Genomic DNA, 144,179 nt, shown 5'->3' with positions numbered 1-144,179 from the left:
TTCACGGTTGAAAAACGAATGGGACAGAGGTACCCAAGCAATCGACTTTTGTACAGTCTCCCCCTGAAACAATGAAATGAACAGAAATGAAATAACCAGAGAAACACACAAGCGCTAACAGCGATTTTGTTTTTATCTATTTAAACATTGCAATACAATGCAAACATAAAAGCTATGTACCTTTCATGACTATATAAATGGTACTATCAAAACGTTAAAACCCTAAATAAATATTAGAAAACATATACAGTGTTGTCTTTCCGGCCGCCGCTCGATAAGACCGTCAAGTTAATCTCAATATATCCATCAATTTGTACGTGAAAATTGAGAGGAAATTATTCAAAACGCCTCTCTATTGTCCTATTCAAATATGAGTGGATACACACAGTCTCGATTCTAAGACAGAAGCGATGCAAATTCGTAGTCAGACGGATTTTAATGAGGCCGAATTGTGCGAAAGAACGTTTTTTTGTTTGCTTAGGATCCTGTTTGGTACCTAGCACTACGTAGATGTATTTTTTGCTTAGTAATACAATTATATTGAAACAAATACTGTTTTATGTTAGGAGTAGTTTTGTCTTGAACAATTTATTGTTGTGATTCATTCATTTAAATCATTTGAATGGCCACTAGATGATATTTATATTATGGAAGACATTAAAAGCGTTCATAAATTTTACTTATCAAAGTTTTTTTTTTTTTTGTTAGAGGAAGAAGTTTATGTGTGAATATATTCCTATTGTTTAATAAAAAAGAAAAAAAAATAGAAAAAAACGAAAGGAGAAAGGAAAAAGAACGGAAAGATCGTATTGAGCGTTGTTTCTTTTACAAAGAATCATCTGATTGACATTTTTATTCACTTCTGCGCCATCTGCATCTTTTAAATGAATTACTACGTAGTATTTGAAAATGGACAGAAATTGCGACGTTGCCACAGGGAGGCAGGTTTACCAGAGGGAGACTTTGTACAAAAGTCGATTGCTTGAGTACCTCTGTTGGATTCGTATTTCAACCGTGAAGCAGCTGTGTTTGCATGGCTGTGTTTCGGTTTGAAGGGTGGGATATGGCGTGAATTTACAGGGTACAGAGGAATAACACCTGAGTCCTCAGGAATGGCAACGCATGGGGGGTATCATGGGCGAAACAGTATACTCTGTTATGTCCATGGTACTGCTCATGTCTATAGGCGACGGTTACCACTTTCCATCAGGTGGCCCGTCAGCTTGTTTGCTATTCTAAGTTGTATAAAAAAAAAGTATTACTTTGTATAGTTATAAAATCATTTTTTCTAAAAGATTATCAACGAACAACCGAAACCACTAAGTTTAGAAAGCTGTAATTTGGAACGGAGATTTATTATAAAGTAAACAGATCTAAGAAAGGATTTATGAAAATATTTACTTAAAAAAGAGACGAGATGACGAAAAATGTAGATATAGAATCAGCACGCATTTAAAGTCACGGACAGCTAGTCTTATATAAAAATATTTAACACATTGACCGCCTTGTCAGTCACAGTCCATCCGTCAGTACAGTTATTCCAGTGTCAGTCACCCGTGACTGACACTGGAATACTCCAATGGTACTATGTCAGTCACCAGTGACTGACACTGAGTACCTACTTTAACTTGCCATTCATTATCATGCCATAGCCCCATTGGAGTATTCCAGTGTCGGTCACTAGACAGTCAATGTGGTAAGTATATGTGTTAGTTGTCTGCTAAATTGGAAACTAGATGCTAGTACCTAATGTATTAATCTATTTAATCCATCATTATCATATCAGCTGTCAACGGTTCATAGCTAAATATAGGCCTTCCCCATAGAAGGTTTTACCAGTAGTTACCATGCTTGGTAAGCAGGTTGGCAACCGCAGTTAGGCTTTAGTGACGTTTTAAAAAGAATGCTAGCAGCGTTCTCCTTAAATCCATCCCTCAACCATTATGTTTATTTATCTATATTTATGAATGGCATTCTTTAAGGAATATATTCTTTTAAAATTACGTATTGGATAACAGCAAATTCGCCCTTAACGAGTACTTACCTATTTCAACCAAATTAGAGTTATTCTGAGAGGACATCAAATTAAGAATGGTAGAATGAAATGTTTGCTTTCAATATCTTCAACAAAGCGAATGACAAATTTATCAAACCGTATTCAAAGAATCGTAGAAGGTCGAGATCGTAAATACTTATATAGAATATTTTCCTCGTCTTGACCTATTTTTTTTCATATTTAAACTATTTTCCCCCCACGAAACGTGCCTGAACAGGTCCACGTGACAATATCACAAATAATTTCACTGTTTATGACCGTAGTATTTATCTCACGCTGTTTTTTATGAAAGACATGTAATAGAAAAGCCATCTGCTCTAGTTTACACTGGAAATATCAATAAAGGGTGATTGTAAACAATAATGATGTACTACACTATACTTATTGAAAATTGTTCAACAAATCCTGTAAGGTTGGTGCAATAAAGTGTTAAATAAATAAATAAAGAATGTTAGGTAAGGATGAAGTCAGGTTAGTTAGCTCATTGTGACGAGTACATATAAAAATTTTTAAAAGATTTTTTTTTCATGATTGTTTTATTTTTTTCGGGACTAATCGAAGTGGCCACACCCCACCTGACGATAAGGTGGTAATATAATCCAAACGTTAGGATCCCTAACACAGTACCATATAGATAGATAGATACTCTTTATTGTTTCCTCCAAAAGATTACAATAGTAAACATCTTATAGATACAAACAATAACATTATATCATCTTGACATCCTACAAATGTATATCTTGACGCTCCGCTTAAATGATGCAGGATTATAAATAGAAGGAAACACGTGACTCTGTGAAAGCACAAAAATAATTTAAAAAAAGCAACAAGTATAAAAGAAAAAACAGCCTACAAATGCATCTCTTCACGTCCCGCTTAAATGCGCAGAATTATAAATAGCAGAAAAAACGTGATAATCTAAAAGCTCGAAAAGAATTTAAAAAAAAAAACAAAAAAATGGTAATTAATTACTTTTATAATATAAACATCAATAGCGAATACATTACTCACCTTCGATTTGTTGAAGACATAGTAATTATGGCGGATTTCCTGAAGGATCTGGATACTAAACACAAAACAGGGCTTATTTAAAAAAAACCCCAGTATCTTTCAAACTTAATCGCTTCTCGGTAAAGCGTTCATAGCATAGACACAGGAAAATATTGTTCGTAGGACAACATACATTTTTGAAATTGATTGAAAATTAACAGTGTTGGCAGGGAAACTTGTTAACTGCCAATTTTTCATTTCCGCTTATTTAATTTTCCTTATTACTAAGTGATCTAAAATAATTTATGTAGCTTCAAAAACTTTTCAATTCGGCCATGTTTTCTTTGAGCGTGTATAATCCGAATCAAATTTGATTAAAGATTTGTTTTATTGAAAAAAAATCCACGTGTTATTTCTATAACACCTACTCTATGTGATCGATTTTATTTGTAAAACAGATTCTTAAACCATTACTTAAATTTCAAATTTTAAATTTAAATCATTTATTGCACGAATATGAGTACATACATTAGACGAAAATATTATTTACATGTCCATTATTCATATCAGCATGTACAATATAAAATTAAAGTAATAATAACTTATATAACAATACCTACACGACTGCTTAAAAGATAGATTTTCTTGCTTCAGATATCAATTAATTAGCTTATAGATAAAACACATTCGTTCACCATCCACAAGAAATTCATCCTCACACGCTTGAACCTACTCGTAAATGGTCGCTCAGGCTGTGGAATGAGCTCCCTACCTAGGTTTTCCTGGAGACCACAGGATGAGGTTCTTCAAAAAAAAGTGTATTAAGATTTCTTCAAGGTTGGCAACACGAACGTGATACCCTTAGTGTTGCAGGCTACAGTAACCGTTTACCATCAGATGGGCTGTACGCTTGTTTAACACCTTCGTTGTATAAAAAAAAACCTCTTCCGTAGAAAAAAATTAAATGTGACGATCCTTTAATTAAGAATTAGGGCTTAGCAAGCTTAAACGATAACCAAATTTCACTGAATTGATATTTGTTTGACCATGTATGATTCACATTACAATATCGGCATTAAGAGTAGGATTAGATACTTTCTATTTATGAATTTATCCATGTTTACACGGGACAGGCAAATTGCAAAATACCAATGCATTTCCGTATTCCAACATTGTAACATTCAAGAAAAGAGCATATTTCTTTTTAAAAGGCCGGCATCACCTCTAATGCTGTGGGTGCTCATGGACGACGGTAGTCACATACCAACAGGTGAGCTACATGCTCGTTTGCCCCTTGTGTTATAAAAAAAAATCCCGAGACTTCGTATGCGTAGAGATTGAAAGTAAAAAACAGATAATTTTTTACCTGCGTATTAAAACATACACCAGATTTCAAGTATTACCTTTAGGATTATAACTATAAAAACGGCATCCAATTTGGTGTAGAAACTTTTATATCGTGCCGAAACAAACATACCTACTAGCCAACTGACAGACAGAAATTTCAAGGCTTTAGTTTAACGTATTAAACTCTTATTAAGTACCTTCTTACCAATTTCCCTTCAACATATCCTATGTATAAACATTGTTTACTTACAATTTTATTATATTAAATAAGGATATTTTTAATAATATTGCAAAAAAACCGTGACATTAACGTGACCGAATACATAAATGCCAAAATTAAATTATGACATATTAATATTTATTTATATTTAATTTTAATAAATGTGACAATTCCAATTTAAAATTGTTTTCATTATCTATCAAAAAATTTGCACATATGATGGAAAAGTCCTGGTCACCCCATTATCAAACTTGTGATATGGTATCACAAGTTTGACAACGTGCAATATATACTATTAGTGAGTGGTATAAACTTGAAGGAGAGTAAAGAATTCACGCGCCACTTTAACATAAATAAATTTAATATTGGCCTTATTCAATCTAAATTAGCAGAACCCAAATCAGAAATTTTTTAACATCTCTTTGAATTATTGATGACTATTAATTCCTCTCCATGTCTAGGGAAAGTAGAAAAGCTTTATTTAAGAAATCATTTCAGAGTACGATAGGGCTGATATATCTGAAAAAGGTAAAAACTCTTAAAAAAAAGTTCCATTGGTTCATAAAGAAATATAATATAATATAAATAAAAAATTAACAGTGCCCAAGCGTACACATTTTTCTAAAAAAATATTAGAAGATAATACGACGGTGAGTATCAAATTTGCATCTGCTCTCCACCTGACCGGGTCAAGAGCTGTGCCATTCAGCAGAAGCCCATAGAAGCACGTGAATAGGAACTGACGTGGTAATTAAACACAAGAATTTCCTGCACGGAATTCATATAAAACTTCCTGTTATTTCATCCCATGTAGAAATATTCGAGTATCAACTGTTAAATGAAACCGTAAAAGTAAATAAGTACATTAATTATTATGCTTATGTAATTTAAACTCAAAAAGAAAATTTGTTTGAGCAAATCATAAGACATGTAGAAAAGAAAAAAAAATTAATTAAAAAATTTACCTGCATCTATAAGTACTTCTCACAATGCCGATGTACGTACTTATTATATTCCTGTATAATACATATCGTCACAGTCGTAGAATACTGACGGATCTTTATGTGTAATATTCGTCAGATCCGTCAGTATTCTACGACTATGACGATATATATATATATATATATATATATATATATATATATATATATATATATATATATATATATATATATATATATATATATATATATAACCGTAAAGTAGTTGTGTTTACATGGTTGTGTTTCGGTTTCAAGGGTGGGATATGGCAGTAAATTTACAGGGTACAGAGGAACCTAAGGAAGGACCTAAGTCCTCAGGAATAGCAACGTATGGGACGTATCATGGGAGAAACAGTATACTGTTATGTCCATGGTACTACTCATGTCTTAGCTTGTTTGCCATTCTAAGTTGCATAAAAAAATGGGTCACCTCTTTCTTTCCTGTGGGTATCGTGAGAGGTGATTTATAGAACTTAATGGTAGAGGGATAGGCAGCAGCACCCTTTTTAAAACATCACTAAAATCCTAACTGCGGTTGCCAACACGCCTGCCAAGCGTGGTAAACATTGTCACGACTCTCCTACTGGGGGAGGCTTATGTTCAAAAATAGACAGTTAAGGGCTGAAATGATGATGATAAAATTATTATTTTTTTTAATAATAATCTATATTTTTTTTCATTTTCCTTCTTCAAATTAACATTACTTTGAGTAAACGTCGAAAAAAATGTTCCATAAAACTTTTTCCGCGTTCTTTCAACGCGTAAAAGAAAAAATTGCAATTTTTCTGGTCCTGTATTAAATCAGAGCTAGGACCATAACGAGACGCCACAACATTTCCAGCAGTCACTCAATTGTAAACTTTGAATCGCTCTCGACTCAGCCGCACTACGCCGAGCCGCCTCCGAAGGTCAACTCGAAATTACTTCACTTTTAAACCTATTCAATCCAAAGTTAATCTCCAGTCGAAAACTCCTCAATCGGCCGCTTCAAGTTTCAAAACAGTCTTTCTTTTTTCCCATGCTTTTTCGCATTTCCTTTATATATAATACTAAATTTTAACCTCTAGGTAGCGTATCTAGATTAATCGTACACCAGTTTTTATGTTACACGTTCAAGAATACAATAACGACAGCCGCATACAATTCAGTACAATAGTTTTTGCATAATGCCGGAACAAACATATAATATAAACATGCAGCCATTTAGCTAATTAAATTTCATATATTTTTTCATAAATATAATATATATATATATATAAATTTATGAACTACACTTATATATATGCATTCATATTTTATCAGAAAAAATAGTTACAAGTTTATATTTAAAAATCTACCTGATCTGGGGAATTTATAATTCAATTACTTGCAATCTAAAAAAAAGAATGTATTAATTTGATTTGAAAAAAAATTTGTCAGCCTAACGTCAAATTACCTAACTAAATATTGACGTTTTTGATACTCGACGCTCTATCTATAATAATCAAGATCAAAACTGATCAAAGTGTGGCAACGTCGGATTTATCTGTCAATTGTAATCAAAAATAATTCAATATTATTGATTGATTATTCAAAAAGTGCTTTGTTAGCGAACCTTTAGTTTTACCGATGTTATTACTACTTTGCATCATTTTAATTTTCATAAAAATATCTCAAAAAGTTAATAACTTTATTTTTATTTATTTATTTATGGCAACAAACAGTCATTTGCAGTATTGCAGCAACAGTAATTAACACAACATACATTACAGTTTTAGAACAATAGACCTTACAGTGCCAATGACAGTATTTTAAAAACATAGAGATATTATTTATGAAGTCCCGTGGAACCACGCATGAAAATTTAGCAACAAATCCAAGGTACTAATATATATAAGTATCAAAGATGAAGAAAAAGAAAGAAGAAGCGCCGATTTAATTTCAACATACAACTTTTTGAGTTAATTTACTTTTAAAAATATGAACAGTTTCATAAAACGGATCTAATTCAAAAAAATCTCTATTGAAAGTGTTGGTGGAACGGTTTATTAAACAAATGCGTAATGATTAACGTTTGCTAATTTTTATACTTATACAAACGTCATCGTCGTTTCAGCTTTTAACTATCCACGACTGAAAACAGGCCTCGCCATATTGGGGGTTTGCCAGTAATTGCCACGTGCCATTTTAGAATTTTCTATATATTTCTGTAACTGTAAGTAACAAAAAATATATTAAGTATACTTAATATATATATATATATATATATATATATATATATATTTTTTATGATACATCATCAGTTGTATTTTTTTTAATTGATGATAATGGAATGTTCACCCCACTTGCACTAACGGTATACACTGGCGGTATACACCAGTGTGAGGTGATAGGTGAGAATAAAAAGGCAGGTCAGTTAGCCCGTCGTGATGATTACACCAGGAATTCAGCACAATTCTTTCCAGGGGAAACCACGTGAAGGTCGACTTTACGGGGCATATTGCTAGCAATGGGACTGATAGTCCGCATTACTAACAATCCCTTCCCCCCCCCTCATCCGTTGTATTGTACCCATAATACAAGCTCCATTTAGTTTAAGAGTAAATAGCTTTATGTGTCGTGTCCAGGGCTGTTTATTTATATTGATAAAGCTCCCACATTAGCTGATTGAACATCATTTTTATATAAAGTACATACATCGGCAATATTTGTTTTGTTCTCACAAAAAAAGAGGCCTAAAACAGTCTTGCTTTGTGCGTGTATAAATATAAACAGTCCTCTCAAAAGAAATCAATAATATCCAGATGTTTCAGACCCTCAATGTCTTACATTGCCTCCCTCGAATCGCGGGGTCAGAATCAACGCGAAAACTCGAACTTTCCAAAAAGTTTCTTCGAAAACTCATTAAGATTATTATTTTCTTACTTCATATAATATGCAGTATATAAGGAAGCCCGGTCACATTCCTTTATATAGATCGGAAATAGTTCTCAGCGCTCGGCAAATTAGTTCACATGAGAAAGGATTAAAATTGACTGAGTGGTAGACGGAATGAGAAAAATCCAGTAATTATACTCATAAAATATTAAATTTATTTTATCATTTATATCATTTCAATCATTAACTGTCCACTGATGAAAATATGCCTTTCTTAAAAAGGAATTTTTACCAGTAATGGCCACGATTTGGAAGGCGGGTTGGCAAACACATTTTTTTTATGGGTAAAAATGGTATGGTAACCCCGCCTGCGCTAACGGGATACGCTGACGGAGCACCAGTGAAGGGTGATAGATGAGAATGAAAACAGGCCAGTTAGCCCATCACGATGAATCCATTAGGAATTAACCATGATGGTTTCCAGGGGGAACCGCGAGGTGGTCGACTTGGTTGAGTTTATTGCTAGCAATGGGATTCTCAGTCTACATTACTAACAATCCCTTTCCCCCCGGCAAACACATTTAGACCTTGGTGATGTTTTAAGAGCGACACTGCTGCCCGTCCTTCGACCATTAAGTTCTCTTAGTCGCCTCTTACGACACCCACGGGGCAGAATGGTACCCTATTCTATGCCGGGACCAGACGACGTAATAATATAAAATAATATAAAAATAATTTATTTATTTACACTTTACATTTATGCACACAAAAGTTATATTATTGTTATTTATTTTATATAAAGATGTATAAACAGGTGAGCGTAACTCTATAAGAGTTCTCTACTAGCAAACTTTTTAAAAATTATTATTACGTCAATTACTAGAAATATATAAAGCACGAGAATTTAATCTTATATATAAAATTCTCGTGTCGCGGTGTTCGTTACCAAACTCCTCCAAAACGGCTTTATCGATTTTTATAAAATTTTATGTGCATATCGAATAGGTCTGAGAATCGGCCAACATCTATTTTTCATACCCGTCAATGATAAGGGTGATCTACCCCTACATTTTCGTTTTTAAATTTTTTTTTATTTTTATTTTATTATGATTTAACATTGAAAAATACATACAAATTCAAATTTTCACGCTTTTACGGTCTACCCCTATTTTTTAATCGCGATTTTTATATGTCGCAATAGGGTTGCAAGACGACAATCGAATATAATAATTGTAGTACGATATGTTTTCATGTATAGTTCTAAAAATAATGTATATGGTAAAACAACGTTTGCCGAGTCAGCTAGTATATAAAAATTAAATATATAAACAATTCTATTTATAAATGAACAATAAATAAAAGATACTTATCTCGTTATAATCACGTTTATGAACTTATAACTCAATTACTTATCTCGGATTGTATCCGAGATACATAGATCCGGTACCGGGAACTCAGTCACATCTCGAAGATTACTTAAATTATAATTTAAAAATAAAACGTACCTAATAAGTAACTATTTGCCGCGATTTTGCCCGGTATCTCTTATCTCTACATCCCGTAGCAAATTAGAGATATTTTAAATTTAAATTATACAACCCACATTTCATATTTCAGATCTATTCACCAGAGGGAGACTTTGTATAAAAGTTATTTCCTTGGGCACCTCTCTCCCTTTCGCGTTTCTGCCGTGAAGCAGTTGTATTTGTATAGCTGTGTTTTGGTTTGAAGGGTGAGATATGGCAGTGAATTTACAGGGTACAGAGGAATAACACCTCAACATTACTCCTCAAGAATGGCAACGCTTGGGGGGTATCATGGACGAAACAGTATACTCTGTTATGTCCATGGTACTACTCATGTCTATAAGCGACGGTTACCACTTTCTATCAGGTGAACTGTCAACTTGTTTGCCATTCTAAGTTGCATAAATTTTTTTTATATACTTCGGCCGAAAGAAACTGCTTATTACACCTAATCAGGTCGAGCTCCACTCTGTCCCTTTAGAAACCATCGTGATTAATTCCTCGTTAACTTTACTAACTATAGGCCAACTGACCTGGGGGCCTACCATGAAATGAAATTCCGAAGTTTCGGACTCAATTTTGTATTTTCGTTCATACCTAAATCGGCCCAGTAAATGGAGTTCTACATTTCGTTCGTCATAAATCCTACCGACCATAGGATTTATGACGAACTGAGGGATGATAGGTGATGATAAAAGCAGGTCAATTAGCCCATCGTGACGAATTCCGCTAGATTTAACCATGATGGTATCCAGGATGAACCGCATGGAAGTCAACCTGATAAGGTGTATTGCTAGCAATGGGTCAGTTAGACCCCATTACTAATAATCCCTTTCCCCCCAATTACTACCTACTTCTTCGTTTCATTTACTCATTAACTATTTTATATTAATTGAGTATTTTTTCCTGTAATATATACCTATAATACCTATAGAAAATAAATATCATCAACTTTATATTAAACTCTTTATTGAAAACTAAAAAAAAATTATCCAGATTCTTAGAACAGACATTTAATAATTTTCTTCACCAGCCTCTAAAATATTTGTTAACCAGATTATATACAATTATTTTACAGGCTAAAAGAAAATAAAATTATATTTTTGTTGTTATTTTTAATATATTTTCTTACGTTCACGTTAGATTTTTCAGAAAAATACAAAAACCAATTAGGAATCTAATACTTAGTATCATAAAACCCTCTTCATAATTTATAATTTAAAACATGGTTTATTACTTTTAGACATGTATTCTTACTCGGGTATTTGAGACGTTAAAAATGAATTTATTTGTGAAATAAATAAATTCCATTCATTTTAACATAATTGTGCATATTACGCGAACAAAACCGCCTATAACGGCTAGTGCTAAATGATTAATTGAACCAATTTCAACGACAAATACACGGCAATGCAAAACGGATGCACCGCACAAAATCCGGTAAGTTCGTCTTGGAACACCTGCTACTGATCAGTACCTAACTATGAAATACTGGTGCAAGTCATAAACGAGTCAGGATTACATCTTTAGAAAGTCCTAATTAAAGAGCTTTCTGAAAACTAGACAAAAAACTGTCTTGACTAAAAATAATATTTATGTATCAACAAGGATACTCAATGGATATTACAAACTAAATAAGCACATAGCCCAACTAAGCTTACGACCAAATTTTTTTGCATATTTTGTCACAGTGAGTGAATGAAAAAAGTACATAATTTGTGACTGTAACCTACTCATACGTAAACAATTCATCTCCTTTGGAAAATAGACTATATTGTGAAGAGATAAAAACATCGCTACAAAAAAACATCTTAAAATTCCTGTCACTGATAGGAATCAGCAGGAAACATTAAAAAATGGTGAGCACAAAAGATCATAAGATTGTAGTGTTACAGGTTCATTTGCCTGAAAAAAAGCTCATTTCCCAATAATCATAATAAATCATAAACGACAGAGGTCTATTTAAAACTACTCTTTAAAATAAATAATCAAATGAGCGAACGAAAAAGCACTGTGTATCTCGTTCATCCATTTTGAGCTCTATAATTTTTGTATTTGTGGTAGATTTCAACATAATTACAGCATAGAACTTTATAACAGTGTATAGATAAAGATAGATCTCTCTTAACTCTTTATAATAAACAAGTAAAAGAGTAATAAAAAAACTAGCAGATGTCATTAATTTTGAGTATTATAAATATTTCATTCATAAATATCTTGTATATAAAATGTCACTAATGTACTACAAAAATAATTTACACTACAGATAATAACTATGTAACATATTATTTTACAAAATTTATGCGAATACTATTTTTTAGCCGCGATTCTATCTACGTGACCGAGACATGTACCTTGACCGATTGAATCGTACATATATATCCAATTTCATGATAATTCATTAAACCTTTAAAGCATCTAGAATAAAAACCAAACAAACTCATTTTTCCTTTTATAATATTAGTAATAGTTTCACTACGTTTGGCTACATACGTCAATAATTGTTTAGAAATAAATGTTAAGTCTTTTTTAGTCTTTCGTTTAGTATCTAATGTTTCTATATATTTATTTATTTAAATTTTAATATACAATAAAATTCTATGTACATTTGGCGGACTTTACACCGGACGGTGTTCTCTACCAGTCAACCATTGGGCAAACCGAGAAATACGTAGGCGGTGCATTATTGAATAGAGAAAAAATAAAGTAATACTTGATCAATTCATATAATATAAACATATAAATAAACTAATATAAACATACACCTAATATATTAAATAAATAAATATATACATACAATAAATACATATAATATTAATAAAACATATAATATTACTATATAAAACAATTAGATAAAACTACTGTAATAGAAGAGCAAATATTGCTATTTCGTCATAGTCGTAGAATACTGACGGATCTGACAAATATTACATATATAGATCCGTCAGTATTCTACGACTATGACGATTTGCTCTGTGACTTTCCGATTCGATCCATTATGAAATATATCCGCTGCTCTTTCATGCCTTGTACCCCGTTATTATTACTCCACCACAAGTTCTGAAACTATCCTGTTCTTACAAGTGCGACGTTCTTATACGACAGAACTTATCGTTTCCGGATTATCACCCGAACCGCCATATGCCATGCCACCATACATACAACTCAACAGGCCCAATTTGTTGCCAATCCTTGTATTATATCTCTGAGAGATGTAACAAGTTGTAGTAATATAAAAGCTTGATACACAAAAAATCTGTTAACAAGCTATCTTTCAACTTTTGAATTACTTTTTTTATGCAACTTAGAATGGCAAGCTGTCGGCCCACCTGATGGAAAGTGGTAACCGTCGCCTATAGACATGAGCAGTACTATGGACATAACAGAGTATACTATTTCACCCATGATACCCCCCATGCGTTGCCATTCCTGAGGACTCAGATGTTATTCCTCTGTACCCTGTAAATTCACTGCCATATCCCACCCTTCAAATTGAAACACAGTCATGTAAACACAACCGCTTCACGTTAGAAACACCAACGTGACAAAGGTACCCAAGCAAACGAATATTGTATAAAATCTCCCTCTGGTATATTGAAAGCTCAATTGCATAGGTCTTATGTACTTTTTAACCAGAAATACAAAGTAAAAATAAATATTTATCCTATTGCACTTTATTAAAATATGCAGGATGAATGAATACAGAATGGTATGCTATTACAGCATCGACCATCAACTTTACCCGAGTTAATATAAAAATTATTCTACCTATACAATACAATATATCTGTGTGGTCCCGGCATAGAATAAGCCACCTCTTCCTTCCCCGTGGGTGTCGTAAGAGGCGACTAAGAGAGCGTAATGGCCGAGGGATTGACAGCAGCGTCCCTCCAAAACCTCTCTTATAAAGGAAGACTGTCCATCAGTGAACTGTTAACGGCTGATACCAATATCCCAGCAACTTAGACAAAGTCGCGTGTAATAACAAGTACAGTAATAAACGTACCAATATCAATATTCATTAGTACAAGTGTTGCCCTCTAAGTTATTATATACTTAATATAATTGCCAACAGCGCGATTTACTTAAGTGTTTAATCGTGAACAATATCTCAGGGGGACGAGCTTCTTAATTCAAACGCGTAGTGGCCGCAGGACGAGATGAAATTGTACACAAATTAAACAATTAGCCGTCCCGGGCCGGCCATTCTGAATTACACTCGGAAAATATGCTAAATTCAGACAAGTTGCGCCTCCGTAAATGTTATTAAGGTTGCCCTATTCTGGAAAACGATAATACAGCGTAAGAAGTGTTCTCTTTTCAACCGATCTCAAAATGCATTTATACTTTTTTTTTTATTTGGTTATCTCATAACTTTGTCAGTTATAAACCGATTTAGAATATTATTTTTTGACTAAAAACATAAAAGGTATACATACTGATTGGTTCTATAGATATTTTATCAAAAACGTTTCTGTGGTTTAAAACAATATGGTTTAAAGTTTATTTTTTTATGGATTTTAAATTAATAATGAGTGAAATGTGAGATTAAATACTAAGGATATATTCAGATCAGTTGAGACAACGTAATTTACTAGGATATATAGACAGATAGATACTCTCTATTGTTTCGTCCAAAAGATTACAATAGTAAACTTATTATAAATATAAACAATTACAAGAAATAATCATCGCATCCAATTGATTCGTTCTATTTTGATATTTGTTTTTTGTCAATATTTATATTATTAAGTGGATTAAAGATTTTTCTTCGCAAAAATAAAATATAGCGGCTTTAATCTTGACAAAATAAATATTGTCATACTGGAGGAAGACTGTATATAAATCATTTGCTTGAGTGCCTCTTTTCTATGTGTATACCCACCGCTGTGCTTACATGGCTGCGTTTCGGGTATTATATTATCTGTGATTTCGATTTTAAGGCTTGGGAAGAGAGAGAAATTACGGAGCTCGGAAGCATCAGAACTTGGTCCTCAACAATCACATTTTGTCACAATGTATTTTGTAATGTTCATATTTATTATAGGCGATGATTATTATCATTATTTGCTACTCCAAGTTAAATTTTTTTCTTATTATTATTAACAGAAAAAATAATTCGTTACGAACTAACTTATAAGCTACTTTCTCAAAATCACGTAAATTATGAATGGCCTTTTTTAAATCCACCATTTGTACATAGTTACATCAACTAGTGCTGGACTAACTAAAATATTTTTCAATGTGTACTTTATGTACTTACGATTTAAGGACTCCTTTAATTTACTAGTTGTAACCCGAAATGAAAGGAAAAATACTTTGTCCACATTTTCCATCCTCGTTTCCTCAGACACCTACACTTCTTCCTTCATCAACTTTTATAGTAAATAAATAATATATAAACGACAGACTTTTTGAAATACTGTTTTTTTTAAGATCGAGATAAACCCGAGACGATATGAAAATTGAAATTGTTTCAATATCGTTAATCCAAATCAACTAATGGAATTAAAGAAGATTAACTGAATCGACATAAGGATTACACCGGGAACCCCTTTGGAATGGACAAAGTTACAATAACCAGCTACAATGTACGTTAAGTTAAACTAAGCTATGATTAAGTAATGACGCAGTTGAACTTAACTTCAGAAATAACGATTGTAATGTATAAATACTGGGATTACTGCAACGACGCGATATAAATGACGCTTTTTACTATTTCATTATGATACTAGCCATTTCCTGCGGCTTTGCATCCTATGCGTTAAGTAAGGATATATAGTCTTTTTTTTTTATACAACTTAGAATGGCAAACATGCTGACGGCCCACCTGATGGAAAGTGGTAACCGTCGCCTACAGACATGAGCAGTACCATGGACATAACAGAGTATACTGTTTCGCCCATGATACCCCCCATGAGTTTCCATCTAGTTATTCCACTATACCCAGTAAATTCACGCCATATCCCATCCTTCAAACCGTAACACAGCCATGCAAATACAACTGATTTACGGTTGAAACACGAATGGGCATAGAATGGACCACCCCTTCCTTTCGCGTGTATGTAAGAGGCGACTAAGAGAACTTAACGGTCGAGAGATGAACAGCAGCGTCCCTCTTAAATTATCACCAAAATCCTAACTGTGGTTATTAAACCGATTGCCATGCGTGACTACTGGAAACCCCCCCCCCCCTTGTTAGTAGGCGAGGCCTATGTTGAGTAGTGAAAAGTAACAGCTGATATGATGATGATGATGATGATATTTAGTATTTATTTATTTATTTAAAAGAACACCAACAACATATTGCATTATAACGAGGTCGATTGCCCTGAACTACTACAAAAATTAAAACCAAATGTACCAATTAAGTCTAGAAGGCATAATTCTACTCTATTTATCCCACTAGTGTCATCGAATTATAGACAAAATTCGTTCCTTTGGCGAGCTAGCAACAACTTTAATACTATTTCTAAAAGTCATAATATAGATCTATTTTCGAAAAATATAATATCAATGAGAGACCAACTGAGTAGGCAATTTTTTATTCATAGTCAGTTTGAATAACTATTGTATGGATATTTTAATCAAATACTTGTATTTAATTTTTACTTTGTATTTTATTCATCATTTTTTTTCGTTCCTCTTGTTTGTTCATATTTTTTTTTTTGTTAACTCCTATTTTTGTTGCTTTGTGTACAGCGCCTTGTATCTATATTGTTGCTACTTGTGAAAACCTATTAGTGGCTTATTTTGTGATCCTAAACTGTATCTTTTTGCTCTAGTGTAACCCTGGTTTTCCTATGAATAAATAAATAAATAACACATATAACAAACATTGAATATAATAATTTTAGCATCAGAAGTGAAAAATAATTTAAAAAAAGAAGACAGTAACAACACAAATAATTTAATACTTTTTATTACAAAATTATAACAATTCTATAAAGATATTTAAAGAATAAATCAAACAAATCACCAATCTTAAGTAATTGAAAATTAATGAACCGATTACAGCAAAACACGTCACACACCGTCTGCGCTCCTCGAGAGTATGAACTACCCGGTTTTTATAGGCTTGGCTCCCCACTTCTTGTTTATACTAGTCTTAATATTAATATATTATATTATAGGCACATGCTTATTAAAGGTATTAACAGCATTTACTTTAACATAATTATACAGTACGATTATAGTTTCCTATATAACATATTTTAGAATTTACATATGTCTGTTCATTCCGTTATCACGCAGAAATTGTGCAACAAATTAATTGCATATTTTATAGTATTCTAAAAAATAAAAATAAGTTAAATTTAATATCTTCTATACGAGGTCTGTCCGGAAAGTTCGTATAAAAGTGTTCTGGAATGCGAGAAAGAGGAGTGGGGAGGCCAGGTAAGCACAGGACCCCTTCCTTATGTCCCTAACAATGCTTCAGTTCTGGTCTGACCGCCGTGCGGTGCGAACTGGCTTGTCACGCCATCTGTGAAGTTACCTCTTAACGAAACCCCGTCGGCATGGAGTCCGCTTCCGTTGAAGAGCAGCGCGTCGTAATCAAGTTTCTCTCGAAACTCGGCAAGAATGGCCGTGAAATTTTTGCCGATCTCAGAACAGTAAAATCCCAAAGCAAAGAGTGGAAGACATCCGGGGAACCACGAACAAAAAAATCAAGAAAATCCCGCTCAAATGTCAAGACAATGTTGATTGTTTTTTTCGATGTTCGGGGGATTGTCCATCAAGAATTCGTCCCTCCAGGCCAGACAGTTGATGGAAAATTCTACGTCGATGTGCTCAGACGCCTCAAAGCTCGTGTGGCACGAGTTCGTCCAGAATTGGCGCGAGAGGGGCGTTGGATTCTTCACCACGACAATGCCCCTGCCCACACCTCTCTTGTTGTCCGTGAGTTTTTGAGTAAAAATTCCATTACGGTGACCGAACACCCCCCTATTCGCCGGATTTGGCCCCGTGTGACTTCTTCTTGTTCCCAAAAACCAAATTGGTACTTCGGGGGCGGCATTTGGGGGACATAAATGAGATAAAAAAAGCTACGACGGGGCAGCTGAGAAACCTACAACCAGAGGACTTTCAAGGAGCCTTCTCACAGTGGAAACGGCGTTGGCACAAGTGCATTATGTCACAGGGGGAGTACTTTGAAGGGGATAAAATTGATTTACCTGAATAATTGTAAAATAAAATTTTTAAAAAACTTTTATACGTACTTTCCGGACAAACCTCGTATATGTTCAAACTAGAAGTGTTCTCTTATATTAATATTCTTACTACTTATAAAATCCGCGTGTATGATATCTCAGGCGAAAGCTAGTAAAAAAAAGTAATATATATACATATAATAAAACTGTAGAGATGAAATGTCTGTACATAGAAAAAAATGCTAAGAACCGAGTCAGGGGGGTGTTAGAAGTAAAAGTGAAAACACCCAGTTTTTTGTTTCTTTGTCTGTTTGTACGAGCTAATCACCAAAACTGTTGGACAGATTTAAAAGAAATTTTGCATGGTGGTACCTCACATCCCCACTCACTACTATCCGGTACTTTTAATGACCGATAATTAAAGAGTTTCCATGAGATAGTTAAAAAACTATAGTAACTTATACAGCTTAATACACAACCTACTTAAGTAAAGTCATTTTGACCTAAGACAAAGAGTGAGAACGAGACCTCATTTGTTAATGTTGGTCCGGAGGGCCTACCATGAAATATTTTCCGAAATTTCGGGGACGAACGAAATACAAATTTGAAGTTAAAATTACATAATACATGCCGCTTAAAATTACTAAAAATATTAAAATATCGTTCCTCTGGACTATTATATACTATACTTATATATATATATACTATTATATACTAATAGGATTCATGATGAACGAAACGTTAAGCTCCATTTACTGGGTCAATTTAGGTACGAACAAAAACACAAAATTGATACCGAAAATTCGGAATTTCATTTCATGGTAGGCATGGTAGGTAGTATTCGCAGATATAATAAATAGGTAGGTACATACATGTAACAAATACCACGCGGACAAAGTGGCGGGCATCAGCTAGTTGTAAATAACACAGAAACTAGTCGAGAAACGTTCTTAAGTGATTTACGTATGTTACCACAGACATGACAACTTTTGGAAGTGAAATAAAAACTCTTGTCCCCTGTGTAACACTTACATCTCCGTCTTGTCGTCACATCTCACCAACAAAGTTAGATACTTTTGTGCTTATGGAATAAAATTGTATTAACCTACTAACCTACTATTAGGGTTGAGTTACACAGTAAAAGTTTTTTTTTATACAACTTAGAATGGCAAACAAACTAACGGCCCACCTGATGGAAAGTGGTAACCGTCGCCTATAGACATGAGCAGTACCATAGATATAACAGAGTATACTGTTTCGCCCATGATACCCCCCAAGCGTTGCCATTCCTGGGGAATTTGAAGATCCTTATTCACACTGCCATTACGCGCGTTTTCACTATTCATGACTTAAAAAATTTCAAACTTATTCCTATATTCGCGGCTAAAGATTCCTTTATTCGCGGATCTAATCGGTACATATTAATAAAAAAAAAAGATTCGGTATCCTTTGCAAACGTGTTCGCTAATGGACTAATAAAAAATTAATCCAGACCCACACAACTATACCTAAAGTATGTTGTCAAATGCTGTCGCCGCTGTATAAGTGGTTCAGCTTTCTATATTGACGGTTTCTGTATTCACGGTATATTTACGAAACGTACAACCCACGAATAAAGAGCTTTTACTGTATAACAATAACAAAAACATATATAATTTAATCAATAATTTTTATTTTTAGACATTGTATATCTATTTACTGGTCCAATAATAAATATGTTAAAAGTCTGTTATCCAAAAAATTATATTGGACAGACTTTTAAATGGGTAATGACCATTTGGTTTCATGTTCGTTACCAGAGAGAGACTTTGTACAAAAGTCGATTGCTTGGGTACCTCTGGGGCATTCGTGTTTCTACCGTGAAGCAGTTGTGTTTGCATGGCTGTGTTACGGTTTGAAGGGTGGGATATGGCGTGAATTTACAGGGTACGGAGGAATAACATCTGAGTCCTCAGGAATGGCAACGCATGGTACTGTTACATGTTCATGTACATGTCCATGGTACTGCTCATGTCTATAGGCGACCGTTACCACTTTCCATCAGGTGGGCCGTCAGCTTATTTGCCATTCTAAGTTGTATAAAAAAAAAGTTCAGAGAAACCCAATATATAAATATCAAAACGGTAGACATATTTTTTTAAATGACTGATAATAGAATGGTAACCCTGCCTGCGCTATCGGTATACACTGGCGGAGCACCAGTGAGGGGTGATAGGTGGGGATGAAGCAGGTCAGTTAGCCCATCATGATGAAATGTGACCACATAGAGATTGACGTAACAGGGTATATTGTTAGCAATGGGACTGATAGTCAAACATTGTTGACAATCCCCCTGTCCCACCCCCGGTCACTATATTACTTATGCCTACCTACTATAGTAAATGTGGGGGAAAAGTGATAGTTAGCAATGGAGTTTGACAACCCCATTGCAAGCAATATACCCTATCAGGTCGACCTCCACGTGGTTCCCCCTGGAAACCATCGTGAACAATTCTTTTTGAATTCGTCACGATGGGCTAATTGATCTGCTTCATCCTCATCTATTATCCTTCACTGGTGCCCCGTCAGTGTATACCGAAGGCGCAGGCGAGGTTACCATACCATTTTTATCCATTAAAAAAAAAACTATAGGAAATGTGGACGAAGATGTCCATGAGTAATTCAGTTTGATGCTGAATATCCTATTGATATGATAACGACAATTTTATGTGTTCGACAAACATCCATCCATATTCATTGGAAATCATGAATAGAATAGAAAATAAAAAAAAATGTATTCCTGTAATCTTTAACAAGTATCTTTGCAGAGTGAAATGGCTCATATGTGAGTACATTATACCACGTCTATGACTCACTACCATCTCAGCCTCAGATTAAGGATACGCCATAGACTAAGCCACAGCCATAGACTATAGAGAAAAATAAACACTAAATTATAATTAATAACGAAACTGGAAATTATATCTATGATCAACTACCTAGAACTAGGGGGAAAGGGGTTGTCAGTAATGTGAACTACTAGTCACACTGCTAGCAATATATCCTGTCAGGTCGACCTCCACGTTGTCCCCTTAAAACTATCGTGCTGAATTCTAGATGTATTCATCACGATGGGCTAAATGACCTGCTTATTCATTCTCACTTATCATCCTTCACTGGTGCTCCGCCAGCGTATACCGTTAGCGCAGGCGAGGCTACCATTCCATTATCATCTATTAAAAAAAACTACGTAGAACTCTTAAGACAATAAAATAATAATATTCTTAATCTTCTATGACTATTTATTATATTCCTTTGTCTAAAAATTATTGATATCCGTAGATATCATAAAAACCTAGAGTACTTTTAAACGTAAAATTTTCAAATTCAATGAAATGGTTGCATAGAATTCATACAAACTTCGTTTATGTTTAAAAAGACGAGGGCCTGCACTATTTAATATTACCCCTAGTGCATGTTGAAAGGATGACTGATAGTCGAGTGTATGGGCAGTGTGCACAATGCTTGCGGTCTGCATAATCTTGATTCATGGCTGCAAAACGTAGTTTCCCAAAGTGGTATTTATATAGCATGATGTCAATTTTACTTTACAAGGAGTCTATGTCAGTGAAAAACAAATATATATGACAACGTAACAAAAACCCACCGATAAACTAGTTTTTGACAGTTTATGACTGCCATATTTATCACATGTCAGTAAAAATAAAAGAACTCTCTATAGTACATCTAAAAGTAAGATGAATCTATTAACAAGAAAAACAGGCAAATTAAGAAGCTATCCTTTTCTGAAGTCTTTCTTAAAAAATAGAATAGCTTACATTAAAATAGTTTTAGAGTCACTATTATAAATAAAATAGATGCTAGGATATATGAAGGGACTCAAAGTAAATACGGCCTATGGTGCAGCTTATCCCATAAATATGCATCCAAAACTGTCATCCCAATGAATCTGTCACTTAATTTTTTATATAAATATATTTTCATTAAAACATCTGCATAATCAGAATGCAAATAAACTGGGAAACTAATGATCCAATATTTATTTTTTGATTTTCCAAATATTTAGTAGACTAAATAATAATGGGGTAATCATAAGGGTGTAAGTAGATATCATCTACATCATATCAACTGTTAACTGCCCACTCCTGAACATAGGCCTCCCCTATAAGGGAGTTTTGCCAGTTATTAACTGCGCTGCCTTTTTATTCAATTAATTGGTTGCATAAATTACACACAATTTTTTTTTGTTCAAAGTGACTCGAGTCTGTATTACTTTTTAATGAGTAGAAATTTTATTTTTTAAAATGACATACAATTTATATGAAAAGATTTGCTAGAAGAAATCTCTTATTACAGATAAGCTCGCCTTTGTACATTATGTTTCAAATGAATTGTGGTTAACATTATATTTTGTGAACAAAAAAAGAATAAAGAAAGAAAGAATGTTAAATTCGCTATTGTATACACTAGCGTGGCGCTAGTAAATGTCAGTTAGCCCATCATGATGAATTCCACAAAAAAAAACCAAGACGGTTTCCGTGTAGAGGCCATCCTGATTGATGATATTGCAAGCCTTACATCAATGCAATATTACATCCCTTTTACTAACAATCCCTTCCCTCCTCGGGATGAAACTTCATTATATCTAGTCGTATATTTTTGACGTAGGCACTCTATGCCGTGCCAAAAAGCAACAGAATAAAAATTAGGGAAATCCCTATTTTTCTTTTTAATAATTTTATACTAATCTAAAAACAAGCAAAGTTAACATTTGGTTATTGTACGCGCCAATTTACTGTCAATCATTTACTAAAATACGTTCTAAGAACAAGGACCGAAATCTTTGAGTACGTTACACTTAATCTATGTACTAAAGTAATGAATGAATTCTTACGACATGCAAACAAAAGAAGAAAGAAAAAAGTTATAATGAAAGATATTGAATATGATAGTTGTTTATCTAAAGTTCCATTAAAATTAGACACCAACCTACGCCCATAATATAGAAAAAATACAGCTACAACTAAAGTTTCAACATAAATATTTTTCTTAGTGAATCAATACTTTAGTTATACTATAGTTTTCTTTCAGCTTCTCGTACGAGATTCTTCTATAGCAGGGGTGGCCAACTGGTCGATCGCGACTATAAGTCCAGTCGTTCGTGGCAAGACAAAAAATATAATCTTTTACTAATCTAGCGGAAGATGCTCAAACGCAATGCTCATACTAACATAAATAAGTTACTAAGAATAAATTTCAGTTTCATATTTTCCCTCCTAATAAATTAAAAAACACTACAATACTACATAACTGTATACTGAACTATGTTGTTTCATTTGGGATTCAAATAATAATAATTTTACCAGAGGGAGACTGTACAAAAGTCATTTGCTTGGGTACCTCTGTCTCATTCGTGTTTCATCCATAAAGCGGTTGTGTTTGCACAGCTGTGTTTCAGTTTGAAGGGTAGGAGATGGCAGTGAATTTACAGGGTACAGAGGAATAACACCTGAATCCTCAGGAATGGCAACGCATGGGGGGTATCATGGGCGAAACAGTATGCTCTGTTATGTCCATGGTACTGCACATGTCTATAGGCGACGGTTACCACTTTCCATCTGGTGGACCGTCAGCTTGTTTGCCATTCTAAGTTGTAATTAAAAATATAAGTATGTAATTGGTTGATAGCACAGTGTTTCGTCAGTAAACAGTAGATCTTTTTAAAAGGACGGCAGCACATCTGCAATGCCGTAGGTGTTGTGGATTACCATGGGAGGCGGTAGTCACTTACCATCAGGTGAGCCGCATGGTCGTTTGCCCCCTGTGTTGTAAAAAAAAATCTTGGGTTCAGAGAAGTCGGTCACCCCTGCTCTATAAGTACGCCATTATATATTAAATCTTCTTAACGTAAAATATGTTAGTACAATAAAGATTTTACGATACAATACTTAAATAACAAATTAGAACCTTAAGAATACAATAAATACATACCTATTGTTATGAACTCACTAATACATGTAATGAACTCACTAATACATGTAATTTTTACTTAAAAATATTTTGAACTTTAACAAAAATAATAATTCGAAAATAATAAAAAAGAAATAAAAATTATATACAAAAAAGCATAATTACATATATAAATTATTGGGAAGTTTCTGCCCTTATATCACTAAGCTGGATTAGCAGGTTGGTGACAGGAATATTTGGAAGGACTTTTGAGTTCCCAATGAAAAGGACTAACAATGTCCTTCAGTGCAAAAAGCGAAAAACTGTACATGTCAGAAGGTATTGGGGAATCCAGCAGATTATATGGGGAATCATAGGTAAATACAGGTTGAAATGATGATGATGATGATATGAATGATGGTAATGACTTGCACATTTTTGTATAATATTGTAAAATCTTTATTGTACATAATTTATATTGGATGCATTAACAAGATTTAATATACAATGGATTTAATATACAACTGACTTATCGTATAGATCTCTTACAGTCAAACTTTGAGAAGTTGAAAAAAAAATATAGAATATTTAAGGGTAAAAACCGTACAGTTAAAGATGATACTCAACAATACCTAATTAAAATTAAACATATAATACAATAGAAACTAATACCTACGTATATAAATAAAAACCTACATATATAAATAATAATACATACATACATTTTACATCTCATAACTTGCACAATATCTAACAATTTAAATTTTCTGTGCAGAATTTATTGTCTTATTTAGTGTCTTAGCCGTAATCGGCCAATACTTATTTTTCTTCATATTTATTTCCGCTTGCTGTTTTCTCAGTTTTCTAAGAATATATCCTTGTAACATTGTTGATATTGATTTGTTGACTAGAAGCTCGATTATTCAGTTGGAATATTGTCCTGTACATACCTCTACTCCTGTGAGGGTGGCGCCCTCTCGTATCAAAACTTTGCAAGTTACCCTCATTATACTCGTACATGAAGGCATTTGACGTGCCTTTCTGGATGATGACTGTACGTGCCCTCCGAGGCATCTGTGCATACTAACTTTTGCGGGTAGCTGCGCTCGCTCTCGTACCAACTTTCATCCCCTATTTTACCACTTTAGGGGTGAATTCTTCAAAAGTTAATAAATAAATAAATAAATAAATATTTTTTTAGTTATCAAGACTTCACATGACTAACTAACTTCTAAGCAGAAAAATTACATACAAACATTCATCCCCTATTTTACCCCCTTAAGGGTAGGATTATATCTTTATAAAAAGAAGAAAACCAGCGGTTTCAGTTATGCATTGATGTATGGGTCAGTCTATAAATCAGCATCCTTATAAATACATATATAATATAAACGTTTATATATATATATATATATATATATATATATATATATATATATATATATATATATATATATACAAAAAAACTCCGAGCATATTTCTCTTCATAGCTCGCTTAGTAATTTCGAGAGATCAACCAACGAATCCAAATCTGCCGGACAGTATTCGGAAAACTACGCCACATCTTCAAATCCAAAATACCTCAAAATTTGAAGACAAAGGTCTTTAATCAGTGTATTGCCAGTGATGACATAAGGTACCATTTACCACTAATACTTTATCAAAGTAATACAGAAGCAAGTTACAAAGCATATAACTCTTATACAATTAGATGATAAATGAAAGTAAATTTTCCGTTAAAAATAAAGTCGATCGGTCGGAAAATTTCCTCTAATAGAGGGGTAAAGGACAAAGGAATCAATTGACCATGCCTCCGCAAAATGGACGCCACAACAAGAGCTGAAACTGTTGTGTAAACTTCCGCTTTATATAAAAATCGATTAAAAACATAATTGTGCCGCCAAGCTGGTATTAATTACTAAAATTTACTCTGCACGTACTTTTTTGTTGTTTCAAATAAAAGTGTTACGGTAAAATTTTAAATGATTACCAAATTACTTCAAATTCCATCGTTTTCCTGATCGTCTCAAGCCAATATCCTTTTTTTATACCACTGAGGTGTTAAACAAGCATACGGCCCATCTGATGATAAGCGGTTACCGTAGCTTATGAACGCCTGCAATACCAGGGGTATTACGCACGCTTATTACCGACCAGAGGAAGACTTTGTACAAAAGTCGATTGCTTGGGTACCTCTGTCCCATTCGTGTTTCAACCGTGAAACAGTTGTGTTTGCATGGCTGTGTTTCGGTTTGAAGTGTGGGATATGGCGTGAATTTACTGGGTACAGAGAAATAACACCTGAGTCCTCAGGAATGGCAACGCATGGGGAGTATCATGGGCGAAACAGTATACTCTGTTATGTCCATGGTACTGCTTTTGTTTATAGGCGACGGTTACCTCTTTCCATCAGGTGGGCCGTCAGCTTGTTTGCCATTCTAAGTTGTATTAAAAAAAAGAAAAACCTACCAAGTGTGACAATTACTGGCAAAACCACCCTTATGTGTGATGCTATGTCCAGCAGTGGACTGTTATTCGCTGATGCAATATAATAAAAAAAAATGCTGTCTTATTCTATCTCAAGCACGTAATATCTTTGACGCAAATTATTGAATTCCTTTATCATGCTCATGTCTTCACGAAGCACTTATATTAGTTAACAATGTCCTTCTATCATGTTTGTTTCCGTAAAATTTACTCACTGATCTATGTTTGTAAATCACTGTTTCTTGGTAATCCGGGATCCAATACTCATGTTTTTCTTATGCAACTTAGAATGGCATACAAGCTAACGGTCCACCTGATAGAAATGGTAACCGTCGCCTATAGACATGAGCAGTACCATGGACATAACAGAGTGTACTGTTTCGCCCATGATACCCCCCATGCGTTGCCATTCCTGAGGATTCAGGTGTTATTCTTTGGTACTTTGTAAATTCACTACCACATCCCACCTTTCAAACTGAAACAGCTAAAGACAACTATTTCACGATAGAATTACGAATAGGACAAAGGTGTCCAACCAAACGACTTTTGTACAAAGTCCCCTTCTGATGAATGTTGTATTATTCTTGTGTTTAATTAATAAATAAATATCACTTGTCTAGTAGGATTGTTTGTATAAAAACAACCCTTTACAGAATTTCTATTAGAACACGAAACAAACGAAACGAAATAAAAAGAGATATCCAACGAGCCATTCTAAAAATGAGGCTAAAACTTCATAAAGTGACATTACCTGGGCCTGGCCGGGCGTGGCTCGAATCACGACACGTAGCTGCAATTAATATGCTAATTAGTAAATGAGCCATTTAATAATTACGACACGACCACGATTTTTATTGCTATAAAATAAATTATTACTTATTGCATCTTTAATCTTTAGTGATATTAAAAATTTGTAACCACAATGGTTGAAATGAATAAATAAAATTTTATCCAAAAAGAGCAGTTACAATTAAGGTATATTAAACCTTAAAAATCTTTATGTATTTTGTCAAACTCTCGCAGGATTTATATAATTAAATAAAAAAGGAGTACCAATGAGGGATGATAATCGAGGAAAGGAAAGCTTAGTTAACCAATCATGATAAACTATAATATAAATTCTTATTGAATTCATCATGATGGGCTAACTGATCTGCTTCATCCTCACCTATTATTCTTCACTGGTGCCCCGCCGGTGTATACCGATAGCGCGGGTGAGGTTACTATTTCATTATCACCCATAAAAAAATACCTTCCCCCCCCCCCCTTCCCGATCTAAACCGCCTCTATATTTTAAAAAACAACGACAGATCAACAGATCAACATCGTATACTGTAAAAATAGTTTGCAATATTAGTAGGTAAGGATGACTCCATGCGTTACGGTGAATATCTAAAATTGTTTTAATTATAACAGTCACACTACCGTGCTTTCATTTCTAATGGCCAGCGGACCCGAAAAATATAATATACTATTTTTACCCGCGACTTCGTCCGCATAACCAGGATATATCGTTACTCAGAAATAATAAGTAGCATTTGTCTATTTTTATCCTGAATACTACCTAATACCAAATTTCATAACACTCTTTCATATCTATATTTATTTAGTAAACTTCAATACACCTTGCTATGGAAATGGTGGACTAAACATCATGTGGCGTTATCTACCAGCCTTATTACTGATTTTTCCATCGCATTAAGGCCGGAAAGTGTATTTAAAATATGTGTAAACAACGCGAAAGTATAAAATTAACTACATACTCGTATTACCGTTAACAGGAATAACAGAAAACCTATTTGACGGTGCAACGTGGTAAGCAAATAAATAGAAAAACAAAAATAATAATAAATTAAAACAGTAATAAAAAAATAGCATACATATAATACTCATATTATCTATATATATATATATATATATATATATATATATATATATATATATATATATATATATATATATATATATATATATATATATATATATATATATATACAATATTAAATAATGTCGGACAAAAAACTATTCAAATACAAGGGAAATATCAGCATCAAACGAAAAAAAACGTCAAAAACATATTAGAATCCTTAAGGATTCTATGCAAAAAGAACGTAGTTTATACTTGAATGCCAATTTGCTATATATTGCACCTATTTGTCTGATTCTTTTTTATTGTGTTTGTAATTGTCAGGACAAGATTTGTATGATAAATCGTATTCAAAATTTTTCACTTTTCTATATGATAATATCGTATGGAAAAGTGACAAATTTTGAATTAAAAAATCTCCACAGACAGTAGAGAGGTAAATAAAAATAATATTAATCTAAAGAACACTGTGATCTTAATATAATTAGGTACTTACGTAGATTATTCAAAATGTACATGGAATAATATTTTAATATGTACACTATCTTTTTTTTTTTTAATTACATTACCGCCAGCCTATAATTTCCCCGCGCTGTCTATACGAATATATATGTACTCGGTCGTTTCCCTCATTTTCCGCTGTATTGCTAACAAACTAAATAAATTGCTTATTTAGTTTGTTAGCAATTATCTTAATTTAGCAATTATTAGTAAAGAATGTTTTCATTTATATTCCTTTATTATACCTCGGTCATCTTTCTAAAACGTATTTTCTACTTCGATATCATTCAGATGTATACTGCTTCTCAAATAAACAATCGACTTTAATCGTCAACACATCCATAAAACGCAGACCGGATTGAGATCCAGAGGGGAATATTCCAGGGCGATTGTTTGAGTCCACTTTGGTTTTTCCTGTCCTTGAATCCTCTCAGTACTTTACAGGGGGCCCTGAACTTCGGCCGACTGAGCTTCTGCCGAGGGTTAATTTGCCATCTCCTATCCTTAAGAGGGAGATGTGAATTTTGTAAAAATTTAAAATAATAATAATAATTACTATATTAAATATTATTAAGACATAAAAAATATCGGCTGTTTTCATTATCAGAAAATTAAAATGGGGTCAAAACGAGAATAAACTTTATTGATTGTTAAAGAGATTTGTGAAAATCACTTCAGTTTTCACGAAGCTATTGCGCAACATACATATGTGCAAATATTCAGACGAATTGAAAACCCCAGTTATTTGGAAATCGCTTATAAACTTTTAAAAAGGAGACCGTTCTCTGCAATGCAATTTAACAAAGTTTATTGTGTATTTTATAATTCCTTTTTTCATATTTCCCTTAATGAAACGGTTGCGGGTAGACGTCGGTGCTGTAAGTTGAGGTCAAGATTAATATAAAATCATGTAGTTCTTGTTTTTAACAGTAATTAATTTACAGTAACATAATATCTCAGTGTAGTCCTGTCACAGAATGGGCCACCCCTTCCTTTCCTATGAGTGTCGTAAAAAGAACTTAGTAAAACGCCCCAAGAAGGAGGGGGGAGGGGCCTGTTTCCAGCAGTGGACAGTTAATGGCTAAAAAAGGTTTTTACACAATCATCTCTAGGTCCACAGTGTAAGTACTATTTTTTATCTAGGTAGAGTTTAAATTATATAATCTAAGATATAGATAAACTATCGAGTATTCAAAATGTCTCAAATTCAGTTGTCTAATTTGACATTTGCCTAACATTTTTTTTTTTATCAAAAGAAAATCCGCTTTGTCTAATAGTGGCAGTAACTAAATTGAAAACTTTCCAGATCAAGTGGATTTCTTAAAGTCGAATTGAAAACAATTTTTTCTATTATGATATAAATATATATAATACGTACTGCTTACAAATTAATTTATATACATATATTAACTAATATGGCAACCATTTTCAATTATTTAAAAACGAAAATATATTTTACGTTTATACCTGCTCATATCTTGTTCTTTCAAATGTATTAAAAATTTGTAAGAATTTTGTATCATTTTCATTTTTCAATTTAACCATACAAATATAATTTCTCCTACATTACTTAATTAGTTAACTTATTTTAGCAAAACATTTGTATGGTGACACTCTATCTATATAAAGTCTACATTCCCTTGGTTATATACTCTTTAAGGTCTACTGGATAGTTTAGAGGTATTTACGGAAATAGAAACGGATTTTTTTTCTAAAAAAAAACAATTGCCAGAACAATATAATCTTATCAGCACAAAAATAAGATTAGCCCTAATATGCAAACAAATAAGGCAAATAAAAAAATAAAGACAAATATGTTTTTTACGGTACGAATGTTTTTTTTTTTTTTTTCTTTATTACAAAGCTAAAACTATTGCCAGAATAACGTAGTGTTGCCAGCATTAAAAATATAATTAGTCCTTATTCACAACAGAGACTCTGTAATTTTGACAGAAATTAATTGCAATCTTTAGGGTATTAAGCTGAGATTAATAAGGATCGCTGGTTGCAAGGCGAGTTTATCTCCCGTTTAAAACTAAGTATATAATATTATAGTCGCTGCTCCAATGGCATATTTATAATACAATTATTCGAAAATTTAAATTTAAAAATAACTCTTTTATAGGTCATGATGAACTAAATTCAAATATTTTTTAATCAAATCTATTACAAATTATGTTCATAATGGTGCTTAAAATATATATTTTACTGTAATATCAAATTGAAATTTTAATTTTCGAAATAGGTTTAGGAAAATGATGTATCAGAGTCGACCCTTATTATTGGATTATATAAAACAAATAAACATATTATTATATTAATATTAAAACTGTATAGAAATTTCTCAGAGAAACATCCTGGATACTAGTTGCCTGTGCTGCTGAGAGCCAATTATTTTCCAAAGCTCCAGCCTCACTAGCCATGGTCGCTATAGCAACGTGTTATAAAGCTACTCACTAGATATTTACCTGGTAAATTATTGCAAGACAAATCTATTTAAAAACGAACAATTATATGTACAATAATTAAATATAATCTGACATCCAAATTGACATTAATGCATGTATATAAGCTACCTATCAATATAATTATGTGGGTACATAAAATCAAATATACACAGAAGATAAAAAAATTACAGAAGTTTGTTAGATAGCTCTACAGTAAACTATATGGGTACCATATAGGTTATCCTCATTTATGACCGATCACTTTTCTATTAGGTATGGTGGAATATACTTTACTAGAAGCAAAGCAACTTGTCTCTCTACTAGAATACTTCTATAATATAATTAGGGAAATAAAGTACGATGCGTCTATGTTGAATCTTATAAGCATTTTGTCCCAGAACTACATATGTAAACGTGACCGCAAAAATTATTTTTTTTTATACAGCTTAGAATGGCAAACAAGCTGACGGCCCACCGGATGGAAAGTGGTAACCGTCGCTATATAGACATATGACATGAGCAGACTACAGACATGAGCAGTACCATGGACATAACAGAGTATACTGTTTCGCCCATGATACCCCCCATGCGTTGTCATTCCTAAGGACTCGGGTATTATTCCTCTATTAATATTTGCTCTACCACGCAACAGAACATTCTATGCTGATCAGGCGCCACTCAAGAGGGCGCTACGTCTGTTCACCAAGGTAGTAGCGAATTCAGAACTGGCCTTTTTCCATTGTACTGCACTAGAGTTTCGCAGAGCGATAACAAAACACACAGTTGAAAATTAAAAAATTAAAAAAATACGTTACAAAAAACAATATTAAAAATTTAAACTTAAAGATTTTTTTTTTAATGTTTATAAGTATAATTAGAATTTTTATTGTTGTCATTAGTATTTTCATTATTGTATTATTATAATGTTCTATTTTTGGTTTTTAGTGAATGCATAAGTAAATCTGTAAAGCTCACCAAAAATATGTATATATTATAAATAAATAAATATAATTTATTTGCATCACTTTACAACACACAAATAACATTAAATATTGGTACATACTTAAAAAATAAATAAAACAATACATATACGTAATAAATTAATAGTAATATAATGTTCGAGGAATTAAAGGTTTAATAATTCCTCGACTATTTTTTATTCATTATAATAAAATTATAACTAGGTACACCTACCTACTAATGATGTCTGTATAATTAGGAAATATTTAAAAAACATTGATATGAGAGGTCTTAATAAGACAACTGAAACCTGAATTTTTAGCTGCCCGTCTATAAATAAAAACTACTACGCCAAATTGGATACTGTATTTGCAGTTATTCTCCTAAAGATCGAACTTAAAATCTGATATGTTTTATGTTAATACGCTACATAGAAAAAGTATATTTCAATAGTTTTCCTACTCTTTGATTTTGAAATTTTAGAATTAATTTTAATTTTAGAATATTTTATACGCGTACTTTGTTTATACAAAATTTTTAAAAAGTGACAAAGTTATATTTATTTATCACAGAGACAATCTCTCAATTTATTTACAACATATATTTTGCTTTTTTTTTTATTATTATTTATTTTATAGTTATAAAGAAGGACACCATCTCTTATAGGTGACCACAAACAATGTGTATCATGCATGATATGAACTTTAAATATCCGCCATCTAGCGTCAATATTAGAAACCATTGCAATATTATACTACAAAAGTTCACTGTCCGTTCAATGGACAGCATTACTCCATAATAATACTAAAGATGTCGTTAATAATCTTTTAAAATAATTATTGCTTTTTTATTATTCATTTTAAATAACGCATGTGTAAATGAAAACTAATTGTAAGAAATATTTATTCCTCATTCACATCACAGTGATAACTGTGTGAAAGGAACAGAGCAACTACGAAAATATAAAAAACTGTGGTTTTGTATAGTATATTATCTGTGCTGTGCTACAAATTTTTTTTCTGTGAATTCGTCTAAGAAATTAAAAATTTTAATTCTTTGTCATTAAATAAAAAGTAAACTTTACAATTTATATTAAATTTCCTTAAAGTCCAGCAATTAATTGACTTTTTTCTGTTTTACAAAGCAAAATTATTTAATATTTATCAAGCATTGACCGTCTACGGAGTTATAGAAAATATTATAATATTTTTATTGAAAATTCTCCTCTTTATTTATTTTTTTTTAGCGTTTTTTTCACCTAAAAAATTTTTTTTAATTTTAGGTACATGACTATTCTCAAGGAATATTATTTCAGCTAAGTTGACCATTAAAGATTTTCAGAATAAAAAAATATAGTAATGTATATATGTATAATACATGCACACATATTACAGGCTGAATAGAGGCTTCTTTGAACAGCTTTAGATCAGCTTGGTGGGATGAACGCGTTACAATATTTTATGCGTTATGAATGGTGCACTTAATTAATTTAGAGACGCTCAAAACGCTCGCTCATTCAGTCCGTATTCAGTAGTCGTGAACCCTGTTCTTTCGCTACGTAAATGCCTACAAAACTTGAAACACTTTTATTTTATTATTAAAACTAATTAATTGTGAAACAATTATTTGTCATACATATTTATATTCTTTTCATGGCAAAGAAATATTAGTCTTTTTTCATATGGCAATATCGCTAAAGTGAGCCATCGCCCTGTTAACTGTGTCATGGCGGTTTGACTTGTTATAAGTTTTTTTTGCAATAACTCTATAGTTAATGTGCTTTTTAGCGATTTGATCTTTGATTTCAACAAATAAAATCACGTGATACAAAATAGTTAATAATGCGCGAATACAAAATAGTTGTGTTAGGTAGCGGAGGCGTGGGAAAGTCTGCCCTCACAGTACAGTTTGTACAAGGCATCTTTGTGGAGAAATACGACCCCACCATCGAAGACAGCTATCGGAAACAGGTGGAAGTGGACGGTCAACAATGCATGCTCGAGATTCTAGACACGGCTGGAACTGAACAATTTACCGCGATGAGAGATTTGTACATGAAAAATGGGCAAGGTTTCGTATTAGTGTATTCGATCACCGCACAATCGACGTTCAACGATCTGCAAGACCTCCGAGAACAAATCCTGCGGGTGAAAGACAAAGACGACGTGCCGATGGTACTGGTGGGCAATAAATATGACTTGGAACCTGAGCGCGTGGTGGGCAAGGAGCAGGGGGCGAACCTCGCGCGTCACTTCAACTGCGCCTTCATGGAGACTTCCGCGAAGGCGAAAATCAACGTGAACGACGTATTTTATGACCTAGTACGACAGATCAACAAGAAGTCACCTGGCACGCAAGAAGGCAAAACGAGGAAGAACAAGGTGTGTCGCCTTCTGTAAGTGTTGTGGGTCTTCGACGCGTCTAGATATGAAATATTAAATAATTTGAAAGACTTCTCGTACCCGGATTTGGCTCTTGACAGTTCCCAAAGTTAACTAGGTCGGGTGTTGAGCATTGTTGCTTGGCGAATATCTGTAGCATTTTGGATATGTGCATTTGTTGATATGTATCATGTTCTGGTGGTGTAGCACGGGTGGGGAATGCACAGAGTATCGTGTCAGGTCTGTATTCACACTCACATCTGAGCACTGCCCTTGTGAACATGTAATTACACATTTTGGTCTATATATATATATATATATAGTTGTGAGATATTTGAGGATAGATTCAACGATTCTCTGTGTGTTTCGCTCTAGAAATTCCATTGTACTGTGTGAATGCTGTTAGGTTCAGAAGTTGTGTATATGATCACGAATTTGATTCACTCAAATATTTAAACATCGATTCACTATTGTCCATGACTAATACATTCCACTGTAAATCATACTCATCATGTAAATTGTCTAGTGTTCATGATTATATTAAACATTCTTGCAATAATGTCATTATTTAATTTTTCTATGTATTTGTTGTGGACTTTCAATCTCATTTAGTAGTGAGGGATGTTGTTAAGTAACATATTATTAAAATCTAACCAGTGCTTTATTCAGACAGCAATTTATTAATATTATTAGTCAACAGGAAAAGTGAGAATTTGCTGTGACATTATCTATCAAGGACAAATTTGAACACAAAATACACTATTTAAACTTCAATTATTGAATGTTTAATTCATTGTATCTGAAAGAATGTAAAAATAATTACCCTGTCTGAGTACAGCACAAACTAACAATAAACTTTTGTCAAATGATTGCTATAAACAGTGGAACTGCCATTGACTTCTGAACATTTAGATTGAGATGTAACCAGGCTCCGACGAGTCCTGGATAGTGCCAGCAGGCCTGAACCAGTGTGTAAGTAATGTTTAATAATTAAGAATACATTAAATTTTTTCAGATATATTATTGTCTTGTTATATAATTCAAATGTATCGAAGGAAAGTTGATGCAACAATGTTTAAGAATTGGTAATCTTTGAACAAATATTAGTGAGCCTTAGGTGAATGCACCCTGCTGACCGTAGTGTCTCCAGTGTCTACCCAGTGGTGTCCCCGTGCCCCGAGCTGTCACCCTGACACCACTTGTAATGGACTATTAAAAACCCCTAATTAAAAATTTTATCGTTATTGTAAATGGAGTAAAGTTTTATGATTACTGGCTCATTGAAATAATAATTACCAACCTATGTTTGCTGCTAAGAACTTTGTTAAAATAATACTTATATAGGTGTTCAAATATTGTTATGGGATCACATGTTTCAGCCATTCTCATTTTGTTAACATGTAAGATTTACTGCACAAGGATATTGGTAATGACTTTGATCTGAGTTGAATTATATTTTTTATATATATTGTGCAAATTATAAACTTGTATATTTTTATCTTTTCACTCAATAATCGACATGTACAATAATTATTAGTTTCTTTTTTTTGCCAATAAAACCAATTTTAAATATTAGCATTGGGGTATGCTTGTCCTTCCCATGGCGGCACTCCTGTCGGGCCAATTGAGGTCGTGGCAGGCGCGTGAGTCACGTCCCAGTCGGCACGCGCGCCCGCACATCGCGACCCCCCCGGCAGCCAATTGACTCGGAATTTTAATGGAATATAATTAATTGAAACAACCATTAAATGCTACAACTATTTTATTGATTTAGATGAGTGTAAAAAGTTTCATAAAATGTGTTACACTTACAATATTGACTAGAGGACAGGTACACGATAATAAACAAACATACTGGCAGTGTGATGTGGCGGGCGTATGTCGATATTCTAGTAACATAAGAATTGACACAGTCCAATGGAAATGAACACAGTAAGTAGGTCTAACTTAACAGCTATGAACTCTAAGCAATCTAATCTGTGATGCAAAACAAGTGTCGGGTTCGTTCAAGTTTTCTGACGCGCCCGGTCATGTGAAACAAGGTCTAGCCTATAGATCGAGCTCACGATGGGGGCGTGTAACAACCGAAATAAATTATCTAACAATAAACAATACTGTAGAATTTTGAAATCGGTTATATAAAGCATGTGAGAGTGCTCAATCTACATACAATTGCGCTCTAGAGCGATGCGTCTCAACTAGGGTCAATACATTTTTAATATTATCTATACAATGCCAAGATCAATCGGAATATTTTATCTTTTTAATAAATAAATTACTAATGCATTATAAAAAATATATATATTTAATGTTTGTAGGGAACACATTTACGGAAACACGTGTCACAATGATCGACAACGCACGAGACTTGTTAGTGTTTATGGGATTCAGTAGTCATTTACCATCCGGGTGACAGTACGCTTGAGTGTCATCCTTTATTATAAAAAGAAACGTGAACAAGTTCATTTACTTATTATATTTATTTCCTAAATAACTATTTATCTTTCCATTGAATAACTTTGTTAACGTTGCATCTTTAGATACTTTTAAATGTTCTGTATCTAAAGCTCTTCAATTAAAGGTTTAAAGAGGTTTCTTCAGGGCTCAGCAACGCACGCGTAATGCCCCTGATATTGTAGGCGTTCATAAGTTACAGTAACCGCTTACCATCAGGTGGACCGTATGCTTGTTTGCCATCTCAGTGGTATAAAAAAAATTTCAAAGACCCTTATTTTTGTCAATTCAATGCCAGCCATCTTGTTATAAATATACACCATACTCTAACTTACGTAAATTTTTCTAGGATTATCAATATTTCGATAATTAAATACAAGTGTTTTTCAATGGTTTTGCTCAACATTTAAAAAAGTAAAGAGGGAAGAATAGATAAGGATGTTCCCTTATTTTTAACGTACAAACTCTCGCCCTGTTATCAATGGAATCCTGTCACACAACATTGAGGCCGCATAAGCATAATATAGTAAATGTATTGTGTAAGTATTAATATTTTTCACAGAGCTGCTAACGCTATCTGCTACGCTTATCAAAACTATTACAATGGGGTCGACCATCCGTGTCCAACGCGGCCTGTACTAGGTTACAATTGGTAATAATAAGCGTCGCACAATTACAACCCCTGGGCCTCAAGCTAATATATCTCATGCTATGATAAATCAGACTACTTCTGGATACATACGGAGTAGAGTTAATTTAGAAGATTTAAAATTAACCCAACTGAGAATCGAAGTCGAGACCTCGTTTTGTATAAACGTGCCTCTAGCGCTGCCACTATGAGGATGGTCATAAAATTAACTGTCTTTTATGACGGTAATAAAATATATTGTTAACGTAAACAATTTACGCATTGAGGCAACGTTCCAAAGATACAGGCAACATTTTCTTTGAATGACAAATATGGCGTCTATTGTATTTTGAGCAAAATATCTATCAGTTCTCAGGCTGCTAGAAACCTTGATGAGACAAACTATATAAAATTCAATACAATATTGAAGTGTATTTCAAATTTCTTATCAATTCATATGAAACGGTAACAACATGCATTACAGTTTTACATCTCATAACCATATACCAATTTAATGGTGTTCCAATTATTCAAAATTTATTTTCAACCTTAAGCTAATATAATTAATATTAGATGCTTTTAAAACTAACAGTAGCACGACATGTCGAGATTCTATCTTCAAGCTATATAGAAAAACAATGTACCAACACAAATGTATGAAGAGGCTTACTATTTAACATGATCTCAAACAAAACTAAAAAAAAATCTTAGTGTAATTGTATGAATTTTGTTATTATACCGATGAGATAGTAATCCCGTCGTGCTACAATAATTTGTAAAAGCAATGAACCTATTTGGTTGATACAATATGGACGTATAGACAATCTTATAATTGACATTTTAAATACTCAGTATTTTTTTTTTATTTTCAATTAAAATGCATATAATATATATAGATACTGATACCGTTTATACTTGTATTTGGCAATAAAGATAACGCCACAATATTTATTGTTATCGGCAAAATTGACTTTATGATAATGTGCTGATAAATGCCATTAGATTGCAACAGTATCAATATTATGAAGTATTCATGTAACTTGACCTTGTGGTCCCAGTATAGAACAGATCACCCTTTCCTTTCTCATGAATGTCATAAGAGACTAAGGGTCGAGGAATGGCCAGCAGCGTCTCTCTTTAAACATCACCAAAATCTAACTGCTGTTGTAAGCCAGCCTGCTAAACGTGACAACTACTGGCAAAACCTCCTAATAGAGGCAAGCCCATGTCCAGCTGTGGACAGTTAACGTCTGATATGACCATTCAAGTAACTGAAAGATTATCCAAATTTATAAATACAAATATCTTTTATTCATCTTAAATTCAAAATCTATAACTAAAAAATTAAAGCGACATGGAAATGTTACATTTTTGATAATTTAAGAATTTGACATTTAATAACTCGGTATATTTTATTACAGTGTCACAATTATATATAGTATACATACATAAAGAATGGATTATTTTATGTTGCCCTACTAGGGCATTACAATACATGCAGAGTGACAATTTACTTAAATACCTACATACATAGATAATTTAGTTTTTAAATGCAACGATCAGTTCATTATTGATAAATAAATATGCTCACGACTATAATCCGTAATGAGGTAGTCGGAGACATATAATGTACATGCATAAAGAATGTATTGAGATCTTATAATTATTTTGTGATGCCCTCCTAGGGCATAACAATATAGGCAGAAAGTCCGACAACTTACATTAAATTAATATCATTCACATATAATTTTGTTTCCAAACACGATCAGTCACATGGTTACAATCAATAATAGGGTAGTCAAAGGAGCACTATAATGTACCCGAATAGAGTGTATTGAGATCTTATAATTATTTTGTGATGCCCTACTAGGGCATAACAATATAGGCAAAAAATTTAAGTAATATACAAAAAAAATTTTACCTACATCGAGTTTCATTCTTATGCACTTAGAAAAGACGGTTTATTTATCTATTTTTACTGCAGTACCATTCCATTGTTCTAAATGCACATTTATCAATTTAATTAATTGACGTAACTCGGACAGGGCAGGACGCAGTACGATGACAATTATTTAATTAAATACCATTATTTAAAATGTATGACGACAGTGTTCCCAGTAATAACTGGTATAAACTAACAAATACATTTTACTATGTTTTTTATCCTCATACAATTACATATAAACACGTGTGACGTCAAATTACGTGTAAATTAACGCGTTGGATACTATATTTCATAAGATAATGAGGCGGCGAGTGCGACTAGAGTGTTCTACCCAATTTCAAGTGCACCTTTACATATATCTCACTAGACGGAATATTTAATCTTATTTATAATAATGACTACATCGATTGACTAGAAATCTTTTCCATGACCAGAAATTTTAGCACTTATCTACCTAGCTAGATACAAAATAATTAATTTGAAAAAAAAATTAAGAAAATAGATTTGAACTGATAGCTTCAGACTTTTCAAAATTGGTTAAATAAAGCATAGTTTAATTCTAATATAATGGGGCCGATTGTAAGACATTTCTCTAAATCCATAGCTAAAATTAATATTTCAACTAAATTTCTAATAAGTTTAAGTAAAAAATATTATAAATTTAGTGCATGATTTAGATTTAGTATATAAAAACAGCAATTTTGAGAAATTGTCGAATTACAATATTACCCATTTGGTTTGGTTCGGTTTGACATTTTAATATTGATAAAAATGTCAAACCTCTCATAAACCTATTTTATCTATTGAACTGTTTTGTCTTTTTCTTTTAAACTATATTCCTAGTTTGAATGAAAGTGACAATAGAATGTAATAGTTAAAATAGGTATGTATGTTTTACTTTTTATAAATAAAGGGGTTAGATTAAGAGTGACAGAGATAGAATCGAAGCATTTAGCGTTCCATTGTTTCTGCCTACCCTAATGGGAGACAGGCTTGACAGTATGTAAGTATATAAGATAGGTTTAGAAAAATGACACCTCAGAATCTTGCCCATTTTTTACATTTGTTTTTTTTACATCAAAGCATAACTAAAAATATATACTTACGCGTGTTTACATACACTATCGGACAAAATTAAGGGATACAAAAAAAAACAAAATTTTTAACGATTTTTGAAATGCTGTATCTTTGATAAAAATGGTAAAATTACTTTAATGCGACCATTATCAAAGACACGGTCATTCGTAAAATCGCAAAAAATTAGAATTTTATTTTGGTCCCTTAATTTTTTCCACTAGTGTATTATAAATCTTCAAATACCTATCTACCTATCTATATTATTTAAAACTCATTATACAACATAATTTTTCATTAACTTAATAGATACTGAGTAAAATAATGTCGCATGCACATTATGAGGCGAAAGCGACTAAAAATACGTAATATTCACACCAAATGCTTAGTTTTTGAATGAAAAAAAAAGAAACGTTAAATCAAAGTTTTTTTTTTAAATATTCTATTCCACCATCGTTTATTCAAATTTTTTTTAATAATAAATATATGCGCATAGTTTTTTTTTTAAACGCAGTGGTAGGCATGTGTTGGACTGTGTACGATTTCCTAGCGTTAAAATAAATAGAGTATTGTGTACTCTTTCATCACAATATGAGACGGAATCTACGAGGTTGATGATGTAGACACTAGAACACACTAAATCTATTTTACTCGATACCCTCACAATACAAAAATTTCCACTCTATTGTATATTTTGTATTGACCTGTGCATTTCCTATATCTAATATTGTATATATTTATAAATAATTTCAATATGTCTATCCACTACACATATAGGTCAAGCTCTACTTAGTTTAAGACTAGATGGCGCTCTGTAATGTATCCAGGGATTAGGGAGTACTCGCCCTATGGCCGGTATCGCCCTCTGGTGTCAAGAATTACAAGGCCGCGTCGTTATACACGAAAGCTTTTTAAACGACTGAATGAACGACAATTTTACATGGTTTACGAAAGATACGAGTAAGTGAGAATCACTTTTAAATAATCAAAACATGAATTAGAAAATTCAAAATATTATCCTGGGATTCGATTTTGTGACCTGCACCGCAACTGAGCTGCACATACATAAACGATGAGTTAGATCGACTGGTACGTAATAGGCAAGCGGGCGATACCTACAATATAGATATTAAAACCGGTCGAGTACTCTGAGTACGCGTCGCCCACTTTGTATATTATTATAAAAGAGAGAATTAAATTGTTTCCTAAAAAAAAAACCGATGTAAATTTATGGCATGACCAGTTGTTTTGATTTAAAAAACAAACTACTGACACGATTTTGGTAAAATTTCTATGGGAATAATTTTGTAAGTATATCCTTTCAGATGAAAAAGAATTTTCCGTGATTATGAGGTAACAAAGAAAAAGAGGGTTGACGTCAGGCAGGTGGCCGGTCGTAAAACTAAAAAAACCAAATCTTTTTGTAATATGGATAAAATCATATTACGCCGACCCCAAATGAATGGGATAAGGGTAGGAAGATGATGATATGAGGTAACAAATATAAAATATGCTCCTTTCCACTCAGAGTTTGCTGGAAGAGAACTCTTACAGAGTTAAATTTGTCTGTTGTACGTCTTCATTCAATATAGACTTTAACTATAATTTTTGTAAGTATAAATAAATAAAAAAAAAAATACAATAGAATTGAGAACTGCATTCTTTTTGAAGCATTTTTAAGTTGGTAGAAATTTGCGAATGATCCTAAATTAACACTTTTTCTCAGCATATCCATCCACGATTGTTTCAAGACCGAATATTTTTCTTTGTATATAAATTAACTAATGCAAATCAGCTTAGTTGGGAATTAGGTAGACATTTATTTTATTCCTTACTCATTCATCAATTCCCATTAATGTCGTATTATTCGAGGAGGATATTTGCCTACTACTTATTACCGCACTGGCCAGGCGGCTTGGTATAGTTTTCATTTCAAATTTTTTGTTTCACATGATGTTTCGTTCGCTTAGCCATATATAATTCTTGAGCCATAAGTATAGTAAACAATTGCTTTTTTATTAAAGCTTAGTTTGAACACGAGAAATCGTCGAAATAACAACACGATAGGCACATAGTGAAGACCGAATCTTATAGGTATCATTCCACACCGGCAAATATTATTTCTCTCTATTCCCGAGGGTCTACCATGACATGGTTTTCGAAATTTCGGGGCCGAACGAAACACAAAGTTGTTTTTAAAACTACATGACACATACCGATTAAAAATGGTAAAATATCGTTTTCTTTTTTTAGACTTTTATAGTAGAATTTATAACGAATCAAATGTTAAGCTTCATTGACTGGGCCGTTTTCGGTATAATCAAAAACACGAAATTGAGTCCGAAAATTCGGAATTAAATTTCATGGTAGTCCCTCTGAGCAGTAAAGTTTTCACTGATTAATTCAAACAACAATTCCTTTAAACTATCTTGAGCTTGTACATGCGCTGTATTCTATCTTCTCTCTTCTATTCTTTGCTCTCATAGTGTCTTTGGGTTTCCTCTTCAAACATTGGCCGTTTCAAACTTACATAGAGATGGGATTAACTGCAAAAAATTTCAAGGGCGTGAATAAAAAATATATGTATAGACATATAAAAAAAATTCACAATATTTACGCAGAAATAAATACGGCGAGATTTTTTTTTTATACAACTTAGAACAGCAAACAAGCTGACGGCCCACCTGATGGAAAGTGGTAACCGTCGCCTATAGACATGAGCAGTACCATGGACATAACAGAGTATACTGTTTCGCACATGATACCCCCCATGCGTTGCCATTCCTGAGGGCTCAGATGTTATACCTCTGTACCCAGTAAATTCACGCCATATCTCACCATTCAAACCGAAACACAGCCATGCAAACACAGCTGCTTCACGGTTGAAACACGAAAAAAAAACAGAGGTACCCAAGCAATCAACTTCTGTACAAAGTCTCCCTCTGGTGAATGTTTCATGAAGAATAAAATTTTGTATTAATATTATTGTAAAAATTTGTTTTTTTTAACAAGTGAAAATAGTAATACGCACTAATTAATACGGTAAGATGTTTTAATGGAGAATAAAATGTGCATATATATTGTTGTGAAAGTGAATTTTTTTAATAGAATAGAATACAATAGAAACATTTATTGCCAATAAACATACAATTACAATATAAAATATAAATAACATATACAAGAAGTGTACCATACTAGGCAAAAGGAACCGGCTCAGCTGATGCTGTGAGTGTCCCAGCGCAATGTGAACGCACAGCACTGGTTTTCAGCCAGTACCTCTCTTAACAAAACATAAACAAAGTGCAGGGTACTACTGTGAATTGTAAATGTTAATGGGTGAAAATGGAATGGTAACCCCGCCTGCGCTAACAGTATACGCTAGCGGGGCACCAATGAGGAATGATAATTGAGGATGAAGCAGATCAGTTTGCTCATCATGGCGAATTCGATAAGAATTAACCATGATGATTTCCAGGGGAAACCGCGTGGAGGTCAACCTGATTTGGTATATAGTAGTCATAATAATATTAAACACCATTAACAATCACTTTTCCCCTTAGGGGGGAAAGAGATTGTTAGTAACGGAGACTAAGAATCCCATTGCTAGCAATATACCTAACCAGGTCGACCTCCTCGCGGTTCCCCCTGGAAATTATCATGGTTAATTCCTAATGAATTCATCATGATGGGCTAACTGGCCTGTTTTCATTCTCATCTATCACTCTTCACTGGTGTTTCGCCAGCGTATCCCGTTAACACAGGCGGGGTCACAATTCTATTTTCACCGATCAAAAAAAATCACTTTTCCCCATGTGAAAGTTAGTTCACTTATTTGTTACCTCTTAGCATCTTAACGGCTTAACCAATCATTGAAATTTCGTATTTAATTAATGTATTTATGGTATGGAGAACGGAATAGGCTATATTTATTACGGTCAGTGAACACACTGCGGTCACACAAACCAAATCGCGGATAAAAGCTAGTCTAAAATATTTGAATTTACAATACGGAATCCTAAATCGTAAAGTTTATTTTTCTCTGCACCAGTCGGAAGTTTGCTGCGCAAAAAATACATTTATTTATTTATTTTAATTTATTCTTTATTGACCACATTACAAAAATGTCTGGTTCAAAAGGTGGACCTAATGCTATATAGCATTATCTCCCAGTCAACCTTTAGCAAAACAGAAATGTAATTATGCGGTGTAAAATTGAAAATTATTGTAGATAAATAGTTACAGACGATATTGACTTACAAATTATATAACATTCGACTTAAATTCTAACAAAATTTATATGGGAGCAACAATACCTCTATCGTTAACTTTGTCGATTGCAAAAACAATAATTAAAATCGGTCCCGAGATGGTCAAAATATCACATAAAATACATATTTACAGGGAGAAATAACACCTGAGTCTTCAGGAATGGCAACGCATGGGGGGTATCATGGGCGAAACAGTATACTCTGCTATGTCCATTATAGGCGACGGTTACCACTCTCCATCAGATGGGCCGTCAGCTTGTTTGCCGTTCTAAGTTGTATAAAAAAAAAAACGATAAATTGAGAATTCCCTCGCTTTGAAAATCCCACAAAACAAAGAAACATTTCTCATAACTAGTCTAAAGCAAAAATAAATCATATAACTACGTAATATTTGTATGAATTGTACGCAAATCTAACGCTTAATTTCAAAGATCGTTCTATACGACAAAAATTTAATATTTCGCTTTAAATATCTGATGATCAAGATCTAGTATGAACGCGAAAAGAGACCGGTCCCTCGTGAGTTGATTCATTGTTTATAAAAACACTTCCGCGTGGCTTCCGGGCCGCGGCGTCGAGTGAATCATTGGCTTGCTATCTGATTCATGCGCGATACAAAACAATTAGCAAGTGACACCGCACGCCGCTCGCGTGCCACGAACAGAACACTGATATGGTAATTAGATTATTACCAGCCACGTGGGAATTAATTGCTATAACAACAAAGTAACAATTGAAACACTTTTATAATCCTCCCTAAACAAAACTCTACTTATAATATATAATATATGATAAACACTTTACTTGAGCCATTTATGACACACGTAAATTAACAAATACATTTATACAATCAGATTATTTACATTTTTTCAAATATAAAACAAAAGATGAAATATGGAGATATGTTTTCACCAAGTGTGTCGCAGTGACCCAAATAGGCTACAGCTCTGTGATAGTTTTGCTTAAAAGCAAAGCACTGATTTTCAGCTGCAACCCGAAGTAAGGCTACACGGACGCGTGCAACAAACCCAGAGTGTAATCTGTGTAACCAATTTAACAGCAAAAGGTAAAATTGTATTATATAGATACATACTTATATAAATGATGCATAAATAATATATTTCATTAATTAATTAAACATACAGTGATATGTGCATTAGAAAATTTTTACTTAGTCAATATAATCGTATTACTCTTTTCCATCCAAAGGTTGCCTGGAAGAGGTCGTTTTTAGCGATAAAGCCACCTATTGTTTTCTCAGTAAGATAATTATCTTGTAATTGTATTTATAATAAGTTTACTATTGTAATATTTTGGAGGAAACAATAAAAAATATCTATCTGGCGTGAGATCAGTGGGGGATGGTAAATGAGGATGAAGACAGGTCAGTTAGCCCATCGTGATGGAATGCAGATCCACTTGGAAGTCAGCATAATAGGTACCAGTAGAGAGCCACGTGGAGATCGTCCTGTCAGGGTATATTGCTAGCAATGGGACTGGTAGTCTGCATTACTAATATACTCTTCACCCCCATGCCACTCTATTAGGTTGACTGGAAGAGTCTCTTTTAGAGACAAATTCACCTTTGCTTACATTGTTTCCAATTGTTATTGTTAATTTAGTTTTCAATTGAACAGACAACAGTAGACACTTTTTATTTTATATACTATTGTTTATTTATTTTTTTGTTTTGTTCTTTTGTATGCTACTGTGTGAGTCGCATGATTCTTTGAATATTTTTTTTTCTTTCTTTATTATCACTGTATATTTTAATGCAATAAAGTATATTTATACTGCTATTTTTTTTTTATACAACTTAGAATGGCAAATAAGCTGACGGCCCACCTAATGGAAAGTGGTAACCGTCGCCTATAGACATGAGCAGTACCATGAACATAACAGAGTATACTGTTTCGCCTATGATACCCCCCATGCGTTGCCATTCCTGAGGACTCGGGCGTTATTCCTACTGTACCCACTAAATTCACGCCATATCCCACCCTTCAAACCGAAACACAGCCATGCAAACACAACTGCTTCACGGTTGAAACACGAATGGGACTGAGGTACCCAAGCAATCAACCACGATATACTATTTAATTTTCGTTATAATTTTGTTATGATTATAATATTTTATTGCTGTATATTTTAAAAACATTTCATACGCTGTACGCGAACAATGTTTATGTTTAAATAAAAAAAAACAATGTGCGCCAATTCTTGCATTTCTTACCAACTGTGGAAATTATTTTTAGCTCACTACAGCTGCTGTAGGTAGAAACAATAAACTTTTAATATTCCGACCATCTGCATATTTATATTGCAGGGGCCCTGGCCCCTTAAGAAAGGTGCATACGTGCTTTTGGACATATCTTTGTTTATAGCTGAATGTTCTGCTAATTTTGGGGTGGGCATAGGCAAATTTAAGGTGGGAACTTCCCATCCGACCCCCCTTTAAATATCTCTATGATATAAGTCTATGAATTCCGATTGTGAATTCATAGATTAGCACATCGCAGAAATAGAAAGTATATTTATTAATATTATAAATGTGTTTTTAAGTTTGTTTGTTACCTCATATTATCATTATAAAAGACCTTTTACCAGAGGGAGACTTTGTACAAAAGTCGTTTGCTTGGGTACCTCTGTCCCATTCATGTTTCAATCGTGAAACAGTTGCTTACACGGCTGTGTTTCGGTTTGAAGGGTGGGATATGGTATTGAATTTACAGGATACAGAGGAATCCGCTGTAAGAAATAACAAATTAGTCCTCAGGAATGGCAACGCATGGGGGGTATCATGAGCGAAACAGTAGTCTGTTATGTCCATGGTACTGTTCATGTCTATAGGTGACGGTTACCACTTTTCATCAGGTGGGCCATCAGCTTGTTTGGCATTCTAAGTTGCATAAAAAAAATCGGTAAAAACATAGTATTAGGGATGAAGAAAGACAGACTACTTTTTACCCTTGTCAATAACCATCCAGTTACGCGGACAAAGTCGTTGGTAAAAAGTAGTATCTAACTATCTATTGTAACTATCCAATGCTGAACATAGAGGGAGTTCTACGAAATAATACGAATATAGTAAATAAATCGTAATTACCTACAATGACCTTGACGGTGTAGCGATGACATACTGACTCACATTCCGAAGGTCACGGGTTCAATCCTCGCACATTACAAACATTTGTATCCAAGTGTGTACCTATGTCTATTTGTATTTCTGAACCTTTTTAGTGTATTTTGTATTTATTTACAAACAAAAAATATATTTAGTATGCTTATCAGGTGTCATATATATATATATATATATATATATATATATATATATATATATATATATATATATATATATATATATATATATATATATATATATATCATAGGCCTCCCCCACAAGGAGGGTTTTACCAATAATTGGCACGCTTGACTGGCGGGTTGGCAGCCGCAGTTAGACTTTGGTAAATGAATGAATGAATGAGTATATTTTGTTTGCATTATACAATATAGGAAATAAGCAAGGCAATAAATATAACGAAACAATTGTATAAGTAAGGCGGTTTTATTGCTGAGAGCAATCTTTGGTGATGTTATAAGAGGGACGCAACTGCCCATTAATCGACCATTATGTTCCCTTAGTCGCTCCTTACGACACCTACAGCAAAGGGGTGGTCCATTCTATGCTGGGACCGCACGGTAACAGACTATACTTTTATATTATATGGGTGCATATCGCTTTTTATTAACTTTTTGTCCACTACTCCAAACGAGTGGATTTCAGAATTAGGAAAACTAAAGAAATAGACTTTTTTTATACAACTTAGAACGGCAAACAAGCTGACGGCCCACCTGATGGAAAGTAGTAACCGTCGCCTATAGACATGAGCAGTACCATGGACATAACAGAGTATACTGTTTCGCCCATGATACCCTCCATGCGTTGCCATTCCTAAGGACTCAGGTGTTATTCCTCCGTACCCAGTAAACTAAACACAACTACTTTACGGTAGAAACACGAATGGGACAGAGGTACTCAAGCAATCGACTTTTGTACAAAGTCTCCCTCTGGTGGCACTTCTAGGTGGCATATCAAGACACAATATACACCAGACCTTCAGAAATACAATTGAACTTTAAACAAACATTGGCCGTATGGTCTCGGCATAAAATAGCCCACCCCTTTCTTTCCCGTGGGTGTTGTAAAAGGCGACTAAGGGAGGGCGAGAGATGGGCAGCAGCGTCCCTCTTAAAACATTTCTAAAGTCTAACTGCGGTTGCCAATCCGCTTGCCAAGCGTGGCAACTACTGGCAAAACTGCCCAAGAGGGAGGCTTATGTTCAGCAGTGGACAGTTAAAGGCCGATATGATGATCATGATGATGATACATACAAACAAATATCTAAAAAATATTGTCTTATTTCAATTGTTGTTATTAAGTCCCCTCCTTAGATTATATACATAGAGTGTCTCGAATATCTCGAGTGAAACAAATGCTTCGAGGAAAGCGAGTCAACTTTTTCATACTATTTTGCGTGATAAGTGATTTCTTTATAACTTCTATAATTATTTTGTCTTATAATTTCTGCATCTTTTTAATGCGTAAACACTTATTTTATTTAATAAATAATACGTTAAGATACAATGTATGCGTAAATATATAGAACACTGATAAAAAAAACTAGTCAACTAATTTGACAATCAGCTGACAAAAAGTTGACCCCGGTTTGAGCCCCACATCAGTATTTCTTAAATATCTCCCATGTACAGACATAGTCCAGTTAAAATTGTATTATATCAATAAGATTTAGAACGTATCACCAGGTTAAAAAGCATGTATTTCGTGACAACAAGGACATAGACTGGCCCTACCCTGTATATGTATGTACATACAAGGCGAAATCGTTTGCATCCTCATATGGAGTGTTCTACCGGTGGACATTTTTTCCAACGAATCAGGTATTCCTATTTTATGCTTTTATTCCATTGATCGGTTAAGATTATCATGTTTAATAACAAAGTTTGGAAAAAATGTATTTTCATTTATTTAAATGTGTACTGTGTATAATATATAAATTTTTTTTTATGAGTGAAAATGGCATGGTAACTCCGCCTGCGCTAACGGGATACGCTGGCGGGGCACCAATGAAGGGTGATCGATGAGGATGAAAACAGGCCAGTTAGCCTATCATGATGAATTAATCAGGAATCAATCATGATAGTTTCCAGAGGGAACCGCGAGGAGGTCGACCTGGTTGGATATATTGCTAACAATGGGATTCTTAGTCTCCATTACTAACAATCCCTTTTCCCCCCTGTTTTACAGGTTTACACGTGTGAAGCTGCGTATAGCTAGTACTCAATAAACGTAACATAATTCATTATTAACAACATAACATAACAATGGTAATCCTATAAATATTATGTGAAAATTTATAAAAATGGATGGATGTTTGACTACTGAACAGATTTGAATGAAATTTCGCAAATGGATAAGATACATTCTAACTTAGCACATAGGATACTTTATATACTTACAAGTTGACACGAGTGAAGCTCGGGGAATATGTAGTTAATATATATAAGTTTAAAGATAAAAATAATACACTAACAAATAGATAGATAAATACTTTTAGTGTAGAAAAATGACTAGTTCAAAGATGGGTTTCTCATTAGTGTTCTAAAGAATTTTATCTCATTTCTGATTAATATTGTATGTATGTATGTATGTATGTATATATTTGGATGTATGTGTTTATTTATGTATGTGTATTTAACTGTGCTATCACAGATATTATTTTGTACAGATCTATTTTTTTTTAACGCGCCACCTACCTATTTATGCTTTAATTCCTTCTACCCAAAGGTTGTTTGGAAGAGATTGCTTAGCAATAAGACCGCCTTTTGTACTACACTATACGTATTGAAAATTATTCAACAAATCCTGTTATGTTGGTGCAATAAAGTGTTAAATAAATAAAATAAATATTATATATCTACATGTAACATTAACATAACGTATAGCTAATTACAGAATACTGCGAACGATCTGCGCCGACCTCGTTAAAAAAAATGGGGTCACGTAATAAAAACCAAACATACCTAGCTAGACTTGTAATGACTAGTTCGTATATTGATAGCTTTTATGGGCATCGAGGAGAACGAGGAGGCAGACGAAGCGGCAAAGGCCACTGCAGTACTAGATTCAGCCCCGTTTTATTCCAAATTATCCTCGAATCATATTCGATACTTTAGCAAGGAACAAGGTTATCAACTCTCGAAAGGCCAGACCCGGAAGAATTTTATGTTTAAAAATTTTATCAAGAGGGGGGGGAGTTATTAAAATAAATTCATTAATTAATATTTATCGGTTTTTTACTAGAATAGAAACATTTATTGCCATACAATTACAATATAAAATATAAATAGTAGTAGAATGTGTAGGGATGCTAAACGTCGCTACATATATAACTCCTTGAATGGTCGCAGTCTTGATCAAATGTGGAAATTCTTAAAGTCACTCGGGATTGGTAAGGCTAATGATGAATCCTCTATTTCGTTTAATCTTAATGATATTAATAACCATTTCTGTAAATTACCCACACATCTTGACGATAATGTCAAACTTACTACTTTAGATCAATTATCAAAAATGCCCAGGCCTGAGTGCGAATCCTTCTCTTTCAGCTTGATTACAGAGTGTGATGTTAAGAGGCACCTCCTTACCATTTCTTCCAAAGCGACGGGTGCTGACGGAGTAGGCACACAAATGTTGCACCCTAATATGGATGAACTTGTATCAATTATTACACATATAATAAATTTTTCTCTTGATACATGTTCTTTTCCAGAACTTTGGAAGAAAGCCTACATTATTCCTGTCCCTAAAACATCTAATCCATCTACTCTAACTGATTTTAGACCTATCTCGATTCTACCCGCTTTGTCAAAGTTATTAGAGCAAATAGTTCATAAACAATTGTCCGTTTATCTGTCTAGTAATAATCTGCTAAGTCCTTTGCAATCTGGTTTCCGCCCTGGTCACAGTACAGTCAGTGCTCTTGTCAAAGTCACTGACGACATACGCCGGGCTATGGACAACCACTCCCTCACACTCCTTGTTCTCCTAGACTTTAGCAGTGCCTTTAACTCTGTAGATTATGATATTCTTTTAAATATCCTTTCATCCCTTAACATATCTCCACCTGTAATCAATTGGTTTAACTCTTATCTTCGGGGTCGAATGCAGTGTGTTCGCCATGGTGAGGATACCTCAGAGTGGTGTGCGGTTACTGCAGGAGTCCCTCAAGGCGGCGTATTATCTCCTCTTCTTTTCTCTGCATTTATCAATGCTATAACTCATGTAATTTTTTCTTCCTACCATCTCTACGCAGACGACTTGCAATTATATTTTCATTTTAATCTTTGCGACATATCTGAAGCAATTGATGATATGAATTTTCAGCTGCTTAAAATATCGGAATGGGCTAGATCCTTTGGGCTTCTAGTTAACCCGCGAAAATCCCAAGCTCTCATTATAGGTAGTCATCGTAATTATAAAATGCTTGATCATGATGCTTTGCCTCCTGTTTACTATGAAAATGAGTTAATTGCATATGCTAAGAAAGCAAAAAACCTAGGTGTTATAATTGATTGCAATTTATCCTGGAATGAACACATTAATGGGGTCAGCAAAAAGCTATGTTTTTCATTTCATTCTTTTAAACGATTGCAAAAATTCTTACCATTTAAGACAAGGCTTACTTTGGCACAAGCTCTACTGTTATCTCTTCTTGATTATGCCGACATATCCTACCTTGATGCAACTGAAGAGCTTTTAAACAAATTAGAGAGATTACAGAATTTGTGTATACGTTTCATATATGGTCTGCGTAAATATGATCATGTCTCCGCTTATAGAACAAAATTGAATTGGCTGCCAATTCGAAGGCGTCGAGACTTTCATATAATGTCGTTTTTATATTCCGTTCTATATAACCCTACTTTTCCCTCCTATCTTCGTGAACGTTTTGATTTTCTAGTTCCCCATGACGTGTCCTCCCGTTCGACGAAATCTCTTATCCTCAAACTCCCTTCACACTCATCTACGCGCTATAGTGGATCTTTTACCGTCCATGCTGCTAGATTGTGGAATTCTCTTCCCATATCTATCCGTGAGAGTCAATCCCTAAATATTTTTAAGAGTAGACTTAAAGAGCATCTTCTATCTCTATGAACATATATTTATTTATCTATATGTGTAGGTATATTGTATGTATATGTGTATGTATATGTAGGTTTATGCATAGATGTAGGTATATATTTATGTATATGTATGTGTGTATTTGTACTATATAATATAATCTAATTAATTTAATTTTGGCTATTTAAAAATTGTACACTGCTGTATCCGCTGACATTGATGCTCCTTTCCACTTTGGGTTTGCTGGAAGAAAACTCTATCAGAGTTAAGCTCGCCTTTGTACTTTTGTTTACCTCTGTCATATTTTTATAACTAATGTGTACAATAAAGTATTAAATAAATGACATATACAAAGTGTCCCACACCCGGTAAAAGGAACCGGCTCAGCTGATGCTGTGAGTGTCCCAGCGCAATGTGAACAGCTGCACAGCGCTGGTTTTCAGCCAGCCTTTCAGCCTCTTAACAAAACAACCAAAGTGCAGGGTACCATTGTAAATTACTTCTTACGTCACTACAAAATCATAAAAAAAATTACATGAAAAATCAAAGTTTGTAATTGTAACTCTGCTTTAACTAAGGAACTAAAGAAAAAAAAAACTCATTCGGTTTCTTTTCTTGCTCCATCATGTTGAATACGCGCTCGCATGAAGCATTAGAGACAGGAATGAAAAGAACAAACGTGATCACCTTTTTCAATTTCGAAAGAAGTCAACTCAGCGTAAATCCGCTCGATTTTCTTCAACGAGATGTGGTTGCATCTCACGCAAAAGTCCAATCTCATAGTACGATTTGTCACTAAGTTAATATCTTTAGAAAAACCGGAGAAATAATTGCACTCCGGGAGATCAGGAGGTTAATTATTATTACCAGAGTCTCCCGGGCAATCCGGGAGAGTTGGCAACCTTAGCAAGGAACAGAGTAGTAAGAAGCAAAAACAATTGCATACATATCATTTTTTTTATACCACGTACTTTGCCAGTTGGTAAACAAGCATACAGCCCGTCTGATGGTACACGTTCGATAGTGCTGGCGACCTTATCATTTTATTGTCACTCATTAATCTAAATTGTCGAAGGCAAAATCGACGAATCTTTATCTCTTAATTTGGAGTTAATATAGGTATGAAATGTAATGATTACAAAATTTTACAAACGTAATCTAATCAAAGGTCGTAATGACGTTTATCACGAAAACACGTAACGAGATACCAGCCATCAATAAATACGGTATATACTCGTAGATACGAGATTTTTTTAGATTTTGTAATATATAGTATTATATCGTCATAGTCGTAGAATACTGACGGATCTGACAAATATTACATATTTAGATCCATCAGTATTCTACCACTATGACGATATCAAAATCATAATATTCTGCTAGTGCATAGAGGATTCGTCGTGTGGTCCCCAGGGTTATAAGGGACCACCCCTTTTATTTCTTTTTCTAGTTTACTAACGGCCCAGTACGTGCTTCGCTACGTATAAAGTGAAATAATAAAAAAATAATAATATTAACATCAATATCGCTGATAATTTACTTTAATCGAAGCACGTCCAAAATGAAATGACCGCATGAATGACATAACAACACGCTTGTACTGTCAACACTGAAAAACGTTGCAATTTGAAAGCACAATCCCCATCATAAAAAAAGTTTGAATTTGACACAAGAACCCCTATTAACAAAATGATCCGCCATTTATTGAATTCATTTGTTACAAAAAAAATGTGATAAATGAAGAACCGCTCGACCGATTTTGTGCAAACTTCACATAAACCATCTACTAAATAGTCCGAACAAAGCCTAAACATTTGGTTTGGATAGATAAGCCCGTTCTTTAGTTATAAAATTACAACGAAAAGTGGCATTAATTTATATATATATATATATATATATATATATATATATATATATATATATATATATATATATATATATATATATATATATATATATATATATATATATATATATATATATATATATATATATATATATATATATATATATAGACATAGGAAGCTGAACTGTCGTACAAGATGATACACTATCTTTTAAATTGAACATTCATTTGATGCATTGTATTGTATTGTAAAATCTTTATTGTACATAATTCACACTGAATACATTAAAAGATTTAATATACAATGGCGGACTTATCCCATAAAGGTATATGTACGATATATCTTATGGTCCTTCAAACCGGATAAAAACTGATGTTGCATGTATTACCAACTATATCCCGCGGTGTTCCTTGCTTGGATTAGAATAAAAAATAGCATAAAAGACGATCACTGTTTTCTAAATGTAATGTTTTTTAACTTGAATATTTTCTAATTTATCATATTAATAACATAATAGAATATAATAAATTATGCCAATATTAAAATAATACAGTATACATTGAATGGATCGCTGACATAGACGATGGATTAAGCAACTCGTTTTCAGCTATCATTTAAAAAATAAAGTGTATCAAAAAGCAATGTGAAATGACAGCATTAGAGGTATAAATGGGTCCATCGATATAGCTCAGTCCTTTTTTCTTTATAGTAAGAATAATATAATTTCTATCATATAAGTTATTAGTATTTAAGCGCGACTTCATCCGTGCGATCGAGATATAATCACTGATCGGGATAAAAAATAGCATATATACTTCACCATCGCATATGGTATGTATATACCAAACTTCATAATGATTGGTTAAGACGTTAAGGCGCTAAGAAGTAAGCAACAAACTCACTTTTACATTTATAATATTAGTACAGACTTAGTGATTATATTAATTAATATTTACTTATTTGGAGGAGTCGTAGCTGTCGTTCAGCGGCGGCAGACTGTGCGTCAGCGTGCTGTCCAGTTTCCTTGCTTCGTGCTCTAAAGTGTACGAGTCCAGTGCCGGGTCCTGAACAGAAATAAAAGTTTGTAAAGAAAGGACACGTTACACTTGTGTAGCTGTGTAGTATATAATTGTTTATTTAAAACATTTACGTATATATGAAATGAGTAATTGAAATATTCAAGAAATCGTTAAAACGTCTATGTATTTCAAAAAATTACAATATAAAATTTTCCTGCGCACGTAACCTTGCATGTGCCCTGTTAACCACTATTTATTTTTCTAAAAATTTCAAAATCTTTGTTTGTTACACGATATATATGCGACTATATGTCTATAGGTGACGGTTACCACTTTCCATCAGGTGGGCCGTCAGCTTGTTTGCCATTCTTGCTAAGTTGTATAAAAAATGTTTAAGTATGATATAATTAGTATAAGTATACATATCACGACAAACATTAAGATTTCCATTTTATAGGTATGTAACTGCATAATATATGGTTGCTACAAGGATCGTGAAGTGTGGAGCAAATTGCGACGACCTACCAATCAGCAGCTACATTCACGTCATTCGTCATATTTTACTGGATTATATGTACCGTCACCTCTTCTTTACATGTATACAAAATATATTGTAAATCCAGTAAACTTGGAAATCTGTAAAGGCAAGCCAACACACACATGCCCAAATAGTAACGATATGTATAATTTATTTAACGTCCCTAACTTTAGAGTTTTATCGTCTTTCATTCATGAACTTCAGTGTCTCAAAAGTTGACTGTAATAACTATGAGATCCTTCTGTTATTTTATGTGGAATAAGAATAAGAATATCTTTATTTCCTTGAACAAAATTAGTCTATGGTACAATATAGCTATGACAGCACACTAGGCAAAGCCTGTCTCGTGGAAGTCAAAGCAAGTAATTTTACAGTTATGGTGCGGCGAACAGGGTTAATCTAATTATATGTTTCATGTGAGTTTGGGTACACGTAGGTGCATGGTTTGTGTGGGCATGTGCGTGTGCGCGTGCGAGTACGCGAGTGTATGTGTGCATGCGTGCGTGCGTGCGTGCGTGCTTGCGTCTGTGCGTGTGTGTGTGTGTGTATAAGCATGTGCATATGTATATAGATGAAGGTAATGAATATACAGTTCCGTGCCATACATTAAAGCACTAGCACCATACCTGCGAGACGGTCCGCAGCGAGTCCCCGAGCGCGGCCCGCAGGCGCTGCACGTCGCGCGCGGCGCGGCCGCTGCGGGACACGTACGCCTGCCGCCGCCGGACCTCCGCCGCCAGCTGCGCGCGCAGCTGCGCCGCCTGCGGCAACAAACGCACTATGGATTAATCTTTTGATGCAGCTCACATTGGCAAATGAGTTAACGACCCGCCTAAAGTAAAGCTATAACCGTCATCTGTAAACGTGGATGTATTATTATATCATTTCACTGGTGAACATAGGCCTTCCCCGTAAGGGGAGTTTTGCCAATAGCTGCCACGCATGGAAGGCGGGTTGTGGGGTAACTAGGCTTTTGGAGATTTTTTCTTATACCACAAAGTTGGCAAACTAGTATACGACTGTATGCTCGTTGCCATTTGTAAAAAGAAGAAGACAACGAGCAGTGACCGTTTACCATCAGTTACGTCTGATGGTAAACGGTCACTGTAGCCTATGGACGCCTGCAACATCAGGGGTGTCACGTGCGCGTTGCCGACCCTGAAGTTGAATAAATTTCAATCCAAACCGAAACATACCACAATTGCATCACAGTAAGTACAAAAATACACGTGCATGAATCCATAGTTACCTGGTTCTCAAGTCGTAGAATCTGTTGTCGATGGTTCGCTTCTCTAGTCTCCAGCAGGCGCTCGGCCTGCAGCGCCGCCTGGCGGTAACGCTCCACATCACTGCGCCGACTGGGCGAGCACGTAGAGAGGTCGCTCAAGTATCTATTGCGGGCTAGCGCTAACTCCGACTCCTAAATACAAACATGTACATTGTAATGCACTAAGTTTACCCAAGTTTTTTTATGCAACTTAGAATGGTAAACAAGCTGACGGTCCACCTGATAGAAAGTGATCGCCTAAAGACATGAGGAGTACCATGGACATAACAGAGTATACTATTTCGCTCACGATACCCCCTATGTGTTGCCATTCCTGAGGACTCAGGTGTTATTCTCTGTACCCTGTAAATTCACTGTCATATCCCACCTTTCAAACCGAAACGCAGCCATGCAAACACAACTGCTTCACGGTAAACACACGAATGAGATAGAGGTGCCCAAGCAAACGACTTTTGTATAAAGTTTTCCTCTTTTTTAAATAACAGTAGAACAGATTCTGAGATACCATTAAATCTTAAAATTGATCTCTAATAGGATGAATGAATAGGCTTGGTGTCTAAGAAACAGGTCACGGCTTAGTTTCGACTCCAGATTTAAATACTTATATTTTTGTATAAAAGTAAACAATCTGTATACATACTGTAATTTGTGGAGGTGAAATAAACTCATTATTATTATATTAAAAATTTAATTTGATATCACAGTAAAATCTTTTTTATTAAGACTAAAACGAACTAATTTTCCAATAGATTTAAGTGAAAAATATTATAAATTTAGTCTATGATTTACCGAAAAATAATAATGACGCAAAATTGTCAATTTAAAAAAATTTCCTGACCACGATCGACTTGTAGATGACGCCATATAGTGTCAAGTCCGCCATTTACACTAAGTGTTAAGATGTTTAAATGTGTGACGTAGGATGTGTGACAGTGACAGATATAGAACGAAAGAGTAAATCATGGAGACAAGTTGTGTGCTAGCGGGATACTTACATTTATTTAAAATCGAAAATACATGCTACCTTGTCAGCGAGCTCCTTCTCCAGCCTCCTGATCTTCATCCGCAGTTCTCTATTCTCGAGTTCCAAGAGGCTAACGTCGGTATATCCCTTGTCCTTCACAGCGGAGTCTTTATAACAGGTGCACACATGAGAGGCCCCACGGATGGAGTCCTTGTAGCAACTACACACGTGAGAGGGGCCCCGGATGGAGTCCTTTGTTGAATCTGGACCTGCAACATTATAAGTCACTGGTGAGTAATACTTATATATTATAATGTTAATTATATATATATGGTATCCTATTTTTACATAGTGCATTCTACAATTTACATTTTAGTATAAAAAAAATGCGTTCATGATTTAATACAGTAAGAAGCAATTTGTCAGTATTTTTCATTTATTTATTAATTATTCATTAATTACAATATTATAACAATAAAACCACTATATCCTCTCAGATGAAAAAAAAAGGATTTTGCAAATCGATTTATTATTGACGCAGTTATAAGGTAACAAACAAAAAAGAAAAATACAACAGAACTGAGAACTTTCTTCGTTTTAAAAATTGCTTGAAAAAAAAAAACAAAAACACACGAGGCGCGAGGTCCTTTACCCACGTGACCCACGCGGCCTATGGATTTCTAACCAATCCTGCAGAAAACTATGTACATATTTTTACAAAATATATACAAAAACTGACTTTGACTCACCAGAATCTAAATCAGAGTAGAACACAGTCTTCTCGGTCCTGTCGTGACTCTTGCTGCGCAAAGCCGAGGGTCTGACCATTCGTCTCTCGGCCTCCAGCTTTCTAACAGTGTCGGCGAGCGCATCGCACTTCGCCTTCAGTTCGGAGCGTTCACGCTGCAGGTTGTGCAGTTCACGTTCTAGTTCGCTGTCGCAGCTCTCTTTGCCATCCCAGGTTGTCATGCGCAGTTGGGATTCGAGGCCTGATCTGTTATAAAATAATATTTTAAATATAAACCTGCAATCTAATGTCAGATCCAGGGGCGGAGGAAGGATTTGTTACGTCCACCTCTATGTGTTCGCCCCTGGAAACCATCGTGCTAAATTCCTGGCGTATTCATCACGATGGGCTAACTGACCTGCCTTTTCATCTAACCTGTCATCTCTCACTGGTGCCCCACCAGCATATACCGTTAGCGTAGTCCCTCCATTGTCATCCATTAAAAAAAATATCAGATCCTACATATTTATTTCACAATTATTTGGGTATTTTTCACAACAAATTAAATTCTACAAAAAAATAATGCCTCATATTTCAATTCTAATAAGAAATGTTGATAACCGACGTCTATTCCTTAAAGTTGGCACATATCGAGAATGTTTTTAATTACTTATGCAATTTTTTTTTATTATACAACTTAGAATGGCAAACAAGCTGACGGCCCACCTGATGTAAAGTGGTAACCGTCGCCTATAGACATGAGCAGTACCATGGACATAACTGAGTATACTGTTTCGCCCATGATACCCCCCCATGCGTTGCCATTCCTGAGGACTCAGGTGTTATTCCTCTGTGCTCTGTAAATTCATTGCCATATCCCACCCTTCAAACCGAAACACAGCCATGCAAACACAACTGCTTCACGGTTGAAACACGAATGGGACAAAGGTACCCAAGCAATCAACTTTTGTACAAAGTCTCCCACTGGTGAAATTCTCTTATTAATATTTCTCGTTTGAAACAGATTTAAACCAATGTTTGTTTAACTAATAATAAAGCATAAAATGTACCATTTCTTCCTTCCCCGTAACTAGTGTAAGAGGCGATTAAGGGAACCTAATAGTCGAGGAATGGGCAACAGCGCTCCTCTTAAAAGCATCAGCAAAACCTAACTGCGGTTACCAACCCGCCAACCTGCCAGGGGGGAAAGGGATTGTTAGTGATAGAGACTGATAATCCCATTGCTATCAATATACCCTATCAGGTCGATCTCCACGCGGTTCCCCCTGGAAACTATCATGGTTAATTCCTGATGAATTCATCATGATGGGCTGACTGACATGTTTTCATTCTCATTTATCACCCTTCACTGGTGCTCCACCGGCGTATCCCATTAGCGCGGGCGGGATTGTCATACCATTTTCATCCAAAAAAAAAAAACCCGCCTGCTGGTTTTGCCAGTATTTGCTACACTTGTAGCAAATACTGGCAAAACCCCTTAAGGAGAAGTCCTATAATCAGCAGCGGACTTTTACCAGCTGGTATGATAATGATTACAAACAGAATTACAAGGTTTGCAACTAAAACTGTCAAATAGTATGCTCAGTGGTAAAAGTGTCAGTGAAAACAAACTCTGAAGGAGAATTGTCAGCAAGTAAATTACAAAATTGAACCGTTAATCGTCAAGGTCGTAACGTTGACCCCTCTCGAGATCATCCCTCTCGTTCCCGCACGTGGGAAACTACTCTACTACTACTACTAAGTGTGAGAGAGGGAGGGAGGTGCGACCGACCTCTGCACCTCGATGTTGGCTAGCTGCGCGGTGAGGCGGTGCACCTGGTCGTCGAGGGTGGCGTTGACCCGCTTCAGTTCACCAAGTGCACCCTTCGCGCTCTCTAACTTCTCGCTCAACACGCGTCTGTCGTTCTCGCATGTAGCTGAAACAGATGTAAAGATCAATTAACATTTTTTTTAATGAGTGATAATAAAATGGGTTACCATTACATTATCACTCAATATTCGAAATTGTACTCTCTGTACTGTGATTGTACTGTGATTGGATGGAGAAGGGATTGTTAGTAATGGGGATTAGTAACCCCATTGCTAGCAATATACCCTCCTGTCAGGTCGACCTCTTCGTGGTTCCCCCTGGAAACCATCGTGATTGATTTATCGTTAGATTCGTCATGGTGGGCTAACTGACCTGCTTCATCCACATCTATCATCCCTCACTGGTGCCCCACCAGCGTATACCGATAGCGTAGGTGGGGTTACCATACCATTATCATACATTAAAAAAAAACTAACCAATACTCTTCTGTATCTGCCTGAGCTTGTCGAGCGCGGTGTGCTCGTTGGTCTTGGCCTCGGCGAGCTGCCGCGTGGCGCGGCCAAGCTCGGCCCGTAGTTCGCTTTCCGCGCCGGCCGCCTTCTGCAGCGCCGCCGACAGCTGTTCCACGGTTCCCTTGAGCGACGTACACCTGTCCTCCAGCGACGCCACCGTGCGAGCGTACCCGTCGCATCGCTCTTGTAATTTCTGTACAAATTGTGTTTATTGGTTTAGTTTCAGGTTATATAGATGCGAGTATCTCCATATGAATGCTTCTAGAAAAACGGCTCTACTTTTTCATAGAATTTTGCGTGATAAATAGTTACGAGTGATTCTGTATTTATTTTGTCTTATAAATTTTGCACCATTTTAATGTATATGAAAAAATACATTTTTTTTTTAATTAAATAATTAAATATAGATACGTCAAATATACTTATATTGTGTGCGTAAGTATATGGAACGTATATAAAAGTATATAGTTTAGTTTACTAAATCAATCTAGCACTGAAAGTTTTATGTCTTTATCTGAATTAGTAAAAATATTACTTTTATAAAGTAGTTTGCTTGGGTAGCTCTATCGCATAAGGGGTATCATGAGCGAAACAGTATACTGTGTTATGTGCATGGTACTGCTCATGTCTATAGGCAACGGTTACCACTTTCCATTAGATGAGCCGTCAGCTTGTTTGCCATTCTAAGTTGTATAAAAAAAAATCGCATTCGTGTTTCTGCCGTGAAGTAATTGTGTTTGCATGGCTGTGTTTTGGTTTGAAGGATAGGATACGGGATATGGGAATGTTCAAGTAGGGCATAGCATAAAAAAGATTGGGAAATACTGATCTATGTGGTGAAAGTGTATGTCATCATCTTCCTACCCTTATCCCAATTATTATTTGGGGTCGGCGTAATATGTTTTCCTCTTCCATTCTTTTCTATACGCAGTCAATTCCGCATTCACTCCCATACCGGCCATATCGTCTTTCACACAGTCCATCCACGTCTTTTTAGGTCTTCCTCTGCTCTTATAGCCATCTACATTCATTGTTAATACTTTTTAAAAAATATGCTCATTCCTGCACATCACGTGCCCATACCAATACAGACGATTACTTCTTAACTTTTCTATCACTGGCGCTACTTTCATACTTCCTCTGACATAATCATTCTTAACTTTGTCTATTCTTGTCACTCCGCACATCCGTGGTGAAAGTGTATGTACTAATGTATATTGTTCGCGTATGTAGCGGATTGTTAGTAATACTGATTTCCAGTTCCATTACTAGCAATATACACTGTCAGGTCAACCTCCACGTGGTCCCCCCTGGAAATCATTGTGATAAATCCCAGACGTATGTATTCATCGTGATGGGCTAACTGACCTGCCTTTTCATTCTCACCTAATATTTCTAACTGGGGGAAAGGGATTGCTAGTAATCAGTTCTAACAGCCCATTGCTAACAATACGCTCTATCAGGTCGACCTTCATACAGTTCCTCCAGGAAACTATTGTGATTAATCCTTTATGAATTCTTCACGATGGGCTAACTAACCTGCCTTCATATTCACCTATCATCTATCACTCACCAGCCCCGCCAGCGTATACCGAAAACGCAAGTCGACCTGATAGGGTATAATGATAGCAATCTCCCCATTACTAACAATCCTTTCCCTCTAGTTAGAAATATTAGGTGAGAATGAAAAAGCAGGCCAGTTAGCCCATCATGATGAATTCATCAGGAATTAACCATGATAGTTTCCAGAGAGAACGTCGAGAAGGTCGACTTGGTTGGGTATATTGCTAGCAATGGGATTCTCAGTGTCCATCAGTAACGATCCCTTTCCCCCCAGTAGCGGCGGCGAACGTGGCGTGCATGCGAGGCGCGGGAGGCGTGCAGTGTGGAGGTACCTTGGCGGCGAGGTCGCGGTCGCGCGCGGCGGCGGCGGCGCGCTGCACGTCGCCCTCCAGCTGCGCGCGCCGCACGTCCAGGCGCGCCGCGCGGCCTGCGCACGCGCACCGCCACCACCGCGTGCAACACACATTTATTACTGTCCCACCGAACTTTCCGTTTCAGCGTTGTACATAATTAATGAACGTATAAAAATAAACAATGCTTTACGTGAATGAAGTCCCATGTTCTATTCCCAGTGGGGCCAATTTATAAAGAGAACTGAAATTTAGAAATTCTAGTATCCTAGCTTGAAGAATAAGCAATTGATGATACCAACTTCCCGATTTTGGATCCGATTTTGAACATTCTTTATTCTTTATCGTACACAAACATAATGATAAAAACATTTAATTTTAAGGGTACTGTACGCCTTTGTACAGTTTATCTCTAGTAAACAATTTCTACCAGCAAACTTTTTCATGTGAAATACGTTTTATTTAAATATAAAAATAGACAGACCAACATTTTGTGTACATTGTAATAAAAACATTTTAAACTATTAGAATAAACTTATTTTTAACATAAATACATATTAATTAAACAAAATGTATAAATATATAACTATTACATAAATCCTCACCAGAGGGAGACTTTGTACAAAAGTCGTTTGCTTGGGTACCTCTGTCCCATTCGTGATTCAACCGTGAAGCAGTTGTGTTTGCATGGCTGTGTTTCGGTTTGAAGGGTGGGATATAGCGTGAATTTACAGGGTACAGAGGAATAACACCTGAGTCCTCAGGAATGACAACGCCTGGGGGGTATCATGGGCGAAACAGTATACTCTGTTATGTCCATGGTACTGCTCATGTCTATAGGCGATGATTACCACTTTCCATCAGTTGGGCCATCAGCTTGTTTGCCATTCTAAGTTGTATAAAAAAAAAATATTACATAAATACAAATATACACAGGTACATATATAAGTATATACATATAATACAGGTACATTGTCACTATGGTAATAAGTATTTTCGATTTTAAAAGTTCTTCTTTAATCTTCTTTAATTTGATGTCTTTATTAATTTAACTAGTATTAGTAAGCATATAAATGACATTCTAGTCTGTTATCAAATCACTTCTTAGTCACTTAGGAAAATATTGTTTCATTGATTTAAAAATTGACGCAGGCAGTTTTTTTTTTTACAACACAGGAGGCAAACGAGCATGCGGCTCACCTGATGGTAAGTGACTACCGCCGCCCATGATCACCCACAACACTTAAGGCATTGCAGGTGTGCTGCCGGCCTTTTAAAAAGGAATATACTCTTTTCTCGAAGGTTATGTTGTCGCATCGGTTCGGAAATACTGCTGCTGGAAGTTGATTCCAAAGAATGGTTGTGCGTGGAAGAAAATGCCTTGAAAAACGCACGGTGGAAGAATAAGTATAATATAATATAATTTAATATGTAATAAATATATATAATAAGTATTATAATTTGTTTTATATTATTTAAAAATAATAAATAAATAAATGACAATGATACTTTCAGCGGCGGCCAGCGCCTCCCGCAACTGTCCCACTTCTTGCACGCGCTCGGCCAGTTGCACGCGGAGACTTTCTGCCTTGTTCTGCAATTATTATTCATATTATTATATATTTTATCAGCCATTAAGTGTCCACTGCTGGGCATAAAGATAAGTATTGCCAGTAATAATCGCATCCAATTTGGTATCAGTTTTTGCGTGATACCGGAATAAACATACAGACGACAGGCAAAATTGACTTGTAGCTAAAGGGCAGAGTCATTGAATTCTTTAAATTATAGTTGAGTACAATGATTACTGGCTCATCTGTAATACTCGTGAACGGGTGCTACTTATGGGGAGTGGACTGCTCATGGTTGCTTGTTTATTTTCTATTTAATAATATATATAGAACTTTTCTTCACTTGAGTAACATCTATATCAATATATATATAAATATTTTAACATGAAACGGTGCTCCGTGTAGGTGCAAACTGAAAATCAGCGCTGAACGCACATCAGTCCAGCAAAAGCTGAGTTTGTTCCTATTGCCAGGCATACAGATACTGCACAATGTATTTATTAATAAATATATGTACATTACAATTTCTGTATATTTGTAAAGAATGGCAATAAATTTATTATTTATTTATTTAATGCTAATTATAGTCACAGTACCCATATAAATGTATATAATACTTTGAAATATCTTACTGATTCTTCTCAGTAAATAAATTTCTGAATTCAGCAGTAGAATCATAAAAAAATCGACAATGGAAAGGAGCTTGTAAACAAGTATATTAAAATAAATACTATTTCTATTCTAAAAATTGTTGTTTTGACATCTATTAGTATTAAAACTACACTAAATACCAGAGGGAGACTTTGTACAAAAGTCGATTGCTTGGATACCTCTGTCCCATTCGTGTTTCAATCGTGAGGCAGCTGTGTTTGCATGGCTGTGTTTCGGTTTGAAGGGTGGGATATGGCGTGAATTTACTGGGTACAGAGGAATAACACCTGAATCCTCAGGAATGGCAACGCACGGAGGGTATCATGGGCGAAATAGTATACTCTGTTATGTCCATGGTACTGCTCATGTCTATAGGCGACTGTTACCGCTTTCCATTAGGTGGACCGTCAGCTTGTTTGCCATTATAAGTTGTATAAAAAAAATCATATTACAACTCACAGCAGTACAGTAGAACTTAAAAATATTTGTATTTTTAAATATCTCCTATGTACAATCATTGTAAATTTTTTTAAATGGTAATAAGATTACCTCGTTCTGTATTTTCTCCTCGGCAACAGAACTGAGCGCCGCTTCGATGCTGGTGATCTTATCTCTCAGGTTGCTGATCTCCACTGTCTTCGTCTGAACGGATTCGTTCTGGAAATCATTACGATATTATCACAATACAGATTCGAGAATAAAAGAAGCAAAATACTGGGCCACCTTATACGACATGACGATTTTTTAAAAAGCATACTAGAAGGAAAAATAGGGGGCAAAAGAGGAAGGGGAAGACCGAGGAATAACTCCATGGGATAGGTAAAGGAAACACTAGATGTCATGTCGTATAGGGAGGTCAAAAGCATGACCTGGAATAGAGCTGGCTGGAAGAGAATGCATTAGTTGCCCCGACAAAAGGAAACTCTTAAATGAAAAACGTTTTATTTAGAAATTATAATAATAATATTTATTGCACCATAAACATAAAAATGTAGTGGGGGAAAGGGATTATTAGTAATGAAGACTGAGAATCCCATTGCTAGCAATATACCCAACCAGGTCGACCTCCTCACGGTTCTACCTGGAAACCACATGGTTAATTCCTGATGAATTCATCATGATGGGCTAACTGGCCTGTTTTCAATCTTATCTATCACCCTTCACCGGTGCTCCACCAGTGTATCCCGTTAACGCAGGCGGGGTTACCATATCATTTTTACCCATAAAAAAAAAACAAAAATGTACAATGTTAATTAGATAATTCAAGTGAGATACAGTTGCATTAAGTACAATTTACAATTTATATTGAACGAGAAAAAAGTCTGCATTACCATCAGTCCCCAAACTAGGCCAGACCTGTATCTTGTGAACTGTGAATATAACTATAGACTATGGAGATATAAAATAAAAATGAATGTGGACGGTTATAAGGGCAAAGGAAGACTTAAAAAAATGGATGGACTGTGTGAAAGATGATATGGCCAGAATTAGAGTGAATGCAGAATTGATTGCGAATAGAGAAGAATAAAACAGAAATACATATTATGCCGACCCAAAACAATAATAGGGATAATGATGGAAAGATGAAGATGATGGTGAAGGAGATATAAAGTTACCAGTGCATTGAGTTGAGCGTCCTTCTGTCCGAGCGCGGTCTGCATGCGAGCTTTCTCCTCCTGTATGGAGCGCAAATTGCTGGTCACCGACTGCAGCTTGCCCTCGCCCTTTCCTTGTTGCTCGGTCGCCTCTTTCAGCTGCTTCTTGAGTACATTCAGTTGAGACTTGTAGTCGTCCTGTAAGAGTGTTTTTAATTATTACTATCATTGTTTTGGCGTTCCATTGTTTCTGCCTATCCTAATAGTGTACAGGCGTGATAGATATGTATGTATATTTTATCCTCTACCAAACCAAACCGAAAAATTAACCCGGTAGGCGTATACCGCGTTATTTTTTTATCGGGATAAAAATTCAAATAATTCGTTAATATTAGTTAAACAATTTCGGAAATTAGTATAAGCGAACACTGTGACACACAATTTTTATATATACAAAAATGATATAATTGGTTATGTATAAACTTGAGTTTGTCTAATTCTTATTGTTTGCAAATTGTCACAGTACACCACTCTACCCGCTGACATTGATGCTCCTTTCCACTTTGGGTTTGTTGGAACAGAACTCTTGTACAGTTAAGCTCACCTTTATACATTTGCTTTCCTCTGTCATATTTTTACGTATTTTTATTTATTTACACTTTATTGTACGCACTGATAATACATAAAATACATATATTATTACTGTGTATAATAAATAAATAAAAAGTATAAATAAATAAATAAATAAAAATAGGGAACATACCGTATTAATTAATTAATTAATCTATTACATACTTCAAATAATATAAAATCTGAATGTGTATAAACTACGCTCACTTTTTAATAAATATAAATAATTATATTTTTATGTTGCCAGTGATAAAAGTTTTTTTTTTTATACTATAAAGGTGGCAAAAAAAAAAGGAAGCCCGTTTGTTGGTAAACGACCACTGCAGCCTATGGATGCCTGCAACACTAAGGGTCACGTGCGCGTTGCTGACCCAAGTATGAATTGTAATGTGACAATAATATTTCTTTACATATTATAATGGATTACCTTTTCACGTTCAATCTGGCAAACTTCGTGCATGAGATTCCTAACGCCTTTCTTGATGAGCTCCGGGTCTACATCTATGATCTCGTTGCGATCTTCAGAGTGATCGCGGCCTAGAAAAAGAAAATAGATAATAGAGGTGGTTCACCTTTCGACTAACTGTAATCACTGTTCTGTTATTATAAGTTGATAGATATGTGTATTTTACTTGTAAAATGCACGAGTAAAAGTAACTATTTGTAGGTGTAGCCGACTAACATACTATTGTCGAAATATCGACCGCAGATGCATGCCACCTGTACACAGGTAACTCGCCTACGCGAAGAAGAAAAGAATTGTTAGTAATGGAGACTAAAAATCCTATTGCTAGCAATATACCCAACCAGGTCGACTTTCTCGCGGTTCCCCCTGGAAACTATCATGGTTAATTTCTAATGAACTCATCATGATGGGCTAACTGGCCTGTTTTCATTCTCATCTATCACCCTTCACTGGTGCTCCGCCAGCGTATCCTGTTAGCGCAGGCGGGGTTACCATACCATTTTCACACAAAAAAAATTACATACTCTATTGCTAGCAACAGAGACTAGATTTTTATCAATTACTAATACATCCTTAGTAGGTGTGTGATACCAATCGTGAACGTGACCGTCACACGGTGATCAAGTCAAGTAATTAACTTAAACAAAATTGGTTTAAGGTTTTTTTTTACATAGAACTTAGAATGGTAAACAAGCCGACGGCCCACCTTATGGAAAGTGGTAATCGAAAATGGAATAGCATTTTTATCTATCAGAAAAAAAAAAACAATATATATGCAAACAAAAGTTGATCGGTGTGACCTCTATGCGGGCTGTATCTGCGGGCGGGGCTGGCGAGGCGGCGGCGTGCGGCGGGCTGCACGCTGCCGTCGGGCTGCACGCCGCACACGCGGCGTAACGCGTGCGCCACCGACGACAGCTTGGCCTCCGCGTCGCGCCGCGCCGCCTCGCACTGGCCCAGCGACGCCTCCAGCGCGCGGCCGCGGCCCTCGCACCCGCCCAGCCGCGCCTGCGCAGGGCCACGCGGCACAACGCAAGCCGCACGTTCAGCGGACAAACATCCACGTGTAAACGTAGCGTATCACATAAGGGGATATGCAGTGCGCTGATGTTATCATGCAATGCGCTAGGGTTGTCAATTTTTTTTTACAAGAAATAAGTACTTTTTTAGTCTGAGAAAAACATTAAATATTATTTTAAAAAAATTAACAGTAATTTATTTATTTAATGTTTTAAATACGTATTTTTTTTAGAGTTTCTCGCGCAACTTATTAATTTACAGTCTCTTTTAAAAACTTCGTGATGCCTCACAACGAATATAGCTAAAATTAAAATAAATGAGGAGCTCATTTTTTTACTAAATTAATTTGCACTGAACGCCCTCTGACTAAATTTAAAAAAATTGTGTAGATGTCTAACTCTTATAGTATTAAACATTTTGATATTTCACAATGCTTAATACTATAAGACATCATTTGAAACCAGTATTTTGTATACTTTATTGTTATTCAACAATAAAAAGCATTATGTAGTGATAAACGTTGGCAACCCCAGCTGTTGCCGATTATCCGCCGACGGCCGAATAGATAATATTGAACGCTAGTATACTGCAGCGTCTTATCAACTTAATGATCAATCTTCCGCGAAGTATGACCAAAAGTAACATGTTGTTTATTTGATATGTTGGTGAATCATCGCAAATGATCGGCGACCGAGAATCGGCGCAATGTATTAGCTGTAGTGTAAACAGCTAATACAACAGTATTTTTTTTTTGGTTACTTAATAAAGTTTTGTTTAATTCCTCTACCATTAGCACATTTGTAACTACCATTCGTTATGACTCGTGAAAAAAATCACATTCCTATGTCATAAATATACTTCTTACTGGCTGATTAATGACATTAATATTACCTTGAGTTCTTGTATCTGTTGAGTAGCATCGGCCAAACAAACTTCCAAATTATGCTTGAGCTCTTCGAGACGGCGTTCCTTGGAGCGGCAATCTTCGAGACGTAACACTAGTTCCTGAAAAAAAAATGACGTGACAACTATTGAATTCTATAAAAGAAATACTTGTAAGGTTAAAAAAAAAATCATATACATAAAAAACTAAATAAACCTTTTACAACACACCTTTACCAGAGGGAGACTTTGTACAAAAGTCGATTGCTTGGATACCTCTGTCCCATTCGTGTTTCAACCGTGAAGCAGTTGTGTTTGCATGGCTGTGTTTCGGTTTGAAGGGATTTACTGGGTACAGAGAAATAACACCTGAGTCCTCAGGAATGGCAACGCATGGGGGGTATCATGGGCGAAACAGTATAGTCTGTTATGTCCATAGTACTACTCATGTCTATAGGCGACGGTTACCACTTTCCATCAGGTGGGCCGTTAGCTTGTTTGCCATTCTAAGTTGTATAAAAAAAAACCTTCAACATCAATTTTCTACTCTTCTTCTAATTCTCAGTATCACGAGTGACGCACTATTAATTGTTAAGTAAGGTCTCCGTCTGCTAGCTCCCCCCGTCTGCGATACCTGGCCTCCGCCACCCTTGTCGCTCCCAAGAACAATACCTGGTCGCTGCCACCTATCTCGCTCCTGTGAGCCTACTACTACGGGAGTACCCTTCCCCCACAACAGTACCTGGTCGCGCGCGCGACAGGCCTCCTCCAGATCGGCGCCCCGCTGCCGTGCGGCGGCGAGGTCCGCGCGGGCAGCGGCCAGCAGTGCCTCCAGCTCAGCACCATGTCGCCGTGCAGTCGCCGCCTCTTGAGACATTCGCTCTCGTTCCTCGCTCTCGTTCTGTAACCTACAGCCAAATATACACTTTAAGTAAGCCTACTATAAATGAAGTAGTATTATATATAAAAGCCTTTAAAAAACAGAACTAATACCTTTTAAAAGGCCAGCATAATGCAACGATTCTTCTGATGTTGCGCGTATCTATGAGCTGCGACAATTACTTACAATTGGGAAAGCCATGTGCTTATTCACTATTCTCTAAAGATAATCCGAACTCCGAAGGATCAACTGCATTATTAAAGACATGAAATCGATCCTTGTGCAGTAGGACTAAACTAATGGCGGTTAGTTGATTGTTAGTTGATAGTTGATGTTGATCCTTTTCAAAACGAATAACCCAAATTCCAAAGGGCCAGCTACTGGTAATAAGCTATTATGACGATGATGAATCCACGAGTGAATTATTAAAGACTAATCGTTTAAAAAAAAAGAAAAAACTGTTCCATGTTGAGTAAGAGTGAGCTATTTACGGTTAACATTGATATTTTCAAAGCAGGCGGTACCAGCTGGGAAGGATTACATGAAATATGCAGATCCTTAATTGGACTACTAACCTGGACTGCAGCTCCTTGATGTCGTGCTGTGCCTGCGCGAGCGCGGCCCGTTCCCGCTTGAGCTGTCCGTCTGTAGCACGCAACTCGCGCGATACATGTTCGCCGCCCGACTCCGCCTCCTTCAGTAGCGACTGCACGCGCGATATTTCCAATTCCAGCGATGTACGGGTCTCCTCGAGGCCTGTATAGTTCGAATATTGTAAATGTATATTATTAGTCTTGATCATCTTGAGCATTTGGATCTTATAGAAACAAAAAAAAATCTTGTTTTCTATTGAAAAATTATACATTTATTTATTACTTGGCAACCATTTATTAGAAGGCTTTTCTTTTTTTTAATGGGTGAAAATAGAGTGGTGACCTCGCCTATATATCTATGGCGCAGATGTCTTGGAAGGTGAAAGATGATAGATGCAAGCAAGAGGGTTGCTAGATCCCATTACTGGTATCCTCACCTATCATCCCTCACTAGTGGCCCGCCAGTGCATACCGTTAGCACAAGCGGGGTTACCATTCCATTACCATCCATTAAAAATGTTTCTTCAGGGTCGGCAACGCGCGCGTAATATTCCTAGTATTACAGGCGTTATGAACGGCTACGGTAACCGCTTACCATCAGGTGGACCGTATGCTAGTTTGCCACCTCAGTGGTATACGACGGTCAGCGGGGAGGATACCTGCGATCTTGTGGTAGGCGTCGTCGCGAGCCCTGGCGGCATCCCGCCGCTCGTGCTCGGCGCGCTTGACGTGGTCGCGCAGGTCGCGGCAGCTGGCGCTGTACTTGTCGCGCTCGGCGCAGCACGCCGTCAGCTGCCGCCGAACATCCGTCAGCTCCTTACGGAGGCTATCCGCTTCGTTCTCCACTGAACGCGTGTGGGACACGGTCATTTCACTTTAAGCACTTCAGTACATTTTTAATCTAAATCTATATTACTATTATAAACCAGAAGGAGACTTTGTACAAAAGTCGATTGCTTGGGTACCTCTGTCCCATTCGTGCTTCAACCATAAAGCAGTTGTATCTGCATAGCTGTGTTTCGGTTTGAAGGGTGGGATATGGCAGCGAATTTACAGGGTACAGAGAAATAACACCTGAGTCCTCAGGAATTGCAACGCATAGGAGATATCATGGGCACAACAGTACACTCTGTTATGTCCATGGTACTGTTCACGTCTATAGGCGACGGTTATCACTTTCCATCAGATGGGCCATTAGCTTGTTTGCCATTCTAAGTTGCATAAAAAAAGTAAGCGCCGAAGCCATGTCCTCTACAGCTGACCATGATGTCTGGCTAAACATCAAATTGTTGATGTTGCTCGCCCCAGCCCTGTCCGTATTTAAAATAATGGCGTCAATGGATAAATTAATAGATGTAGCAGTAGACAGACAACGTACACTCCTTGAGCTTGCGCATGGTGTCCTGCAGCTGCGCGTACGCACTGTCGTACTTGTCCTCGGTGAGCGCGAGCTGCGCGCGCACCTCGCTGCACTCGCGGTTGCACGCCTCCTTCTCCAGGTGTAACTCCTTGATGCGATTCTCGTACCGCGTGCACTCGTCCTCTGCTGTCGCCCTGCGAAACGAGGGAGGGTTGGGATATTTAATACCTAAGATTACACTTGTTGATATACAAGATATAGAAAGGTCTTATTATAATCAAAATTTTGAAATTTCTCGATTTCTGAACTGGACACAGAGAGACTAAATAAAAGCTCGACCACCAGTAGCAATATATTTTTCTCAAACATGCTTGGAAATATGAGCATTATTTTGACAATCTTCTTCGAGATAAATCAAAATTGCCGTACTAGCCAGATACATGCGGGCAGCGGCCGGCAAAAGTTGTATGAAAATCCATATCTGTCGTGTTTTCCGGTCAGATAAATTACTATGTAAACTCATATCTGTCCTGTAATTTAAAAATAGAATGACCTTTTACTTCGAAACATGGCTACCAAGGAGGTGACTAATAAAAGGTTTTATTTAAATTTTGAACTGGCTAGCAAACAGAAAGCTGTTTATTGAAAAAAACAAAACAAAGGAACATGATGGCGCGTGAAAAATTATTGTTCGTTATTCGTCATTGAATTTAAAAAGTTAAATTGTGTTTTTGATTTCCGCGCATTGTTTGAGAAAAGTACTATACAAGCCTTGGCCACAACTAGGCATTGATGGTCTCACGTATTTGTGCCTCGGCTACGCCTCGGCCCACATTTACACGTTCGTTCATCAATTCCTCAGTTGCTGGCCGCTGCAGTAATGTACTAATAATTACATCAGCAATGGTGCACTTGTATGTATGTTATGTGCAAAAACCTTTATTAAAAAGATCGACTATGTAAGTCACATCCGAGCACACCAACGCCTACAACAGCCCACTGTGCAAATAATCAATCAATAATAACCAAGTCAAAGCGGTCGTGGTGACCGAAAACGGTCAAGAAGCATCGTCCATCATGAAATAAAATGATTAGAATAAACTATCATGTCTGAGTTAATAAACATTTTTATTTCTTATTCCTCTTACTTATTAAAAATAATGAATATATATAAATATTTTAGCAGTCATCTTTGACTGCGGCCATTTTTAAATAATGCTCTTAACTTTATCGTTACCTACTTTTTTTCAAGCACTTTTATTTCATACTCATATTAATAAGATTGACAAAATTTACACAATCCACCATCTTGTGACGGTGGCCATTTTATAAATATCACAGTACCTAGAATAACATAATGTACTGTTATCAGAACTAAAGATATAAAAATTTTAGCACAATCTTTTAAGAGGAACCGGTTCTAAATTAATTTGTAAGAAAAGTATAACAAATATAACTGTAGATAGTATGTGACGTACTTGGCCTCTTCGAGCCTGGTCTTAAGCGCGGCGAGGTCGTCCTTGAGGTGCGCGATGTGTCCGCGGTCCTGGTCGGCGCGGGCGGCCCCCTCGCGGCGGCAGCGCTCTAGCTTGGCCTGCTCGGACTCTAACGCCCGTCGGGACTCTTCCAGACGCTCCACTAACGCCTGCTGCTCCTGGTGGGCTGACGGGGAACAACTCCTTGGTATTGGGGGAGAGGATTGTTGAAGATCGTCTTAATACAGTATACATCAAAGTTTACCTCGTCTTACTTTTCTACATTTTTTACATCTGTGTTATTTTTCACTTAAATCTCTCATAAATATCACCATCTATCTTTACGTGAATATTTCTTTATTTTAAACCCTCCGAGCCGGATAAATAATATTTTTGATGTAAAACCGCATTTAGACAATAACAAAAAAAAATTAATAATACCCATAATCAAAGCCTGCTGTTTATCATTCTCTGCTCTGAGCATTGCCTCATCGTGTTGCAATATGAGTTGATCGCGGGACGTCAATAGCTTCTTTTCTCTCTCCCTCGCGACCGCCTCCGATGCTTCTTTCTCGCTTGTCAGCGTCGCTATTGTCTGGTTCAGTTTGTGCTCGAGAGACTGACGTAGTTGTTCCTGTGAATATTAATCTAGTGTTAATAATTTCCTATGTCACTACTTTAGGTTGTTTGATTATATATAATTGTTTATGGTAAAAATAGGGATCACAAAAGATTAAATTAAATATGAATATGTCATGCAGGATATTAATTCTAAATTAAATGTTAAATTGACAAACCAATAGGTCCCATATACGAAAAGGTGCTAAGAAAAGAAAAATTCCTTCTACCTTTGTAATAAATACATGGTCGATTTTGTTAGCATGATTGAATACCGATAACCCACTAATTTTCTTAACCGACAGCGAATAATGCTAGTCCACCGACCTTTTCCTCTTTCAGCTTAGTGATATTCTCTGTGGTGGTCCGGTTGATGTTGGCGATGATCTGCTGGTACTCTGCCTCCTTCTTGCCCGATTGCTGCTGCATGCTGTTCCGAGTATCTCGTAACTTCTTCTCAGAATTCTCCAAGTCTTTTGTCAGCCGGGAAATTTGACCTAAATATTGATTAAAGTTATTATATTTTGGACTGTCTATGTACATTATTTATTCTACAATAAATTTTGAAAAATATGAATGTTTGCTTTTTATGAAATGAAAATGGAATAGTAACTTGCTTGTGCCAATAATATGTGATGGCGGGATACCAGTGACGGATGATAAGTGAGGACGAAGTCAAGTTAGGTGGCTCATCGTAAGGAATTGATTAGGAATAAAACATGACGGTTTCCGAGAGTAAAAGCGTGGAAATCAGCCTGACTGAATAAGAACAGAAATAAATAACAGAACAAATCCTTCCCTATTTCGATACAACTACTAAACTGAGGATGAATCCTCACCTATCATCCAGAGGGAGACTTTGTACAAAAGTCGTTTGCTTGAGCACCTCTGTTCCATTCGTATTTCTACGATGAAGCAGTTGTGATGCATGGCTATGTTTCGGTTTGAAAGGTGGGATATGGCAGTGAATTTGAAGGGCACAGAGGAATAACACCTGAGTCCTCAATAATGGCAACATATGGGGGATATCATGGGCAAAACAATATACTCTGTTATATCCACGGTACTGCTCATGTCTATAGGCGACGGTTACCACTTTCCATCAGGTGGGCCGTTAGTTTGCCATTCTAAGTTGCATTAAAAATTCCCTTACTAGTGCCCTTCCAGCTTATACCATTAACGCAGGCAGGGTTACCATTTCATCTTCATCTCTAAAATAATACCTTTATAGTTCTCTTGCTGCACGAGCATCTCCTGCAGCTCATGCTCCAACTTATTTCTCTTGCTATCCGCGTCTTCCAGCATGTTGGCCGTATCGAACAGTACCGCTTCCAGCGCGTCCTTCTCAGACCTCACGCCTGCCAGCTGTTCTTGCAGATGCTGCTTATCTTTCTCCAAGCTATCTATGAGGATCTGTAACGGTGTAATAATCATAAAAACCCATTAACACTATTGGGCACAGATCGGTTGCCTATTTTAGAGGGGGATCTCTCTCTTAGTTACTTAGTCTCTTACACACTTGACAGAGTGGTTGTGGTTTTAATAGCATCATCATATCAGCAATTAACTGTCCATTGCTGAAAATAGGGTTACCACAAACACCGCCATAACGACCTCAAATGCATTACAGAGAGTTAGTAGATGCCACCTACATCTACTGATTCTCTGTAATGCATTTGTCGTCGTCACTCCATTTAGTGGAAGCGTCCTATACTCCTTTTGCTCGTATGGGATTGACATTCGAGAACCTTTCTTCCCTATTGGTTGTCAGTTCTTCGAGCTATGTGACCAGTCCATTGCCATTTCAGCTTGCTTATCCTTCGGGCTATGTCGGTTACTTTGGTTCTTTTGCGGATATCCACGTTTCGGATTCTATCACGCAAAGAGACTCCATGCATAGCCTTCTCTATAGCCCGCTGAGTAACTTGAAACTTTTACATACAGACAACTGTGTAGGGCATTTTGATAGCAATAATAATTTATGTGAGAAGAATTCAAATTACTGTTACCAGAGGGAGACTTTATACAAAAGTCGATTGTTTGGGTACCTCTGTCCCATTCGTGTTTCAACCGTGAAGCAGTTGTGTTTGCATGGCTGTTTCTTTACTGGGTACAGAGGAATAACACCTGAGTCCTCAGGAATGGCAACGCATGGGGGGTATCATGGGCGAAACAGTATAGTCTGTTATGTCCATGGTACTGCTCATGTCTATAGGCAACGGTTACCACTTTCCATTAGGTGGGCCGTCAGCTTGTTTGCCATTCTAAGTTGTATAAAAGAGGCTGTTTCAACGCCGAAGAAACGGCAGCTCACGTTATCCTGGAATGTGAGGCTGTGGCCCATCAACGTTTAGAAATCCTCGGAACGGTAAGGTCGCTCCGTGAGGCCTGTGAAGAACCCAGGAAGCTTCTGCGCTTCTGGACGGAGCTAGGTTGGCTGCACTAGCCACGACTCATACGCACAATGGCCCAAATGAGAGGCTAAGTGCGGAAAATGGAGTCCCTTTCACATTCACATTCACATTCACATAAGTTGTATAAAAAAGAAAAAAAAACACTAATGTAGTTCAGATCTACGATCAAGTTTGCAAGAGACGACACATCAACTACACTTACCTGTTTCTCCTCGCCGTCCTTAACGTGGTCTTCCAACGCTCGGTTGATGCGACCAATGGTCTCATTGGCCTGCTCCAGTCGCTGCTGGAGCCGTATCATCTCCTCGTTCAGCGTGTCCTTCTTGCGAACCATTGCGGTCAGTTGCGAACTCAGCTCGCCGCGTTCCCTGCCATATTAATACTCATGTTATTCGTCATCGTCATATCTGCCATTAACTGTCCACTGTTGGATATAGGCATCTCCCATAAAGGGGAATTTTGCCAGTAGTTGCCACGCTTGGCAGGCGGGTTGGCAACAACTGATGATGTTTTAAGAGGGACGCTGCTGCCTATCCATTTACCATAAAGTTTTCTTAGCCAAGTCCCTTACTGTTACAACACTCACAAGAAAGAAAGGTGGCCCATTCTATGCCGTGACTTAACGGCATGCGTTGCGGTACATCATTTTGCTCGCACTCGGCAGGGATTCCATCCTCATACCTTAGAACCACAATGGTCACGCACAAAACAAAGGAATTTCCTCCTGTGAATACTCAGGTTGTGGAATGATTTTCCTGCCAAAGCTTACCCTAGACACTACAACATAGGGTTCTTCAAAAAGAGCGTATTAAGGTTCTTAAGGATAGGCAATACGCTTGTCACATCCCTTACAGTGTTACAGGTGTCCATAGGCTGTAATATTCCCGTTTACCATCAGACGAGCCGTATGCTTATTTGCTACCAGAGTTGCATAAAAAAAACATATACCAGAGATACAGGTACCTATGCAGACGACTTTTATATAAACTCTCTGTGTTACATAAAGCGTATGTCGCAACATACCTTATAACCTGTCGCAACTCCAACTCCACTTTTTCCCTCTCGCTCTCAAGGAACTTGATCTTCTCGTACAGCGACACTTTGTCAGCCTCCAACTCCATCCTGTTCTGTTCGGCCGCTAACAACTCTTTCCTTAGCGAGTTCAGATCGCCAAGCTGTTCAGTCGACTGATTCGAGAGCGATGATTTCTCGTCTTCCAACTGTTGGATTTAAAATATTCGCGTATAGAAGAAGATAATAAAAAATATTGGCCACAGATCAATATGATCTGTGGCCAATATTTTTTAAAATAAAATAGTTAATAAAAATTAATATTTAATGTATTGTACATTAGGGAATCATAAATAATAGGTTGGTAATTTTTAACCAATAAATAAATACAGAAATTTTACGATTTTGGCTATCATCATCATCATCATCTCATCCATTATTTGTTCACTGCTGAAGCCTTTCTGATAGACCGCTATAAGGAACGGTCCTGAGCCACTTGCATCCATTGACTTTCTGCAATGCATTTGAGGTCGTCACTCCATTCAATTCATTTCAAAAACCTTTCTTCCCCATCGGTTATTGGTTCTTCGAGCTATGTGACCAGCCCATTGCCACTTCAGCTTACTTATCCTTAGCTATTATGCAAAATAGATTTGTTGGACCGAAGATAAACTATTCAACAGTTCAATAGTTACTTCAAAATTTTGTTTAAATTAGAACAAAAAATTATTAATAGAATTGAATACATGCAAAGTTTGTAAAAAATAAAACACAATGAAAAATAAACAATCGTAATATTACAAATTGGTAAAAAAATATCACTAACATTTGAAATCAAGTCATACTATAATTACATTAATTTGAATACTACAAACATGTTTAACTTCATCCTGCAATTTCTTCTTGTCGCCTTCCAGATTCCTGACAGCCGCCTCCAGCTTCTCCACGAGGTCCTGCAGGTCGCCCCTCTCGATTATATTGCGTTCCAACTCTAGCTCCAGCTCACCTTATGATTAGACAATATTTTTATTATTGTTTATTACAACATAATGTCAAACAAACTAATCGTCCATATGATAAATAATAGGAACTGTCGTTTATTGACATGAATATTATATAGATAAAAATTACATTTTTCAAATTAGGTTTCAATAAACTATTTAAAAATAGAATTAAAAATTAATTTAATAAATACACCTAATTATTTTCTGTAATTATTCTCTATTTCTCTTCCTCTTTTTCTCTTTAGGTACATGAGCAAAATGTCGCATTTTTTTTTTATACAACTTAGAATGGCAAACAAGCTGACGGCCCACCTGATGGAAAGTGGTAACCGTTGCCTATAGACGTGAGCAGTACCATGGACATAAAAGAGTATACTGTTTCGCCCATGATACCCCCCATGCGTTGCCATTCCTGAGGACTCAGATGTTATTCCTCCGTACCCAGTAAATTCACGCCATATCCCACCCTTCAAACCGAAACACAGCCATGCAAACACAACTGCTTCACGGTAGAAACACGAATGGGACAGAGGTACCCAAGCAATCGACTTTAGTACAAAGTCTCCCTCTGGTTATATATTTATTTGAAAATTAAGTTCCTCTTTGAGGTTTAGAACCACTATGCTAAAAAATATTATTGTATATCTATAAAACACCAATCGATGGTACTTATGAATACAGAAATAAATATGCACAGAAACAATATTTGCTTACTTCTATTCTTCTCCATTTGTGATATGATAGCATCAGCCTCGAGCTTCTGCTGGTCGAGCAGGTCTCGGCAGAGAGCAGTTTTGTTCAACTCCTCGCGCACCGTAACCAACTCGGAGCGGAAACGGGCCGAACGCTCCTCTTCTGCCCTGCGCCGTTGAATTTGAATCTTATTATCATAGAGAATAGAATACTATATTTATTACTTAGGAGCAATACATAATATAAAGAGCTACATTCAACAAGTTCAACACACCTTTGATTAAGGTAGCATTTTATAATGTAAGCATATTATCATGTATTTATATTTGATATAAATGTATGCTTTGTTGGCTGTCCTTAAATAAATAAATAAGTTCTATACTTGTAAATAAAATAAATACTAAAGAGTAATAACAATAAGTAATATATTTTTAAGGTCACTTTTACATTTTTGCTTGTTACGAAACACAATTTCGTAGACATAATTTTACATTCTACATGAAAATATTATCAATCTAATGTATCTAAGAAACATTTCACTGTCAATCGTTGTTTTGTAATTAAATATTACCTAAGAACTGATTCCCTAGCTGACGCGTCTCTGTGTAGTTGGTCAACCTCGGAGTTCAATGCTCTCTTCTCATTCTCTAGCGCCTCTATCGTCTTCTCGAGGCGAGAGTTGATCTTCTGCAGTTTCTCATAGTCTGACGTTAGTGATTCGACCTTGAGAAATAAATAATAATAAATTTTATTTATTTAACCAAAGGTACTTATAATACTTAGTTAAATTAAATTAAATTTATTAATGAATTAAAATAGCTTATAGTACCCATATGCTTACACAACAAATAAAGCAATGCTAGATCTTTTAATACCACCACCATTTAAAATGGATTCAGTGATATTTTTACGAGATTTTGCACTTTAATTAAATGCAATTTAAACAGACTTAACGCTTACTTTTTAGGTAGCCGTTAACTTTATTTATAAAGTTTACTTTGACTTCTTTTTCTTAATGCAGCGTTAACTTTATTGATAAAGTTTACTTTGACTTCTTTTTCTTAATGCATGCTCGGCAAAAAGTATGCATACACGAACAGTCTCTCAACACCTTTGACTATTCTAATCAGATATTATAATCGTGAGCACAATATTTCTTACTTTTGTTTATCCTCACCAATCATCCCTCACTGGTTCCTCGCCCATATATATTGATAACGCAGGCGGGGTGACCATTCCATTGTCATCCATTAAAAATAAAAAACTTGTAGAAGGCCAGATCTCTGATTATAAATACATTAATTAATTATAAATTTAAAATTAGGCAATTACCATTGCATTTATTTCGACTCTGTTCCGTTCTAGATTGTTCTTGTCTATCCTGAGTGCTTCCAGGCTCTTTTGCATGGACTCCTTCTCTTGCAACAACTGGCTGAGGTCTGCATTGGCTTGATCTAATTTACCTATTAACAATACCATTATGTTTATAGATCACTTATCAGAAGGGCACGGGTTACAACACGAAACGGGAGAATTTCTCTCAGAGGTAATCTGGGGTCGAAGAGTCAAACAAAATCTTATTGTGCAGTAAAAAATAAATCCTACCTTCAAGATCCTGAACTTTTCCTTCTAAAGAGGCAACGGTGGAGTCAGCCGATTCACAATGTTTTCTACTTGACATCAGTTGCTCTCTTGTATTTTGCAGTTTCACCTAAAAAATATAACACTTATATGAATAAAATAAAAATTGATAATTTTTCTTTTAAGCCCTTTGATATTTACTATGCTATTATTTATCTTAAAAATTTTGTGGTAGATTTATATACAAATTATTTTAAGACTAAAGTTTTAAATAATCAATAAATCTATTTTTTTTTTTAATCAACAATTCATTCATGTGCAAACTTTGGTATAAATGTTCATAAAAAAAATCGTAATAAAAAAAATCACCTGCAACTCATGTATTTGTATCTGGTACTTGTGTAAGGCTGCTTGCACTGCCGATATTGTGCTCTCCGCAAACGCAGTGGCATTCGCAGACTGGGGCACGCTGCGTTTCGGCGATCTACATGGAAAATCAAATATCATAATACAAGTCATCAATAAAGTGGGTAGAATTGATCTCTTTGTCTTTCTCCCACTTTATCTTTCTCTCTCTCTCTCATGTACCTTTCTTTGAGAATGCGGTAATGCCACTAAAATAATAACAGTATTTTTAATGCTCTCAGGTCTCAGAGTTGTCATAAATGTATAAAATTAATAATGAACGAATGCTCTGGCTGAATTATGTCTAAAACTGTAGGCAGTTGGCGCACTATTTATTAATATAATTCAATAATAATTAGGTCTACTGGACTGTCGGTTCTACCTGATTATTTATTCTTACAAGATTATATAATCACAATACAAAAGGGGGCAAAAATATGCAATTACATTTTTACCAGATGGAGACTTACAGAACACGACTTACAGAAGTCGTTTACTTAGGTACCTCTGTCCCATTCGTGTGTGTTGTTGTGTTTGCATGGCTGTGTTTCGGTTTGAAGGGTGGGATATGGCGTGAATTTACTGGGTACAGAGGAATAATACCTAAGTCCTCAGGAACGGCAACGCATGGGGGGTATCATGGGCGAAACAGTATACTCTGTTATGTGCATGGTACTGCTCATGTCTATAGGCGACTGTTACCACTTTCCATCAGGTGGGCCGTCAGCTTATTTCCCATTCTAAATTGTTAAAAACAAAAAAGTATTAAATCAGCAGTTAATTGTCCACTGCTAAACACAGCCTCCCAAATAAATGGAGTCTTATTATGCATTGCCTTTCCTGCAAACTGTGCCGTGTGATCCTGACATAAAATAGGCCACCCCTTCCTTTCCGTGAGTGCCGTAAGAGGAGACAAAGAGAACTTCATGGTCAAGGGATGAGCAGCAGTGTTCCTCTTAAATTATCACCAAAGCCTAATTGCGGTTGCCAGCCCACCAAGCGTGGCAACTACTGGCAAAACCCACAAAGGGGGAGGCCTATGCTCAACAGTGGACAGTTAAATATATTGAATAATTAAAGGAGCATTTTATAATGTAACCACATTATCATGTATTTAAAGTCGATATAAATGTGTGCCTTGTTGGTTGTCCTTAAATAAATAAATAAATAAATCATCATAGCGTGAGTACATTATTTTTAATGTATGAAAATGAAATGGCATTGACATACGCTGGAGTATACCAGATAAACCCATAAATTAACCTCGACCTTTTTTTCGAGAGACCGAACCAGCTATGTCCTTTATAATGATCCGATATAGTGGGCAAAACATATAAAAGTAGATAATTTAAGGTATACCTGTCAGCGAGATGCAAGTGCACAGGCGTAACATCAGCCTCCGAGTCTTGTATGAGCGCGCGTGCAACCTCTTCTAATGCGGATCGCATTACATTAGCTTCTGAGCACATCGTCTCCGCCGCGTCGCATCGCTCCTCCTAAACACAGTCTTATGTCATTTACATAAGGTTTTTTATACAATGGACGTGGTGAAGCAGTCACCATAACCACAGGAAATATAATACTGTACATAGCAAACGAATGAAGATTGTAATAGAATTCAAACTGAAATATAGCATGCAGGCCAGTTAGTTGATGGCAGAATTAATAAGTACTTTAGGAGATGAAATTTATTTGTAAATAATAAACAATATAATTAAAATAGTAAGCCAAAATCCTCAATATGAATAGACAAAATTTTTATTTACTTTTCCCAAGTTTTTAAGTCTAATGAGAGATAATAAAAAATGTAAATTTTAATTATAATAAAAACTCTTTAAATTATATACTACCAAAAAATAATTTGTCTGATAACAAAATTTCCTTTGTCTGTACAGGTAGGCAAACTATTGAAACAACATACCAGACCCTGTAGCTCCCCAAGCAGCCGCTGTATGCGAGCGTCCCGCTCGCGTAGTTCAGCAACCGCGGTGTCCCGCTGGGACGATATGTCCCGCAATTCGACACGCAGCGCCTCCAGCCCCACGTTGGTCGACACTGGTTGAGTGGGATGCATGGCACCATGCTGACTCGTAGGATTTTGAATGTCGGGCTACGCACACATAATGGACGAACAATACATTTTTATTAGTTATGACCAGAATATAATGAGTTAAATAAAATAAACGTTCATATAATCATTAGAAGCACAATTAGAAGTATTAACTAAAATATGTAGTTCTAAATTTACATGTTTTTGTGTGAGTGTGCTTATGTATATATACGTGCGTGTGCCTGAGCGTGTATGTTCTTTTTGCTATAGAATTTTTATTTTATTTTCTTTAAAAAAATACTAATGTATAATTTTGGAATTGACAAATATAAAAAAAATGACAAATATAAACTCAAAACCTATTATAACCGATTTTAAAAGCTCTTTTACCTATTGAAAGCTACATTATCAGTGAGTAATACAGGGTACATATTATTTTAAAAAATTCTGTCTATCTGGCCAGGCGGGTTCAATAGTCTCAATATAAATTAAAATAGATGTAAAACATAGTACAATTACACACCTTCATACCCTGTGCTGCAAATGCGTTAATAGAGTATCCAGTCAATGTGCCAACAAGTTCACGAACAGATGAATCCAAATCGTTCTTCACACAGTACAAGTCTCGTTCAGTGGAAGACTGCAGTTCAGAGAAGTAGCGCTTCACAGAAACTACCTCACGCCAAAGGCTTAGTAGCCGACTGTGTTCGCTTGAATAGTAGTCATTGAAAGCCTGCAATTGTAGCATTAGTAACAATCAGCTCCGTATCAAGGTCAAACTGGGGTATCTGCTGTGGGTGGCACATTTAGGGGGTGTGAAAATCAATATAATAATGCTACCTATTTATATGCATGTGACTTTTTAACAACTTATTTCAAACACTGACAAGACAGAGTACCACTTTTAAGTTTCAGCCCTGGTTCAAAGAAATCATAGATCCGTGATTGGCAACAATATTTTAAACTGAGTTTTTCTTAGATATTTGCTTTATTTAAATAAAAAAAAATATTTGCAGCCAGTTACACAAATTAATGATTTCTTTTTTAATATTTCTTTTCTACCAAAATTCTCTAATTCTAATTTCAAAATGAGATAACTAAACAAATCAAACTAAAGTTTGTTACTGTTATAAAGTTTAATCAAGTACCAGATTTTTGGCACAGAACCTTAGAAAAAGAAGAAAAGTTGGAGTAATAGTCATAAATTACCTACCTCCAAATACCATAGTAAGTATTTACTTAATTTAAAATAAAGTGTTATACCAAGTAAAAAATATCAGAGAAAATATATGTTGCATATATTTTCTCTTATGATTTTATAGTATCATAGCAATCTGATTTTTTAAATAATTCTTCTGTGTGACATATAATAAAATATTATGTTATAAAAAAATTGTACAATGCCATTTATTACTTATAGATATTGAATATAAAATCATCATGCTGCAGACCTGCTCCTCATCTTTCCATTCATCTTCTTTGATGGCCATTTCATCACGTAGTGCCTCCCAATCATTCGTCAACTTCTGAAGATCCCCAGTAAGAGCTTCATTTAGCTGATGGGACTCCTCCAGTTGGTCTCGCAGCAAATTATTCTGGGCCACTAATTTCTGACATCTGTAAATATTTAAAGGTTTATAGTATGTATACATTAAAGAAAATTAACAATATTAGTCTGTCTTGCCTATATAAACTGTGAAGCAACTTGTTTTCTGTCATATAGTATAAAATTAATTTATTTTTGCTGTGATATGGTTGTATTAAGTCATGCCCACTAAAATATCCAGACAGGTAGTGGTGTTGTGAGCCAGATTATTATAAAATTCTTATGTTAATATCTTTTAAGTTTAATTGTAAACTTTCTGTTATGTATGCCTTATAAATATTATCTATAAAGGTATTCCTTTACAATAATAGATAATATTAGGTCCCTTACACATGGAATTAAGTACCAAAAAGTAACATTTACTCAATAGTACTATACATACAAGAATACACAATAATTTAACTATCAAATTTAACTACTTACTTGCGTTTCTCTTCATCAAGCCGCCTCAAAGCTGTCTCTAAATCATTGATACGTTCATCCCTACGGGTATCCGAGCTGGAGGAAGTGGGCAGAGCGGCCGACGCCGGGAGCGCGACGCTAGTCTTGCTAGGCTGCCGATACACATCGCTACGCGGAGTCGTTTCTAGCATCTGGTGCTCTAACTCCGAACATCGCTGTTTGTATTGGAGCACCTATGCAGTGTAATCAATTGTAATAGTTTATATTTGATATCGTCTTCATCAAATATATGTAGGTAATGTATAACATTTTTACAAATGCATAAAAAAGCAAATTTAATAAATATTCAGTTAATGTTTAAGTCATATATATATATTATTAAATGTGAAATATTTGTTCACATTCAAGTTAGCCAAAACATTTTCAAATTCGAATTTGAAATTTGAGTCTTCTATTGTCAGATTGACGCCTGATAGAACAATGACATTGACAAAATAACACAGCATCTGACATTAAATGTCCTTGTTCTTAGACTGAGTATAGAGACATCGTAACCGAAAAAAAATATTCTATCGAAGCAAAGACGGCGAACTAAAAGTTTTTTGATTCCTATCAATTATGTTCAATAATATTCTGAAACTCAGATTTTTCCTCACTAGCACGTTAAGTTTATGAGTAGTAGTAATATATTATACTTTAATGAGAGTTTGTCCATCTGTCTGTGTATGCCTCAAAGTATCCATATTTTGTCTATCTTTTTTTATTATAATAACCCTGCTTGCGCTAACAGGATGTGACTGTCAGGGCATTAATAAATGATGATAGGTGAGGATAAAAAAGTACAGTTTCATTTTTGTTTCGTTACCTTCGCCTGAAGCCTCGATACCAACGCAGCCTGCCCCTGCTGAGCGCGACGGTAAGCGTCAAGCCTGCGCTTATGATCAGCTGCTTCACCAGCGAGACGCGCGCGGAGTTCTTCATTTTGTCTCCGCAAATCGCTGCTCAAACTTCCTACTGGCGAATCCATTTCTGGAGGGCTGTCCAGAGACTTCTGCCCGGGAAAAATAGCACCTAAATAAGTATGTTGGCAAGAGCCAAGATGAGAGAGTTGAGTAGGTACTTTTGGTAGCATAATGTATTCTAATATAAGTATCTAGATAATATAATAGTGTTCAGGTCTTTGAGGAATGCCTACAAATAAAACCAGTCAAATATGACAAACTGAATTAAGAATTTTATTCCATAACCAATAAAATACTTTGTTTGAAATATAGGTAGACCAATGATATCTAAAACTATTCTTTAAACTTTGGTATGGTAATGAGACAGACGGATTGACAAAAAAAGTTGCACCATAAGGATTTCTTTGGTATTCAAACCTAAAAAGGACTTCATGAGCAAGGTGAAATATTGGAATTTATTTACCTCCTTCTTGAGCCGCTGATGGGGAAGGGTACCTGTAGGCCTTCTGCCGACAGGAGCGCGAGCGCTCCGCGGCGTCGTCAGTCCTTCCCTTGCAGGCAACTGGAAAATGGCGAACACTCGTAACTTGTTAGGTAAAACTAATTTAACTTAGGCTTAGAAAAGGCCCGTGTACGCACGCAGTCTGAACGACCTTGAAAGTATTTGATGGTTAGATACTTATTCACATAAACTTGGTAATATTAGGTAGCTAATTTATTAAACAAGTCAAATTAAAACTGTTATAGCATTAAGTGGTCTATTAAGTTCAATTTACGTTGCCAATTTCGGAAATAGCTGTCAAAAATGTAACGATTTCATGTTTCTGAAATTCTTAAAACATGAAAGCGCAAGCGCAGCGTACTTAAAATTAAATAAATGCAATAAAATTAACATAATTTTAAGAATTTACACGAAGCGACATCTTCGTCGATATGAGTAATATTTTTTAAAAGGATTTATTTTAAGCATGATTCTATACAATTTCAGCTTTTAATTTTATAGCCCTATTAAAATTAAAAGACAGGGATTATTGAGAAATATTTTTTTACTGTGTCTATGGTAAACAATGTAAGCAGAAAATTCATCAGTGGGATTCACTCACAGGCATGGAGTAGAAAATTATTAGATTATGTATATTCATAATTTTTAAACACAAGGTGTTATATTTCTGAAGCACACAAAATAATGTAAAAAATAATATGTTATAATAAATAAAAGAGAATTTCATAAAATGACCTGAGAATTAACTTTTTTCCTCTTCCTCTTATGGTTTTTAATTTCAAAATAAAAATTATACGACGATTTAAATTCAAATGACATTTGCACTACAAACTTCAACTTTGCTCGTTTAACACTTACTAAAAATAAATTAACAAAAAGTACACTATTTTAAGAAGACTGGCGATGAAATGCGGCGGACTAACTGGCGGGTATAGGCCTTTAAAAGCAAACTACCTATTCCGCATTTCTGCTATCAGTCCGAGCATCTAATTACCACCTACCCCATAATTCAACAACACCAACTTGCCGACGAGGCGAATGAACGTGTCTCTTTTTAACTCGAATAAATAATGTAATACTTAGATATTTATGGATAAGTTTACATTTCAAACTACTGTAAATAGAAGGAAGTGATTACGAAGTTATGATGATTTTTATCGGATTTTGGATTAAATACATTTCTTATATTAACAACATTTCTTTATCTTATGATATTTTTGCTAATTCTGTACCGATTTTAATGATTTGTACGTTATAGACATAGGTTTAATCTCGTCTCTTTCCTACATAACTTTTTACGACTGAAATAGCTTTGTTATTTTATATCATAGGTTATGCACTCTATTCTGATGTGAAGTTGGTAGTACCATTGAAATACTATTAATTTCACGTACCCAACCATAGATTAAGGAACTATCCTTAGTTTACGGTACTAACCTTTCTATGTACCTAACACGCAAAATTAAAGTTAAAGTTAAATTTTATTATCATAGGACTCGTAATGATTGTTTAAAATCTAACACTTTTACAAATTATAATTATCTGCCTTGTAAATCGTAACTAGAAGCATAAATTAATAAATAAAAAACAAAAATCAATAACGAATATAATAAAAGTAGGATATGTAGAAATAGAAGCAAAGACCATTTGTTTCATAAACAGTTCAGCATAAAAAATTATAATATGAATGAATGAAACCATTTCAGTTTTGTACTTTGCTTTATACCTCTCTGGTTTTTAAGTTTGTAATAAACGCAAGACATATTTTGTCTAAGAAACAGTTTGCTATTTGTTAATATTTTTTATCAATCTGTATAAAGTATTTAAACAAATTACACATAAGTACGTATAACTATGATTATATAATAATAGTTCTATGTACTTATGTACATCACGCTATCAATATGAAATTATATAGGTAGATATTTTAGGACAATTTATTTTCTGTCCTGCAGATATAAATAGGGGAGGCCTATGTTCCGCAGTCAAATTCAAATAAAAATATATTTATTTACATAGACTTGTTTACAAGCACTTTTAAATCGTCAAATGTAATAAATAGTTAACGACTAATATAATATTAATTATAGAATAAAAAAAAAAAAAAAAAACAATTAGGCAGGTATAGCCAAATAGGCCAGCAAAAATAATTTGATCTCTTCAATGACTAGTTCGAACTTATTTTGTTTACACCATCAACAATATTCGTGTATTAGAACAATTACTGTTTAGGTCACAGGTCAATTACCTCAGTTTAATGTATGAAAATAGCTACAAATGTGTAGACTTAACCTTGTATTGAAAAGTGACATAAACAAAACATTCAGGTGTTTAAAGAATAATAAGAATCAACAAAATATTCTGTTGTAACTTACAATAGTGCATCAAAAGAAGTCTTCTTACCTATTTATTTGTTCTAAGCAGGCGAACCCATGATTCACGACTTGAATTCACATAAAAATCCATTCGTTGAGTAATTGATAATACCTCGGTAACCTAGCAACGCAATCAGAATAAAGCAATGTTAAGTCGATGAAATTCATTTATAGTAAGAAGTGAAACGTTTGAAAATTTTATTATTCGTATTTTACCGTTTTCATTTGTTTATGTTATTTATTTAGAATTCTTTACAAAACACTACTTTAGTATTTCAGAGCGCCTGATTGTTAAATGAAGGCAACAAATACCCTTATACAGTTTTGCACTTTAAAAGTAATCAGGAAAATGTTGTTAGATTAGTTACTTAGATTATAAATTATAATTAAATCTGACGTTCATGCGGAAAGTATTTTTTTTTTATTTTAAATCTAGAAGAGATATATTTTTTGCTCACCAATAATGTGTACCTCTCAGAAATGGAGTAGTTGGACTGTTTAAAAATGTACGATCTAGAAGGGCGTTTGTATACCGTTTTGGTTGACTGATCACCCCCTCTGTATTTTAGAACATACTGTTTTGATAGTAGTAAGGCCACGTGCGTATATTCTGTGGGGTGGGGTAACCCCACAAGTTTGTGAAAGTCTAGACACGTTAGGGTAAGTAAACCAGATAAGACTTGTTTATTTGTCGTATTTTACAAGTCTATTTCCAAATGTATAAATAATGTCAGTAAAAGTAATAATACTATAGAAATAATATTTTCAATTTATTTTTTGTACCAGTTTTTACACAAGAACTTTAGAAGCATTAACTTTTTAATCGATTTAAAAAAAAATTGATTATTGCCGTCTTTGGTGGCCTCGATAGAGTAGCAGTTTAATTAATCGCCTCTCCTTCCGACGGTAGGTAGCAGGTTCGATCTGCGCACAATTCAGATATTTCATATAGTTTTCAATATTCATAAGTATGTCCATATGTATTGGTCTAGGAGTGTTCTACGTACAACATGTATATATTTATATCAACAAACAGTATTTAAGAACTCCTATCAATTATCTAGTAGGAATAGTACTGATTCAATTTGAGACTAGATACCTCTATCTAATGCAAAAAAAAAAAAACAATGTAGTATGTAGCGTTTATTCTATTTTTTTCTTTTAATATTGGCAAAGGGCTAATGCACCACTATGCCACTAACAAACAGGTAATGAGATGGAATATTAATTTATGTTAGTGCAATTCCATTCTAATTTTATCAAATTCAAAACAGTTTCCAAACGCAGTGTAGGACGATACCGCACTAGATGGAGTGACGACCTCAAATGCATTGCAGGGAGTCGGTGGATATGGGTGGTTCAAGACCGTTCTTTATGGCAGTCTATGGGGGACGTATATGTTTAGCAGTGGACGGATAATGGCTGAGATGATGTTGATGAAACCAGTTTTAATCTAATTCTTGTCAAATATGTAAAACCGTATTGTTTACATATTAGTATGTGCATATCCTTTCAATTGCATGACCCGTTACAGTACGAGGTCTGTCCGGAAAGTTCGTATAAAAGTGTTCTGGAATGCGAGAAAGAGGAGTGGGGAGGCCAGGTAAGCTCAGGACCCCTTCCTTATGTCCCTAACAATGCTTCAGTTCTGGTCTGACCGCCGTGCGGTGCGAACTGGCTTGTCACGCCATCTGTGAAGTTACCTCTTAACGAAACCCCGTCGGCATGGAGCCCGCTTCCGTTGAAGAGCAGCGCGTCGTAATCAAGTTTCTCTCGAAACTCGGCAAGAATGGCCGTGAAATTTTTGCCGATCTCAGAACAGTTTATGGGGATGATGCTGTGAAGGAACCAACCGTCCACAAGTGGCTAAAAAGATTCAGAGAGGGCCGAGACAATGTTGATTGTTTTTTTCGATGTTCGGGGGATTGTCCATCAAGAATTCGTCCCTCCAGGCCAGACAGTTGATGGAAAATTCTACGTCGATGTGCTCAGACGCCTCAAAGCTCGTGTGGCACGAGTTCGTCCAGAATTGGCGCGAGAGGGGCGTTGGATTCTTCACCACGACAATGCCCCTGCCCACACCTCTCTTGTTGTCCGTGAGTTTTTGAGTAAAAATTCCATTACGGTGACCGAACACCCCCCTATTCGCCGGATTTGGCCCCGTGTGACTTCTTCTTGTTCCCAAAAACCAAATTGGTACTTCGGGGGCGGCATTTGGGGGACATAAATGAGATAAAAAAAGCTACGACGGGGCAGCTGAGAAACCTACAACCAGAGGACTTTCAAGGAGCCTTCTCACAGTGGAAACGGCGTTGGCACAAGTGCATTATGTCACAGGGGGAGTACTTTGAAGGGGATAAAATTGATTTACCTGAATAATTGTAAAATAAAATTTTTAAAAAACTTTTATACGTACTTTCCGGACAAACCTCGTACATATCTTGGTTAGAATAATTTTGCAATTTCTCTAACTGCTGGCCTCTTAAATATTAAACTGTTTTTGTGTAAATCAACTAATGTTTGCGTCCAGTACTGCGTCATGCCGGGTTATTGACCGATATTACAATCCGTCGTGATAACCATGTGACGATAACATTGCCCTATCTTATAAAATTTTGGATAGAAATATTATTACAGTTTCTTGCATAATAATTTTACTTAGAAAGTATATTTACATACATAGAATATTTTGTTGAACAATATCAAAGTGTTATTAGTAACACTGTATTATTATTCGAAGTAAAAAACTACTTAATGAACGTAGTTGTATATAGTCATACGATCTTTACCAGAGGGGGTAAAATGTCGTCTACATGGGTACCTATGTCCCATCATTATTTTTATCGTGAATCTTGCATGTTTGTGTTTCGCTTTAAAAGGTGGCAGTAAAATAACTGCATTTTCATAACAATTTGTGTTAACAAAATATAGCAGAATATAATTTTACACTGTGCAACAATATTTTTTCGGTAAAACTGAAAACTTAATGGTCAAAGAATGGGCACCAGCGTCCCCTTTTAAAACATCATCAAATCCTGCGATTGTGATGATGATGAGGACAAAAAAGTACTAGGTGTCTGTTGATTAAGGACCTATGCTATGTGTATCAAAAGGATAATTAAGAGAAGGATAATTTTTATGTTACCAAGGTTTTTTTTTATGGGTGAAAATGGCATGGTAACTCCGCCTGCGCTAACGGGATACGCTGGCGGAGCACCAGTGAAGGGGGATAGATGAGAATAAAAACAGGCCAGATAGCCCATCATGATGAATCCATCAGGAATTAACCATGATAGTTTGCAGGGGGAACGGCGAGGAGGTCGACCTGGTTGGGTATATTGCTAGTAATGGGATTCTCAGTCTCCATTACTAACAATCCCCTTCCCCCTGGTTCTCAAGGTTGACTGGAAGAAATCTCTTTAAGGGACATGTCTGCCTGTCTACATTTTTGTTATAACCTAATATCTATACTATAAATGAATGTACAAAAATATATAAATAATTTATCACAACAAAGAAAAGCCTCAATATGGACTATTATATAATTAGTTATAATTTATATATTTATTAATTTAATATGTACTATGTATAGTTATTTATACATGTATTGTATGTGATTTATGTATGTATATTTATTGTAAATATATTATTATATATAAGTATATTATTCTATATGTTTATTTATCATAAATTGTTGATATCTCTCAAAGTATTTGTTTAATTTACATTTTTTTTTTAAATCAATGCACCGCCATTTACTCTCTGTGTTGACTGTAACGGTTGACTGGTAGACGACTGTAAGACTGGCGGACTTAATGTCATCAGGCATTAAGTTCGCCCTGTAGACATATTTTAGTGTGTGCAAAAGTGTAAATAAATAAATAAGAAGATCCCAAGAATAAAAATTAATATTTATAGAATTTCTAATTTAAACAAGAAGATACATGGTCATAGACTGAAGTTTAAGGTAGGGCAAAAAAACTTTTTGGTAGAGCAGAAGCCATAAAAATTACTTCGAAAAAGCGAATCTGTCAAATTTTTTGGGGCCTTACATTTTAAGGTAGTTCATTGGGCTTTTTAAGGTAGAGCATTGCCCTTCAATGCCCCGTCCCCTAGCTACGGCCATGAGAAGATAGATTATTATAACCAATTTATGCTGAGATCTGTAGTCTGTGTATTTTATTAAAAAAAAAAAAAAAACAATTTACATAACATCTTAGCCATAGCCACCACAGAGTACTCTGTGACTTCCATGCTGCTCTTCCCGTCTATAGGCAAAGTTACAATTTACTATTAGGTGAGCCATAAATTTATAGGCTACGAGTATTCTGATTATTATTACATAAAAAAAAAAAACAACTTTATGCTTATTTTTATTAATGTTATAATATTATTACTTATTAATAGAGTTGTTGTTCACATAATTGTAGATAATGTTTCTTATGTCAATTTTAGCTACTTGAGGATTTAAAATAACAACTTTATAGGCGTTAACCCGTTGCAAGATAACCTCGACGTTTATGTATTTTATGTACTATAAGAAAATATAAGTGTTTAGTTATTAGCATCTTCATCGTATCAACCGTTCACTGTCCACTGCTGAAGACAGGCCTCCCCTTTAAGTGGGATTTTGCCAGTAGTTGCCACGCTTGGCAACCGCAGTTAGGCTTTTGATGATATTAAGAGGGATACTGCTACCCATCCCTAGATCATCAAGTTCATGTTTATGTGTTATCATTATTATCTCAAAGTATGCTGCGCCTATGTATAAGAAAAAAAACTTTAAATTAATTTCTATTACAAGCCAACTGACAAGAGAAACTTTTATGTGTATGTGTAATGCTTTTTTTTTATGCAACTTAGAATGTCAAACAAGCTGACGGTCCACCTGATGGAAAGTGGTAACCGTCGCCTATAGACATGAGCAGTACCATGGACATAACAGAGTATACTATTTCGCCCATGATACAACACCCCATGCGTTGCCATTCCTGAGGACTCAGGTGTTATTCCTCTGTACCCAGTAAATTAACGCCATATCCCACCCTTCAAATCGAAACACAGCCATGCAAACACAACTGCTTCACGGTTGAAACACGAATGGGACAGAGGTACCCAAGCAATCGACTTTTGTACAAAGTCTCCCTTTGGTATGTTCGCCACCACTGCCCTTAAACGCTTTCTGTTTTTACCTAATCATTACCTGATAGAGGATGTCATACGACATCAAGCTTGCCATTCGTATAAATTTTATTGTGCAATGAAAAATAAATAAATATTCTTTTTTAAAGTGATAATGGAATAGTAACCCCGCTTGCGTTATCAGTTTACTCATACGCTATCAGGGTAATAGTGAGGGATGATAGGTGAGAATTAAATCAGTTACACCACCATGATGAATTCACTAAAACTTAATTGCGATAATATCCAAGATAGACCGCGGGGAAGTCGACCTGATAAAATTTATAAAATAAACAATTTTTTTCCTAGCATGGTTATATATCGTGGGTGGCACTAAAACATACAGTAATAATAACAATTTGTAAGTAGTATTATTAAGTTATAAAAAGATGCAGAAATTATAAGACAAAATAAATATAAAAGTTAATCACCTATAACTATTTATCACGCAAAATTGTATGAAAAAATTGACTCGTTTTTCAAAGTATTTGTATGGAGACACTCTATCTATTTCATCTAAGATCCTGACTTAACACAAAGGATAGGTACTTTGTTTATCCGTATGCATAATCTAACTAATCCATGGGAAACAATTAGTAATTTATAAAATAATAAATTGAAAATAAAACGTCTCATTTAGTTATCATTCAATTTGTTATTAAATAATGCACTCTAATTTTATCACCGATATCAATGCCGACACTGTTTTTATTTTCGATTCATGTTATCTCATGACCTCGAATTGCAATTTTATTAAAGTTATTATAATATTTTTTTTTTATCACAATTAACGTTGTAAAAAGGTGTTCAATTTACCTTATTCTAGATTTTACTTCATATCCGTATGATGGATCTTAGTTTTTAAAGAAAAGTTTTATGAGAAAGAATAGGTTGAGAACAAAATTTATTTACAGCTGCACAAATTTTTACCAGCGATTACTACGTGACTAGGTTGTTGGTTGTTATTTGACTATTAACTAGGAAAATTACGTAACAATGATCATTTTACTTTTCCTATTAACTAGGATAAAAGCATGATTGCCACATGCTATTTTTTATTTATGCCCAAATCTCAAATATTTTTTCCCCAAATTGATGCGATTTTGTTCACTTTTATCCAACCACATACGGGCAAAGACCGCGCGGTGAGGATTGGGTGCAATCAAATAGCGTTATTTATACAGCGGTGTTATAATATACCAAATATAATTAAAATAATGGCAGGATAACACATCACACATGCAGGGTATAAAAAAGGCACCAGACACTAATACAATCAATTATAATAAAGATTCGTTGTTAACAGTTCGTATATATGACAACAACTTTCTCGCGCCAAACGGATCTGTCAAAAAGACAGTGTTGCCACAATATCATATAACCATAGATTTAATTAGACATCGCAATGACATTGATATTTTGCAAGCCACGAAATGTAATAGTTTCAATTTATATGTTTTTTTTTTATTTATTTTTGTTTAAGTGAGTGTATTTAATCTAATTCTCTGTTGGTTTTAATAATTTTTTTTTCTATCGATGGGCTTTACTCCCTTATTGGCACTATATTAATTTTGATAGAATTAGAGAGGAAGACTTTTTTTAATTCTGAATAATAAATTTTCACAGAATTCATACGTATAAACAGTTAATTTAATTTAACGGCCGAAATCGTGATTAACGTAAAAAGTGACGCAAATGATGTGGTCCATCACAGAGAGTGATCATTCGGTCATTGACTCGCTAATGATAACGAAATTATCATTTCATATTATTTTATTATTGATTTCAAAATCAAAATAATATGATTCAACAACGCCTAATGTTTTGTACCAAATGGTAAAAAGATGGTAATAACACTATTGAATATAATTAGTATACGAATATATATTCCATTATATATGATGATAAAAATTTAATTAATTTAATAATTTAATTATAATTGTCTATATGAAATCTTATAACATTTTTACTGCTAGAAATATAATTTATCTATTCTTCGACCATAGATAAATTCTATTTATAAAAAATACAGTACAAAAAATTACAGGAAGATGTGGAAGGTTATACCTTTTACCTCTTCCTTCTTCATGGATTCATATATTATTTGTAGAAAGATAATCCCCATAAAAGGATAAATACATTAAAAAAAACAACAATTATTTTTTAAAGTTAAACAAATTTGCTTTTGTATAAGCCTAATCCATGGGCGAGTAAACTTTCAGAGGAAAATTTCTTTTTTATTGAAATTTTGTATTAAATAAGATTAAGAATAAATTGCATCGTAGAAACTGTTTTTTTTACATCACAAAAACAGGTAAGTTAGTGCAAGAAAAATGTATTAAAATAATTAATAATACTTTATAAACGTGTACTTTCCTTTTTTTATTATTACTAATCAAGTGAAAATTTTGATAGTTATGGATTTTTTTTAAATTTAGTTAAATGACTTAAAAAAAGAGATTTTTAATTCGTCATTATTTTTTTGTTTATTATGCAAAAGCTTCGCAATTCTGAACAGTAAATCCGTTCAGAATGAAATTATGATCCTCAGTGAATTAAAAAAATATATATTTCCTTGTTGTTGTCGAAAATCTTATTTTTATGATACATTGCCTTAATGTCAATTCAAATTCATTGATTAACATAAGAAAGAAGATGACGCAAGTAATTATGTGGTCCATCAGAGAGAATGAACATTCGGTCATTGACTTGCTGATAACTTATCATTATATTTCTTTTATTATTGATTTCTAACTTCAAATGTTTTGCAAAGCCCGCAATATATCATTAATAAAACAATGTTGGCAATTAATTAGAAATGAACTATATGGAAATCCCAGATAAGCTTATTTTTTACACCAATGCGCATAATACGCAGTGCGTACCATCTAGTACAAAATTAAATAAAACTAGGACTAGCTTCTAGACGACTGACAGGACTTAATTTTTTTCCGATTTTTTTTAATGGGTGATAATGGAATGGCAACCCCGCCTGCGGGGTATACGGTATACGCTGTCGGGGCCCCAGTAAGGGATGATAGGTGACGATGAAAGCAGGTTAATTAGCCCATCGTGACAAATTCTACTAGAATCAATCACAATGGTTTCCAAGGGGAACCACGTGGATGTCACCTGATAGGGTGTATTGCTGACAATGGGTCAATTAGACCCCATTACTAACAATCCTTTTAACCCCTTTCAAACGCACTCATACACACATTTTGCATTGTGCATACTACTAGGTATATGGATTTCACTGTGAATTCAACATAGTAAGCATTAGCCTCATGTATAATATTTCCGTACCTTATCAACACATTGACGTCCCAGTAACCCACCCACCCACGTCATACATACTATAAACGTCACATAAATTATTATTTAAGTTTTCTCATACGATATGTAATTAGTCCACTTATTATTATTTTATATTTAACTATTTTTAATTTGAGTCTGTCCCTATCCAAATATGAGACTCATCTATACTATTCATAAAGGGAAATACGAAATTACTAGTGTCCTTTCTAAAGGAATGTTACGCCTATATAATTAAAGATTATGCCGCACAAAAAAAAAAAAGAATTTAATTGTGACAAAAACAGTTAGTTTAAAAAACTAAAATAACTAAAAGAAATTTAATACTTGTGCAAAGACAATATTATTATAAATTCCATGTTCATGTTATAGAGTTATTTATCTAAGCTAATAACAGTAGTTTTCTTTTTTAATACAATTTAAGGCCCAGGAAAATATTTCGGTATGTATAATTTCGACAAATTATTTCGACGCAAGTATACCAAGTATCGCGAACTGACGCAGAAAGTTAATTTGAACCGAAATGCAATTTATATGGGAATCATCGTGCGTGTTTAGGGAACAACAAACTGGGTCACAATAAACGTTTACGACTAAATGATAATCTGCGACTATATAATGAAGACGGTGGAACGTCACGACTCGCGACCACAGATAGAGAACTTTCTGTTGTGTCCTTCGAGTGTCAAATATTAACCAATTGTAAGATGTGACTTTATCCATACGATTTGGCATTTAAATCCGCTTAGTCGTTGAGTAATTTATAATTAAATCTAATATATAAAAATCAAAACATTTATAGATAATAACATCTTTCTAATTCAATTTTTTTCCATAAACTGTTACAGATTTTAAAAAAAGTTTTTTAACATATTCGTCCAGCCATTTCTAGATGATGCGTATACAACGTTTGATTTTAATTTATATAGAATTAAAAATAATAATGATATTTATTAAATAAAACAAAATACATGTTACTACACACTAGGATTCCCTGTGTCGTGAAGTCATGGGCTCTCTTCTACTTACAAATCTTATTAACCAATATATAAATTTTAACTATATAATTAAAAGTTTATAAAGATGTTTTGGATAATTCTTGTGTTACTCAATCTTTTTTTATATGCAACTTAGAATTAGAAACAAGCTGATGGCCCACCTGATGGAAAGTGGTAACCGTCACCTATAGACATGAACATAACACAGTATACTGTTTTGCCCATGATACCCCCATGCCATTCCTGAGGATTAAGGACGTCTCTGTTTCTTGTAAATTCACTTTCATATCCCACCCTTTAAATTAAAACACAGCCATGCAAACACAACTGCTCGACGGTAGAAACACGAATGGGAGAGCGATACTCAAGCAAACGACTTTTGCACAAAGCCTTCCTTTGCTATAAATCTATTAATTATTAATCTATTGATCTCATTTAAGGGAATTAAATGGACATTTCCATGCATCTATGTGATTATGATAAATGCTGTACAAAATTAAATAAAGTAAAGTGATGATGGTCAGGAGGCCTTTGGTAGTATCTGTGTAGCCATTAGAAACTTGATATGAAGCGAAATGGTAATAAATCTAATGTAATTTATTTAAAAAAATATGCAAAAAGTAAAGGTTGTAAAAAGATTCATCAAAATCGATGTAGAATTTTCGAAGATATTGTGTACGAGTAATATACATAGAAGAAATATTTTTAATGTCTTTATTTTTTAAAGTCAATTGAAAATACTGGTTCATAAAGTTTAGGAAAACCTAAAACGTATAACGAAGGAACAATTGAGTAGTTTTCGTTACGACAAACTTGGCTCATTAGTGTCAAACTTTTGTTCGATAACGGATAACCAGAAAAGACTTTCAAATAGTTGAAAATTTTCAAGTATTTGAAAGTCTTTCTAATTAAACATTTGTTAATTATTAATTTAAAGGCAGTAACATTTTAATTAAATACATAATTTGTTACGTCCGCCACATGTACACTTATATTATAAAATTGTGCATTGAAGTTAAAATAAATTAATTATTTAAAAATTTATATAAACTTTTTTATATATTGATTGTATATGTGTAATATTATTATTCTAGCGATCCGGCCCGGCTTCGTACGTGTGGTTAGAATTTTCCAAAATAATATGTTTTTTTTTATACCACTGAGGTGGTAAAGAAGCATACGGCCCACCTGATGGTAAGCAGTTACTCTAGCCTATGAACGCCTGCAATACCAGAGGTATTACGCGCACGTTGCCGACCCTGAAGAAACCTCTTTACCCCCCTTTTGAAGAACCCCATGCTGTAGTCTCTTGGGAAAACCTCGGCAGGGAGCTCATTCCATAACTTGAGTGTTCGTGGGAGAAAGCATCTCTGAAACCGCGTTGTACACAACCATTAATAATATAGTAATATATTATTATGACCTGTGTTACTCCCTAATAAAGTAGTTTTCTTAGAAACAAACAATTTTCAATTTTTCACTACGTAATTGCATTTCTGTTTTGCCAAAGATTAACTGGTAGAGAATGCTATATAGCATTAGGTCCGCCTTATGTACCAAACTTTTTTTGTAATGTTGACAATATTAAATTTAAAAAAAAAATATATGAAAAAATAAATATTTAAATAAAGAATTTCTAAAATCAAAAACAATCGAATCTTTCTTCTTTATAATATTAGTATATATATATGGATAAATAATTGCGATTATTTTTTTTATTTGTATTTTTCAAAAAAGGCAACCCATAAGAAGTACGAGTGGCACGATCAGTGTATATTGTCCATGGTAGGGGTGAGTAATATACAGCAATATCTTTATATTTTAGTTACAATATCTACATATATACTGGTGCAACAACAAATATGTTAAATGTCTGTTATACAGAGGGAGATTTTGTACAAAAGTCGATTGCTTGGGTACCTCTGTCCCATTCGTTTTTCAACCGTGAAGCAGTTATGTTTGCATGGCTGTGTTTCGGTTTGAAGGGTGGGCTATGACGTGAATTTACTGGGTACAGAGGAATAACACCTGAGTCCTCAGGAATGGCAACGCATGGGGGGGTATCATGGGCGAAACATTATACTTTGTTATGTCCATGGTACTGCTCATATCTATAGGCGACGGTTACCACTTTCCATTAGGTGGGCCGTCAGCTTGTTTGCCATTCTAAGTTGTATAAAAAAAAATCCAATATTAAAAGTTGAAATGAAGAACCCGATCCACATTTATATAGATATCCGACCGGTACGGGCGATATCGGAATAGGTAATAACCTATCAATGTCCGCTACCAATGTCCAAAAGAATATAAATATTGGAGCGGTACGAATACCCATGCCTGGTCAATGGTGCTGTTCATATCTATAGAAGACCGTTACCATTTTTCCTTAAGTGTCTGTAATTTAATAAAATAAATTGACATGTTTTGACATGTTTTTTATTTATTATTTTTTTTTTAACAACTTTAAAAACTTTTTTTTTAATAATTAATTTATTCCTTTGCGCACATTAAAATATGTCTACACGGAAGACTTAATGCCCAATGGCATTCTCTACTAGTCAACTTTTACGCTAAACAGGAAAAGTAAATGGCGGTGCATTAGTTCAACAAAATCAATTTGTAAATGAAATAAATATTTCAAAAGATAACAACATTAATACATTTTATATATATAATATATATGAAGAACTATGAGAAATACACATTAAAATAATAAATATAAAATAAGTCATGGCTAATCGTATAATAGACTGAAGCTCTTCATTATTGTAATAATTTGAAATAATCATGCCTTGTCGTATTTATTATATATCTAATTTGAGTTCATTGCATTATTTTATATAATATTTAGTGTCAATGACCTTAATTAGTGCATTAGCGTTACTAAATAACACGTTGCATTACAAGACGCAAGTGAAAAGTCAGTTAAGCAACTAAAACAATTTATATTTTTATATTATTATTTCAAAAGAAATGCATAGTAAATCATACAATGAATTGTCATAAACATGTTTAGGTAGTTAAAAGGGCGTTAGACGTAATTTTATGATTTGAGCACTTGATTTGTAATATTTAGATATCGAAAAGCCCTCACATAAATCTGACATGAATAGCAATCGTTCGTTACAGGCAATATTTCCGCGGTTCGTGACTCCGTGACGGCTCGCATGTCGCATCCGGTCGCGAACTTGCCGCCCATAAATAAAATTTTATGTCATGTGCCAAAGCGGCCCGCCATCTTGGTTCACCGGTAAAATTCCATAACAACTTTACCGATAATAGATAATATCCTTATTCTTGAAAACCGAACTCGTTACGCCCTTGTCATAACGCCCAAAACCACGTGTATGTCGTTTTTACGATGGCGAATTTTCACCGGTTGTAAAAAAAATGGGTACGGTGTCTTTATATTGATTGTGCCAACTGGTGCTTACCGCCGATCTCGATTCGTGGGCAATTGGTACGTAATCGAGTAGTGGATTACTCGAATTGTGGCATCGAGTGATGAGTTACACGAAGTGTACAGAACTCTAGCCAGACACACCACCTAGGTAGTACGCTCAATGGTTTTTGTTTTGTTTGGATTGAATTGGCCGGAATTACCGGTTACCACCCGCTTCCAAATGTAGTATAGAAATACCATACCATTTATTTTGTTACGTGTTTCTGTGGTTACAGTCACTAAGTCTAAAGGCGGTTGTAAATATTATGTATAAAAAATACTTTTATTACATAGGTAACTCAAACTTTGTTCGTATTGTTTACTAGCGAACCGCCCAGAATTTTTACATATAGACAATGTAGGAAACTCTATATTTTTTTAATAAAATGCAGTCTATATTTCTTTTTACAGGTAAAAGCTTGTTTTAAAATCGGTTAAGTATTTTATCTATTGTAAACAAAAACAAATTTTTTCCATTATAATATTAGTTTAGATTCAAGAAATGACATAAAAAATATTTTGTGTAAAAACATAATGTAAAAAAATTTATTAACATGTTCTCTAAATTCAAATTTTCATGCATGTTTTTTAAAACTACGAAATTATATTTCACAAAGGAGGTTTTTTTTTATAACTATATATATCCTGCACCTTTGTCCTCTAAAATAGAAGAAATGCTAGCCTATATGACAATATAGAATATAGGCAGGTACTATTATTTTTAAAATTTATGAATGAATAAATCTATTAAAACTCTTTATTGTTCCTTTCAATGAACGATACACATTAATAAAGATAAACAATATATATACAAACAAAATAAATACTTAATTACATAAACTTCATTACATAAAGGCAAGTTAAAGAGGCAACAATGGGAGGCTTCATAGCTATATATTAGTGATCTCTTTCAAGCAACCTTAGGATAGAAAGGAATAATTAAATTTGTGTCTGGTCAAGGCGTAATAGAAAAATAATAAGACTAAAAAAGGAAGAAAAGAGGGTCAAAAATAATATTATGTAAATTTTTTAATGATATCTATATATATGTATAACAGGAATTTTATGAACTTACTATGTTTATATGTACTTAATTCAAATGAACTTCCGATTTAATAACAATTTAATAATCTCTGACTATCCCATTAGGGATTATAGTCGTGAGTGCATTAATATATATTTTATTAATAATATATGTATAAAAGGCATGAAAAATTTAAAGGAAAAGTTTCGAAAAAGCAAATGAAGCGTGAATTATTTCTGCATGCAACGAAAACGCCCATTAATAAGGAAATAGTGGTAATCTTATATTTTTCTAATTCCACAAAATTGCTTTATAACGCAGCTCTGTGCCTCTCCAAAATAATTTCCCCTTTAGCCTCCATACAAAATTCGTCTTCGTTTACCGTTTTGTCTAAATTTTATTTTGCGAGACACGCACACCGTCGGCGATAAGAAATGAAATATCTTTGTTTAGGCATGGTAACAGGCGTACCTGTGATGTTGATATTGTAATTCGTTGATATATATATATATATATATATATATACACGTAGTCATATTTGTGTTGATAATATGAACAATAGATTAAATCGATGATGAACCAGCAAATTTGTCTTGTCTATTTTGGTAAATGTCTGATATAGAGCTGATTTGTTCAAAACAAAATTATGTAATAATTTAACCTTACTATTTGTAATGTTATTTATAATTTATCGTACTACAATTATTATATTCGATTGCCATCTTGCAACCCTATTGCGGTATATAAAAATTGCGATTAAAAAACACGAGTTGATTGTAAAAGGGTGAAAATTTTAAGTTATATATATTTTTCAATGCTTAATCTTAATAAAATGAAAGTAAAAAATTTTGTCAAAAAAATAAAAAACAATATTTAGGGGTAGGTCACCCTTATCATTGAGGGGTATGAAAAATAGATGTTGGCCGATTCTCAGACCTACCCGATATGCACACAAAATTTCATAAAAATCGGTAAAGCCGTTTTAGACGAGGTTGGTGACAAACGCCGCGACACGAGAATTTTATATATTAGATATAGAAAAATAATATATAGAAATAGAATACAATAGAAACATTTATTGCCAGTAAACATACAATTAGAATATAAAATATAAATAACATATACAAGAAGTGTACCATACTAGGCAAAAGGAACCGGCTCAGCTGATGCTGTGAGTGTCCCAGCGCAATGTGAACAGCTGCACAGCGCTGGTTTTCAGCCAGTCCCTCTCTTAACAAAACATAACTAATTATTTTATTACATTATTATTATACCTCTTACCGTCATTTACCGGATCCATATTTGCATAAAAACTGTCCTATATGTCAAGTTAAAGCAAACAATAAGTATTGGGGGAAAGGGATTGTTAGTAATGAGGTCCAACTGGCCCATTACTAGCAATACGGCCTGACAGGTCGAGCTTCTCGTGGTTGCACCTGGAAACCATTGTGGTTAATTCCAGTGAAATTCGTCACGATAGTCTAACTGATCCGCTTTCAGCGTCACCTATCATCCCTCACTGGCGCCCCGCCAGTGTATACCGATAGCGCGAGCAGATTTACCATTCCATTATCACATATTAAAAAAAAAAAAAACAATAAGTACTTATTTACAATATTTCAATGAAATCGATTGAGCGGTCTCCAAGATATAATATGAACGAATGTCGCGACACGGGATTTTTATAAACGAAGATATCAAAGCAATAAAAAAGTAATGGTCGAAGTGTTTTCGTGACAAATATGTTGTTGCTCTAAAAAAAAGCACCTTGAACTTGGACTATGATAAAACACTGAGTAATAATGAGATGTTTCGTAGATACATTGGATTGAAATTACGAGAACATTAAAAGATAGAACGAGAAACAGTGTCATTAGAGAGAAGCGTGAACTGAAAGACGATGTAGTGACAAAAATCGAAAAAGGAATGTTGCGTTGGTTTGGCCATTTGGAAAGGATGGATGAAAGAAGAATTGCGAAAGAGATTTATCGAGCAAGAATGAATGGAGATGCCGATAGAGCCCGCCCTAGATGGATATATAACGACCAAATATATCGTGTGAGAAAGGTTCAAATTAAAATTACCTGTAACAGGCGAGCGTGTATAAAAAGATTGATGAATGTGGAGGAAGCGAAAGAAGTTTATTTGAATCGAAGCATATGGCGTTCCATTGTTTCTGTCTCCCATTCTAATGAAAGAAATATATGACAGATATGTATGTATGTATGTATTAGATTGAAAAAAAATTAATTTAGAACACAGACTGGGTATGTCTACAAGTTCGTTTTATAACAACCAGTTTTATATACACGTACCTCAAAATGTTGCAACCGTTATAAAAGTAATATAGGAACAAAATGAGAGTAAAGTCCAATTGCTAAAAACATTACAAAATTATAAAATACATTTTCAAATGCCGCTCATGATTAAAGATCACGAAATGATCCTGAAACTAGTTGAACTTTCTCGATCTAATTACACGTAAGTTAAACTGGTAGTTATTATATATTATAAAATGGTTTCGGAATTAATTACAGAACAGTATAAAATACACGACAATTATCACTTTTCACCAGGAAGGCATTCAGATCGTTTGTCATTTAATGTTATAAAATTTAACAACCGGCCAAGTGGGAGCTGGACTCGTACACCGAACGTTTCGTACAAATATGATAATATGATAAAATAAATTTTGCAAAAAAGTATTTTATTTTGATGTAACTATACATTTGTGCTGTAGGACATTGCTTCTTGCTAAATCTCATAAAAAAAGTATACTATACCCATGATACCACTCATGCATTGCCATTCCTGAGGACTAAGGTTTTATGCTTCTGTACCCTATAATTTCATTGCCATTTCCTACCCTTCAAACCGAAACACAGTCACACAAACAATTGTTTCTCGGTAGAAACACGAATGGGACATTGGTACCCAAACAGACGACTTTAATACAGTCTCTTTCTGGTAATAATATAAACACTGATATTAATAATAAACTCGCAGTTTATTTCCATTCTCAAATCTGTTATTTTTAGAACTGATATTTGTCTGCCTTTTTATTCTTCAATCACGACAAAACAAGCTAAATGAATTTCAATTATATTATTTATATGAGATATAGTGGTTAATTAAATTGAGCCGGTATTAACCCAAATTGTGTATGTAAAAACTGGTTTGCATTTTATCAGAATCGGTCGAGCGAACCATGAAATATTACTTGACCTTCTTAATATATAATAAACATAGAGGTGTTCACAAATAAGAGAGTCATGTTTAATTAAGTAGACAGATAGGTAAAGCTTATTAGGGCCCTAGGAAATATAGACACAGAGGCAAATTTACCAGCAGACTGAGTAGGCTGGAGTTTAGAGCGACCGATTTTAGGAGTGGCAAATTTGATGACAAAAGTTACAGTTTCATTTATTTATTTAATTCTCTCACAAAATGACAACATAATAAAATTTACAGCTATATAGGTTACAATTTAAAAACAACAATTTGACAATTGTAATTAACATGATTCTGAACTAAGATACTGAATTGTAGGGGGCGGTAGGGGCGGCAAAATTTCAATAGTGGACTGGCGCCAAATAGAGTATTATTTGACGCCATTTTGTAGTGACAAAATTGAGAATTTTTCAGAATTTCTACGGGATCGTAAAGAAATTAGGTATTATATGAACAATGGAAAATCACTTTACTGGGTAATCACAAATCTAAATTACACCCATATATGTTCTTATTAAAATATACAATGAATGTATGTTTATATTAATTTAATGACACCATTGTAATCAATGAGCAAATAAATAAATATTTTAAGGCAAATAAATAAATAATCATTTGCTTACCGATCTTTTCAATTGTGGAATAAAGTTCCCTTGTTCATTTAAAATATTGATTCTTCCAAAAAAAAAAATTAAAATCACATTATCTTTCATCTGTCACTTGATTAAAATTGTCATCATTTTGTTCTCATTTATTTAATATGTGTTTATTGTATATTTAATATATATTATAATTAAGTATCGTTTAGAAAAAAATAATAGGTCTTTTTATGGGATTAGGCATTTAATATTCTGTTTTAAAAAACATTTACAGAACAAAGCCTATTTCACACTAAACGATTACTTAAACGACAAACGTGCATGGTGTTAGACAATTATGCACGGGCTTTTTAATGACCATGTAATTTAAGATAATATAATACATTTAAATAAATAGTTATGTACTTACAATATATCTGTATATACGAGTACATCTCAGCTCAACCGTTATGTTAACAGAGAATACGCTAGCGGGATGTCAATGAGGGATGATAGGTAAGAATAAAAATCAGGTTAGCTCCTCATGATGAATACACCTCGAATTCAGCACGATGGTTACCAGGGACTACCACGTGGAGGTCGACTTGACAGGGTATATAGCAATCAATGGAATTAGTAGTTCGCGCTACTAACGATCTATTTCCCCCGTAGACCCTATTAGATTAAACAATACCATACACATGTTGAGATTTTCTTATAATATTAGTTACAATTTTTAATACTGTTTAAAATTTTTTTTTATACAACTTAGAATGGCAAACAAGCTGACGGCCCACCTGATGGAAAGTGGTAACCGTCGCCTATAGACATGAGCAGTACAATGGACATAACAGAGTATACTGTTTCGCCCATGATACCCCCCATGCGTTGCCATTCCTGAGGACTCAAGTGTTATTCCTCTGTACCCAGTGAATTCACGCTAATTGGTTTAATCAAGCAAGTACTTATACTTCGTTTCAATATAACTTAATGAGAATATAAACAAACGAATGGCATATCCGACTACAAAATCTTTTGCTGATTTTATTGGACAATAATTATGTTACTAATTTTATTTAAATAGTGTATCTGTGGTTATTTCAATGATACTTAATTGTATTTTCAATAAGTTCAATTGAAACACACTATGTTACGGAATTGATAATTTTTTTTTAATGTTGTTAAAAAAGTTCGATAACACAGTTACTACAAATTGTTAAGAATTTCATCATTCTATATAAATTTTGGACTCTAATTGTATGAAATAGATAATAATCTAGCTAAAACCAGTGTACAATCGAATAGAATACCGTATTTTTCTCATACATTAAAAAACATACTTATAAAACATTGTACATTTATAAAAAAAAAAAAAATGTTAGAAATTTCATCATCGTAAGTTCAAAAAGTCTATTTCAAATAAGTGTTTTTTTTTTTTTTTTTTATGAAATAGAGACATGAAACTTTTTAGTATCGTTTTACTTGTGACTATCTGTATCTCGCGGCTTTGCTCGTTGTCGTATCGTGATATTGAATAGCCTATCGGAATCGACTACTAATAATTCTTTTAGTAGTTCCAGAGATTAGCGCGTTTGGATAAACAAACTCTTCCGTTTTATTATATTAGTATACATTTTTCTTAAAAATTACTACTTGTCTACGTAGGTAATTATATAAAATAACGCACTTGAATCCGTTAATATTCCTTAAGCACTACCACGTGTCTTTAAAGACTTCTGTGACTTTTTTACTTTTGAATCTCAGCGTAAGACAATTTTAAATTGCCGTATAAGTCCAAACATAAAATAGGCAGGGGGAAAGGGATTGTTAGTAATGGGGTTAAATAACCTCATTCCTAGCAATATACCCTGTCAAGTCCAATTGCACGTGGTTCCCTCTGGAAACCATCGTGGCTAATTCTAGTCGAATTCGTCAGGATGGGCAGATGAAAGCAGATCAGTTAGATCTGCTTTCATCCTCATCACTCATCTATAACTGGTGGGGCACCAGTGATAATTATTAGGTATACAAATAATTAGAAGGTATACAATAAAAAGAGATGTCCCGTATTTATAGTGTACAATATAGGAATTGTTTTTATTGTAATTCGATATCCAGACTGTTATTAATCTATCAGATTTATTAACCGAATCCTGGCTAAAGAAGCAGATAGATAGACATATTGGGAGTGGGGGGAAAGTGACTGTTAGTACTAAGTAAGTTAGTTAGTAGTTAGAGACTAAAAAATCCCATTGCCAGCAATATACCTAACTAGGACGACCTCCTCATGGTTTCCCCTGGAAATTATCATAGGTAATTCCTGATAAATTCATCATGATGGGCTAACTGGCCTGTTTTCATTATCATCGATCACCCTTCACTGGTGCTTCATCAGCGTATACCGAGAGCGCAGGCGGGGTCACTATTCCATTATCATCCATTAAAAAAAACTACCAATGGGGATATAAGACCTCATTACTAGCAGTCCCCTTCCCCTACAGTTAATAGCTGATATGGTATAAGAGCTTATATCCCAATCGATAATTTTAGCTGACCTTAAATATACGTAGATTACCGTTATCGTGGGTCAGTTCCGTGAGCGGTTCTAAGGTCGTAGATAACTTAGCACATGTTGTCTGCGTGTGAGGTGAGCTTGCTATGTAGCTAGTTATCTGATACGTATATCACATACTTCATCGATGTTGAACATGAAATACAGTAGTCGCTATAAACACTTTACCACAGGGAGATTTTGTATAAAAGTCGTTTGCTTGGACACCTCTGTCCCATTCGTGTTTTTACCGTGAAGCAGTCGTGTTCACATAGCTGTGGCTTTCGGTTTAAAGGGTGGGATATAACAGTGAATTTACAGGGTACAGAGGAATGACGACGCATGGAGGGGGGGGGGTATCATGAACGAAACAATATACTCTGTTTTTTTTTTTTGATGGGTGATAATGGAATGGTAACTCCGCCTGCGCTAACGGGATACGCTGGCGGAGCACCAGTGAAGGGTGATTTATGAGAATGAAAACAGGCCAGTTAGTCCATCATGATGAATTCATTAGGAATTAATCATGATAGTTTCCAGGGGGAACCACGAGGAGGTCGACCTGGTTGGGTATATTGCTTGCAATGGGATTTTTAGTATCCATTACTAACAATCCCTTTCCCCCCAATATACTCTGTTATGTCCATGTTACTGCTCATGTCTATAGGCGACGGTTTCTTTCAATCAGATGGGCCGTTAGCTTGTTTGCCATTCTAAGTGGCATAAAAAAAAAAAACATGAAAACAGTAGTCACTAATAGTGGTGGGAAGGGATTGTTTGGAAAATGTAATGGGAAGGTCAGCCCCCATTGCTACCAATATACTCTAGTAGGCAAACCTCCACGCGGTTCTCCCTGGAAACCATCGTGACTAATTTATCGTTCAATTCGTCACTATGGGCTAACTGACCTACCTTTTCATCTTCACCAATCATCACCAAACACTATAAGTGTTTTTTTTTAATAGATGACTATGAAATAGTAACCCTGCATGCGTTATCGGTATACACTGGCGGGACACCAGTGAAGGATAATAAGTGAAGATGAAGCAGGTCAGTTAGTCCAATGTGACAATTTCAACAATGAATCAATCACGACATTGTTAGTATGGTTATTGGTTTTACCATATATGATTGCTTTACGCTTCAACATATCTGATGGCAAGGAATTAGACCGGCATCCTGCTAGCTCCGGCCACATAGTAGCCATCCCTCCCTCCCATTGTTAGTAAGGTTTTTTTTTAATAGGTGATAATGAAATGGTAACCCCACCCGCGCTATCGGTATACACCGGCGGGGCACCAGTGAAGGATAATAGGTGAGGATGAAGTAAATCAGTTAGCCCATCGTGACGAATTCAATAAAAATTATTTACGATGGTTTCCAGGGGGAACCACATGGAGGTCGACCTAATAGGGCATATTGCTAGCAATGGGGCTGTCAAACTCCACTGTTAACAATCCCTTTCCCCCCTGTTAGTAAGGTTAACATAGCCTGGTGTACCACCTTTCAAAAAATCCTACGTCCAATCCAGACGATGGCTTTACGTACTCTCCGAAGCATGAAGCAAGCGTTAATATTTTTTTTTTTTGAGATTTGGGAGATATTCAATCTTACGAGCTGCAGACCGTATTCAAGGGTCCGTAAATTTATTTAATAATATTTTTTATGCTACTTAGAATGGCAAACAAGCTGACGTCGCCTATAGACATGAACAGTACCATGAACATAACAGAGTATACTGTTTCGCCCATGATACTCCCCATGCGTTGCCATTCCTGAAGATTCAGGTGATATTCCTCTGTACCCTGTTAATTCACTGCCATATCCCGCCCTTCAAACCAAAACACAGCTATGCAAACACAACTGCTACATAGTAGAAACACGAATGTAACAGAGGTGCCCAAGCAAACGACTTTTGAACAAAGTCTCCCTCTGGTGATATAGTTCCTTTTCTTTGAATTCCTAATTAATCTTTAGTACTAATCTACTATATGTACTAAATTTTTTTTTTTTTACAAAATGAGAATATTTCTTACTAGAACCTTCCATCCATTTTAGAGACACGTAATTACGGATTTCCCTCTTATCATGTGTATTTACTTGTAAATTTGGCTAAGTTAAATGCAGTTTATAGTTCACTATAACCGTATCGCGGTAAACAGGCCGCATCCGTGAAGTGTATTTTGTACATACATATATCATACATAATGATATAACATTTGTGCAATGAGTAACTAAAGAAATATACGCTTTCCATCACGCATTCTCCACGTGCATATCTCATGATCCTCCATATTCTTCATGTTACAATAATAAATAAAAATATGTATGTGCATAGCCATAATTGTATATAGGGTAGCCAGAGACATTATGCGATTAGAACAGTTATGTGCTTGGCAGTAATTGGAAGCAAAGAGCCGAAGGTATAGTTCAGTCCCAAGGTACGCCGCCTTAGCCCTTACAGACCCAAGATTTTTTTTTCAGATTAAATATATTTTCGTGTTTTAGAGACAAACTATCTTGCCGGCACGCACGAGACTACTGCACCACCTAACCGCTAAAATGATTTCTTATTGGCTGGTTTAGAATCTCACTATCGTGTTATTTCAGCTTCGTGCGTAAAAATGAATTGCGCGCGGTTTTAGAATTTTTTAAAGTTACAACTCACGCCCGTATCGTTCAGGTCTGAAAGGGTTAGGAAAGGCTTGTATTCAGTAGTGAATTTCAGTGGGCTGTTTTTATAATGATGACCGTCTTCTACTAAACTTGTTCATATTTTGTTTAGTACTTGAATCCGATAGCAGAGAGCCAACTTATTTCCTTCTTTTAGATCCTAACGTTTTTACTGTTATTGACAAATTCGTTTTAAATTTAAAATATCAAGCAATATTTGTTGTCATTAGTCGTGTGGTCGCGATATTGAATAGGCTACCCATTTAGGCTAGGCACTTAACCGTGGATGTCATAAGAGACGACTAAAGGAACTTAATTGGTGGTAAAACATCACCAAAATTCAAACTGCGGTTACCAATCCGCCTACCTAGCATGGTAACTACTAGTAAACTCCCCCAAATGTAAAAAAAACATAAAAAATGGCTTCGTTCCTTATGACAGTCTGTAGGGGTGGCCTATGTTTAACAGTGTCCACAGTTAAACATAAACTGCTGCTACGAGGGGAAAAAGGATTGTTAGTATTGGGCATCTAACAGTTTCATTTATTAGCAACATACCCTGCCAGGTCGACCTCCATGTCGTCTCCCCTGGAAGCCATCGTGCCGAATTCCAGGTGTATTCATCGCGATGGGCTAGCTGACCTTTTTTTATTCTCATCTATCATCCCGAACTGGCGCCCCGTTGGCGTATACCGTTAGCATTTGCAGGGTTACCATTCCATTATCATCCATTAATATATATAGCCTAGTATATTGCTAGTAAGCATTACTGGTAAATAAAAAAATACGTAACAGTGATTCATTCGCGGATTTGATTATATAGACATATTACAAATTTATGTATCATGCGACTTGGTGATCGATCATTAAATCAATAGTTTAATTGGAATTTTATTTCACTTTTATTTATCTAATCTGTTTATGACTCATTATGCTTAATAGTTTATTACCTATTACTTATAATTACTACTTGATTACTAACTACATATTTACAGTTTCAATATCTAATTACCTGTTTTATATGCTGATTGAATAATCTTATGTACTCGTACGTATTAATTTCTATATCTCTATATTCTAATGATGATAATAACCGGATGGTGACCGATATACTCGTAAGTGGGTGAGTCAGAATGCAATCCCTTACAACTAATTTTGTTATTTATTCTAAAAGATGAATATCGATACTTTACATAATAGAAGAATGAGAATTGAATTTAAACTTACTAGTACATTACTGCAGCGGCCAACAACTGATGGACGAACGTGCAAATGTGGGTCGAGGCGCAGCCGAGGTACACAAACGTGAGTCCATCAATGCCTAGCTGTGGTCAAGTCTTGTATAGTACTTTTCTCAAACAATGCGCGGAAATCAAAAACACAATTTCACTTTCTAAGTTCAATGACGAATAACGAACAGTAATAATTTTTCACGTGCCATAATGTTCCTTTATTTTTTTATAAATAAACAGCTTTCTATTTGCAAGCCAGTTCGAATTTAAATAAAAACTTTTATTAGTTACCTCCTTGATAGCCATGTTTCGAAGTAAAAGGTCATTCCATTTTTAAATTATAGGACAAATATGAGTTTACATAGTAATTTATCTGGTCGCAAAACACGACAGATATGGATTTTCATACAACTTTTGCCGGCCGCTGCCCGCATGTATCTGGCTAGTACGGCAATTTTGATTTATCTCGAAGAAGATTGTCAAAATAATGCTTATATTTCCAAGCATGTTTGAGAAAAATAATTTAGGTCGTCTGTCTAGCTTAGTATCTAGATGTAAGTATATATATAAAGATACCTTACAATCGGTGACAAACAAGTGTATAGCTCGTCGAATGGTAAACGGCCACTGTAGCCTATGGATGCCTGCAACAATAGGGTTGTCACGCACTTGCCAACCCTGAAGGAAACTTAACACATCCTTTTTTTTATACAACTTAGAATGGCAAACAAGCTGACGGTCCACCTGATGGAAAGTGGTAACCGTCGCCTATAGACATGAGCAGTACCATGGACATAACAGAGTATACTGTTTCGCCCATGATACCCCCCATGCGTTGCCATTCCTGACGACTCAGGTGTTATTTCTCTGTACTCAGTAAATTCACGCTTCTTTTAGAACCTCTATACTGTGATGTCATTGTGTCTATGAAAAGTTCAGCAGAGAGCTCATTCCACAGCCTGAGCATTCGCGGGAGGAAACCCTTCTGAAACCACAGTGTACGCGATCATTTAGGTTCTAGCGTGTAAAGATGAATTTTTTGTCGATGGGCAATGGACAGATGATAATGACAGATATAAGGTGGCTGTAGACAGTTTTTTGAACAAAAATTAATAAAAAATTATAAAGCAGCTGTGATAAGTAATGTTAAAACAGTATACGGTATTATGTAATATGATTTGTCATATGTAAAAACGAGTAGACAAGTAGGTATGTGCGTCTTCGCAAAAAGAAATCAGCGACATTAATCGTGACAAAATGGTCCGATGACCGGCGGCGGTGGACGGCGCGACGTTCCGTAGACATATTCAATTATAATCACCTTCTGCTATCTAACATACGAATAATTGACCCTAAGATCGACTTGTTATAAATTTAATTTGAAGAGTGTTCCCGTGACAATTTCAACATTATTTGATTACCATTAATTTGTATTCAAATAGTTAATGTTAAAATAACTAATGTTATTCTAGAAATATATAACAAATATTTTTCTAGAATAACATTAATGTCAAACATATTTATTTATTTAATTTAATTCAATCATTTAATGCTATTTTATGTTTTTTTTTTAATGGATGATAATGGAATGGCAACCCCACCCGCGCTATCTGTATACACCGGCGGGGCACCAGTGAAGGATGATAGGTGAGGATGAAGCAGGTCAGTTAGCCCATCGTGACGAATTCAACAAGAATTGTTCACGATGGTTTCCAGGGGGAACCACGTGGAGGTCGACCTAATAAGGCATATTGCAATGGGGCTGTCAAACTCCATTGCTAACAATCCCTTCCCCCCCGCTATTTTATGTTGTAACAATATAGATCTTAAGCTATTAAAGGTACAGAATCAACACGAAACCTTGGAAGGACACAGTATTTATTGAAATTTTATACACATAAAGGTTTCTTACCTTATTATATAAAAAAAAAAATGGAACTAAATTATTAAACAATTCAGCTGCAAATTCATATAATTTCTCTCTCCATTCTTTCTTACTAATAGAATTAGATTTTTAGTCCGTTTTGTTCTACTAGTAGAATAGAACGGATTTTTTAGTTCGTTCTGTTCTACTAATTTAGTTTTGTAGAACTAAATCGTGAAACTAAATGGATATAATCATAGATTTAGGCCGGTAGCACACCACACCACAAAAAAAAAAGATTTGGCTTCGCAATATATCGTTTTTTGCTCAGCAAAGAAAAATGGCAGCTTCAATGACATCACAAAATTAATGTGAGAACAATTGAGGAGAAAACCTAGTCAATTGCAAATACAATTAAATTAATTAATTAAAATTAATTATTAACACCGTGGCACAATGGTGGCCACGTTGCTTTACGCAAATGAAGTCCTAGGATTGACTCTCGGTCGAGAGGTCTCGTGTCTGGGCGTACCGGGTGTCTTCAGATATTCATTGCATGGTTTCTCGAAACTCAAAGTGCCCTAGCTCGAGAAGCAAGTGATTAATATTATTTAATTAGATTTACTACTTTTGTGTTAATATATATGTATAAAATGGAATAAATGTATGAAATTTCAATCGAATAATACAAATCCGGTAATGTGTATGGATATTTCGAAAGTGATACGACTTAAAACATCACTATGCCAACTTATCTGCCAAGCATGGCAACTACTGGCAAAACTTCCTATATGGGGGAGGTCTATGTTCAGCAGTGGACAGTTAACAGCTATAATAATAATATAGCTATACTAATAATAAATTATTTATATATTATTACTATTATTTAAATATATATTGTATTTAACATCTCCCTTTTTATGGGGGTAAAATGTTCAACCATGCGGGCCTTAGCCAAGCATGGTTGACTTTAAATTATATACGGGGAATTATTATTATAGTATTATTATTTGTTACACTTAATTGACATTTTAATTATTAATTACTATTTTTCTTTATTCTTATTCTAAATATAATTTATATGTATAAGTGACATGATGTAACATAAATTTCTCTTTTAATATGTAATGATAATTTAATGACAAATTTGAATCTTAATTTTATTTTTTACTTTTTTGTAATATAAATATATTTGCATGCCTACATCGCTTAAGGCAATTAAACAGGTGCCAAAATAGCACTGCGTGGATTTTATTAATTAATTAAAGACTGTTTAATGCAAATAAACTCATTTCATTTCATTTATTAAAGTCGGTTAAAATTTGTCAACGCAATCACGTGATGGAGCCACCAAACACAGGCGCCGACGATAACCTTTTTTTAGGAAGTCGCTAAAAAAACGAGCTGCATAACTGCAGAAAAAAATAAACCGAAAACGTGATGATAACATTATTCAAAGAGAATTCTAGATTCTTACTGTTCATCTTTGACCTTTGTTATCGAGACACATTCTTTCGAGAAAATAATTCTACGGTCGAAATTTTTTCTGAATATAAGTAGCTATTATATATAGATTTTTTTTTTATACGGCTTAGGATGGCAAACAAGCGTACGGCCCACCTGATGGAGGACCACATGTAAGACAAGCAGGACTACTTGTAGGGCCTACTTGAGGACAAGTAAAATATTACTTGTACAAATATGTAATTATATGATTAAAAAAAATATTTCTGTCAGATTTTTTAATGAAACTTAAAATGGCAAACAAGTGGACGGCCCACCTGATGAAAAGTGGTAACGGTTGCCTATAGACATGAGCAGTACCATGGGCATAACAGAGTATACTGTTTCGCTCATGATAGCCACTATGCGTTGTCTTTCCTGAGGACTCAGGTTTTATTCCTCTGTACCCTATAAATTCACTACCATATCCCACCCTTCAAACCGAAACTCAGCCATGCAAACAACAGTTTTACGATAGAAACACGAACAGTACAGAGGTGCCCAAGCAAATGACTTTTGCACAAAGTCTCCCACTAATATGATAGTCAAATACGCGAAATAAAATAAAAAGATATTGTTCGTAATGTATAACTTATAATATGGACGTCACAGTATATTTTGTGACAAATCATTCATGTTGATATATCCGGAAACTTACAAATATAAAATCATCTGAAAGCTGTAATCGTATTTCAAAAATCCCAATATACTCACTGTACTTTTTTACAAATATACATATTTTAAATATATATATTTGAAATATGTAAATTTGTAAAAATGTACCTAAAATTCTACAATACATTCATGTACCGTGTCGTTATGAACCTCGATATAAAAATATTTCAGTACAAGCCACTTCAAAAATTAGAAATACATAGTTTTGGGCCGTATTCCAAGTCACAATAAAATTTATAATAAATTGCTAAATAACATAAAAACAGAAAATACGTATAACAAATTTATCAGCGTATTAAAATAGTTTCTAATTAATAATATTAACGAGTATCTAAAGGATAAATCAATATAATGTTTATTTTTGTCTCCACGTTACTGCACCTAACAAGGTGTATGTGGGGAGAAAGGGATTGTCAGCACTGGAGTTTGACAGACCCATTGCTAGCAATATGCCCTATTAGGTCGACCTCCACGTGGTTCCCCCTGGAAACCATCATGAACAATTCTTGTTGAATTCGTCACGATGGGCCAACTGACCTGCTTCATCCTCACCTATCACCTTTCACTGGTGCCCCGCCAGTGTATCTCGATAGCGCAGGTGGGGTTTACCATTCCATTATCACCCATTAAAAAAAAAAACAAGGTGTATGTTGTGTCGTATTTTATAATATTTTATTATAATGTACAATGCAACTATAGTAACAAATAAATAGGCCACATTTATATTATTTTTTATAAAGTGGGCCGTCAACTTGTATAAAACAATTACACACGACAAAAATAATACAAATATTAGGTAAGTACTTAATTTAAAACATCCGCTGATGCTGATAGCTGCATGCAAAAGGAAATACAATACAACTGCATAGCTGTATAATATAGTATACAATTTGACACGTATTGCTATATTGTTACAGTGTATTTTTCATATGCAAATAATTACTCTGATATATTGGTACAACGACCTATAATTACCTACCCTATTTTTAGTGGCATAAAAAAAATTATATATAAATATATATATATATATATATATATATATATATATATATATATATATATATATATATATATATATATATATATATATATACATATATCTATATTTTTTTTTTGCCGTGTTGCCTACAATAGGCTACTCTTTTCTTTCTCGTGAATGTCGCAAGAAGCGACTAAGGGAATTTAATAGTCGAGGAATGGGCGTCCTGTTGCGGTTGCCAAACCGCCTGCTAAAACCTTCCTCATGGGGGAGGCCTATGTACCAGTGAACAGTTAACGGCTGATATCATAATGATTATTAGAAAAAGGAGACTGTGGGCGACAAAGAAAACCAGAATTAGAAATTAGAAATGATGGATATATTATGGCTGTGTTTCGGTTTGAAGGGTAGACAGAGGAACAGGTGGACCGTCAGCTTGTTTGCCATTCTAAGTTTTATAAAAAAAATATAAACGCTATACCAATAGCGCGGGTGGGGTTACCATTCCATTATCACCCATTAAAAAAAAAGCCCATTGCCACTTGAGCTTGCTTATTAAGAGTATTTCTATATTTATAGTTAATTAATACAAATTCAATTGTTATCTCGGACATACCGTTTCAACTTTGAACCCAATGGAATCTTACTTTCTGTTACGCAGCGTACGTCACGTAGACAAGGGCTGTATACCATGCGTCGTTTGCCCGCAACCGACTGCCGCGATGATAAAAAAATACCTTTTTAACCCATTAGAAGTCAAATAAAAAGTACTGTTTCTTTTTTTAAATATTCTTTATTTTCATACTAAAATAAGAGCATAGGAACACAAAATACGAAAAAATATTCAAATATAGTAATTTTCGCGAAATTATGAGGGTTTTGAGTACATGGCTGTATGAAATATTTCTAAACACGGTTTTCGAAGTGTTTTTAAGCACTTTTTACACTGCCAACGCACTCTTGAATGACAAAGGACACACCGCAGCTGTTTTTCAATTTTAGTAAGATAGTGTCCAACTCCATCTTGGTACAGATAGGAACACGCGATCTCTTTGATCACCTTGGCGTAAATAATATCGTGCGATGTGACGACGAAACATGAGTTGATCCATTCATCGTTACTCATCACATGTAATCGCCAGGCATTAGCAATAGCTACGTCTAACATGTAAGTGAACCACCCACCACCACTTTTTACACACAGCAATTCTATATAATGAAACAGACTGGTCCAGCTCATCCACACCTCCCATATTGTTGTTGTACGTTTGGAATAAACGTGGCATCGCCATGTCCATCTTTTCCTTCTTTGTTCGACACTATCACTTGACTGTCTCTAGCGGTTCAATGGTATCTTAGTTAGTTGCATGGTACATACACTGTTATCTTTCCATTTACCAAAAAAGTTCACCTTTTTTGTCAAACCAGTCATAAGCCTTTCTTTTTCATATCCTTTGTGCTAAGCTTGCTTTCATGTCTATTGTGTTGATGAGCGTATAATTGGCTGTTTTCTATAATCATATCAATTATATCATTATCAATATTTTCCAACATTTGTACAGAATTGTTAATAGTACTCTTCCTGTCATGGACTACTCTTGGCCGGCAAAGAGTATGTAGGGGAACACTTTCAATCGGGTTCGAATTCGAAGTGCCAATCCACTTCGAATTCGATCCGATCCGAGTAGAATCTAGTCGTATTCTTTTTGACGCCAGCGGTTTTTCATCACTATTGTCGTACGAGCTGTCTTATGTATCGCTATCCTTTCAATATGTAAATATCTCAATAGTACCAGGTATGTCTTGCGGCATGGGACATGTCGCCATCTGTTCCTCCTCATCTGTCACCGCGGATCACGTCATATTTACATCGCTTCCTTCTAAAACAGCTTCAATCGCTGCTTCAGACTCGTTCGAGTTATAAAATGCTTTTTTTTTATTGTTAGAAACCTGAAAAAAAAGCGGTTATTTTACCTTATGTTGTCACTGTACTCGTTTGGCTCTTGTTTTATTTCAGTTACAAGTAATGATTGCATTATTGTTTATAACTTATTCTGATACGTATTTTATACTAATGAAATGAAAAAAATCAACTTATAAACAGTAATTATTAGAAAATAACTTAAATAATGAACTCACCTCCACAGTGTCTTGATGATACAACTTCAACTTACACTTTTTATCATAAAAAATCACACTACCCTCGTAATATTCGTCAATATACTTGCACAGTTGATTGATAAAGTAAAACAACAAGGTAGGCTATGATAACTTTACGCGATCTGTAACTGGCACTCACTCAAATGTATTGTTATTATTCACGTATTGTTATTATCATCACGTAAATATGATTTGTTTTGTTCTACAATACGTCAGGTGAAAGATAAATAAACTTATCTGTCACTAATTGCTATTAAATGGAGCGTCAGCTTGTTTTCCCTTTAAGTACATACTTAGTACATATATAACGAACGAAAGCGACTTAGAAATTCCTAACAACCGAGGACGAGATCCGAATAATGGTAGAATAACAGTAACGTCTATTTCAATACAATATAATGCAACAGTAGCTAAGTTTTTTTTTGTTGTCACAAAAACATTTATTAAATGATTAACAATCTTTAACTCATTTATAAATCGAAACGTTCAATTAATTTAAACTATATTTCATTATTTTAAACGTGTGGTCCCAGCATTGAATAGGCCACTTCTTATTTCCTCGTGGGTGTCATAAGAGGCAACTAAGGAAAGGCGAAGGATAGGTAGCAGCATCCCACTTAAAACATCTTCAAAGCCTAACTGCGGTTGCCAATCCGCTTGCCAAGCATAGCAACTACTGGCAATTATTTATGAACCGACTGAAATAAAACAAACACTAAGTGTTAAGTGGAGCAAACCGCAACGCATTAGTAAAAACCGCATTCAAATCGGTTGAGCTGTTTCTGAGATTAGCGTGCATATCCTTAGAGACAAAAACACAAACCGACAAACAGACAAGAATTCCAAAATAATTGTTTTGGGTTCTATTGCGTTCATAAAGCCCCCCTATAATAGTATCATTGGCGAAACAGTATACTCTGTTATGTCCATGGTACTGCTCATGTCTAGAGGCGACAGTTACCACCTTCCATCAGGTGGGCCGTCAGCTTGTTTGCCATTCTAAGTTGTATAAAAAAAATATCTTCCATTTACAAACAGCGACCAGTTATGTTCTTATTATATAATATATATAGATATATATACATACATACATATAATACACAACTACAATTATATATATATAGATTTATACATTTAGATTAGTAAAAGATTTTTTTATAGTATATATTTATATTAATCATAGGTATATAGATTTGTGTTACTATCGGACATCTTGTGTATTGTCTTATGGTCGGGTAAATTATTGGTTTGTTCACATTTTCACTATGTCTTATTAAAACAATATACAATATGTCTATGTACAAGTACAATGAATGTAAATATGTTAACTAACAGTCTATATTTGCTTAAATGAATATAGATGATTTTTGAAAGACCACCTGTATACTACTGTTATAATTTAAACAATACTAATACAATTAATGGTATTTTGACTATTATTATTTGACATAATTTGTACTCTATTATTAATTGGCACATATATGTATGTATTAAATGTGATGTATCTTGTACCTATTAATAATTTGCATGCTTTAGAATATAAGGCGAACATTTGTACTTCACCTAATAGATCAATATCTGTAAAAAACAATGTTCTCGCAAATAAAGAAATCTAATCTAATCTAATCTAATTAGTTTATTATTAATTTATGAGACACTTTTATCAGTTCATTTATTAATTATTAATTTACTTTTTATAATCATAAACCGCGAACGTTTACGCTGTGAAATGAGATCCCTATCAAGGTTTTCCCTAGAAGTACACAGTATGGGGTTTTTCAAAAAGGATATATTAAAGTTTCTTTAAAGTTGGTAACGCGCACGTGACACGCCTAGTGTCGCAGGCGTCCATAAGGTAACCATAACCGTAGCTAACCAGGGGGAGAAAGGATTGTTAGCAATGGAGTTTGACAGCTCCATTGCTAGCAATATACCTTATCAGGTCGACCTCCACGTGGTTTCCCCTGTAAACCATCGTGAACAATTCTTGTTGAATTCGTCACGATGGGCTAACTGACCTGTTTCATCCCCACCTATCATTCTTCTCTTGTGCCTCGCCGGTGTATACCAATAGCGCGGGTGGGGTTATCATTCCATTATCATCCATTTAAAAAACCGTAGCTAACCGGTAATCGTTTACCATCAGACGACTTGCATGCTTGTTTGCTACCTTCGTGGTATAAAAAAAATATCAAATTAATTCAGGTTCATTTGAATTTTAAATTACTATTTGCATGCTTACATTACTATAATACAATTATATATTTGCCAAAAATAAATCCACATTGCTATGTTAATACCTCCATCTCGCTGTTTATACGCAAATAAATTTATTTCATTAATTTCTTAATAGTAAACTGGTAAAAAAACACAATCCGGTGTTAGGTACACCAATGTATAGGTATACAATTACACTATGCATTGAAGTTTAAATAAATAAATATGCTCATGGAACATTTTGTCGTCCATAGATGCGTTTTATTCATTTTAAAATAAGAGTACTTATATATACAATTATAATATATTAAATATACTGTTTTTGTTTGACTGAATTTGTTATATTTGCATGTCTACTTCTTAGATTATATAAATTAGATAGAGTGCCTCCGTACAAATGCATTGCCAAAAACAGGTCAACTTTTTTATCCGTGTGTGCGTAAAGAAGGTTAACATAAGGAGAAATTTATCTTGTAAGGTTACCTACATTAAAAAATAAAAACGATATAAAATATATTAAACAAAAAAATAAATTATTTTAAATAATTTTTTATTTTAAATATTGCTCATCTTGATAAACAGTGCATAATGATTCATAATCATCATTATCAATATTGAATACTTTGATTTATATCTATTAGCATTGACATTAAGTATGTTTACGTTATAAAATAATTGAAAATGGCCGCCATTTTAATTAAAACATATTAATTAATAAACAATAAATATTAAATTTTGTGTTTGGGAGGGGGAAGCCTATGTTCAGCAGTTGACATATAACGGCTGTTATAATGAAGTACTGTATATTTGTATTATATCAGAAAAAAATAATTCCAAATTCAAATTAAAAAATGGACCTATTCGGGGAAATTTTTAATCCAATTACTTGCAACACTAAAAATAGTGCGTTTCGTTTTGATTAAAAAAAAAAATGTCGATCAAACGTAAGATTAGCTAATTTTTTTTTATTTATTTAGCCAATTTCACGGTATTGAAGCCAACTTGTATTGAAGTCGATTGAAAGTCGTAAACATGATGATTATCGAGTTACAGCTGGCTTAAGTACTTTAAGTGCACACTATCTCGTCTTTAGAACTAGTGAACTGATTCAGATAATACACTTACTCATTTACATATCTAATATCGAAAACAAAGAATCATATAATGTTATCGCTTTTGCACTATTCCAATTCCAAAAAAAAATTATCGGTATGTAGGATTAATAGTAGGGTCCATCTTTATAATATGTTTAATTAATAATTAAAAAAAAAACAATAATTATTTTACAAATTAACAAATAGATTTTTACTTCGTCCAAGTTATTAAAAACATTCGTCGCTGGCCCGTGCGCGGGATGTGCGCGCAGCCAACATCACAAAGCGCCTGCGCGACCTGCGCGCGCATCTTGCGAGTGAGTCCCGTGACCAAGCGTCATGATATACTCGTAAATATAACAAACGTTTGTTTGTCTGTTTGTTTTTAACTAATAAAAAATTCAATTATATTATAAAAGTTAATATATATATAATAAACATTGGTGAGTATCATCTCACCACAGGTACAAAAGGCGGACTTAATGCTATATAATATTCTTTCCCAGTTAACCTTTGGAAAAAATAATAATGCAATTATTAAATATAAATTAATTAATGCTAATCCAGTATAGAATTTATATGTATTATTTTAATGTTAAAAATTTCGTTAGCACACATTAATTTTAATGTAATAACTACCAGTCTAACTTACATGTAATTAGTTCGCTCATGACTAAGGATCACGAATTGGTTCAGAAACTAGAAGAGCTTTTTAGATCTAATTACACGTAAATTCAAACGTAGTTATTAGATTAAAATATAACGTGTTATAATAAGAACAATTTTTATTTAAGTAAACAAAAATATAAAGCATTTTTGAATAATCATTAGAATTATGTACAAAAAAGGCATAAAGAAGCCTTTCCCCGACCGTCTGTCAAAGCGCTATGTCTCAACCTAATAACAAGGAATTACAAAATTTTTAATCTTAACAACTTCCAATGCTGTCGATTTGAAATTTCTAATAATATTACATACCATTAGCTCAGTTTTTAACTAAAATTATAGCCTAAAATAAGAAGTTACGAATTATAATATCAATAATAAATTTGTCTATTGCGTATGAGAAATGCAATTTCAGCTGAAAAGAACGGCCATGTTGGTTTTTTTTTTCACAAAAGTGGATTTACAATTATTTTTTATCAGTACAGACTACCAAGCGGCACAAGAGTTATTTAAATAAATAATTAATTCAAGTTCATTATTGTAAATATTATATTCAATTATATGTCAAACAAAATGTATTGAGATATATGTCCAAGTTAAAAATTGGTAAAGCCCTATTTTTCCCCAGATTTGACTAGAAATTTTATTACGACAAAGAAATGATATAATTGAAAGAATCAGCAATATCGAATGCGGAATTATATCATTTTATTTTTTATCATTTACCTCTTCGTATTTGTTATTATGATATTTTGGAAATCAAACAGTTATAATATACGTTTGATAATATCATAGATAGGTATAGATAACTAAAATTCGTAATACTTTTTATTTGATAATAAAAAATAATCTTTAAAACCGGTTTATGAATTTAAACTTAATAATCTGGTTTTACTATTTTTTTTTTATAATCATTTAATATATTGTTTTATGCAAAGACGAGAAATCAAAAAGATAAATACAGAACAGATGGATCCAATGCGAAAAATGAACTGAATTTATATAGAACTGGCAAGATACCGTGTCGTATTAAGAACGTCTTCTTTTCAGCCAACTTCAAAAAGAAGAAGGTTCTAAATACAGATGTATTTTTTTAAAAAAAATATATGAAACTTAGAATAGTAAACAAACTGACGATCCACCTGATCAAAGTTGTAACCGTCGCCTATAGACATGTACTGTATAGGCAGTACTATGGACATAACAGAGTATACTGTTTCGTCCATGATATCCCCCATGCGCTGCCATTCCTGAGGGCTCAGGTGTTATTCCTCTGTACCCTGTAAATGTCCCACTCTTCAAACCGAAACACAGCTATGAACACAACTGCTTTACAAGCAAACAAATTTTGTACAAAATCTTCCTCTGGTACATTTTATGCTTGTTACCTCATAACTCCGTCAATTCTAAACCAATTTTGATAATTTTTTTTTTTATCTGAAAGGATATACTTTCAGATTTGTCAGTAGTAGTTCAGTTTTGAATTCGAAATGACTAGTTTTGTTAAAATTGAAGTAGGTGTCTTTTGTGGAACACAATCTTTTATAGATAAAAGGAGGGCTCCAACCGGTGAATTTACCACGGGCCTCAGATGGTATAGTTACGGCACTGGACATTTCGTCATAGTCGTAAAATACTGACAAATCTATATATGTAATCTTTGACAGATCCGTCAGTATTCTACGACTATGATGATTTGATTTGAATAATAATAATAGATTTTTTTAACTTAAAACTGATTATTCGACTTTCAACCACCAATAAAACATGAAAACTTAAGATTGAAAATACAACCGAATAAAGTACCTCCTTTTATTTGAATTCTTTTAAAAAATATTATTTTTTGCCCCAAAAAAATTTACTTATCGTCCATAGTGGATTCAAAAAAATACTTACTCGACTACAGATAACGATTACAGAGAGAATTTAACTAACAAAACATACTATTTGGTTACATCTAGGTAGGTATATCATTTTAATAGAATAAGAACATAACATTTGTGCATTTCGCGGCATGGTCTCGTGACCGTGCAACATTAGTTGAGGAACGGGTTGCTATCAAGCAATCTCGACTCTTCCACCTCCATCACCTGCCACTGTCGACAGTAATCGTAATATTCTACGTAACGACCTTATAAATTAAGTTTTTGCGACAATTTACAAAGTGCAATAACAAGACGAAATTTATTTCTGAAACGACATCGGGCCTTACATAAACAAAGGGCGTCTTTTACAATAGTCGCTGCATAGGTACCTCTGTTCCACACATGTTTCTATCGCGATAGAGCTCGTTTTTTAGAGCTTGCGCTAACAATATACGCTAGGCACCGGTGAAGGATGATAGGTGAAGATGAAAGGGCAGGTCAGTTAGCCCATCGTGAAAAATACGCCAGGAATCCAGCATGATGGTTTCCAGGAGAAACGACGTGGAGGTCGACCTAATAGAGTATATTGCTAGCAATGGGACTGGTAGTCCGCATAACTAATAATCCTTTCCTCCCAACTACACTATTTTTTTTTTAATGAATGATAATGGAACGGTAACCCCGCCTGTGCTAACGATATACGCTGGCGGGACACCAGTGAGGGATGATAGGCGAGAATGAAAAGGCAGGTCAGTTAGCCCATCGTAACGAATTCAACCATAAATTTGTCATGATGGTTTCCAGGGGGAACCGCGTGGAGGTCGACCTAATAGGATATATTGATAGTAATGGGGACTAACCTCCCAATTGGTAACAATCCCTTTCCCCCACTACACTAATATTAGCAAAAGAGGAAAAGGAAGACCGAGGAATAACTACATGGGACAGATAAAAGAAATACTAGGTGTCATGTCGTATAGGGAGGTCAAGGATATGACCTGGGATTGAACTGGCTGAAGGAAGATGCATGAATTAGTTGCACCGACAAGAGGAAACTCTTAAATGAAAAGAAGAATATTATAAAGAGGACAGATATGTTATTGTTATTTGTAATGATAAAACTCAAAAACTACTCAATCGATTTTAAGAATTCTTTCACCTATAGAAAACTGCATTATCGGCTAATAACGTAGGTTATATATTAATTTCGAAAATTCTATCTATCCGTGCGAAGTAGGGCCGTATCGCTAGTGTATGAAAATGGAGTAGTAACTCTGACTGCACTAACGGTATATGAACATGCACGAGGGACGACAGGTAATAATAAAAAGATAGGTCGGTTAGCTCATCGTGATGAATTCATTTAGAATTGAGCACGATGGCTTCCAAGGGGGACCGCAAGGAGATGGACTTGAGAGGGTATATTGCTAGCAATAAGCTACTAATTTCCCCCTATAAGGAGCTGGATTGGCATGACTGTGTTTCGGTTTGAATGGTGGGATATGACAGTAAAATTAGAAGGTACGCAAGGCAGGCACCTTAGTCCGGGGGAAAAAGGTAGAATCATTATAATGTTTGTAATTGAGATCTAAGATTTCCAGGAGGGACCACGTGGAGGTTGTCCTGGGTATATTTCTAGCAATGGGACTGATAGTCCGCATTACCACAGATAATATAATACTATACTAGGCATTACTAACAATCTCTTCACCCCGTATGGACGAAGGTAAGCTTTGCAACTACTATTTTATTAAAAAAAAAAAACTAGAAATTCCTAGAATAATAGCATTAATATACCTATCTATCCGGGCGAAGTCCAGGCGGGTCGCTCATCGACATCACAATAATATATAAAGCATTTTGCAATATTTTATTGAAAATATTTTAAAGCCGATAGAATTTGTATTCGCTCAAAGTCCGTTCAATTGTGTTTACACTTCATTTATTACAGTCACTCTTTTTTGTTTCTATGCGACATGGATATTTTTTTTTAATGGATGATAATGGAATGGTAACCATGCCCGTGCTATCGGTATACACTAGCGGGGCACCAGTGAGAGATGATTGATGAGCATGAAAGCAGGTCTGTTAGCCTATCGTGACAAATGCAACAAGTATTAGTCACAATAGTTTCCAGGGGGAACCGCGTGGAGGTCGACCTAACAGAGCTTACTAGCAATGGGATCATTAGTCCTCATTACTAACTAATACATAGAATTTAAAAAGTAATCGAGACGTGTTCTTTAGTTGGATTTTTTTTTTGGTTGGATTATACAAACATTTATTTATCATTCATTGAAACATTAGAAATTTAATGTAAAAAGCTTAAATATATGTTTCGTGTTATATAGGCATTTAAATATTGTATCTTTTATACTATTTTTATTTATATAATTTTGACATGTTATTTTCATCCACGAACGCTCAGGTTATAGAATGAACACCCTGTCGAGGTTTTTTCAAGAGACTACAGCATGGAGTTCTTCAAAAAAGAAGGAAAAGAGATTTCTTCAAGGTCGGAATTGCGCATGTAACACCCCTGATATTAAAGGCGTTCATAAGCTACGGTAACCGCTTACCATCAGGTAGCACGCATGTTCGTTTGCCAACTCAGTGTTATAAAAAAAGATTTTCTTTTTTATCATTGCCGAATTGTTATATAAATATTACTTGTTATTATCAAGTATTTTTAATTTAATTTTGTTAATAAGGAGCATTAAATTGTACACTTAAAATGTATTTTATATGTAAACGAGCTGTGAATACATTAAACAAATGTTACATCATTAGAATCTTTTATTATTATTGTATTTTGCAAATAAAGTATTTGATTCGATTTGAAATAGCTAAACAATTTGTAACCATCTCTCTCCCTTCCAAATTTAATTATACACATACATAATTGGTAAATTATGAAATAGCTATATAATTTTAAATATTTTTTTTATGTTTTGTATAATTGATACCGATAATGTGGTTGTGTTAATGTATGATAAATTGTTTAATTGTTTATTAATGCATCACGAGGTTATAATGATGTTAATACATTAATTAACTGTCCTCTACATGTACACACAAATTACATGTATACTCATTAATAGTACCATAATTAATATACCAGAGGGAGACTTTGTACAAAAGTCGTTTGCTTGGGTACCTCTGTTCCATTCGTGTTTCAACCATGAAGCAGTTGTGTTTGCATGGCTGTGTTTCAGTTTAAAAGGTGGGATATCGCGTGAATTTACAGGGTACACAGAAATAACACCTGAGTCCTCAGGAATGGCAACGCATGGGGGGTATCATGGGCGAAACAGTACACTCTGTTATGTTCATGGTACTGCTCATGTCTATAGGCGACGGTTACCACTTTCCATCAGGTGGGCCGCCAGCTTGTTTGTTATTCTAAATTGTATAAAAAAAAGTATATAGAATACTAATAAAAAAAAGAGTCAGCTAATTTGACAGTAAGCTGACAAAAGTTGATCCGTCTTTGAGACTCGTAGCTCTATTTATATGTATAGTCTAAAGAATAGATAGGTAATTATATTCATGACAAATTTGATATTTATATACTTTCTTATATATATCAGCCAACACTGTTCAACATATGCCTTCCCCTGGTGATTTGTAACACAGTTTAATGCTTGACAGGCGGATTAACGACCGCAGTCAGGCTTTAGAGATGTTTTAAGAGGGACGCTGCTGCTCATCTATTGCCGTCCCTTAGTCATCTTTTACAGAACAGATATCCATGGAAAATGATGGCATTTTCTATGCCGGGACCACACGGCCGTTTTCTTTTTTTATTAGCAATCTATAGTTAATGTTTTTGGTGGTGCAGTTACTTATATTTAGATGTAATTTTACTATCATAATACATTGTATTACATGTACATTTAACCAGAGGGAGACTTTGTACAAAAGTCGATTGTTTGGGTACCTCTGTCCCATTCGTGTTTCAACCGTGAAGCAGTTGTGTTATCTCTGTGGGATATGGCGTGAATCTTTTACAGAAATAACACAGTCCTCAGGAATGGCAACGATGGCATTTTCATGGGCGAAACCATACTCTGTTATGTCTTTTTATTGCTCATGTCTATAGGCGACGGTTACCACTTTCCATCAGGTGTGCCGTCAACTTGTTAGCCATTCTAAGTTGTATAAAAAAAATGTATTGTTTGTTAATTTCAATAAAATAAAAAAAAATATAGACGCAAAGAACTTCGTGTGTGTATGGGTTGGATGTATGTTTACAACATAAAAAAGCTAGTAGATAAATATACATATAAATATTAAATATATTGTTTCAATCAATTTTGTGCCTTATGAATACAAAATATGATATTTATTGAAAAAGGGAATTAAAAAACAGGGTAGATCCCTGTTCCCGATTAGACGATGATGGCATGACTATCGGTTATTCCTACTTTATAGGGCACGAATATACATGCAACTACCGTGTGAGGAAGGTATTGCTCTTACTGTTTGGTTTTAAGTAAAAGCTTTATATTGTATAAAACTCAGAGTTCATATTTGCTCGAGACAAAACCCTTGTATGTCAATCTACATTAATATTATAAAGAGGAAAGATTTGTATTTTTGTGTGTATATTTTTGTGTAACAATATGGCTCATCGTCACGATGAGCCAACTGACCTGAGTTCATATCATAATCTATCTTCCCTCGATGGTGCTCTGCGAGCGTACACCGATAATGCTGGTGGGTTACTATTCCATTTTCATCCCCTAAAAAACCGTCGTCTATAAACATGGAGTAGGCATCCCAGAGTATACTATGATGCCCATGGTATCCCTCATTGGTATTCCTGAGCAATACAATGTTATGTCTACGTACCCTGTATTTCTATTACCCTATACCCTGTATCTTGAGGATGAAGCTTATAATTAGCTACTTTTTTTAATGGGTATAAATGGAATGGTAATCCCGTCCGCGCTATCGATCACCGACGAGGCACCAGTGGAAGATGACAGGTGAAAATTAATGCAGGTCAGTTGGCCATGATGGTTTCCAGGAGGAACTGCGTAGAGGTCGACTTGAGAGGGTGTATTGCTAGCAATAGGGCTATTAGACCCCATTAATAACAATCCCTTTGCGCCCGATTATTTACTTATACATTAAATAAATTCGTGGCCTAGTAGTATATATAGTATACATGATATATCTAATTTATAAGATAATCTTTTGAGGATCTCTCAAAGTTTACACAAATTTCTGACTGATGAATGATGAAAAATACTTTCAACAAAAAAAAAAAAAAATTATTGGCAGTAGTTTCACCCCGCGAAACGTTAAATTTTAACATGCTTGTTAACTTGTGAACTTGTGTAACTTGTGAACGTAAAACTTACACTACACGTATATAACGTGGGCAAGTTTTACGTTCATCACAACAATAAAAGTCGAGTACTTCATATAATCCAAACTCTAATTTAACATCATGTCTGAGTACGTAAATAAAATAAATCTAAATTATTTGATTAGAATTATTTTGTTTAATTGTGCAACGTACGTGTGTGATTGCCAACATTTGAAAATCGACCACCACTATTACTACCAGAAGTTCTACGATTCCATATTAGCCATCATTCTCCAACTGACAATTTATTCACGCACGCTTTGCACACGTCTTTTACCTCTAAACAAGACAGCTTTAGGCAAATTATTAGATCACCGCCGAATGGTTAATACTAGGCTTCGAGCATTGATTCTTTTCATTGATCTTCCGCAAGATAACACCTACATCATTAAAATATCTATCTAAGCAATAATTAAAAATTTTTACGAATAATTAGGTTGATGCGGGAACTAATCGAATCACAATAATCCAGGGTTTGCTGGAAGAGAATATTGTACTTGTCTATTTTATTTTATATATATATATATATTATATGTTTGTAATTTTTTTGTGTACAATAAAGCATAAATAAATTACAACACTCAATGACTAATACAATTAAACTGCTTTTTCACACAATACTTCAGTATTTTACAAGTACCTTAAGTATACATTTAGGTACTCGTACGTATTTAATTCAGATAATATGACTGACTGCAGATGGTAAATTAATCTAATGAAACATGCGAAAATAATTTAGGTTGGCTTCTTGTAAAACTCTTGATTTTCTTCTAAAATTACCTAAGAACATATTTTAAAGATAATATTTTCAAATGTTTCAAAAAACCAACTTCAATAAATTTATATTCAGTAATTTTTATGTACTTAAATCACGTAAATAGCTCTAGAAGTTAACGGTCTCGATTATAGACACTGGGTCTCTGAGGTGCCGATGTACGTATATAATAACTAACACATTGAACATAATATAACTTTTTTGAAGTCGGCTAAAATTACGTGATGAATACTTACCGGCATATTTTCCCTCGCTAGCTCACGTAGTCCGCCCTCCGCGCCCGCCGCCCTACTGCCACGAGGAGCAAGCCTCCACTGTGCCAGCTCACTACCTGGCCCCATCTGAAGCCTCCTCGCGTGACAGGCACCCTCGCCGGCACCACCACGAAATTCAACTCTACAACTAACATCCATTAAGTCCAAATCCCCACCAGTCCTCCCATTCCGATTCCCATTCAAATTTGATGTTCCTTCAGCATTGTCTCCGGTTATAATAATCGTCGGAACTATTTTTCGAATATCTGTTTTACATTCGCCTGTTATAGGTCGTATATTAGAACGGGGGGCATCTTTGAATTTTTCTTTCAGTGAATTAATAACCGCTTTTCTTGCTTGTTCATATTTCGCTTTGGCTTGCTCCTCCCTCCATTTTTTTAAAACTTTATCCTTCGGGTCTTTAATATCATTGCTCCTTCGGTTTTCAAATATCTTTGATACTATCTCTCTTTGTGCATTTAGCGTATTGGTGCATGTCGATTTGTCTTCGAAGGATTTTTCTGCAGTAGCTAAAGTTTTGTCACGTTCATAAGTTAGATCCGAGGTTGACGTGCTAGCTACAGTGGATCCTCCATAGAGCTCCCACCATTTTACGCCAGTTTCATTTATGGGTGCCCTGGAACGGGCAGAGTAAGGAGATTTCGGTAATTCGGCCATTTTCATTACGACTACATCAATTTATATTACACTCTCAGGTTCCAAATATTCTGTCTGCCCCATAAAATAAACTACAGCTTCAAAATTCTGTCCAGCTTCTAACTTCTAACAGTTCTAAATCTAACTACGTTCACCTTCCTTCAACACTACAGTCTGACTAATTTTGGAAAAGCTTTCAATTAAAATTGCAAGTCACATTATTCAGAATAATTTTCATCCATCAATATACTGAAGAGTTTTCTTCTCTTTCCAAATATGTAAGACTAAAAGAGACCGAAACAGATCAGTGTAACGTAAAATTCATGTAGCAAATAGCAACAAGGTGATGCGTTCTAAAAATAACAATACCTTTTGTATCCCATATTATTAATGATACACTATCGAATTATATTCAGTAGGTCAGTGGTGTATATTTATCTGCAAGTCATTTACCTTCGTGTGAACTGCCTCTTTTACTATTATTACCTACTTACTTAGTACTGAATGAAGAATAAAAAAGTTTATTTAAATAAAAATCACTTCCAAATTAGAATACAGGGTTGTTATCACCTGGTAAGCATAGCGATGCTTGTATCAGGTGGCCTCTCTTCCATATCTTTGGTAATGTTATAAAATAAACATGAAATCATTAGAAGGTATACAATAAAATGACATGTCCCGTATTTACAGTGAACAATATAGGATTTTTTTATTATAATTTGATATCGAGGCAGTTTTCAATCTATCAGATTTATGAATCGAAACAATCCTGGCTAAAGAAGCAGATAGATAGACATATTGGAAGTGGGGTGGAAAGGGACTGTTAGTAATGGAGATTAAAAATCCAATTGCCAGCAATATACTCAATCAGGTCGATCTCCTCGTGGTTTCCCCTGGAAATTATCATAGGTAATTCCTAATAAATTCGTCATGATGGACTAACTGGCCTGTTTTCGTTATCATCGATCACCCTTCACTGGTTCTCCGTCAGCGTATCTCGTTAGCGTAGGCAGGGTTACCATTCTATTTTCACCCATCAAAAAATCCCTTGGGAGACCCCGAGGAATCGGCTCAATTTTAACTCAGATCCTAAGTATTTAAAAGTCGCAACAGTGTCCTGAACATATTTGTAAAGATAATCCTTTGGTGCGAATGCTTACCCAGAGGACTAGATCGTTATTGGTTATTACGTCTCAATATAGTTTTTTCAATACACTTATTAACAAAAAAAAAAAAAAATAATTACTTTCAAACAATTTTAGTCCATTTTTATTTCAATATAATTTAATTCATTAATTAATTAGTCAAAATAATAAATTACTGATCGATGACACTCTTTTTTTTAATATTTCCTTATCCATTTGTTTCTAATGGTGAAATCAATTCTATAAATCGATTTCTCTCATGATAACAATAGAATTATAAAAATAGTATATTGAGCTGCATACAAATTATTGTTTAAAAGAAAAATGCAAGTCTTTATGCATTATAATGCAGCGTAACAAGGGAAAATGCAAAAATCTACTATTAGGTAGGAGTAATTTATAGTCTGGTAAGGCAGTACTGTCATCTCTTAAACTAAACTCGTACGTAACTAACTGGTTACAATAATTTTATGGATTTTGTTTCTAGGGGGTTGAGAAGGGGGTTCAATGTTAATTCAGAATTACCATTATAAATTAAGTAAATACTTATCAAGTTTTAAAGATAATTAAAGGATTTTTGTAATATATGTTAAAAAATATAATAATATACATAGTAAATGAAGTTAATATAATTTTAACTCGAAAAATCTATAATTCTATATAAGTACTTTATATCATTGGAAACATAAGAGTTTATAAGATTTGTATGAAAGTAAAAACCGAAATCAGCACTTATTTAAACACCATGATTCTGTAACGAATGTATATAAAAATTGTGAACAAACAAACAAATAGGAACGCCTAGAGATGGGCAATCCACCTGGGTGGGTTTAAAGTCTGGTGGGTAAAAACCGGGTGTTTTGGGTTTATTGGGTTTAAACCCAATAAACACCCAAATTTTTGGGTGTTTATGATTTTGTACTTCATCATCGTCATCTCAGCCGCAAGACGTCCACTATACTGGACATATACAATATTATTATGCAGCCTACAGAATAAAAAACTTTTAATTTGATTTTGAGTTTATTAAGAAAGAGATGAAAGTAAAATGTAAAACTACAGTCAATCACTGTCAGATTCAGAGTTATTACAAGCGATGAATTGTATAGGTTCGATAGGCTCTATTTCGTCTAAACTGTTATGTTCATTTACTTGCTCAATGAAAGCTTCTAAGGTATTTTCTTCATTAAACTGAATGTCCTCGCATTCAGCTTTATGTTTAAGATTCCAGTTATAACAAATGAATGAAATTTTTTCAGTTCTTTCAGTTGTAAGTCGATTTCTTTTGTTATTATGTATGTAGCCTTGGATACTAAAGGAACGCTCAGTGGCTGCCGAAGTACAGGGAGCTGATAGAATACGAATCGCTACTTTGCTTAACTCAGTGGAACCACAAATACCTTTCCACCATATTAGGGGCTCAATGCTATCTAATGAGATCCATACAAATCCTCTGGCCCAAAAGTTTTCTTTAGCTTTATAACACGCCAAATCTGCCATTACATTTGACAAACTTAAGTGTTGGCTTAAATTGTAGATAAACTCCATACCCTTAAGTTCTTCCTCTTGAGTAAGTTCGACTCCTAGAGTCCTGGGGTCTAGAATATATGCTGCAAAATGTATTGGCCTCATTGCCATATTGCATCTTGAAGATACTGATGTTAGAATCTGCTGTTTGCTTTCTTCGCTCAATGTCGAAATCTCATTTAATGCAAAACGTATCTTAGCTTGTACATCTCTAAATGTAATGTATGTGCGATGCAAACGATTCTGGTCGCTCTCTAAGTAAAATATGCTTTCAGTGACTGGTTCCAAAATACTTATACATTCCCCTGTCTTCGTCCAGAAATCATCACTTAGAATTAAATCTTTAATATCTCTTGAAATTACCACATCTTCTCTAACTGTTAATATTTGCAAAGCTATCTTATTTGCTTTCAAACTTTTTAACGAAGTAACATGACTTCCCCATCTTGTAGCACAAGGCAATTTTAGTGTTTGTGTAGAATCTTCACCCTGCCTTGATTTTATCAACAAGGAACTTAATCGTTGACTCCTTTTAACAGTTTTTATTATATTTATGGCTTGCATAATAAACACAGTTACTTCTTGTATCTTTACAATATCTTGGCACAACAAGTTAAGGATATGTGCACAGCAACCGAGAGGAACAACATGTGGATATTTGAGTTTTGTTAATTCGAATGCCTTTTGTATATTTCTAGCGTTATCGCCAATAAGTACAAGAAACTTATTTGCTCCATACACTTTCATTACTTTTTCAACTTCTTGGCTAAGGTATTCACTAGTGTGAGGATTACTTTCTGTATTCAAACTTTTAACGTATGCAGGTTGAGGTTTTGATATAAGAAAGTTTATTATTCCTTCATTTCTTAAATTAGACCAGCCATCGCACTGAAGGTGTAAGTAACTACAAGCATTTAGTTCCTCATTTAACTCAAAACGCATTTCTCTATATATTTTATCTAAGTATTTTGTCGCTAAAGCTTTACGTGAAGGTATTTTAAATTTTGGTTGCAATTTTTCGAAAAATTGTATCCATAAAGGATGTTGCACCATCGATAATGGCGTCCCTTTTACAAATATAGCTCTCGCTAATTCTGTTTTTATATGATCATCGGTGTCTTGAAACTCAGCATTTATTGTAGTGTTAGCAGACGACGAGGGGCTTATAAAAGAATCATTTGTCTCTATCTCTGACAGTCCAGACATTTTGGTTTTGGACGAGCTATCTTTTATAAGTTTCATAGAGTCTTTTAATGTTTCTGGAGATTTTGGACAAGTGATAAGATGTTGAAGCATTTTGGCAGCATTACTGAATTTGTAGACCTTATTACAAAGCTTGCAAGAAACAGACTTGTTTGGTAAAGTACGGTAGTGCTCCCATATGCGTAAATCTTTAGGTCTCCCCATTGAACCTAAAAAAATGAACGATGATTAGTTGGTCTGACGAAAATTCAACAATAGAGTGCCTATTTTTTTACAATGATTATTTCTTGTTATTTACAATAAATTTATTAAAAAAATAATAAAATAAATACAAAAAACCTTTGTAAAATTACATCTCCTCGGAGGATTAAACGCAGACGCTAGTTTATTATCGTATTGTTCTGTATTTTTCTCAGCAACTTCTTTAATTCGATTATACTTACGCATATTATGTTAAAAATAAATATCTAGTACACATCTTAGGCTATCCACCATTATTATCCAATGACGACTCTCAGCTAACTATGCACTATCATCCAAAATAAACGTGTATGGAAAATTTTATCCCAGTCGGTTGAGGATTGAGGATAATTGCATCAACATACGAACATACCTACATACTTTTATTTACATAACGCAAGCTAAATAAAAGCTTGTAATAATACATCTAATTTTAAGTTAAAATTGTTAAGTGATCATGATATAATTGTATCATTCAAAAATCCACTTACCTTTAATTATTTCTTGTTAAGTATAAATATTATTTCAAATCTGCTCCCTTAATATGCACTTTTTTACTGCTTTTCCTACCTAACACGTTACCAGGAAGTCACGTTACCAGAGTCAGAGTAATAGTGAACACGTTTGACAGTGATTGTCGTCGCCTCATATTCAGCGTCGACGAATAGGGGAATCCCCAGTCATAATGTATTGCATGCGTGGCGGTCTTACTTCAAATCCATAAACAAAGAGATAATTACAGAACTCGATACTAGATGGCGCTGTTTTTGTTTGAAGAAAGTTTGCGGGCTAAAATACATAGAATTTCATCAATGACTTCCACAAAGAACAACATTTCTGTTTTTTCTAAGTCCGTATCTCTTCCGTATATTTCATAAGATATAAGCTTGGGCTACATTGTTATGCAACGTGATTTTGTCGCTGTCTTGCTAGCAGGGTTGACAGATATACGATTTAAATCGTACTCATACTATTATTTGTCTATTTTTTAATGTACGATCGTAAAGATTATGATCGTAATTCGCACAAAAACATACGACTTTTTGGTTACCTGGCAACATTTTTATTATGAAACGAACATGCTCACATCATCAGTCACATGCAACAATTTATTGGGGATTTCCCCTTCACATCTGGCAGTCCTGCTTGCTAGAATATAGGTAAGTCAGCCACAGTTACTGACGATCGATATTTAAAGGGTATTGTTTTTGTGCTAAATATTTCATAAAAACGTTATTTAATACTTTCTGGATTATTAATTTAGTTGATAATCACTGGAAGTAAAATGGATGCTAATTTGAGAGATCAAGATCTTCGTATAAAACAGTTAATAAAAGAAAATCTACGTAAGTACTCTTTTTATACCTATGTAGGTAAGGTATAATAAACACAAAAGGTACTTAGATCGCGTGTGTTCGAAGCATTTATTCTAATAAATTTAATTTAAAATTGTAGAAAGAAAAAAATGTCTGCCAAGCCGTAGCCGAAGCCGATCTCCAAATATATTTGGCGATAGTGAGACCCAGTGTCCAGATGATTTACCCAGCGTCGTCGCAACAAAGAAAAAAACGAGGATAAAGTAAAAGAAAATTTACTGAAAGAAGAAACAAACTGTTCTAAATGCTTAATTTATGGAGAAGAGGATAAAAGAAATGAGTATTTCGGACTGTTAGTGGCTCAAGAATTTAAATATATACGGCCATGTGTGCGAACGAGGTGTTATGAAGAAATTTTAAAGTATCTACGGGAAGCAAAAGGCCAACATGTTGATCAACTGCAACATGAAAACACTGAAAATTAATTACTTTCATTTTATTATATATAGATTTTTAAAATTTCCTGAAATATTATTAGTTAACGTTTTATTTAATATTGTAGAATTGATCAATACAATTTATAAAAATAATTTATTGGTATTACTTACATATTTTCAAAAAAATACGTAAAAACCTATTTTTTTGGGTGATTATGGGAGTTTATGGGTGTTTATTGGGTTTTTACCAAAGCACCGGGTTTAAACCCGGTGCTTTGCCCATCTGTAGGAACGCCATAAAATCTCTGTGATAATATATTTTATTTGTTAATTTAATATAAAAAATAAATCACATATACGCACTTTTATTTCAGATATTTTGTTAATTACAAATATATAGTATACATGAGAGTATATATATGTATATATATTCAATCTTTGTTTATCAATTTGCTCACAAAAACTTGTGTACATTTATTTATTTGGTTATTAAAATATATATATCTAGACCTAGAATATACGTGGACGGAATCACGCGAGCCATACGATGTTTATATACAATGAGTACAAATTAAGTACTTTGCACTCGCAGTATAGTAAGTAAAAATATATTTATCTATATTTTTTATCATATCAGTGTCAAAAAAATGTCAATATAGTAAATGTACCGTATAGCATCACGTGCTTTAACGTGTTCTAGGGTTTCCAACTGGAACAAAAATGTCGATTTTTGTATCATTGCCAATCGGATATTTCATTCAGATCTATTAATGAAAGAATCGAGGTTCAAAAGATCATGGGCGGCTGTAGTCACTTACCATCAGTTGAGCCGCATGCTCCTTTGCCCCCTGTGTTATAAAAAAAAAACTTAAAACATTGACCATTTATAAACAAAAAAAAAATACACGATACGACAATATTAATATATTATTAATATTATTCCGTCACACGGTTATTATTCACGGTAATATCCCCGGGCAAAAATGAACCCGATAGACTGTAGGGGCTTTGGCAAAACGTTTACAGCTTCAGTTAATTTTCTATAAAAAAGAAATAAATACAGAGTAGAATAGTAGTATCGAGGTCTATTTGCTTTTAAAGATTTGTAGGCCGATCTGTCTTTAAAAAGATCGATTCAGAAAATAAAATGAAAAACCCTAGAACATTGTTCAAACGATGCGCAAGCGCCAGGTCGATAAGCTCCCGGATTCTAAGATTGGGATCAGAACAATTCTTATCTACGGACTTGAGACATTGTTAACCCTTGAACCTATTGCTTTGCACTAATTAGTGTTGCGTAAACATTAATACGACGTTTGTAGGGTTAGGAAAAATAAAACAAATTTTAGTTACAAGAAAACAATTTAATAAAAATATAAGATGTAACAGATAACACTTGAGTGGAACTATAAATAAACTATTATTGGTACCATCTGTGTTGTTTCTATATCTATATGAAGAATCTCCGCTCGATGTTGTTATGAAAACATAATTAATTATAATTTTATTTACTTTATTACGTTATTCAAATGCGAAAATACATCTATCCCTCTGTTTTCTTGTTTATTAATATAATATTGTCAAAATCTAATATTTTGCCGATCGACATTTCGTGCACACAAGATTCTACACGTAGTTCGTCACAAATTTCTACTTTAATAATAATAATAATAATAATAATAATAAAACAGATTTATTTCTCTTCACAATTCATTACAGTGAAATACAATGCTTATATTAAACAAATTATAAATATAATTGTGAGAGACTGATGCCGAGATAGATAAGAATACCTGTATTACAGGTCACCAGGGCCTCACTCCGCAGGGTTACTTACTAAGCACTTGTAATACAATAAAAAAAATCAATGTAAAAAATATAATTTATAGAAAGAAATATTACAGTTACGTGTACTTATACTATTTTATAACAGATTTAACTATTCCGTACGAAATCCGATGAGTCACATCTCAATGCTTGTACCAGAGGGAGACTGTACAAAAATCGTTTGCTTGGTTACCTCTGTCCCATTCGTTTTTCAACTGAAAAGCAGTGGTGTTTGCATGACTGTATTTCGGTTTGAGGGGAGGGTATGACGTGAATTTACAGAGTTCAGAGGAATTACATCTAAATCCTCAGGAATGGCAACGCATGGGGGGTATCATGGGCGAAACAGTATATTCTATTATGTCCATGGTACTGCTCATGTCTATAGACAACGGTTAAACAAGCTGACGGTTCACCTGATGGAAAGTGTTCCATCAGGTGGGCCGTCAGCTTGTTTGGAACTCTAAGTTGTATAAAATAAAACTTGTTACAAATAAGGAATTTTATATATATAAAAAAAAGGTTGCATACAATATTTTTATAAAATTTTTGTAATTCGTATTTTTCATAAATTAAACGGATGTGTTTTATAAAATATGCAAAATGTAAATTTTGTAAAATTTCACCAAAATTGATTTACCTACGAGTATATACACATTTATAAGGTTAGTCAACAGTATTTGTATCAAACATAACTACGGTTTCCAACTCGCTTGCCAAACTTGACAACTACGGGCAAAAAGTAAATTATTGTCATTGGCAATAGATTGGATTTACATCGAAATTAGATTCAAGAGTAAATCTGTCGATTAGAAGAAATGCGGCAGAAGGTGATTTGTTGGGATCACTGAGCTGGTTCTATGTTAATGCATCTTAACATTATTTTAATAAAATAAATAAAAAAATATTTGTCTAATTTAAGAGCAATTAGTGTGACACACAAATGTTTCTGAACAATCGGACCATTTAAGAAAATATCATTAAATGATTTTGTTTTATTATCACAACAAATACAGTCTAAGTTTACAAGGGAATAACATAGTATATCTGATATATATGTAAGTATATTTGTTATTTATATATATTTATTTGTAAATTTTAGTATGTATGTATATCAATAATTACTAGTACCGCATTCGAGTATTCTGACACTTCCCTAAAGTCGACTGAAAGATAATGCTTTTAGCATTAAGTCCGCCATGTACACATATATGTACTAATGAATAAATAAATAATACTTTAGATAGCATTATTACAACATTACACTATATTAGGCTAAGTATTATTATAATATAATTATTTCTAATCTATATTTGTAATCTTTTCTGTATTAAAATTGTTAAAACAATTTTTACCAATTTAATTCGAGAAGGTTACATATCCCCAATCACTAGATATGATATCACGTATGTGTTATTACAGTTAAATAAGGAAGTCGATTGGCCATTATTATGTAATTGTTTTTACCTAGTCCCGATTGGCTGTATGCCTATC

General features: G+C 34.6%; 3 protein-coding genes and 1 long non-coding RNA gene across 4 annotated transcripts; 2 read left to right on the top strand and 2 right to left on the bottom strand.

Annotated features, from left to right (window-relative positions):
* The first annotated feature begins 34,001 nt into the window (after nucleotides 1-34,001).
* LOC113518821 (ras-related protein Rap1) lies at nucleotides 34,002-36,298 on the top strand. Its single transcript, XM_026903819.3, has one exon. It carries the CDS (start codon nucleotides 34,184-34,186, stop codon nucleotides 34,739-34,741), a length of 558 nt encoding a protein of 185 aa, XP_026759620.1. The 5' UTR covers nucleotides 34,002-34,183; the 3' UTR covers nucleotides 34,742-36,298.
* Nucleotides 36,299-36,467: 169 nt separating this feature from the next.
* On the bottom strand, nucleotides 36,468-135,239 carry LOC113509792 (rootletin). Its single transcript, XM_052898547.1, has 39 exons — nucleotides 134,316-135,239; nucleotides 88,267-88,365; nucleotides 87,707-87,892; nucleotides 86,863-87,074; nucleotides 86,285-86,450; nucleotides 85,357-85,566; nucleotides 84,705-84,893; nucleotides 84,143-84,279; nucleotides 82,748-82,862; nucleotides 82,403-82,508; nucleotides 82,130-82,260; nucleotides 81,369-81,520; nucleotides 80,819-80,964; nucleotides 79,976-80,106; nucleotides 79,113-79,309; nucleotides 78,292-78,457; nucleotides 76,899-77,088; nucleotides 76,003-76,172; nucleotides 75,499-75,691; nucleotides 75,061-75,244; nucleotides 73,601-73,776; nucleotides 72,882-73,067; nucleotides 72,205-72,385; nucleotides 71,492-71,657; nucleotides 70,759-70,872; nucleotides 69,648-69,855; nucleotides 68,809-68,918; nucleotides 67,773-67,949; nucleotides 66,706-66,813; nucleotides 65,444-65,528; nucleotides 63,917-64,011; nucleotides 61,986-62,214; nucleotides 61,471-61,615; nucleotides 59,701-59,945; nucleotides 59,012-59,220; nucleotides 57,949-58,119; nucleotides 57,326-57,460; nucleotides 56,099-56,206; nucleotides 36,468-43,370 (listed from the first exon to the last, which is right to left on the bottom strand). Exons 1-38 carry the CDS (start codon nucleotides 135,015-135,017, stop codon nucleotides 56,099-56,101), a joined length of 6,630 nt encoding a protein of 2,209 aa, XP_052754507.1. The 5' UTR covers nucleotides 135,018-135,239; the 3' UTR covers nucleotides 36,468-43,370.
* LOC128201469 (uncharacterized) lies at nucleotides 59,113-64,458 on the top strand. The gene is made up of 2 exons (XR_008253250.1): nucleotides 59,113-59,241; nucleotides 63,859-64,458. It is a non-coding gene; the product is annotated as an uncharacterized LOC128201469 (long non-coding RNA).
* A 1,730-nt stretch (nucleotides 135,240-136,969) lies between the features above and the next one.
* LOC128201468 (uncharacterized) lies at nucleotides 136,970-141,131 on the bottom strand. Its single transcript, XM_052898549.1, has 2 exons — nucleotides 139,597-141,131; nucleotides 136,970-139,074 (listed from the first exon to the last, which is right to left on the bottom strand). The coding sequence occupies exon 2, from the start codon at nucleotides 139,067-139,069 to the stop codon at nucleotides 137,198-137,200; it is 1,872 nt and encodes a 623-aa protein (XP_052754509.1). The 5' UTR covers nucleotides 139,070-139,074; nucleotides 139,597-141,131; the 3' UTR covers nucleotides 136,970-137,197.
* Between the last annotated feature and the right edge of the window lie 3,048 nt (nucleotides 141,132-144,179).

The sequence above is a fragment of the Galleria mellonella genome, unplaced genomic scaffold, assembly GCF_026898425.1.
Source record: "Galleria mellonella isolate WM207_F2 unplaced genomic scaffold, CSIRO_AGI_GalMel_v1 utg44, whole genome shotgun sequence".
Lineage (NCBI taxonomy): Eukaryota > Metazoa > Arthropoda > Insecta > Lepidoptera > Pyralidae > Galleria > Galleria mellonella.
This window is presented reverse-complemented; position numbering and strand designations above follow the sequence as displayed.

Excerpts from the sequence above, each read along its gene's own strand:
- LOC113509792 (XM_052898547.1), bottom strand. The coding sequence starts at position 135,017 with ATGAAAATGGCCGAATTACCGAAATCTCCTTACTCTGCCCGTTCCAGG. Across the intron at positions 59,946-61,470 it reads GCCAACATCGAGGTGCAGAG|ATCAGGCCTCGAATCCCAAC; the intron begins GTCGGTCGCACC and ends ATTTTATAACAG. Across the intron at positions 58,120-59,011 it reads AGAAGGAGCTCGCTGACAAG|GAGTCGGAGTTAGCGCTAGC; the intron begins GTAGCATGTATT and ends GTTTGTATTTAG.
- LOC113518821 (XM_026903819.3), top strand. The coding sequence starts at position 34,184 with ATGCGCGAATACAAAATAGTTGTGTTAGGTAGCGGAGGCGTGGGAAAG.
- LOC128201468 (XM_052898549.1), bottom strand. The coding sequence starts at position 139,069 with ATGGGGAGACCTAAAGATTTACGCATATGGGAGCACTACCGTACTTTA.